This window comes from Coptis chinensis, chromosome 3 (genome assembly GCF_015680905.1).
Source record: "Coptis chinensis isolate HL-2020 chromosome 3, ASM1568090v1, whole genome shotgun sequence".
NCBI lineage: Eukaryota > Viridiplantae > Streptophyta > Magnoliopsida > Ranunculales > Ranunculaceae > Coptis > Coptis chinensis.
The window spans coordinates 2876865-3016651 of NC_141458.1; the positions used below are offsets into that span (position 1 = coordinate 2876865).

Below are 139787 nucleotides of genomic sequence, written 5' to 3' on the forward strand. Positions count from 1 at the left end.
ATCAGAAAATTTAAGAAGTCATTACAATACAAAAATAACTCTGCAGGTCAGCAGGTCCCCTCTTGGCTGCCAAAGCAACAAGTTTTTGAGCAAGTATGTTACATGCTCTAAGGATATGTCTAAAAGAAAAGGAGTTCATTAAAGAAAGATTTATAACAAAATATATTTGTAAGCACTGGTCTCCACCTTGGAGGAATTTCATGTTTCATTTGTAGAAACTCATTTTTGTAGGGACTGCACTCAAAAGACTCCGTAGCATTTTGAAAACAAGGTTGGATGTCATATGACGATTTGCATTTTTCGTTTGTATCTTTTTTTTCTCTTTGGGCAGCCTTGCGTTCTTTTGAACATTTTCAATGCACCCATTAGAAACTAGGTATAGGTTGTGCTTACAACGGAATGACAAAAAAATGATATGCTTCAGTGCCTCACTGGTTGGCTGATTTTTCTGTTGTGAATTTTGGTGCTTATTGCTTCAGGATTCAAATATGCAATTACTGTATTGGTGAACTTGAACTAATATCTTCCGCTTGTTAGCTGCATTGGTTGTTTTGTATTTTGTATGGCTCTGCATTCTTTTCCTGTGACTTTCGAGATCAGTTTTCCGAATTAGATTTTTTATTTCCTTTGGAGTGTAATATCTTTGTTGGGTAGCAGGGAACTGGTGCACATTTTTTGTTTAGACATCAGGGACAAAGTTCGAAGACATCGATTTGTCTGGAGGGGAGTATGCAGATTATTGTGAGAAGGGACAGATTCCAGTTATGATATCCAACCTGCAAGCCAAGTTTGACGTCGTGAAGTAAAATGCACTTTTATGTAGCGCTTTGGATACAAATACCTTTTAGCTTCATGTACCCTCACTGTAATTATTTTCTCTATTGAAATGTTTTTAACCCTTTATAGTCTGTTATTGTCTAAATACTACTTGTATGGTGCATTGAACTGAGCAGAGAACATCCTCCAGGTTTATTGCACCCTAGACTACATCAGCTTCATTACACGAAATAAACATCTTTAGCAGCAGCCCTTGTAGCTTATAACTTTATAAGGAATGTATTTTCTAAAATACTGCACAATGACACAGGGACGGGATGGTTTTTTTGTGTGAGAATTTGGGATTTAAGGGTGGGCTTTTGTGTCAATGGCCTTTAACAGAAACGACTAGTAATGCGCTGCGCAGTCTAATACGGAGAGTGTGGGCTGTGTGGCTTACTTAGATACTGTTAAAATCATTTTTATTTTGGACACTATCGGGATGATCTTGGCAAGGTATATCAGAACATTCCAAATTTCAGAAAGGTATATACAATGCTGGGAAGAAAACAATTTCACAAATGTGTTTGTGAAAGGACTTCCTTCTCGACGGATATGAATGGAGTATGGAATATCGACGACAGGATGTCATTACTAATTAAGGTTACTTCAGAGCAGCGCAGCGGTAATAAGACAACAACTACAACAAAGAAGGGTCCAAAATGAATGTAATATGACTGGGATAACCACAAGTCCACAACCATTCCCTCTCTATTGATCATTGACGCCGTTCAACTCCTCACTTACTTGATTGTGAGGACTTGTCCCCAGATATTCTCAAATTTTACACCCACAAATATAAATCTGTGCGCGGTCAGAAAAGTTTGAGGAATAACTTTGTTACTGGAATGGTTTTGGGGGATCAAATATCAACAGAGTGAGGAGAAAAGAAACAGTATCTACGATTAGATTGGATTCACATCACGATGCTCGCCCTTGTCATCTTGGCCCTTGCTATGCTACAATATCATTTATGTGGAGAGACTTAATAAAAAAATAAAGGCTTGATCTCAATTCTCAAGTCAGGTGGCCGACATTGAGTTCTGTCTAACAGATAAATGCATGAAAATAAAATTAAAAAATCATTTGTTTTACAATAAGAATCAACGATAATAATCCATTCAGTAGACAAGAAAACTTGATATTGCAGAAGAAAATCAAAACGATTTCACTTCTTTCACAAATGTTACGAAGCTATACAAATGAAAGATACACCAGCTTCCCACCTATATGGCTCGCAGGCAGAATATGGTCAGAGCTCCCAAGCATTTGCTTTTCCTCGGCAAAAATTGCTGTGAATAGGAAATGGCCGTAACATGCAACGCATGCTAAATTAGCACCAAAATTGAAGAGTAAGTAAGTGAGGCCAGAGAACGGGATTAGTCAAGCTCCAATAAGGCAACACACTCAATATGAGGCGTGTGGGGGAACATGTCAACGGGTTGCAGACTTCTCAGCTTGTAACATCCTTTTATATCTTTCTCTGCCTGCATATTTTTCTGTAGGGTCAATGACTACAAGTAACAAATACATACTAAGGGGGAATGCCACGACTTCTAGTGAAGTTAAAGTGATACATACCACCCCATGACACAGGTAATCGAGGTCACGCGCACATGTAGCAGGATTACAAGATACATAAACAATGCGTTTGGCCCGCAATTTCAGTAAATACTGGATCAACTTCATATGCATGCCAGGACGATTAGGATCTGCAGGAGTTGTACTGTGATATTAGAATGTGTCTAAAACTTCTGTGGTGTGATTTGATCACTATATATAGGACCTCATTTATGACCTGATTGCAATTGCATCAATTCAAATCTAACAAGACAGGAAGTATTTAAGTAAATAGCCAAAGTAACAAGCAATCGAGATTCCAAACTCCTCCATACTTTCAAAAATTGACATACACACTCTCTTTTCTCTGGTGACAGTAGATATACAATTCTCAACATTACCAATCAATTTTATTTTCCCTAAATTTTGGAATGTTTCACTTGTAGTAAACCCACCATTTCTTATCAACGGTGATGATTAATTTGGTGAAATTGAACATAAACAGCGATGCATCAAAACAAGGTGACCAGGATCAAAATACCTGAAATGACAATATCAGGCTTAGGAAATTCAGTACCGAAACTGTCACTAATTTTATTCAGATCTCCTATGACAAATGTGGCATTGTGAATGCCATTTTGCTCAGCATTCCTACAAGCATCGGAGATGGCTTGGGGGACGACTTCATAACCATAAACATGTTTTACCCTGAAAAGATAAACCAATAAACAGAGATTATAGCACTAGGTGGTAAACTTGTGTAACTAAGGGCATGTTTGCTTGATTTCTGAAGAACTGATTTGTGGTCAGGTGAAGTAGTTTTTTTTCAGCATGAACATCCTTTGACCAAAAACATTATCGGGAACAAGACATAAACAATAAACTATGGTATACTGATCCTCCTCCATATATTTATATTATTATATAAGAGGAGTGTATGGATTTGAAGGGAAAATATGACTTGGTAGTCTATTTTCTTGAAAAGTACACAAGTAAATGCCCACAAAATAATTTTTCCAGATCAATCAAACACACCTTGAAAAAGTAGAAAATGGTAAAGGGATTTACTTTCTCGCCAGCGTTAGACCAATGGTACCAGTTCCACAGAATAAGTCAAGAACAATTTCTGAACCATCTCCTCTAAGACCAGCATTCTCTTCAACAATTTATACAGAACCTCCGCCTGGACAAATATACAGTTAATGCTCACTTTTACGGTAGGGAATATTACAGGAAGTCTATAGAAGAGTTTACCTGGTGGGTGTTTGTTTGGAAAAAAGAGTTGGCTGAAATCTGGAAAGTTATTCCTCTTAAAGTCTCTGTGATGGTTCGTTTTCCATACAAAATGTATTCCTCCTCCCCAAGAGATGTGTTTCCAACAGAAGTATTCACATTGTTCACGATGCTTACCTAATATTTTTAACAAAAGTAACATGATCAACTTAATATATCATTCTGAGACCTGACAAGCAAAAGAAAGACCCATTAACATTGAACATATCTCAACATAAAGTGTTAAAGAACACCGTAAACATATTCATAGCATTTCAGTTGAATTTAATAACAATTTTTTTCATAGCTACATAAATTGTTAAAAAAGTATATTGTGTGTCTTGATCTTTTCAATGCTTCACGTGTGTCATATATCTTGAAAATTTGGTACATTTTTTTTTTTTTTTTTGCTCATTAAAGTTGAAATCTCATTAAAAGTGAAAAGAAAGTAAGCTGAGAAAACCTACTATTACAAAGAAATAAAATAAAACTAAAAACATAGCCACAAGAGACTAACCCGAAAACTACAAATTATTCTACTACTAAATACAAAAGTCTATCCCATCTCACCACAAAATACTCAAAAGGGATACTCCTAAACTCTTTAAAAATCTTAGGCCACTGAAATAATAAAGCCTTAATAGATATGATAAGCTCCTACTTAGATGTGGAAACGCCTTCAAAGTGTTGACGATTTCGCTCAATCCAAATATTTCACAAAATAGAAAATGGTAACAAGCTCCAAAGACGATTGCCTTATGAGGTAAAAGGACCATGACCCCCAACCCTTTAACAAATCCACCACTCGCCCAGGACTCGCCCAATAAAAATAAGACTCTAAATGGAAAGAAAACCAAATGTTCCAAGAAAAAAGACGTCTCAACATAACATGATTTACAGATTCACCATCTTTCCTACACAACTGACAATAGTTAACAATAATTTTTTTACGCTTCCGAAGATTATCTATGATAAGAATACGCTCTAAGGAGACTGTCCAAACAAAGAAAGAAATCTTTGTGGGGAATTTAATTCCCCATTTGACTAGACTAGGAAAAGAGGGAATAGGAGCACAACGATTATGAGAATTTGACCAAGTAGGAATGCTGAAATAAAAAGACTTAACAGAGAATATATTTTTCTTGCTCGGGTACCACTCTCTTATCACAGTTTTGCGTCACAGAAAGTAGTGCATCAAGCCTAGCCATAAGGGAAGCTAACACATCGATCTCCCAGTCATTCTGAGCTCTGCGAATACCTAGATTCCATGATATACCAACCTCAGTTCTAACCATGCAATCTGTAACTGGTTTACCTTTGAAGCTAGACAAGCCAAACAACAATGGATAACCGTTGGCAAGTGAACCTCCCTCTAACCAACTATCCTCCCAAAAAAGAATTTTGTCACCAAACCCTAGCTTATACTGGACACCTTTCAGAAACATAGGAAAAACACTAAGGATCCCTCTCCAAACCCCACAACCATAAGAGATACGAACCGAACCACTATCCTGTCCAAAATGAGCTTCCCCGAAACGAGACACAATCACTCTTCTCCACAAACTCTGACGTTCCTCTCCAAATCCCCAAAACCACTTACCCAACAAAGCTTGATTAAAATACTCATGTCTCAAAGACCTAAACCCCTGTCCTTTTTAGCCAAACAACACAACTCCCACCTAACCAAGTGATAGTGACGTTGCTCGTCCAAATCATCCCAAAGAAAGTTCCTTATAATGTTTTCAATCCTGCTCGCAACACTTTTGGGAATGACGAAAAGAGACATAAAATAGACAGGGAGACTAGCCAAGGTGCTTTTAATGAGAATTAACCGCTCCCCTTTTGATAAATATCTACACTTCCAACTTGCCAACCCTCATCATAGGCCACAAATTTCCCGTTCTTCCTAAAGAACACAGCAAGATAGAGCCTACTAACTTATTTAGACATGACCATTTTGAGTAGTTTATTAGTTTTGCCAAACAGGCCCCACTATAACCTTCATGGAATGTTAGATTTGAACTAAAAAAACTAAATTGCGAATTTTAACAATGTTTCCTACGTTTATTACAGTTTTACAATAATTAAAGAAAAGACATCACTTGAGGCATATGCCTAGAGGCCCTAGATTGTTGTAAGCCTTTGGTCATGCTGTTTCTATGAAAGAGTTTATAACTGCTTAACATAACCAAATTGCATACCTTAAAAGAATGACCCACAATTAATGAGATTAGTTAGCTTCTTTAATGGACAATGACGGCCAATTCTACCAATTAGTGAAATAAATAAAAGAAACCCAAGTTCAAACTAAAACGCAACAGTATAGCTATATTAAGTAAGAATACCAATACCTAAACTAAGAACGTTATTACCAGCTTAGAACTATTGTTGCTTGGAGAGAGGAAAAATGTTATTTGACAAATAACTAGGCTGAAGTTAAAATATTTATCAAACGCTAGGGTATTCAACTCAAAACTGATTGGTGGTGAGTGGAGAGGCAGGCCCAAGAACTTCTACTGTAATGCAAGGCTTTCAATGTCCATGTGGATTTAACATCTCAACAATATTAAAAGACTCTAAGGACATACCACTTCTGTAATAGCTGAAATCTTCTCAACAAGAGGCTCTAGTAACTCTGGCTTATAAGCAGAAGCCACAAAATTTACCATAAGCTCAGTCAGACCAGTCTTCACATCACTGAAACAGACAAAGGCAATTATAGAAGCAACTACATTGTAATAGGTCAATTAACAATTCATACACAATACTACTTCTAAGAGAAACACCTGCCACTTCTTAGCATTAGATGCTTAAGGAAACCAGCATGAGTGTGGACATCATATGGTGAAAGGCCCAACTCTGAATCTCTCCAACCGTCTTGAATGACCACGAGAACCTGTATTTAAAATTCAAAGTCACCATGCAAAGCTTTACAGATGAAAGGAACAAACACAGACTAGAAAGAAATTCCTTACATGTATTACAGACGTTAACACACGGCCAACTGACAGGAGTTGTACTAAAGCCTAATTAATTTGAAAAGTCGTGCTAAAGCCTAGTATCGCTATTAATAGTTGTACTAAGACCTAAATAACCCAATAATTTACTGTAGCCAGTATGTAATTCATGCATTTGAAACAATGAGACAGCATACCTTATTCGTAGCCTCACTTTGTAGTAAGCACTTGTCAATAGTGAGGACCTTGCCGACATGTGTTATCAACTCACTGACTTGCTGTTCCTTTGCTCGAACCTGAGCTTCATATAGTAAGTTTTGCGTTTTACAACCTCCACAATACGAGGCATATTCACATGGGGCATTCACAAAGTCCCAGTGAGGAGTAATTGTCTTCATCTTCTGCACCTGCATAATGAACGCAAACACCAATGTCACAACCAAACTTACAATCACTATGTTTGTGTGAGCTTTGAAGCCCAATATTTTATTTCATTTTACCACTGCCGGAATTTCAGTCCTTGCTTTAACTTTGCTTATTGTGCATTCTCAACATGATCATATACAAGAATTTAAGCTCCACACATGATTTTCAGCTCAAATATTGGCAGCGATTAGCCTTGCATGTTATAAGGTGTGTATCAATGAAATTTCACAAAAACAAACAAAGAAAGAGGTGATCTTCTTCATGGCTCCTATACCAACAAAGATAGCTGTTTGGAGATATGCCCCATTTGGTATACTGGTGTTTTGGCTTCTTTTTTTATTATTATTCACAAAAAATTTGGGGTAGTAAAAAGGTACTCACTACTGTATATGTTAACTTTAACCCCTTTTTTGTCGAGGCAAAAAAATAAAAAATCCGAGGCTGCAATGGGCAATGCTTAAACTGACAAGCAGTCTTTTAACATGCTTCTACCGAATGCTTGAATCTTAATTGCTTTCTATGTTGCAGATTTATACAATAGTCTACAATGCCCAAACTAGTTATATTCAATACTGTAGTACATGCTATAAACTACCAATGAAAACTACTTAAAACTTTAGCTAAAATGGGGCTTATATAAAAAGAATTTACACATCCCCAAGTTGTTAATTGGCCTAAAGTTTTCATTCTTCAAGTAAACAAAAAATTCAAACTTTATAACAAGGCAACAAAAATTCACCAAAAAACAACAGCCCCAAGTCATAAAGTGTAAAAAGTAAAGTAAGAAAACAAATCACCTCGGCATAGTTTCCCTTCTTTCTAGTAACCCGACCAATGAACCGTTCACCAGGTAGTGCACGATCACACATGAGAACAAACCCAGTATCAGCAACTTTACAAACACCCTTTCCTTTAAATGCTAAACTTTCACACACAAGTTCCAACGTTTGGTTCTTCTTTGGATAGAAAGATGGAGATTGTGTAGTGGACGGTTGAGATTCTTCTTCTGGAGTTACTTGTAGTGATGCGGAGAGTGAAGAGAATGAAGGTTTGGGCAGTTTTTAAGAAATGGACGCGTGTTAATGCGGCGAAAGGTGTGGGTGTGTATGGTTGTTGCCATTGTTGTTGTAAGGTTCATGAGATTAAATGGCGGTAAAGCCCGGCTAAATGGGAGTTGAGTGAGTGTGTGATGAAGATTTCAGATTTTGAGGAATGAGTGAATGACCAACTGGTGCGCCATGGGGAGGCCCAATTTGTAGCCCAATGGGCTCTTAAACAATGTAACTATTTGCCCCCTCTTGCAAATCACAAATTTAGGCCCAATCACTCAAATTAGAAATTATTTATGGCTCCAGGACCGGATAATTTACGGTTTTAGGATAAATCAACTAATTCGGTGTAAGCAATTACGGTTCCAGGACAAATTTTTCTATTTTTGTTATATTTAATTTCAATAATAACCTTCTCCTCTTATATATAATAGAATTAGAAAATTTCCAGAATAAACCCAACTTTCATACACAATTTTTGTCATTCCACTTATCTCGATCTATTCCACTTCTCTCCATCAATCGTTGCTCATCTAGGTTCCTTTTTGTTTTCCTCATTTTTCTATTTCATCTCATTTTCTTTTTCTTTTTCTCTTATTGTTTTGAATTGTGTATTTTCCATATGTAGGTATTTATATATTCTTCAATTTGAGACAATGTGATACAGATTGTGTTCTTCAATTTGTAATACATTTTTATTTAGGTTTAGTGTTATTCATAGTTAATTCATTGTTTGTTTTGATTTTTTATGGTGTTGTGCCATTTGTTTTTTATTACTTATGGCATGCAAAACATGTCTTTGTATGAAAATCTAATGAGTTTATTTTTAATGAATATAAGTTTATTTTTTCTTGCAATGATATGGATTTTTTAGTACTAGCAGTGTTTTGCTATGACCGTAATAGTTTCACTTTTCGTATCGGAATAGATTCAACAGTTTCTAAAATTAAGGAAGAGATCCGAAATAAGTGGAATGAATTATGTACAAAAAATTTTGATGTATGGATTTCTCGTGATGGTAAGCGATCTATTATTGAAACTGATGCCGAGCTCCAAGCCACTGCTTGTTATAGTTATGCGAAGCATATAAGCATGATTGATTTCAATGTAATGTTGGGTTTGTATTCTTCAATTATTGTTGGGAATTGTGAGAGTGAAGGGAGTACTAACTCAAGTAGTTCTATTTTTCTTGATCATGATATTGAGTTTACTCGTGAAAACAAAACGAAAACATGGGCTAAGGTGTTTACGCATGTTGGACAGAGATTTAAATGACCATGTGATTTCCGTGTGAAGCCCTCTCTGTTCACTACGTTTTTTAACGCTGCAGAATTGCTTTAAACTTCCCTATATTGTTGGACAGATTGCTGGAGTGCACCACTAGAAACATGGAAGGAAAGGGTCCGCAATTTTCGGCTTCAAAGACAAGCTCAAGACTAAATTCGCCTCAATAAAATCGCTCAACAGCTGTTTGATTTTGTTGGCAAGCGAATCTCGGATAATAGTTTCAAGGTAATTTAGAACATGACCGTGTTTTTATCGGTTTTTGTTGACCTGGTGCTAAATTGTTAGGTTTTTTTTTTACCCGCACCCCATTTGAAAAAAGAATTAGACCCCCAAATTAAGAGAAATTAGATTTGCCCCCCTAGACTAACTAGCCATGTCAGTCAACGCATCTTGACTGTTATCTTTGTGGTCAAGGCAGTGAAATGTTTTGAATACCCTTGTCGTTGTAAACTACCAAAATAACCCTAGACTTCCCAATTCAAGACCTATTTTCATATTTGAGAAAGAAAGAGACACGTGTCGACATCTCGTCCTATCTAATCTAACGGTCACAAACACTTAATACATTGGACATTTGTCGACAAGAGGGGTATTGGTAGCAAGAAAAAACAATTAAAAAATAAATCTTAAATTATAAATTAGACATGCCCCTAGTTTCATGTGTTATTAGACATACCCCCCAAATCACCATTACAATTGAATAATCTTCATTAATGTATCCCAAGCTTAAGAAACACTAATTCACATTCTTAGTAGTCATTATGCATGTTTATTACTTATAACTTTTCAAATTCTTGAACACCCACCATCATTTTACCCATATTAAAGTGTTACTTTTAATGATTTCAAATAAAATTGGTGCTTAATTAGTTGGGGAGGATGAACTTAAGGTTTAGGGTTTAATTATCAATGAGCTAGAGTGATGTGGGCCGTTGGATGTGAGTAATTAGATATTGACACATGTCATGTATATTCTCTAGTTTAAATTGGGCATTGCAAAACCAATATGTCATTTTGGTCATTTTTCAACAAAAAAGGTATTCAAGATATTTCAACTGCCCTGACCACGAGATAATGGTCAAAATGTGTTGACTAAGACGGCGAGTGAGTCCGGAGGGGCAAGTCTAAATTGTTTCCTAAGACTAACTGTGACATTTAGGTATTAATTTACATTTTTCTTGTATGAGCAGCAATGGGAAGGCTTGATTGAATTGCTTGGTTCTGAAGGCAGGACCGTAGGTGGCCTTGAGTTTCTTCACAAGTAAATACTTAGCTATGTTACTTTACCTTCATGTTTAATGGTACAGTATTACTAAAACATGAAGTCCATACTATCAACAACTAATGTTTTGCTAGAAATTGTAAGTTGGCTATTAGGAAAAACAAGAGCAAAACATTTGAAAGGCATTTGAGGTTCTAAACATTATTCTTAGTATTATTTTTACACTTAAATTTGGTAATAGTCGTAATACTGGATTGGTACATACATTGGATTGTTAATGATAGGTTTTATATTGTAAAGAGACCATTCAATAGTATTTATATGAAACTTAAATTTGACTATGCTATTTGTGGTGTGTAGCCAGATCGTCTATAGCAATAATGATGATGTAATATGTGAAATGAGTAGGTATGATATAATTTCTTCATATTAAATACTAAAAGTAGGAGATAGTATAGGTGGGGAGTTTTTCTTAATAATTTAGTTCATTGTAGGCACTACGCACACTGTTGAAATAGAATGATAGCATACAAAATAGCCACTAATTTCATGGGTAGATTATTCCTGATTCGGCCATGGTAATGTCATGGTGTTTCCAATTCGGCCACAAATTGCAACTCAGCGCATTTTGTCAGTAACTAGTGGGATAATATCATCAACTTTTTACACTGAGTTGCTGACAATAGTCGGATTAGGAGCAAAATGACATTATCATGACCGAATCAGAAATTTACCCTAATTTCATTTCAAGGACTGCAATGGAATGGTCTTAAGAATCTCTGTGTATGTTCGTCAAACTCCTAAACAAAAAAATAGCCAATATACTTTGGGCTTTTAAATCACTATCTATCAATGTAGCAAGCACGGCCATAGCCCGGGCCTAAAAGCTAGTGTTTTGTGGAAATGCGGCTGAACTGTACAAATAAATGTCTTTGGGCTCAGATTTCAGGTCTGCCATCGAGATCTATTTTACTGTTAAATTGTTCTGATAAAAGTACACACAATGGCACACACAAAATCTGCAAACACACACTGAACCTGTAACTATGTAAGCACACACATATCAACGGATCAAAAGGGTGAAAAGGGTGAAAAGGAATCACAGAACATGAACACTAGCTTTGAAGTTTCGGCTTCATAAATCTGAAACGAAAGATCAGCTGTGCCTTTTCAGTCAAGTTGCAGCTAATGATCATGTTTACCAAGAAAACATAAAAACGGCGCTACTGCATTCTTGATCAAAAAGTTTACTGATACAGTAAATTTGTTATCTCCACATCTTTGACATGAGTTTAGGACTTTGTAGACCAATATGTGCCAAAGGTCATGTATACTCTAGATCACTGTTCTAAAAATCGGTCTAGGTGGCCGCCTAGGCGGTCTCTATGCGCTGGTGCCCAACCGACTCGTCTAGGCCCAAGTCATTTAAAAAATTGGTGTACCGATTAGGCGGGCTAGGCAGTCCAATTTTTTTTTTTTTTTTTTTTTCTGAATAATTAAATATTGAAAATTAAAGACCCGTGTAGACTTAAGATTTGAATGAGTTTAAAAGACCAAAGTCTAATGTAAATTATATGCCACTATATATAAAAAAGGATATGTTTTTATATGAAGTCAATATTCTTCAACTATTAAGTATTTTTGTAATAAGTATCTTTATTTGTGTTTATTTTTTGAGTTATGGTAAATGATTTTTTTCATTTCTTGTAGTATAGGTGTGTATTAATATATATATTATAAAATATATTAGGAAAAACACTACCTAAAAAGCCTAGGCGCTAGGCACTCTCCCACCGCCCAACTACCGCCTAGCGTTTCATATAACACTGCTCTAGATTATAATTTTTTTTTTTATCAGCAAGCGGGGTTGTTAACGGGGTCCCCTACCCCTTAGATTATAATTCATTTTGTACAAAAATATACTGGAAGGATTCTAGCCAAACCTCATAATATTACACTCTTAAAAGGGAGAATAATAATCTAGACACACGTTAATGTACAGAGTCGATATTTGTGCCACCTGCTACTCGATCATATCAAGTTGAAGAATCCCCACTTCCTGGATATTTAAAGAAACTTAGAGTATTAATTTCTGATGCGATTTTGATCTCATCTCTATATCCATACGTTGACATGTTGGCATCAAATGGGACGGGAGGAATCTCAATGGCCACATTCCCTTCTAGCATATCTACCACTTTCCTCATGGAAGGTCGCTTCGAAGGTTCAAACTGAATGCACCATAGTCCAACCAATTCCATCCTCATTGCCATCTCTTCCTCTTCTGTACCATTGCATTCATGCCATTTCGAACCTCCTCCATCACCATATGCATTATGTAGATGATGGGAGAAAACCCACTCTGGGAAGTACATCTCACTTGTCTTGCTAACATCAACCTCAAAATTCCTCCTCTTCCCTGCCATCTCTAACACAACCATTCCAAAGCTATAGACATCGGACTTATCTGTCACTGGACCAAGCTTCACATACCACATCTCTGGTGGAGCGTAGCCAGGAGTACCCGTTCCGTGTGTCACTGAGATGTGACTATTCTCCTTGTTCAATGCCATTGCCAACCCAAAATCTGACACCTTTGGCTGAAATTTGTCATCTAAAAGGATATTATGAGGCTTAATATCACAATGTAATATTCTATTTCGACATTCCTCGTGAAGATAAGAGAGTCCTTTCGCTGTTCCAATGGCAATGTCGAGTAGTTGAGTCCACGTCAAAGTCATCATTTCTGTTACATCTTGGGGTGATGATATGTTTTTGGACTGACCTTTTTTCATATGTTTCTTTTGGAAAATGTATTTGTCAAGAGAACCATTCACTAGGTACTCGTAAATAAGAGCTATTCTAGAATGGTCAAAGCAATACCCCATAAGCCGGACTAAGTGATTGTGCTTGATGCAACCGATCGTTAAGACCTCATTGAGGAACTGAGTTTCGATCTGATTAGTAGTCTCATTGAGGATTTTCACTGCAATGGTGAAGCCATTGGGAAGTTGGCCTTTGAAAACTGAACCGAAGCCTCCTTGGCCTATCTTGTGAGTGAAATTATTCGTGTACTTCTTGAGCTGCTTGTAGGAAAATCTAGTTGGCCTTCCTAAAGTGTAGTTGTGCAAGAAAGTCTCTATTGAAGCTGGAGTTGTGCCGCTGACTCCCTCAAGATAGCGCTTCAACACTTGATCATTTGTGCTTCTAAAACGGTTCGGTTTCTTATGCATTCGTTTGTAGGAAATGTAAGAAGTACATAGAAATATGAATGCTGCTCCCGCCATCCCAATACCTTTTCTCCACACAAAGAAGTTCAATAGTTAAACGTCTAAAGATCATCATATTAAACAATATCTCAGACATACTAGCTAGTCAAACATGTCATACTGTATTTATTAATCTATGGCGTGCACCTAGACGGCTAGTACGTTTATTTAGAGTTTATTTCAGATATAGTAATAATGCCTATTATATCTGACATTTTATAAGGAAAGACCAAATGGATTGATATAAAATAAGTTACGGTTGATTTGTGGACATTCAACTTAAAAGTTTGTCTTACCTACAATCAGCCCAATTTTGATTTTGCGAGGTTTGATTATGACATCCTTTCCGGCAATAGCATCAAGGTCAATAACCTCCCCTTCAAAATACCCAATCAGTATAATCAGCTTAATTAGATCTGAAAGCTAGGAACTATATAGTTGATCACTTTTTATTAACTTACCATCACAAGTGTCTTTGTGAATCCCATCCCTGCAAAAGCAATACTCCTCACTACTAGTTTTCTTTTCTGGACTCACATACCCACATCTTCCAACATAATTTTCCATACATGAATCACAATTTCCATCCCACTGAACTTCAAATCCTTCTTGAAGGACTCTTCTCAAATTCCTGACCTCACTAAGATTAGCAGCAATATTAGCAGGAATAGCAACTCTAAATGTTATACAACCATCAACCAGACCAACAAAACCAGCATATGATTGACCATCATAATAATCACGAAAATAACACAAGTTACTAGTCTCACCACACTCCAAACAAGGAGACCTGGTCATCCTTGACAAAGTATCCGTATCTGGTTCTCTTGTACAATTAAAAAAAGTGCCTATTCTGTAAGCAGAATTGTATTGAAAGGCATTACCTAACAAGCTCCGCGTTTCTGCATCATAACCTGCATTTTGTGCTAATGAACCAATAAAAGGAGGAAGAGTACGACAACCAAAGAGAGAGTTGTCAACAAGCCTTATTGATCTGTTGGTGTAGACTTCATTTGTGAGGTTTTGAAGAAGTTTGTATTTGATGTATGTGTTCACTTCATCTATGAGATAAACTGAGTTGTTTTCACATGTTGTTCTCATGTAGCCACTACTACAAAGTCGGTTTTTGCCAAAAGGAAACTTCATAGTAGAACCTCCACATATTGATGGAGCACACTGGTTGTAGTAGTAGGTTGAGTTGGTGGTGTTGGCTGAGTGAATGGTTTGGAAGATACTTGAGAAGCAGAAGAGCATCAATATGTACTGTAATGCAATCTTCATGCTTCAAAGCTTTCTTGTTTTTTTGTTCTCCTTTGGAGGAGGGCTTCTTGCAGGGGAGAGGCTGACAATTAATGTTGACTATTGAATATTAAAAAGAAATGGATGTAAAGTCATACGATTGATTGAGTGGTTTGTGAATTTTTATCACTTACGTACTGCTGAAAACATACGGTGTAATCGTGTTTATCACTATCAAAGAGAATTACACCGATAGTAGTAGATCAAGGGGTGATTCCATCCCTGAGACTTGGTCTAATTGAGACTTGTTCCGTGCTCTCCAAGTTATCTTCAGTGTAGTCTATTATTATAATACCCTGGTCGCAGGTATGACGACATTCACAGCGACTTCAACATGGTTATACTGTTTAGCGCGAATAGTATATGTTTCTCTTTACAAATGTGTGGTGACAAAATAGTTATCTGATGACTATCATCTCCATGGCTTTCTAGCTGACTGGCTGTGGCGTCACATGCATCTTTGTCTAATATGAGTAATAATGAGTTGGTGTCACCTTCTATAATCATCGACATTACGCAAGACTAGTCGCGCGAATTGCTTCTTAACATTTGGCGCCAGCGTAATATATTATATATATATAGAGAGACTGCAGGTTAATGAAGTCGAAGCCTTTTCAGTAAGAAAACTGTGAATTTTTTATATGCCGTAGAAGACCAGCAATTCCAACTACTAACCACGGATATGTGAGTCCAGCTCCTCTAAAACCGGGTACAGAGGGTATGATCTCTGCAACTGTTGTAAAGAAAGAGCCACCTGTCCACTCTTAATAACGAGTTAACATCTTTCTTCTTTGTGTTTTTTAATCTTTTTTATACTTGCCGAAAGACTCGGGATTCTTCTTCTTCCTTTCTTATGTCATTGAATCCTTATTCTTCATTTTGTGTGCCAACTTATAAAATTTTTTAGGGAGAAATTTTAAATCAAGGAGCTCAATCGTAAAATATGAAATCGAAAATTAGAACTGGGGTTGGGTTCTTAAAGAGGATCTGGTTAAGGAGAATCTCTTTTACATTTTTGCTTTGAGCTTCCAACACCACTCTTTGCTCACATGGGGAGAATGATCATCTCATCCCATATATCATCCGGAAAATCTAAAACCACTCCAACAAAATCGACACCGTGTCCCGTCCTATTTGATAGAACTCTCCATGTTTGATATTGTTTTCGAATGTCAATAAGTAATTTGTCTCCCAAATTACCCCACTTGAAAGAGTGATTTTTTGCTCCCCGGGATTTGCTCCAAGAGCTCCAAGCGAAACAGGAACCAGCCACGTGTCTACTAAAAAGAGATGGACAGTTATCAATTCAAATTCCTTCCTTAAAACAAATTTCCTAATTTGCCCCCACTAAAAATAGAAATAAATAAAAAGAAAAGAAATTAAAAAAATCTCATTGTAAAATATATAGGAGTTCTTCCCATCATTAGCTAAAGATTTTTTTTATCTTTTTTAGTTTGAAAGAAGTGTCACTAGTTCAGCACTTCAAGTTTTTTATTCTTTTTTTTTTCCCAACAATTAAGACCAAAAACTAGATTTTGTAACTCGTTAAGTTTTTTTCTTTTATTTTTTTAAGGTTGGGGGTAAATCAGGAAGCATATATTAAGGTGGAAATTTGATAACCGTTAACCCCTTTTCAGTGGACACTTGGTTGGTTCCTGTTTCCCTTGGAGCTTTTGGAGCAAATCCCGCTCGGAGCAAAAAATCACTCCACTTGAAATGAAATGGGTTTCTCTTGAAACAAGAGTACGTAAAGTGAGAAAAATATTTTTCGAAAAGCCAAGATTTGGTTCAAAAGCGATTGCATTATGCGAAAATGTCGCGATCTTTTGAAATGTGCTTATTTGGTTGAATAGTGCATCATGCCGAAAAAGTGTGACATTTCGAAATAGACACTGGTTCGAAATAGTGTTTTATGCCGAAATAGTGTGTCCTTTTGAAACATATGATTTTTCAAAGAGTTGCTTACTTTTTCTCAATAGTCACTGTGTTGTTTCGAAATGACATCACTCACCTATAAATAGTGGATGAATTTGGAGAGAAAGACACACCAGCACACAGAGTTCTAATCTATCTCTTCTCTCCATTCTTTCTCAAATAAGTATGTTGTGTTTTTGATTCGTAGAATTGAAGTCTTGGCTTTCTATAAAAGAAAATCCATTCTATCTTGGGAGGCAGTTTCCCATCAACATTCAAGCACCGTGAGGGGGAAAATATGTCTTAAGGACATAGTGTCTCTATATTAGGCTAGGATTTAACTAAGAAGTACAAGACACTTACAAGACAAAATATTTGTATAGTTTGGTAATTGGTAAAGAGTAAGTACAATTAAGTTGTATATTCCTAACACATAGTAGAACCTCCACATGGTGATAGAGCACACTGGTTGTAGTAGTAGGTTAAGTTGGTGGTGTTGGCTGAGTGAATGATTTGGAAGATACTTGAGAAACAGAAAAATATCAATATGTAGTGTAACGCAATCTTCATGCTTCAATGCTTTCTTGTGTTTTTTTTTGGGTGATCTTGGACACACTCATAAAAACACTCCCGTACCCCATAACTAACCCCGATAACCGTCTCAATCCAATAATATAATATCTTCCAAATTAATTTAGGGTATTTCCAATAGGGGCAAAAAGATTAAAAAAATAAAAAATAAAAATAACAACACGTCTTTTGGGTACCCGCTCTTTTGGAAGAAGAAATCAATATCACTTTTTTCTTTTGAAAAAAAGAGAAGAAGAACACGTTCTTTTTTAGTTACAAGTGAAGAACGTAGAATATCTACGGTTTAGTACGAAGTCCCACGATGGATGTATATTAAATAAATGATTTGTTTTGTTTTGGTTACACCTAATAAAAAAAAAAAATTAGGAACGTAAATGTGTCTAAAATAATTTTATTTATTTATTTTAAAATTAAGATACAAGATTGTTTTTATGGGTGTGTCTAAGATCACTTTTTTTTTTCCTCTTTTCTTTACTATATATTTTTTTCCCCTCCTTTAGAGGATGGCTTCTTGCAGGGGTGAGGCTGACAATTAATGTTGACTATTTAATATTAAAAAAAAAATGGATGTAAGGTCATACGATTGATTGAGTGGTTTCTGAATTTTGATCACTTACTGCTGATCGTTTTTATCACTATCAAAGAGAATTACACCGATAGTAGTAGATCAAGGGGTGGTTCCAGCCCTGAGACTTGGTCTAATTGAGACTTGGTCCGTGTCTGGTCTCGCAGGTATGGCGACATTCACAGCGACTTCAACATGGTTATATTGTTTAGCGCGAATAGTTCGTATATGTTTCTCTTTACAAATGTGTGGTGACAAAATAGTTATCTAATGTCTATCATCTCCGTGACTTTCTAGCTGGCTGGTTGTGGCGTCACATTTGTCTAATCTGAGTAATAATTATCGAGTTGGTGTCACCTTCTATAATAATCGACATTACGCAACACTAGTCGCGCGAATTGCATTTTAACATTTGGCGCCAGCATAATATATTATATATATATATATATATATAGAGACAGGTTCATGAAGACTATGAAAACTGTGAATTTTTTATATGCAGTAGAAGACCAGTAATTCCAACTATTAAGAGCAATCCCAATGCAAGTTATCTTATGTCTATCATCTCCATGATTTTCTAGCTGGCTAGTTGTGGCGTCACATTTGTCTAATCTGAGTAATAATGATCGAGTTGGTGTTACCTTCTATAATAATTGACACAAGACTAGTCGTGCGAATTGCATCTTAACATTTGGCGCCAACATAATATATTACATACATAGAGAGAGACAGGCTTATGAAGACGAAGCCTTCATGAAAACTGTGAATGTTTTATATGTTATAGAAGACCAGCAATTCCAACTATTAATAGCATTTTCAATGCAAGTCACTATGAGAGAAAATTGAGAGTTTTCAACTTTGTGGACCAGAAAACACTTGCCAAATACAAGAGTGACAATGATGGTGACTTGTAACTAAGTCACAACTAGAATAGTAGTTACTACCGAGAGGGTATGATCTCTGCGACTGTTGTAAAGAAAGAACCACCCTGTCCACTCTTAATAACTAGTTAACATCTTTATTTTTTGTGTTTTTTAATCTTTTTTATACTTGCCGAAAGACTCGGGCTTCTTCTTCTTCCTCTATTATATCATGGAATCCTTATTCTTCGTTTTGTGTGCCAACTTATAAATTTTTGTAGCGAGAAATTTTAAATCAAGGAGCTAAATCGTAAAATATGAAATCGAAAATTAGAACTGGGGTTGGGTTCTTAAAGAGTGGGACTAAAACTTTTGAAGGTAACAGAGGAAACCTAAAAACTATAGACTGAAAATAACACAAACTAACGGAGGTTATCTCGTTGTTAAGTGGCTCTTTATTTGCAAACGCCAACCGACATACAGAAATCTTCCAGAACCATGCATATAAAATAGCGACTGTTCTCTCATTCTGTACTTCAAAAATTGAAAACCATCACCACAAATTTCTCTCCATGGCTCAGCTTGAAAATTTTACGAAACCATTACTCAGTCTTCTCTTCTTTCTCTCATTCACTCTATTAATCTCCTCAATAAACTCTCAACAAGCACCCCCATCACCACTTACACCAACAAGCACAGATCCTTCATATTATTACAACTTGTGTGCACCTTCAACATGTAACAACATTTCATTCCCATATCCATTTGGTCTACCAACTCCATGCCATGCTCCATCTATCCAACCCTCTTGTCCTTCTAATGAATCCCTCCTCCTAAGTAGTCCACGTGACACTGATACCTACCGAGTTCTCTCCATTAATTTCACTGATCCCACTACCACCACTTTAGTAATTGCACAAACTTCTCTTTTCACTTGTGGTGTGCCAGTATCTAGCCCAAATTATACATCAGATACTCATAGCGTTTTTTCACTCGGTTCGAACTATAACCCTGGCACCCACCTCAATTGTACTAGACCAATTCCTTTTAATGCAACCCAAGGGCTCCAAAATGCGTCTTGTCTTGGATGCAACACTACGTCCAACTTTTGCTATTATGCTCCATTTTACAATGTTAAATATGCTAACTGTGAGACATTTTTTGTATATACCCTTAGCAACTCTTTTAATGCAAGTAATGAAAGAGATTTGAGAGCATATCTACGGTCAGGATATGAGATCAGATTTACAAAGCCTTTGGAGTGTCGTGGATGTGAGGATTCTGGTGGTAGATGTGGGAACAAACCTTCAACGGGCTCGTTTGTTTGCTTCTGTCCAACTAGTGTGCATAGCTTCAATTGCTCTGATGGTATGTACTTATTTATTTGGGTAAATAAATTCGGTTCACATAAATTGGTACTTAAATTATCAAGTCATAATCCGCCCTTCCATCCTCTGGATGAGCTTACACTATAGGAAAATTTAAATTCTATATCGCAAAGACAATTTCATCCTAGTGTGCGTGTGTGTAACTGAAAAGAAAAATGTGCTGTAGTACAGTGGAGTCTACTTGTTCATTTTGGTTGAAATTTTTTGGTAGATTAATTGGGCACTCATCAAATTGGATTGGGCAACCCCCAAAAACAAAGAAATATTACAAGTTTGCCATCAAAGCCCAGGCCCAACAACCAATCTAACCGATCTTGCCATAATGAAACCCTTGTCGTTTGAGTGTACACTCAAACGGTCTTGCCATGTTGTTTGAGTTTATACTCAAATGGTTTCTCCATATTGTTTTAATTAGACAATATAGTGGGGTCGTTTGGGCAATCTCCATGACGACATGGCTGGGTCATTTGGGGACTCTCTTGGGCGACATGGTTAGGTCGTTTGGACTAAAAACGATCAATTCCAAACATAATCTCAAACAAATCTGTGGAGAGAACAATTCAACATCCTAAATAGATTTTAAAAAGGATGCTAGACGATAAACTAGCCCAACCAAGGTTCTTGTTCTTATAACAACAAAACATCGATCAACTTAAAATTTGGAGTAAACAATTAAAGAATCAACAACCCATTTTTGTTGTTTATTACTCAAATTGGATGAAGTCGCCAACTTCAATTCCCATTGTTGATTCATAACTCAACACTCGAAGTTGGTAGCCGGTATGCGTTGAGGGGGGGAGGGTGTATTAGGTTATTGCTGTTGGGCTTCGTTGTTGGGCTTGGGCTGGAGGCTGCCCAATCGAATTTGGTGGTTGCCCAATACAAGACCCAAAATTTTATATACATTTTCACAGAACAATGCTTGGTTGAAATTTTTTTATATACATTTGTAACGCCCCGAAACCGATCTCTTACCCTTGATCGGTATTTCACACATAAACGCTAATCAACGTCATAATTTCTGAGTAATGATGCATTCTAATATGGTTTCATAGCTAAAATTAATTAAAATTAATTTAAGAAATAATTAAATTATTACAAAACAATTTAAAAAGAATCGAAAACGAGAATAACAAGATTTAATTCTATGTAAGCTAAGCTTTTTGGATCACTGCCATAGCAATCAGAATGCACATTAAATTTTCTTAACGAGCTCGCGTACATCTTTTCCTATCTTATGGGACACCGGTTCGTCCCTGTCATTTATTCTTCGACGCTCAACATTAGATACATAGTCAATATATAATAATCAACTTGGAATAAAATTGAATACAAAAGACAAGGTTTATTTACCGTTTAGTTGCACCGCGAATCTTACATTTTCTTGTTAAATACTTGTGATTGTATCAATCACCGGACTTTCATGAAACTCGTTAGCATGCAATATTAATCAATATTATCAAAATATTTAGATCATGTTTAACACGTACGCAAATATATTTAACCAAAATTAAACAGCAACAAAAACCAATCCCCTTGTTACAAGGGATAGGGGTTTTCCCATAGAAGTGGTTGAGCCAAGTGGCTACCTACGTACCTTTTTTAAGGGATCAAGCCAATCGTAGTTCTCCTATTCCTATTGATAAGGTGTTTCTATAGGAATGTATTAAGCCATTTCCGATGGGGAAGGCGGCATGGATTCCTCACTCATGTTCTAATTATGTAACGTTCACTAATTAAGCAATTCTCAACCTTGAATCGGTATTGTATGTCTCTTCACTTCTACTTATTCGAAGTTTTTCCCCGAATTCCCAAACAAACGAACAAAACTCTCAATACCAATAAAAGGGATATTAGTTCATTGTAATTCTAATTAAAATATAGCTACAAGAGAAATCCAACAATAAAATACGTTGTTGCCTAGCCGGTAGCAACTTCGTGGTATGGCCTATAAAGCTATAACAACTTAACAGTATGACCTATAGCGGTCTGGCCAGTGGCCTGTAACGGCCTGGCAGACTTGGTTATCCCATAATTAACTAGCAGATAATGAAAATTCAAGTAGCTAGTTTTAGTATATGAAGTGTTAACTGTGATGGCTTAAATCAATCAAATTAAAATGCTTGAATCAAAACAGACCGATTCCTTAGATTATCAAATGACTTTGACTTTACAACTTACCTTCTTGTTGTACGGAAAAGAGAGAATCCTTCGAGAATGAATTGAATCTCCACTTTTTGCCAATTTCAGTATTGCCAATGAAATCAAATTTAATGCAACTTTTTTTTTTTTTTTTTTTTTTTTGATAATACCATATATATTACTACCATCAAACCAGAACAGGGATTAACTTGTCTTGCAGGATACAAAGAGGAAGCTGGTCCATTTGCTGCTTATGGAAAGCCCATTGTGCAAGCAAATGTGCCTCTCCATTAGACCTCCTAGTGATCCACTTAAACTTACAGAAGGCAAAATTAGAGCTTAACTTTACTACATAGTCTCGCAAGCTCTCAGACTTCCAAGAACATGTCTGGCCATTAAGAGCCTTAGTGACCTCTAAGCAGTCCCCTTCTATGTACACAGCAGTCCACCCATGAAGCAACGCAAGTCCTAGTGCCACCTCAGCAGCCACCATCTCTGCTTCCTCTGCAGACTTAGCTTGGAATCTTCTAGTACCTGCCCCTCTACTTTGCCTTCTGAATCCCAGGCTATAGTACCAGCAGCTGCTTCCCCTGACATAACCTGAAAGGCAGCATCATATCTAATATTAATACACTCATTTGGAATAACAGGGAACAAAGAATCTAACTCAAAATTGTTTTGATTAAAGTAATTTTCAGAGGGGATAGAGTTCTCATTCTGCATTCTGGTAGTGGCAAAACCCTTGTAGCAGTTGCATGCCTCCATCTCACTCCTTCTGAGAATTCTTTCCCTATTAGGGAGCTTCTGTTCAAACTTGGCTTCATTCCTAGTTTTCCAGATGTTGTATAGGAGATAACAAGCCTGAACTCCTGCCTGAGCTATATGTTGGCTCTTATTATTGCTCCAACTTATGAATTTGGAGATCCAAACCTTAGTGTTGTTCCTACCCTGAATCTCCATTCTTAACCCCCAAGCTTGAAGTGAACCATAATTTTCTGGTCCAATCACATTTAAAAAGCAGATGGTTTTCTGTTTCCAAACTGGTGTTACATAGGGGGCAAGAAAAGCCCCCCTCCATCTTCCAAGAAGCCAACCTATCTCCCATAGGTAAGGCATTCATATAGGCTTTCCATATGAACATTTGAATGTTGGCTGGTATTTTGGCTTTCCAGAGGAGTTTTACTGTTTTAGTATTGAAACTAGAGCTCTGTCCTTCACCACTATCTTTGGCTAGGTACTTGTGGACAGATTTCACAGTCAATCTCCCAGACTTCTCTCCACTCCATATCAGCCTATCCTTGCCAAGACCCAGAGGTCTGATCATAATATCTTTGATTCTTGCCACAAGGAAAGGATGAAAGAAGCCTTGTAGCTTGGCCTCATCCCATCCAGTTCTATCCTCCAGAAAAAGGTTAGCCACATGAAGGCCTTCTAGTCTGGGATCCTCCACCCCTAACTCTCTCAGAGTCTGAGGTTTTCCATTGCAGATCACCCAAGGGTCATCTAAAACTGAGGTGGAGTTATCACTGTGGATGCCCCAGACTATCCCTCCACTTATGAGATTGAAAGTGTTATGGATACCTTTCCAAAAGTAAGAGGCATGCCCAGGAGGTTTTCAGACATCCCCTATCCAGTTTTTACTATATATACTAGCAAGAGTTTTTGTCCAAACAGATTCAGTATCTGTAGCAGCTTTCCAAGGGAGCTTGGCTAGTATTGCTACATTTATATCCCTCATCTTTCTAAACCCCAACCCTCCTTCAGGTTTGGTTTTACATAACTTGTCCCACCCAATGGTATGGACACTGTTAGAATTTTCAACACCATGCCAAAAAAAATCTCTGCATGCTTTGTCTATCTTGTTGCAAGTAGACATGGGGAGCATATAAGTAGACATAGCATAGAGAGGAGTAGCTTGTACCACAGATTGGATCAGGGTAGCCCTTCCAGCCTGTGAAAGGACTTTAGCCTTCCAACCTTTTATTTTCTTATGGATCTTATCAACTAAAAAGTCAAAATCCTCAGCCTTTTTTTTTGGATAGCATGATAGGTATACCCAAGTATTTGTCTTTTGAATCAAAAAGCCTCATTTTCCAAAACTTCTTTAGCTTTATTTTATTGCGAAACTTGATGTTTCTGCTGAAAAACATGCTAGATTTATCAAAATTTATCAGCTGACTAGAAGCAGCACAATAGTCTTGGAGGATATCTTTAAGATGACCCCCATCCTCAAGATTTCCTCTGGTGAACAGGATCAGGTCATCTGCATACAGAAGATGGGAGATGGGAGGAGAAGCCCTCCGGATCTTCATCCCATGGACTTTCTCCTCAGCCTCAGCTTTTGCAATCATCCTAGAAAGGGCCTCAGACATGATGATAAAGAGATATGGTGATAAGGGATCACCCTGTCTGAGGCCTCTTTCAGGGATTATCTTATTTAGAGGACTCCCATTAAGAAGCACTTGAAAGGAGACAGTGGATATACACTGCTTTATCAGATTCCTCCACTTCTGGCTAAAACCCAGTCTATCAAAGATGTTGTCCACCGGGGACCACTCAACTCTATCATAGGCTTTTTCCATATCCATCTTCAAAGCTACCCAGCCATGGTTCTTATCTTTCATATTTTTCATGTGATGAAAGAGCTCACAAGCTAACCCAGTGTTATCTCCTATGTTTCTACCTTTGATGAAAGCCCCTTGGAAGGGAGAAATGATTTTATTCAGATGCTGCTTGAGCCTATTGGCAAGGATTTTAGAGATGACTTTATAACAAAAATTGCAGAGACTAATAGGCCTAAATTGTGCCACAGTCTCCGGATTATTTACCTTAGGAATGAGAGCAATATAAGTTTCATTAAAAACAGGGTTTAGCTCCCCCTTATGGAAAAAATCCTTCACAAAAGCCACAATACTGCTCCCCACAATCTCCCAAGTGTTTTGATAGAAACACCCTTGGAACCCATCAGGCCCAAGAGCTTTCAGGCTTCCCATCTTATTAACAACTCTCCAAATATCCTCAGAAGATGGGATGGCAGTAAGCATCTCATTTTCCTTATCCGTGATACAAGGAGTGAACAGATTGAGAATGCTGTCATTTTGATGGGGTTGATCAGACTTGAAAAGAGCTTGGAAATAGGAGTTAATGTTATCTCCTAATTCAGCTCTTCTCTTACTCCATCTCCCCCCCCCCCCCACCCTCTGCAGCCTCTCAATGCTGTTTTTTCTTCTTCTAAATATGGTGGAGAGATGGAAAAACCTAGTGTTTTTTCCCCCATCCTTGAACCAGTGAATAGTGGATTTCTGTTTCCAGAAACTTTCCTCCTTAACCAACCATTCAAGCAACTCAGATTTTAGTCCTTTTGCTCTCTCATAGTTGGCTAGGGAGAAAGGTTTAGTCAGGACAGCTTCCAGCTCTTTGTTAACTTTTTTCAGATTTGTAAAAATGTTACCAAACACCTTCCTATTCCATATAGTAAGATGTTGTTGAGTCAACTTGTGTTTTAGGATCACATTAAGGTCAGGCAAATCATGAAAAATAGAGTTCCAGGCAGTTTCAATAACAGGCATGCATGCATTATCAGAGAGCCACATATTGTAAAACCGAAAGGGTTTTTCATGCGTGGTTCTATTCTCCTCCTTATCTTTGAGATTTATCATAATAGACAGATGATCAGAACTAGCATTAACAACATTATACACATGCATGTTAGGAAAAAGGACAACCTGTGCATCGAGCCGTGAGCTCTATCAAGTCTCTAGGATATATGGGGGTTGGGGGTTATTACTCCAAGTATACATAGGTCCTTTAAATCCTAGGTCAATCAACCCAAGGTCATTTATCAACCCATTGAACTCAACCATACTGTTATCAAACATATTTCTTCCCCCTATTTTTTCATTTAGCGAGGTAATGGCATTGAAATCCCCAAACGGACACCAAGGTCCGGGATCGGGGTAGCCATCCATCCACGAAGCTCGGCCTGGATGATGTCTATTACAAGCAAATGGGTTCACCATACACAAAAAAGAAAACCAGGGTTTGATTGCAAAAATAATTATTTAGTTTACCTGTTACTTGATTCCTAGTAGCTCCTAAGATTTCGTGTCCACCCCTTCTTTCCAAAGAACGCTAACCCCCACTCCACCATTTCTTTGGAACACAAAACAACCCCTATACTTGACCATTTCTCGATACCTTTCATCCTATCTACACCAACCTTTATTTCGCATGGACATATAATGTCGGGGATCGAATTTCCCTATTAAGTCCTTTAGATTTTGAAATGCCGCGGAGGAACCGATTCCTCGGCAATTCGTGTTTGTATCATGGTGGCGAGGTTTTGTTGTGGGAAAGAGACCCTTGAACCTCGGAGGAGAGGACCCAATTTGTTTCCGGACTTCGGACTCCACTACTATATCCACCACGTGCTACAACCCCCTCCTTACCATTTGGTGCCTTTGAACTTTCCCCTTTATCTTTGTTGTTTTAATTTTAACGGATCTCTTGTGCACCACCGAGGAGTCATCAACCGCTATAGGCTTTGGTTGTGGAATCATCGCCTTCGAGATGCTCTCCTCTGATACATACCCATCTCCTTCCAAACTGCCTTGAGCAAGATCCCCAGGCACATTTCCAATAGACATTTCCTCTGGCCTCTCCTCATGCTGAAAACCCATCTCATTTCCAACCTCTATATCTTGATAGTCTTCCCCCCATTCTGTAAACGCGTCTGAAGGAATCTGATCTTCTGGAAATGAGTGTCCTGAGAAATCAGATGGGTTGGTAGAATCCAGAGATCTACCCGAGTTAGATGGCTCAGTTGAGACCATAGAATCACTTGAGATGTTAATCACTGGAGCTTCTTCTGGGATGAGCAAGTGTCCTAGACCTCTGGCCCTTAGAGCATCTGCCTCTCTTTTGGCTCGTTTTGATTCTCTTGCTACCTTCCTCAGACAATACGTTGTCCATTCTTCATCATCCATGGTTTCTCCCTTACTTCCAGATCTTGAGACACTCTTCCTTTTTTTACCCACTTCAGCCCCTCTTACTAACCCTACTCTTTGTTTGACTGACCCTTGACGCCTTCCTCGAGACACCACCGTCTTAAAACCCCTTCCACGTGTAGGTAAACCAGAGAATCTGAAAAAAAAAGTGGAGCTTTTCCAGCTGTTGGAGTGGATTGATAGAACTCATCTCTGTTGGTCTTCTCAATATATGGTATGATTGTGTTGGAGACCGGTAAGAGAGATAGCGGCAAAGTCTGCTCATCTCCAGCTCTATTCCCTGTTTCCAAGGAGTCCTCTCTCAGAGCTAGAGGATCTAGGTCTCTCGTAGAAGCTTCCCACGTGTCCCATTTCCCCTGGTCCCTCTCTTTGCAATTACACTTTTGCCCCCTGTCTTTTCAAATCCCGCCCAAACCCTTCATTTTCCTCAACACCCATAAACCCCCAATTCCCCTTTTCATTTTTCATTCTTCCTCTTCCCCACCTCTTCAACTTCTACCCGCTGTTCCTCTTTCTCAAGGCTCCCTCCTGCTCCGTTTACGTCAGTTTTGGTCTTTCCACCACCTTGGCTGTTGTTGCATCTCAGGTTTGTCTTCCACCTTCTCACTCCCTTTCGTTTATTGCTATACTCCAATTTCAATACTGTTTCCGCATTCTTTTCTCTCTCATAACTTGTGTTCTTCCCCCATTCTTCACCTGTCCCTTCTTAGTGTCCATTGCGACATGTCGGGATCTGATTCGGCGGATTCCTCCGCCACCAGATCCGATGGATCCAATGCTTCTCCATCTAGATCTAGCCACTCTACTGCGGACAGGTCGGACTCTCCGACGTCTCACTCTTCCAGCCCAGCCGCTATACCATCTACCTCTGGGAGGAAGGCTTCTCTTCCTCCCCCTCCATCATACTATCGCCGCCTTAATCTAGAAGCAGTTAAAACTGCCTATGGCATCCCAGATGACGTGTTACTAGAGCACGTGACTGGCGTTACCCATTTTCCCCACTTGGTAGCACCGCGGCCAGGATGTCTTGTCACGACTGTTGACCAGATTGCGGCTGGCTTGCGCTTCCCCTTAACTCTTCTCGATATCGAGGTATGCAACCATTTTAATATTCCGCCTTGTCAAGGCATAGGCAACTTTTGGTGAGTGATGTACGCCGCTAACCATTACAACGAAACCCACACCCCTAAAATCCAACTCTGCGACATAATCGCTCATTTTTATCTGAAAAAGAGCACTAAATTCGGAAGCATAGGGTACCACTCCTTTTGTACACGTCCGCGGAAGAAGTCTTTTGTTCTCCGCCTTACAACTTCAGACAAGGTGTAGTACCATTATCCCTTGTATGTGTCTGGAAGTTTTATTTCCGCGGACCTCCCTTTAGAAGTTTCTCTAAGGCATCTCAATTTCCTTACAAGTGGTAAGTAAAACACTTTGGTCCCCTGATCTCTTGCATATCCTTCTTTCTAATGTGTCTTCTTTCTGTGGCCCAGGTTGGAAATCAGATTCTCGTTCTCAATTCTACGCCGGCATCTCCTCTGCAATTTTTCAAGAACTCAGGAACCTAGGGAGTAACTAGTGCGAGGTTCTCGGCATAGACCCCGACAAAGGCAACCCTCTTTTGCTTGACCCATCTCTTAAAGATATAGGGAAATACCAAGGTCCCCTCTACCGCTTGCCGCCACCCAAAGAGCGCAAACCCAAATCCTCTCCTTCTGCCAAAAGAAGACGCCCAACTCACCGATCATTTTGCTATACAACCAAGATCTCCCACTCCAAGGCCGCCGCTCAATCCCGCCCTCCCCCTACAGATACCGCCCCCTCTTCCTACTCTGCGTTAGCGGATTGGGAAGACAATTTTACCCATCCCTCTTCATCTACTCCTGCCGCGGACATGGCCTCTAGCAAACTCAAACTCTAGGACAGCGACTCCGAAGGTGATGAGCCTACTGAAGCTGCGGCCAAGAGCCCCCTAGCCAAAAAAGCCCGGACTACTCCTCCGCCTCCATAAGAGCCACCAACCCAAATACCGTGGCCCACAGTTACATCCCGCCGCCCTGGAAAAGAACAGTCTTCGGCAGTCCCTCCCTTATCCGGCGCTGTGGAGATACGGCACCCGCGATTTAAGGCTCAATACCGCCATGTAAATATACGCGACTCCGCCCTTAACAATCCTACGGTTGCTGCTTCTTTATTTTTCATCTCTCATCTCCCCCGAGACCAAGTATACGGCGACTCAGGCTCCTTCTCCTCTCACCGAACATCCATTTATACTGGCTGGGAAAAGGTATTCAATTTTTTTTTTCCTAACTAATACCTTCTCAGCTGAGTCTGGACATCGGCTATGTGGTGCGCGGGCTGACCAACACTTTGGACTCTCTGGAAGTCGCAAAACAAGAGATCAATGGCCCCAACGGGTGGAAAGCCAAGCATGCCCAGTTGGAGAAGGACCGCGATGATCTTCAGATCGTTGCCATGAAGGCCCAAAGAGCTCTCCAACAAGCAGAGGACAAGCACCGTGACTACGTCGTTAGGATCACCTCCAAAATGGAGAGCTAAAGGGAGGCGGAGAAGCTTGCTACTCAGGCCGCGGTGGACAAAGCTGTTAAGGATGCGGCTGATCGATTCTGAGTCCTAGCTGAGAAGAAAATTGCTCGTGAATTGAATAGCCAACTTGAAGAGTTTGCTGCGGTGGTCGTCTCACGCCTGCGTTCATATCGGCCCGGATCGATGCTCAAAATGCCTCACCCTCTATTGCTGACCCTGATGTTGCTAACGTTGTGCTTCCTGCTGGTACTTCCAGCGCGGTCACCTCCCCCATTGATGTGGATGTTGATTCGAACACCGCGGTGGAAGGGGCCGAGGTTTCTTCCCCGCAGGGGGGTGGGTTGAAGGGCCGCAGTAGCTTGTTTGAAATAAATTTTTGTACCTTTGTGATTCTGATGTTCACTCTCTAACAGTATATTTTGCAATATGTAACTTGCATGTTTTTCTGGGTATGCCCAGCAGGTATTCAATCAAATGTAGTGTGTCTTTTGTTATCACCTCCACTCATTTTGTGAAATCATTTTCCTTGATTCATATGCACCCATCTGACTTTGTTTTACTCTCTTTACAAAAGTGGGATCTCTTCATTGGTGCTTATATTATCTCTTTGCAAATAATTTTTAGTTGGCTGTGAAGCCTATGGGGCAAATTTCAATTTGACCCTATGTTGATTCGGACATATAGTTCAAGCGAAGGGCTCGTCCCATTTGTCTTTGATCGGCTATGAAGCCTTTTGGGGGCAGCTCAATTTGCCCCCATGTTGATTTGGACTTAAAGTCCGCGAAGGGATCTTCCCGTGTCTTTGGTGGGTGTGAAGCCTGTTAGGGGCTGACTCAATTTGCCCTAAGTTGATTTGGACTTAAAGTCCATGAAGGGATCTTTGTCTTTGGTCGGTCATGAAGCTGTTAGAGGCGACTCAATTTGCCCCAAGTTGATTTGGACTTAAAGTCAGCGGGGGCTCTTCCCCCCTTGTCTTTGATTGATTGGTGTGAAGCCTTTTAGGGCAGCTCAACTTGCCCCCATGTTGATTTGGACTTAAAGTCCGCGAAGGGCTCTTCCCCCTTTGTCTTTGGTCGGTCATTGAAGCTGTTGGGGCAACTAACTTTGCCCCAAAGGTTGATTTGGACTTGTTTATGCGAAGGGCTCTTCCCCCCTGTCTTTGATCTTTGATCGGCTGTGAAGCTTGTTGGGGCAGCTCAATTTGCCCCCAAGTTGATTTGGACTTAAAGTCCGCGAATGGCTCTTCCCCCCCCCCCCCCCCTGAGTCCTAGCTGAGAAGAAAATTGCTCGTGAATTGAATAGCCAACTTGAAGAGCTGCTTTTGCAATTTACCGGTCGTCACGCCTGCCGTTCGCCTCGGCCCGATCCGATGCTCAAAATGCCTCACCCTCTATTGCTGACCCTGATGTTGCTAACGTTGTGCTTCCTGCTGGTACTTCCAGCGCGGTCACCTCCCCCATTGATGTGGATGTTGATTCGAACACCGCGGTGGAAGGGGCCGAGGTTTCTTCTTCCCAGGGGTGGGTTGAAGGCGCAGCAGCTTGTGTTTGAAATAAATTTTTGTACCTTTGTGATTCTGATGTTCACTCTCTAACAGTATATTTTGCAATATGTAACTTGCATGTTTTTCTGGGTATGCCCAGCAGGTATTCAATCAAATGTAGTGTGTCTTTTGTTATCACCTCCACTCATTTTGTGAAATCATTTTCCTTGATTCATATGCACCCATCTGACTTTGTTTTACTCTCTTTACAAAAGTGGGATCTCTTCATTGGTGCTTATATTATCTCTTTGCAAATAATTTTTAGTTGGCTGTGAAGCCTATGGGGCCAGCTCAATTTGACCCTATGTTGATTCAGACATATAGTTCGCGAAGGGCTCGTCCCCCCCGCTGTCTTTGATCGGCTGTGAAGCCTTTTGGGGCAGCTCAATTTGCCCCCATGTTGATTTGGACTTAAAGTCCGCGAAGGGCTCTTCCCCGCTGTCTTTGGTCGGTACCGGAAGAAGCTGTTGGGCAAAACTCAATTTGCCCCAAGTTGATTTGGACTTAAAGTCCTTGAAGGGATCTTCCCCGGCTGTCTTTGGTCGGTTGTGAAGCCCGCCGGGGCAGACTCAATTTGCCCCCAAGTTGATTTGGACTTAAAGTCCCTGGGCGGCTCTTCCCCATTTGTCTTTGATTGGGGTGAAGCCTTTTAGGCAGCTCAACTTGCCCCCATGTTAATTTGGACTTAAAGTCCCGAAGCGGCTCTTCCCCCGCTGTCCTTCGGTGTTGTGAAGCCTGTTGGGGCAACTAACTTTGCCCTGTGTTGATTTGGACTTGTTGTGCGAAGGGCTCTTCCCCGCTGTCTTTGATCGGTTTGTGAAGCTTGTGGGGCAGCTCAATTTGCCCCAAGTTGATTTGGACTTAAAGTCCGCTTAAAGTCCGCGAATGGCTCTTCCCCGCTGTCTTTGATCGGGGTTGAAGCCTGTTGGGGCAACTCAATTTGCCCCCAAGTTGATTTAGACTTATAGTCCGCGAAGGGCTCTTCCCCCCCCTGTCTTTGATCGGCTGTGAAACCTGTTGGGGCAGCTCAATTTGCCCCCAGGTTGTTCTTCATGCAATATCTTATTTGTTTGAGGAATCAACATACTCCTTTTATTCAAGGAACTAAAATAACCAAAAGACAATATTTCTATTTTTACTCCGCTACAAATAGAAATAAAACTAACTAGCGACTGCCTCCGCTATGGAATTTTTTCAACATTCTGATATTCCATGGTTTCTCAATCATTTCTCCTGCTGAAGTCTTTAACCTGTAAATTCCCGAAGTACCCTTCTCTGTCACGACATAAGGTCCCTCCCAGTTGGGACCCAATTTACCATCATTCTCTTTCTTAGTGGCCAGTGTAACCCGCCGCAGTACCAAATCCCCCACCCGGAAAGTCCGCGGCTTCACTCGCTTATCATACTATCTCTGCAACTTTCGGTGATATTCCTCCAGTCGTATGCGCACTATTTCTCTTTTTTCGTCTATGAGATTCAATTCCATGGCCAAGATCCTCTCATTTATTCCCAATTCCACGGCTTTGGTTCTTGTCGTTTTCTCTATCATCTCCACCAGGATGAGTGCTTCCACTCCATATGCCATTGCGAATGGTGATTCCTTAGTAGACGTCCGCGGTGTGGTGTGATAAGCCCATAACACGTGATTCAACTCATCTGCCCATGCACCTTTACGATCCTCCAATTTTCTCTTTAAGTTATCCATTATGATTTTGTTCGACGCCTCGGCTGGACCATTTCCCTCAGGATTATAGGGGGCCGAGAACCCCTGCTTCACCCTAAATGCCTGAAGAAACTCTCATACTTTTCCTCCAGTAAAGTGAGTTCCATTATCTGCGATGACTGTATGGGGCAGCCCGAACCTGCAGATGATATTCTCCCATAAGAATTTCTTCACATTCTCTTCCTTAACCTGTTGCAGAGCCACACCCTCCACCCATTTGGTAAAATAATCCGTAGCAGCCAACATAAACCTCCTTTTTCCGCTTGCCATTGGCAGAGGCCCAACAATATCCAGCCCCCACATGGAGAATGGCCAAGGGCTGAACACATTGTGCAAGGGCTCAGCTGGAGAATGTATGAACGGTGTAAACCTTTGGCATTTCTCATATTTCTTGGCGTACTCTATGGCGTCTCTCTTCATATGAGGCCAAAAATACCCCTGTGATATCAACCTGTGGGTAGTTGTTCGTCCTGCGGAATGACTCCCGCAATCGCCTTCATGAACCTCTGCCAAAAACTCCTGCGCCTGCTGCGGCCCTATACATCTTAGTAATGGGCCGCTGAAATTTCTCATGTATAGGTCACCCTCCAGCAATGTATACCTCTGACTCCGTTGTTCCATTCTTTGCCTCTCCTGTTTATTCTCTATCTCTACTCCCCTCAAGAAAGCCTTTATCGGTTCCATCCAACCTTGATCCCACTCGATGGTGAGCCAAACTCCAGCCTCATCTGATGTACTGGGTTTGCTCAACACTCTAACTTCAATAGACCGACCCTCTGATCCAGGAAGAACCGCCGCTACATAAGCCAAAGCATCGGCATATCTATTCTCTCCGCGGCCTAGGTGGGTAAACTTTATTTTGTCGAACTTGCTTGCCCTTCGCTGTAGGACTTCCAGGTATCTCGCCATCCGGGGGCAGCGAGCTGCAAACCCTCCATTCACCTGACAAACTACCAAATTGGAATCTGAGAACACAGATAACTCACTCACCCCCAGATCTTTGGCCAGGTCTAATCCAGCTATCACAGCTTCATATTCAGATTCATTATTTGAAGTCGCAAACCTCAGTTTCATTGATAGCTCAAGGCGATTGTTCTCAGGAGTTACTAACACGACCCCAATTCCATTCCCGGTATCCGTAGCATAACCATTCGTGAAAACTCTCCACCCATTGCACATATCCCAAGGATCCAAAGGATCGCGACTGACCTCCCCCTCAGATTCCATTACCATTTCCTCTCCCCAAGTGGGATCCTCTGCTGGGAATTCGGCCAGAAACTCCGCCATGGCTTGCGCCTTTTCAGCCTTCCTGACCTGGTATGTAATCTCATAAGAACTTAGTAATACTGCTCACTTTAGCATCCTACCTAACTTCTCGGCCCTCAACGCCTGTTTGAGAGGCAAATTCGTCACTACCACCACAGAATGAGCTTCGAGTAAAGGGCGACTTAAGGGTTGAAAATATCAAAGCCAAAGCATACTTCTCAATCCCATCAGTCTCTGCGTGATCAAGGGTTTTACTTTGAAAGTAAATTGGCTTTTCTATCTTGTCGATTACTCTCACCAGAACTGAACTTATTGCGTACTCACTAACTCCCAGATATAAATGCAACTTCTCACTCTGTTCCGGTCATGATAACAATGGTGCCTTCCCTAAGTAATCTTTCAACTCCTGGAAGGCTCCTTCACACTCTGCGGTCCAATGGAAGTCAGGAGTTTTCCTCAACAAACGATATAGAGGGCGGCATTTATCCGAAGACTTGGAAATGAATCTGTTAAGTGTCGCGACCCTACCAACCAATCTTTGTACTTCCTTCACATTATGCGGAGATGGCATCTCAATCAATGACCGAATCTGCTCTGGATTCGCCTCTATTCCGTGGTGGGTGACTATGTAGCCTTTAAACTTTCCCCGGTTACCCCAAATGTGCATTTCTCGGGATTGAGTTTCAGCTTATGCTTGCACATTATGCCAAAAGTCTCATGGAGACCTTCTAAGTGTTCCTTTTCCGACATACTTTTTTCCACCATGTCGTCAATGTATATTTCGATCCCCCTTCGAATCTTGCCTTCGAACATCTTTTCTCCTAACCGCTGAAAAGTAGCACCCGCATTTTTCAGGCCGAAGGGCATCCTGGTGTAACAGTAGGTACCACCTTCTACCACGAAGGTGGTTTTTTCTTGGTATGGCCCATACATCGCGACCTGATTGTACCCCATTGATGCATCCATGAAGGAAAATACCTTATATCCTGTCGTTCTATCCACTAACTCATCCACCCGGGGCATAGGGTAACAATCTTTTGGGCATTCCTTGTTTACATCTGTGAAGTCCACACACATTCTAACATTGCCGTTTTTTTTGGTACCGCGACCACATTCGACAACCACTCCGTAAACTCTGCCTCCCTTATTATCCCCGCCCCCTTCAGCCGTACCACCTCTTCGCGAATACCTTCTGCATATTTGGCTCTTATGCTCCTCATCCTTTGTCTTACTGGCTTAGCATCTTCATTCATATGCAAATGATGACAGGCGTATTCTGGATCTAAACTAATGATATCCTCGATTACCCATGCAAATACATCAGTATTGTCCATCAAAAACTGCACCAGCTTGCATTTCCATTCTTCCGGCAAGTCAGCTCCAACCGATGTAAACTTTTCTTCATCTCCCACCCCAAGGTTCACCACTTCCAACTCATCCAAAGTTTTTGGTCCCAGCGGAGGCTCGTACACTTCTATTTCCGCTGCCTCCTGTAATTGCTATGTTGATCCTGGTTCGTGTGACGGCCCCTCCCCTTTGGTACCGCGGACCATATTTTTTACTGTAACTTGATGGATGTTCTCAGGCCGCCACTTGATCCCCCTTATTTTCGTGACGTTCCCCATTAGCGTGAAGCCGGACCACCCGTAAAATGTCGATGGGATGGCCTTCATTTCGTGGATCCATTTTCTCCCTAAGATGGCATTATACTGGGAGCTAGAATCCACCACCATAAATCTGGTGAATACCGTTGTCGGGCCGGCCAGAATCGGTAACATCAATTCCCCATGGGCTCTGTCATGCTGCCATTGAACCCATACAGATTGGTTTGAGGAGCTTTCAACTGATTTCTACCTATATTCATCTCCTCCATGGCCCCCTTAAACAACAGATCTACTAAACTTCCGCAGTCTATCAATACTCTCTTTACCAGATAATTACCCATCGCTATAGTAATCACCAATGCATCCTCATGCGGGGAAATTACTGACTCCAAGTCTTTTAGGGTGAACATTATGCCTTCCTCACCCCCCGGCGGTTCCCTTTAACTAATCTGCGGTATCTTTGGACGACCTCGTTCTTTGTTGTAAACTTGCTGTCTTTCTCACCTTTTCTCTGTGTGCATTTCTTCCTAGGGTTTCTCCACTAAAGATGACATTGATGGTACCTAGAATTCTAGCCGGAGCAGGCACTCTCTCGGCTTGGCGAACCTCTGTGACAAACTCCCTGAGCATCCCCTTTTCAATCATTCTCTCCACTAACCACTTCAAAGCATAACATTCATTCGTGGCATGATTCGATTTGATGATAGGCCTGAGAATGGCTTCCCTTCTATTGCCACCGGTGTGCTCACGGACCTCAAAGTTGCCCTTTAATTAGAGGCAAGATTTCCTCTAAGGGTCTGTTAAGAGGTGCGATTCGATTTCTCGGTATGGCTTCCTCTCTCGGATATCCTTCGCCGCCGGTCTCCCGTTCTATCCGGACCTCGGCTCTCCCCTCTGTACGCTCCTTTCTCTCTTTCTTCCATTCTGCTTTTTCCCTTCCGATCATCTCGGTCGACAGCCTGCACTGCCTTTCCCGCTCTCTTTTGTTCCTTCGCGTTCCTCTATATTATATCCTCGTAGCGTATGTATTTTTCTACCTTGGGATACAAAGCATGCAGCGAAATGATTTCAATTTTGGAAACTGACTCATGAACCCTGGTTCCCGCCCTCAAGCCATGCTGGAAGGCTATTACCGCGGTATGCTCATCAAAAATTTCCACTCTCAATGTATCCTCCTTGAACCTGCACAGAAACTCTCTCAATGATTCAGCGGACCTTTGTTTTATGTTGAACAGATCTGCGATATCAACCACCCTTCTTTTCTGGTGTATGAAGTGGTCAACAAACGCGCGTTTTAGTTCTTCGAACCTTTTGATGCTCCGCGAAGCCAACCGATAATACCAATCCGAGGCTCCCCCCTTTAAACTTGCGGGAAACATCTTGCAGCGAAGCCCATCATACTTACTCTCTCGCCGCTGGCGGGATCCGCTGCGGAAATGGTGCAAATGATCTGTCGGGTCTCCCTTCCCATCATACCTCTCAAACCTGGGTTGGGAGAACCTCTTGGGCACTTCCGAATTCCATATATATCGAATCTGCCAGTGGGTTTTTGTTGAGGCTTGCAACCTCCTTCTGCGTAGCACTCTGGTTTGCTTTTTCTGTTGCGCGGGTTATCTCCCTGTCCTTCTCAATCATAGCATGTACTACCTCCAATGTGATACCCACCGTTTGTTTTACGTCCAGTGGTGGGTACTCCTCATTTTCCCCCTCCACTTCGCTGCTCCGATGATCATTCCGCTCCGTCTCACCATGTGTAATCTCTCTCTCCTTTCTCAACTCGTCATTCTCATTTCGTAGCCTGACTATCTCCTCTTTGAGAAGTTTGGTAGCGTCCGCCGCCACGTCAGATACTTCTTCCTCTCATACTCTTTCTTCCTCTCCTACCCTTTCCACCTCGGTGCTCTCTGTTTCCTCCACCACTTCTCTAACCGTTGCTTTCTTAGGTCTCCCTACTCCTCTTTTCACTACAGTAGCCATTTTTTTTTCGGTCTCCATAGACGGCGCCAAATGTAACTACAAGAATTACATCCTATGAAATTACTAGTCTCTTTTCTCTTACTCCTCTCTCGTTTCTTTCTCTTTCTCCCTTTTTTTCTCTCTCCTCTTTGCCCTTATACTTTTCTTCTTTCTAACCGCTCTCTCTCGTTCGTCCATCCACCCTGATCCTACGTGCATCAGCTTGCCACCTGCCCACAACATACACCGCAGTTCTCGGCAGTTAGGGCTCCGCGGCTCCTATCCGATGCACCATGTAGTATCTTCATTACTCTGACTACTGCCCACTCACCACCCCTGCCATTCCCCGCAGTTCTCTGCGGATATGGTGCCGCGGCTCAGATCCACTACACCCGGTCTTTTCTTCACTATTCTGTGTACGGACCCTTCACCACCATCGATGTTACATGTCACGAATTTGACCCCTACAGTAAGCTTAAAGTATGAATTAATAATCTTTAATCGTAGGTGACACTGATGGTAAATATATATTTTCTTTTTCTTTTTATTTTTCTTTTTTACAACTAGATTTTTGAGAGAAGGTTTCTTTGTTTCCTTCTTTCATATCCATCCAATATTCGAGGGCCAACTCATAGTATTCCTGATCATAGGTAACGAGGAGTAGCATATCAAGATCCTTACGTTTGGGTATGCCAGCAAGGTGCACAGGGATTATAGTACGCCATGATGTGCATACACATTTGCATTGAATCAGACACCTGATGTGTAGCCTAGAGAATATGTTCGTTTTACCAAAAAAAAAAAAAAAAAAAATGTTCGTGAATAGTATAGTTCAAAACTTCAAATGGCATGACTTTTGCAATAATGCACAATAGAAATCGAAATGTCGCCGGACTATGTTTTTGGCTTTTTGCTACTTCGGTGTTTACATATCGTCGTATCTGAAAGTCAAAATCGGGTATACATACATTTTTTTTTTACTTTTTAAGCAACAATCAACTCTTTTTTCCTTTCGTTTAACTAGGTATCCTGGAGGACCTTTCAACGTGGGTGAATTCACCAGGAGGCGGGGCATCCGGACCATCTAGAGCAGTTATTGCAGGTTAATTATTTTGCACAATTTTTTGGCTGCATCGTATTTACTTTAAAGTTCATACGTACACTAGCTATGAGGCTATGAGCAACCTTTCGTCTAACGAGCATCTCTTCGTTCAATGCAGTGATTTCTGCTTCTGCATCATTTTTGTGTTTGGTAGTCCTTGTTGCATTAGTGGTGATCCTTGCTCGTCGAAAGAAGTTGAACTTCCACTTTGACAAGAGGACCATGTCAAGCATATATCAAAAAAGGTACTCGTATTCTCAGCTAAAGAAGTTAACTAACAACTTCTCATCAAAACTCGGTGAAGGGGGATTTGGTATTGTGTACAAAGGGACCATTAAGAGAAACCGGGTCGAGGTTCCAGTAGCTGTAAAGATCTTGAAGAGATCTACGCAAACTCAAAAACAATTTATAAATGAAGTAGCAACTATAGGGAGTGTACATCATCATAACTTAGTGGGTATGTTTGGATATTGTGTTGATAGGGACACTCATGCAATTGTTTATGAGTTCATGGAAAATGGATCCTTAGATAAGTATATCTACAATGTCAAGAAAAATAGTGTTGGACCTGAAGTTAACAACAAAACTGAAGACAAGTGGCTAAGTCCAAAACAAGTGTGTAGCATTGCCTTAGAAACAGCCAGGGGAATACTCTACCTACACCAAGGTTGCGGGGATAGGATCTTGCACCTTGACATTAAACCTGCAAATGTATTGCTTGACTGTAATTTCTCAGCGAAAGTTGCTGATTTCGGGCTAGCAAAGATGATTGATAAGGACCGTAGTCATGTGTCTCTAACCACAGCTCAAGGAACTCCAGGGTATGCAGCGCCAGAGATGTGGTTGAAGACTTTTGGTCCAGTGACAGAGAAATCTGATGTTTATAGCTATGGGATGCTTCTTCTAGAGATGGTTGGCAGGAGGAAGAACTACGAATCTGAAGCGTCTGAACCTAGTCAAGTGTATTTCCCTGAATGGCTGTATAACAAATTTGAGAATGATGAATTTCCTTTTGTAACGAGAAAAGGGGACAACGATGCTTCTTTTGAGATTGATGAGGATGATGAAGAAAAGAGAACAGGGGAAAATGAAAATATTGTGAAGAGGATGTGTTTAGTTGGTCTTTGGTGTGTTCAACATATCCCTCCAAATAGGCCGTCTATGGACAAGGTAGTACAAATGTTGGAAGGACATGTTGAAATTGGAATACCTCCACATCCACGCACTTCGACAAAAGACAGCCTAAAGTCATGAAAGCATAATTCCGGATGCTCTTGTTCAAGTCGGTTAGGGTGTATGTTAACATTCATATATGCGTGTTTCTGCTTAATACACGTCTGATGTTTGTGAGAATATCATTAATGATGCCTATGTCTATTGGACATTTATGGTGGTGTTTATATCTTGAGGGAGTCAAGGAGCTTTAGTTATTGAAATCAAAATAATAATCTTTTAAGTAGTTTTTAATATTTAGTTATATCTTGAGGGTTTTTGTTCTAACCCCCCCATTGTATGAGAGTGTTTATGAAAAACCCCCCAAAGTTGCAATCCTCATAAAAGACCCCCCATTATGTCATGATTATGTTACACCAATGTTTGTTTTTTTTATAACACCAATTATACCCTTTGTTCAACAAAAAACTCATCCAACTTAAGTGTGATTGACACGTGTCAGAATCTAGGCTGCCTATCTATCAATGATCCCCCAGCCACTAGCTATTTAAAACACACTTAAAAAATTCCCACAACTTTTCTTCTTCTTCAATCTTCATCAATGAAATTATATGTGGATTATATGGTTGGAAAGAAATAAGTATAGGTTTCAGATCACTTATGTGCCCCCAAATCCAATTAATTTGATTCGGCAAATTCATTTAGACACAAGTGTTGGGATATTTGGCATTTACAAAGTCAATGAACATTTATGGGTGAATTAGAGATATCCCCCTATTTGATAAGTTTTTTTTTTGAGATACCCCCTTGTTTTGAAAACCATTTGAGATACCCCCCTAACTAACGTTTTCCATCAATAAAGTATTTTACATTGACCAAAACACCCTTCTAAAAACTATTTGAGATACCCCCTGCCCTATAAAATTATTTGAGATACCCCCCCCCCCCCAGTAATTGAAAAAAGTGAATTTTCATATGCAAATGTACATCTGCAAATATAAACTACTTATTAAATACATATTTTCATGTGAATATAAATTGTCATAATTAAACTAGTATGTAAAGGGGCATGATCAATATACAATATTTTTTATACAATAATTCATACAATACCCTTCATCACTCTATAAGTTTATTTATGACTTTATTTTTTTGTAGATGTCATCTTTCTACTGTGGATAATATTCCTACAAAAAATGAGCTCATTTAAATTTCTAAATATGTCAAAAGAGGGTTGCAAAATTTTAAATATTGACCGTTAAAATAAACTCATGCTTTTAAATCAGTTTTTGTAAGAGCTAGAGACATTGAAATGATTTCAAATTTTGGTGATTTTTTTGACATATTTAGAAATTTAAATGAGCTCATTTTTTGTAGGAATATTATCTACAGTAGAAATGACATCTACAAAAAAATAAAATCATAAATAAACTTGTAGCTATAGAGAGATGAAGGGCATTGTGTGAATTGTTGTATAAAAAATGTTGTATATTGATCATGTCCCTTTACATAGTAGTTTAACTATGACAAATTATATTCACATGAAAATATGTATTTACAAAGTAATTTATATTTGCAGATGTATATTTGCATATGAAAATTCACTTTTTTCAATTACTGGGAGGGTATCTCAAATAATTTTATAGGGCAAGGGGGTATCTCAAATAGTTTTTAGACGGGTGTTTTGGTAAGTGTAAAATACTTCATTGACGGAAAACGTTAGTTAGGGGGGGTATCTCAAATGGTTTTCAAAACAGGGGGGTATCTAAAAAAACAACTTATCAAACAGGGGGTATCTCTAATTCACCCAACATTTATTGTTTATACATAATGATGTTTAATTAAATACACAAATTTAATTATTATGCATGTGGGTGAACTAATATCATGTGATGAAACCAAAAGTTCCATAGGTAATAGAATTAGAACAATTAAGCATACAAAGAGTCATGTGCGGGAGATTTGATTGTATCTATTTACATTGAATGCTCACAGTTAGGGGCGAAGTCAGACGCTTCACTTATAAGACTAAAATATATATACATAACTGCTATATGATAGGATGATAAATATCTCAATCATTTGGTGTAGTCACATGACTGACACTGAGGGGATCAAAGTGAGAATACACTATAAATTCGCTGTTAAGGATAGTGTGCAAATCTCACTCTACCAATTAATCCCTAGACTTGAGGAATTATGAAAATTCATTGTGTCTCAAATTTATTACTTTGAGACGTTAAAAAGTAATGTCTATTCATAGACTAGACTTGACGTTTTGGGTAATAAATATAAAATGTCTTGAATCACGAATTCTAATAAAGGATCCACCACTCTACGGAGTTATGTATAGGAAATTGTGACATAACTAATTGAGCTCAAACCCGGCCGGTATAAGAAATAGTTTCTTAATACTCAATTAATGTTGAATGTCATATTGGGTCAATTAGACATAGGTAAGTGCCTTCTAGCTTAGTTGGTAAAACCTTTGGGTGATGATATCAGAGGTCTGGGGTTCGAACCCCCGCTACACACAATTGAGTTACTGATCTCTTTAAATACAGGCTTGCCCATACATTTAGTAAGTGCCTTCTAGCTTAGTTAGTAAAACCTTTGGGTGATGATACCAGAGGTCTGGGGTTCGAACCCCCTACACACAATTGAGTTACTGATCTCTTTAAAAACATGCTTGCCCACACATAGCTGATTGTTAATGGTGGCTTTTAGTGGGAGATTTTAAACACTAAGGGCATTTTTGTCTTTTGTCAAAAAAAGACATGGAAAAAGAAAAACCTAGAGAGAATGAGAGTGGGACTCCTAAACATTCAAACAGGATCCCAAATAACTATGATGATGAGGAATATGAGAAACATGGGACTGAGTTCGAAAGACTCTATGGGAAAGGGTTGCTCGAAAGATTGTTGCAACTAAGAATTATAAAGATACATGATGAGCTGCTAGTGCAGCAGGAGGCAGAAGATGAAACAACCAGTAATGAGGACATCGTACATGTGGGTAAGAGTACTTAACCACAAGTTAACACTCAGGGAGGAATAACACGGACTTCACGCGAAGGAAACATGGAGGCGCAAACCCTAAAAAATAGATCCGGAATTTTAGGATCTGGAAAAGAGAATACAAATCAGAGTGATATTGCAAATAGAGGAGGAATGGAACAACCTACAGGAGATTCACAACAGAGTGACACAGTTATAGCAGAAGCACGAAAGAGCCAAGAAGAAGGAAAGGAACAGCAGAGCAAGAAAAGCTCATGGGCTGACATCTTGGGAAGGAAGTCAGTTGGGAAGCAGAGTCTTGAGTACTACCAACCAGATATGGTGGAAGGGAAGGCTGTAATACATTTTGATTCAAAGGAATATGGAGATGTACACAAGAAGTTTGAGCATTTGCTTGTGGGAACTTTTGTTGGGCGAAAACTGGGTTTTTCCTTTGTGAAGGATATAGTGACAAGAACTTGGAATGTGAAGAATGGATTTGAAATGAGAACATATGGAGAGAACATGTACTCATTTGAATTCAGAAGTGATGAAGACAGAAACACAATGCTGGATATTGGATCGTTTCATATAACGAGTCAGCTATTTGTGGTTAGGCCATGGAAGTTATTTGTGGAAGCAGATGAGATCAGAATTATTCCTATATGTGTAATATTCAAGAAGTTCCCGATTGAACTATGGAATACGAAGGGGTTTAGTAAGATATCAAGTGCTATTGGAAGGCCATTATTCGCTGATAAACCGACAGAGGACATGACTAGAACGAGTTATGCAATTGCGTGGAAGTGGATACATAGTGTGAATACCCGAGAGATATAACATGTGTACTGGATCAGAAAAAAGCTTACAAGGTGAAGGTGGAATATAATTGGAAGCCACCAAAATGTAAGGTATGTGAGGTGTTTGGGCACAGTGATAATTTATGCCCAAGGAAACCACAGAAGAGTGAGGCTCAAACAAGTGTATGGATAAAAAAGGGAGTACAGAAACAGAATGAAATATCTGAAGAGAAGGAACAAGAGAAACAAGTCAGTAAGGAAGGAGAATTAAAACTGAAAGACGCCACACGAGAACAAGGAGAGGGGAATGACACCAACAAAGAGGATGAATGGCAGACACCGAAAAAGAAACATACTTGCAGAATGAGGGCAATAGAAGAAGGGCAGACAAGCCTTGTTGTAGTGGAGCAAGTTAGAGATGATGAAGGAGAGGGACAGGAGGAAGAAAATAGACAAGAGAAGGACAGAACGTACTGAGACAAGCAACACTGGTCAGAGAAATGAAATAGGTGGAACAAGCACACAGGGAAAAGAGAAGCACAGTACAGAGGTGATAGCGAAGGGTACTAAGATTCCAAATTATGGGAAAACAAACACAGTGGTTACCAAGTATGACCACTCTAATCCTAAACGACGATTCAAATGATGATAAACCTAGGATGCTGGAATATTAGAGGGATGAATAAGAAATACAAGCAGGCTGAGGTAAAGGAGTTAATCAGGAAGAACAACTTAAGTCTTATAGGGATAGTAGAAACAAAAGTGAAGAAGAAGAATGTGCCTTATGTGATAAATAGAATGTGTGAAGGATGGGAAGTAGTGCATAACTATGATCATAGTGATCTAGGAAGGATATGGGTATGTTGGAACAACAGAGAATGTGTAGTGACTAATATAAAGATTGAAATGCAATGTATAACGATGAAGGTAACTCTGCCAAATGGGGATTCATTTGTAGTAACTATGGTGTATGGCAGCACAGAGGGATGGATTAGAAGGGAATTGTGGAATCAAATCATGGACTTATCATGTACTATACAAATATCTTAGATAGTACTCGGAGACTATAACTCGATACTGAATTCACAGGAGAGAGTAGGAGGAAAACCTACAAGACCACATCATTTTCAAGAGCTGCTCATGTGTACTCATACAGCTGGATTAGTAGATCTAAAGTTTAAAGGAGATATGCTGACTTAGAGTAATAAACAAGAGAATAGGAAGTGGAGGAAACTTGATAGAGTTATGGTGAATGTAGAGTGGCTGAACAAATATTCAGATTCTAAAGCTGAGTTTATAAGCCCAGGGGCAATATCCGACCACACATCTATGGTGGTACGCTCATGTCACCAAAAAGGACAAGGTAAAAGATCATTTCTATTCTTTAACTTCTGGATATATGAAGAAGGGTTCATAGAAGTGGTGAGTAATGCGTGGCACACACCTTTAGTTGGGAACCCTATGTACACACTCATGAAAAAGCTGAAGCATGTCAAGGCAGATCTCATGAAGTGGAACAGAGAAAAGGTTGGCGATGTCAATGAAAGAGTAATAGAAACAAGGAAGGAATTAGAAGACATACAACAAAGACTCCAAACAGATCCCATGAATCGAGAACTTATACATAAGGAGAGAAGAACTATCAGAGTCTATGTCAAAGAAGCAGCTACAGAGGAATCATTATACAAACAGAAATCGAGAGACAATGAGATTGTGTTAGGGGACAATAATACAACATACTTTTTTAACTCAGTGAAGGCAAGAAGAGGAGTGAATAAAATCAGATGTGCTAAGGATGATATGGGAAGATACTAGATGATGTGAATGAGATTGGGGAAGAGTGTGAAAAATTCTATAAGAACATGTACTGCCCGGATCAACTAGAGGAGCTGGATTTTTCGATATACATGAATGTGCAAATGCCTCAGATAGGGATAGAACAAGGGAAGGAGTTAATCAAGGACATCACAAGGGATGAAATCACAGAGTGCTTATCAACCATTGATAGTGAGAAAGCGCCCGAGAGTGATGGGTTTACATCCATGTTCTTTAAGGCCACATGGAGAATAGTAGGGGATGATTTTGTAAGGGCTATAAGGAACTTCTTCAGATCTGGCATGATGCTTCAGGAAGTGAATGCTACATGCATTACACTAGTGCCAAAGGTGAAGGTACCAGTGTCTTTGAGTGATTATAGACCCATTCCATGCTGCAGTGTGGTCTATAAGTGCATTACGAAGATACTTACAGGCATAATGAAATCGTTCATACCACAGGTGGTTTCTTTGAACCAATCAGCTTTTATATCTGGTAGAAGCATTCAGGATAACATACTACTGTCACATGAGCTCATTCATAACTATCATAGAGACACTGGCCCTCCTAGATGTGCAGTTAAGATTGATCTAAGGAAAGCTTATGACACCATCAGATGGGAGGCAGTGGAGTTTGCTCTAACAAATATTGGCGTACCTATACATCAGACACCAAGGTACTCCATCATGCTAAATGGAGCTCCATATGGGTATTTCAAAAACAATAGAGGGATTAGACAAGGAGATCCCATGTCCCCGTATTTGTTTGTGTTGGTAATGGAGTTATTCTCAAAAATGATAATGAAAAAGGTACAGGAAGGAGAATACAAATTACATTACAAATGCTCTAATCCTATTATCACTCATCTTTCATTTGCAGACGATATTATAGTATTTATGCATGGAGATGTCGAAACAGTGAAGAGCTTAAGGGATGTGTTGGAAAGATTTAAGGAGAGCACTGGGCTACAGGTTAACACAGAGAAGAGCAATATATTCTTTGCAGGGATGTATAGAGACACATGTGATCAAGTACAAGGAATCATACAGTATGTTAAAGGAACACTACCTGTCAAGTATTTAGGGCTGCCATTGATCACCATAAGGCTTACTCACAAGGACTGCGGCCCTTTGTTGGAAAAGGTAAGCAAAAGAATACAGAGTTGGAAGGGGAAAGCACTATCTTATGCAGGAAGGTTGCAACTTATAAAGTCAGTGCTCAACAATCTCAGTATCTATTGGTTTTCATCCTTTATGCTACCTCAGAAGACAATTGATGACATCAATAGCCTGTTAAGAAATTTCTTATGGAATGGGCCTGATGGAAACACCTCACATGCATTGCTTGGATGGGAAGATATTTGTCATCCATATGAAGAAGGAGAACTGGGAATTAGAAATATCATTACAATGAATCAAGCAGCGAACCTCAAGCACATATGGCACATTCTGAGTAACAAAGACATACTATGGGTAGATTGGGTGAAGAAGAACATGATTAAGGGTAGGAATTTTTGGCATTTGAATATCCCGAGTGATTGCTCGTGGGTGTGGAGAAATCTGATGAAGGATCGAGTTCAAGCTGCGGCAATTGCACTTCATCAGATTGGGAATGGGAATGGAACCAAGTTTTGGTTAGATCCTTGGCATCCGACAGGTATACTCAAGAAATACTTCCCACAATCTTTATTATATAATTCCACTGGCAATGAGAATGCCACAGTTGTGAACATGATCGAGAATGAACAGTGGAATATACCGCATCATATATGAGTGCATTTACCTGACATTATACTGCAAATGGATGAACTGGTTAACTTGGGGAGAAAGGAAGACAGAGTAATATGGTCAGACTCAATACATGGAGATTTCCAGCTGAAAGAAACATATAACAGCCTAAGGAGTTCGAGATAGAGTGTATAGTGGCATGGAATTGTATGGTACTCAAACCGAATACCAAGACAATCCTTTATCTCTTGGTTAGCACTTCGGGGAGGTCTGAAAACTATGAATGTGCTTATGGAGAGGAAGGTGGTGAGAACAGACATCTGTGTTTTGTGTTGGAGAGAGAGAGAAATTATAGAACACTTATTCTTTCATTGTAATTATTCTATATATATATATGGCAGAATTTACTCACAAGTGCAGGATATATCACACAGAGAAAACAAACATGGCAAGAAGAAATAGAGTGGGTGATAGAGAAAGCGATAGGAAAGGGATGTGATGACAAGGACGCACTGAAGCTGATCTTCAATGGCTTCATCTATACAGTATGGCAGGAGAGAAACAAAATGATCTTCAATAACAAGCAGACACAAGCAGCTCAACTCATTCGTACAATCTTAAATGATATGAAGACCAAACTCAGAGCATGCAAGTTCAAGATGAAGGAAGGACCGAATAGGAGCAGGCTAGAGGAGTTATGGAATGTAGACATTGAAATTGAAAGAGATCAGATCAGATGGTGCAAATGGGCAAAAGCAAAGAAAATGAATGGATATTGAACACTGATGGAACTCTACAAGGTACACAAGGAGGGTGGGCAGCGACAATAAGAGAGCACAGTGGGCATGTTGTAGCAGTAGCTCACGGAAAGGCAAAGCACAGAGACATTGTGCTCATAGAATTAGAAGGACTGATGCATGGACTGAAGCTGGCAACAAGACACAATATAAACCGAGTCCAAGCCCAAACAGATTCAAGCAATGTGGTGTCATTTATGAAGGCTCAATCACGATATCCATGGCAAGCTAAGAAGATAATGGAAGATATACAACAATATGTTAAACAGCTAGATGGGTTTAATATAGTACATGCATATAGAGAGACCAATAGGTTGGCAGATGCTTTGGCTACTAACATCCCTACTATTTGTTTCATTGAGATTGTACCTAGTTCATTTTTTGAAGATATCAAGAAAATTGTGTATGAGGATGCAATAGGCAAAGAATATGCAATAATGTAATCAGCTTATTTTATTTATGAAAAGGGGTAAGGGACCTCTCTAAAAACCCTGCTTGTCTACCAAAAAAAAAATAGACATGGCTGTGACAGTGAAGAACATATTCCCAATGGTCTAATTGTGAATACAAGTGAGGTGGAGGGACTTAGATTTAAATAATGGTAGGAAAGGACTTTCTTGATAGTTCCATGGGCCTTATTGTAAATATGGATTTGTTAATGGTCACTTTCCATATTAAAGAAATATATATTAAAAGTGTTTCTTGATAGTTCCATGGGCCTTATTGTATGACAAGGACTTGTCCTCTTTGAGATAAGACTTGGAATCCTAAGTGGATCCCACTACACACACACTTACATATTCTTAAAGTTTATCTATATAAGAGAATGACTTTTTGGTGAAAGAGACCATTAGTCTTTCCAAAAAAAGTACTACTAAAAATAGGAGAAAATCAAAAGTGTTTTGTGGTGTGTTGTGTGGTGAATACTACTAGAAGGCTGAAGACTAACCTTTTGGATTCAACTTTGGAAAGCTTTTCTTTACTGTCTATCTCCAATTACGGTTAATAAGATATTTATCTTTTAATTCCTTTTTTATCAATAATAGATTAGCATGTTAAAGATATAGGATCAAAGTAATCCCAACATATGGTATCAAAGTGGGTCATGCTATAATCTATTTTTGATTTATTAGAATAATGAGATCTGAAAATTTTTGTTTGTACAAATATATAAGATATATGCTAATTTCATATCTGCATGTTCTAAGAAATAAAGGTTTATTTTTTTTTTAAGTATTGGTACATACCATTTAAAATTGAAAAAAGGAAAAAGATATATTAACGTTGTTAATATGAGATGTTAGTTTTATTAATATGATCTTTTTATGATACGTGTTAAAAAGAAAATAGAAAGTATACATGTTAAATTTGTATGGTACATAATTTTTTTTATAAAGCATAAGCGTTGGACTATACGTGTTGTTGGTTGTTGCTGACACTCTAAAGAGACTTGTTAATCTCGTACGTCAGCATAGTAGAGACGACTGGGCTTTAGGGCAGGGAATGGGTCGGGTTCGAGTCGGATATGGCTATATCTGAATCCGAACCCGAATAGTTTGACAATATCCGAGCCCGAACCTAAATCTGAATTAAACCGAAATCTTCAACCCGAATTCGACTCGAACCCGATCAACCTGATCGGATAACACTAAAAAAAATTTAAAAAAAAAAACCCAAAAATTATATCTGAAACCGAACCCGACCCGAATATATCTGAAGCCGAACATGAATACATGCATAGAGCAATAATAGCCATCAATGCAATATTAAATATCATCAATGAATAGAGCACCAAAAGTGGATTTCATTCAATTCATAGAGCACCAAAGGGGGAGGGAATTCTATATATTTCCTTTACACTCTCTAAACAAATGGAGAGGATCGGATGCATCTTCTCCACTCTCCATCTTCTCAGTTCGCCATCGATCATTCGATCATAGAATCCAAACAATGAACTACGTTCGACTTGATTCCAGGTCGTTAGCAAACTGGATACATAGGCAGTTTGATCCTTCAAACTCAGTCACAATATCATTCTCCCCAAAATTCCTACACACGTAAGGTTTGCCCAAAAAGAACATTTACATTGGCACCGTCTGTGGATTGAATAACTTAAAAATTCATCTACTCAAATTAAAGTTCTATTGCTACTTTCGATTTTCAAGCCCGCGAAGCATGGTGATGGTTGTCCGAAGAGAATAATCAAAAAGCTCACTCACCTATGGAGTCAATTAATGCATGCATAAAAGATAAGTTTTCATTACATGAACAAATAAAGCTTCAGTTCATTTGGCTATGTTAGCTTATCATAGGGACCCTATATATTAACCTGTAGAGTCCATTGGCTATGTTGGATTCACTTGGGCAGACTAATATCATGCGGTGACCAAGCCACTTATCTCTTTTCCAAGTGAATACAATTTTTGTCTCAAATTTCTAGATTAATATTCCTACTAATGTTTTTCTTTTATATATGCATTGGTATTTCAAGGTTGTGTATTCTAAAAGGTGGAGGAAGGACAGGAGAAAAGGATAATTCACATCTGAACTCGAGCTTGAATCCTATGACTCCCAGTCGCTAATGAGAATATCGCAAGCGATTACTTGCATCATTTTCAAGTCTTAAAAGGTGCACTTAGCAACCAAAATAATTTGCTATTCCTTGGTCCGACTTTCAAAATTTTCAAGTTACAATAGGAGGAATCACCGCCAGACCATGGATACAAGAGAAACTCACAAACTTAAATGCTTCGAGACGGTGGGGCTAGCTACCCATATATTGCAGGTCGTGCACATGTCGGACCCCGACCCAGCAACGTGCAAATGTTTAAGGATAGAACTAACCCACATGGCCCAGCACAGAAAAAACCTCCGAAGTCAATTTCGATTGGTGTATTGTATTAAAATAATGAGTTAAATTCTCTCTTCTCTCTCTCCTCTCTCCTCACCAACTAATCACAGCTGACTTCTGAAGTCTTTTTCTGTGTTGGACCATGTGTGACAGTCGCGCCCAATGTTTAACTAAGCTATCGACTATGGTAAGACATTGACCTCGCCAGTTTTGATCAGACGGGGCTACTTTGTATATATTAGCCTTTACCGACCTGCGACATATCATCTTGTTTTATCTACTTGATATCAGGCGACCTAATGATCTATTGCAAGGGCTAACAAATGTCGCATAGTTCGATTCAACTGTGCTGGTCAAATACCAAACTGGGGCTAACTACAACTAGCTTCAACGCCCACTTCTACACATAGTCCAATTCATTTGTGATTTAAGCTCGATTGCTCCATACAAATTGATACTACTGATTTCTTTTCATAAGTACAACTCCCTCCTTAGCAGGTCGCCTGTACTACGAACTGGCGATAGCATAAAACAGATGAGTCGCTCGAATTGTGAAGTGGAGGCTCACTCCCTTGCAGTTTATTAAATGCAACCAACCAAACTGGGGGCTATCCAAAACCATCTATGAGCTGGGGCTAGTTATTGTCATCTAATCATGTTCAATTCAGTTATTATTTGAGCTCAATGCTCTATGCATCTTCAGAATTACTATCGTTAGTTTGTAATAACTCTTTCGTGCCAGCTCGCATTTTTACAGGTAAATTAAACTTCAAAAATAAATTGGGGCTAGCTATAGTCACGTCAATTCAAGGCTAGCTATCAACTACGATCTCTAAATCAGGATGCTCACTAGAGCCACCCGCTCATTAGAGTAGGCAGACTCACTCAGGTCACAACGCCCACCTGGGTATAACGCTCACTCATGCTTAAATGCTACATAGCGTCACCACTTCACACTAGTTGGGGACCTATACTTCTAGGACCGACTCAGTGTAGAACGCTCCCTGGTCCCTTGACCTACGCTCACTCAAGCAGAATGCTTACATAAGCGCTAAAAGGGCCCTTGACCTACGCTCACTAGAGCAAAACGCTTCCATAAGCACTAAAAGGTTCCTTGACCTACGCTCACTCGAGCAGAACACTTCCGTAAGTGCTAAAAGGCCCTTTGACCTATTGGAGTAGAACGCTTACATAAGCGCTAAAAGGTCCCTTGACTTACTGGAGCAGAATGCTTACACAAGCGCTAACAGGTCCCTTGACCTACGCTTACTCGAGCAGAACGCTTCCATAAGCGCTAAAAGGTCCATTGACCTACGCTCACTGGAGCAGAACACTTACATAAGCGCTAAAGAGTCCTAGACCTACACTCACATGAGCTCCAACATGCTCACTATTCCACTTAGACATGTGTCAAATTATTTCTCTCGACAGATCGTTCTTAAGAAAGCACGACCTAATGAGAGGGGGTTGTGTGGGGGACATATATTGTCATCAATATATTCACGACATGTGTCATTGCTATCAATCATATCTTGATACTAACTTATTGGATTATTACAATTGGTCATCTCAAGAGTCATGAGTTACGAAATGGTTACAAAATGAACATGAATACATGCATAGAGCAATAATAGCTATCAATATAATATTAAATATCATCAATGAATAAAACACCAAAAGTGGATCTCATTCAATTCATGTAGCACCAAAGGGGGGAGGGAATTCTATATATTTCATCTCCACTCTCTAAACAAAGGGAGAGGATCGGATGCATCTTCTCTACTCTCCATCTTCTCCGTTCGTCATCGATCATTCGATCATAGAATCCAAATAATGAACTACGTTTGACTTGATTCTAGGTCATCAGTGAACTGGATACATAGGCAGTTTGATCATTTGAACTCAATCGCAACATTATTCTCCCCAAAATTCCTACACGCGTAAGGTTCGTCCAAAAAGAAACTTTGCACAGGACAATATATGACTAGTGACAACTGTGCATCGAAATGGGTATGCTATTTTATAGTTTTCTTGTGAGAATGAGCTTGTGACAATAGGGGAGATTAATATTTAAGTTTGGGTATTTGGCTTATAGATGATAAAAGTACTCAAGACAGTGGTGGGAAGAATAATGAAAAGATAAGAGACTCGGGGTCCATAGATGGATATAGGGGGGTGCGTGTGGGGGCAGTCGCACCCCCTGAGATTAGAAAAGCTCTACTACCACATAACTAATTGTCTAGAAAAATCTTCAAACTATAAGGACTCGCACCCCCCAATTTTTTTTTAACAAACTTCCACTACTGTACCCCCAAAATTTTCACAATTATAGTGAAAATATAATCAATAGAAAAAAAATAGTATGAAAAATAAAACTAATAAAAAATATTCCAATAAACCAGCGTTTTTTTTTACCTCTCTTTTTGCCCTTACAAAATTATCATTTATAATTTATTTTGAGTCCAAAACCATTAAAGGGAGACAAATGTGTCTCTGAAGGTTTGATAGGTTAATGAGACTAAAACAAATAGCTAAAGGCCCAAAGCCCAACTGGTTAGTTTGTATAATTCTAATCACCCATAACAAATCCGTAAGCTCTTCCTCATTTCTTTCACTCTCAATTCTTAAACAAGCGTTAGACCTCAACCTAAACAAAAAACAAAAAACAAATTCATAAAGGACTTGCGACGCAGCTTGTTGCACGATTGTCCTAATTATTTGTAAAACTCGTTATCATTATCAATAAAATCTCCACTTAAAAAAAACAAAAAACAAAAATATAACAAAACAAAACAAGATAATTTTTTACTTTCAATGTTAATCTTTTATAATTTTCTCCGCATGATAGTAAGGTTATATAGACTTATAGTATTATAGGAAGTTAACAATTTGTTGAATTGTTGTAAACTTGTTGACTAAATTATGTAGATATATATAGACATAGTAGTATCAATTAATGGTTTAAGTGCTTAAGTAGTTAACTTTGTCAATCAATATTAAATTCTTAGTAGTCAACGCACTCTAGTTTTGTGAATTGAAATAAATACATAATTTTGTTAATATTTATTGTTTAGACCTTCTTGCAAAAATAAATGAATAACTGCATACTTTTATTTTATTTTATTTTTGGGTAGGGTGGAGTGGGGTGTGCATGATCTCACACCCCTTGGTTTAGAATTCTGGCTCTGCTAACACGAGAATGTTATTTAGCATCTTGAAGATTTAATGATTTAAGAATCTCAGGGTACATGAAAAATGTAGAAAATGGATCATTAAGTGGTTGTTTGTTTTTTGGGTTTTCAGCATTAAGAGGCGCTGAAACATAAGTTTTCAGCGTTCAATAAGTTTGTGTTAAAAATTGATAACACAGGTAAAATTGTCCAAATGATTTATATTCAGCATTCAGAGCCAGGTCATTCTGACATAAAACAAACATGTTTTTCAGAATTCAGCAATCAACATTCAGCATTCAAATAGTGGTCCATTTAGCATTCAGCATTCAGAGGCTCAAAAAAACAAACGACTCCTAAGTCATAATATTGCTTAGGTAAAAAACAAGATCTGAATGCACATGCGAAACTTTATTGCACCCACTACATCAGCTTCATTACACGAAATAAACATCTTTAGCAGCAGCCCTCGTAGCTTATAAGGAATGCATTTTCTAAACTACTGCACAATGACAGAGACGGGGAAGCTGTTTGCTAGTTGATGTCTAGACAGTCAAATTATATTATTGCTAGTGGAGTACTATTTGGCGATTGTTTGGCGTTGTAATTTCTTTTTTCTGATTGAGAAAGAAACTTAATTTGTTTTTGTTTCTTTGCTTAATGCTAAGTTATGTTTTTGATCTTGTAAAAGTTTGTTATATATGTTTCATCTTTTCAATATTTTAATTAAATTGATGACCGAAATCAATCAATCGCAAATAATATAGCTTTATTGGATTTGTTACAACAAATATCTTTGTAAGTGTTTCACCGTTGTATTTCAAACAATGGTGCACGCCAACCCTTCGTTTTTGCTTTTGTTTTCTATCCAAACACACCATCCACCATTGCAGATGTGGTCGATGTTGCTTAGAAGAAGACCTTAAATCTTAAAACCCTTAAAAATAGAACGGTGTTTGATATTCCAATCACACTTGATGCTAATCTTATGGTAGCCATTTCTTCAATTGCAAGTTAAACTCTGTTTGAAGCAAGTACAATGCAAATTCCTCCACTTCCACGCAGCAAATTCGATGCCTATTTCTCCTCTCACAAGTCTAAAAGACTATTAGAGACGCCTATGATAGAGTAGGCAAATGATAAGGAGAGATCATTCTTATAACACCCCGGCTTTTTCTTTTGTTTTCCTAGTATAAATAATAATAATAATAATAAATAATAATAATAATGAAAATAGATAATGGATAAATGATAACTATCAGTTAAGGATAAAAGTCCCGTAAGTAATAGATAAGGGTTGTCCTTGTTTTTCGGGAAGTTTTCAACGTAGAGTTTTGGGGAAAAACACAAATGAGTTTTAGGAGAGAAAAATGGGATTTTTCCGAAAGAAGAAAAAGGAAGTTTTTCTTGTAGTCGGGCCGATAATGTGAGAGCTACCAGGTGAGTAGATATTTTATGGATTTATTTTATTAAATCCTCGATTATTGTCGATTTCTTTCGGGTTGAAATATGTAGTGTTGTTAAAACTTAAAACTATAAAATTTGATATAGAACTGTAGAATGAAATATTGCGGATATCTTGTCGTTAAACCGTCGAAGCTTGAAACAAGCCGTTTGTTAATAAGCCCCATAAGCCCCAAAAGATTTCGGCTTGTGTTTCGTTGAGACTCTTTTTGTTGTGGTTTTGAACTCGAACTTAAACCGTCGAAGACTTGACGCTGGTTGTTAATGGCGCCACCGCCATAACCAAATTGTCCCCAGTTTTGTTGCGGTCGAATGGTTTGTTTTGTTTTTTTTTTTATGAATGTTAGACCGTTGGGTTGGATGGATGAACTGTGGAGTTGTGGACCGGGCGTGGTGAAGTAGATGTGGTTGTTTAAGATGAGGGAAGTCGTGAAGCTTGAAGCGATGTAATTAATGGCGTTCAAGCAAGAACCGAACCGTTTTCGTTTTTGTTGTTGTTTAACTTTGTTTTGTTTTGGTTTTGTTGTGAGGTTTTGTTGTTTGGTTATGGGGTTGTTGATGGTTGTTTCAAGTACCGCTAAAGCTTGAAGCTTTGAACAAGCTTTTAATGGAGGCGAATCCGGATCTAGTTTGGATGAGGATAGTTGATCTAATGATTTGAAGATTTTGCTTTCATTAAAGTTGTTTGGTTTTTCATGGGGTCAAAACCGATAGGATGATGGAGGTGGTCGAAAGTGGTGGATTAGTAGTGGTGGTGATTGGAGAGGAGTCTGCTGGAGAAGATGAACGATGAATTTCAGTTGGGCCTTGGGCGAAATCTGTTTGGTTTGGGCTGGTTTCAGTTTTGGGCTTTAGGCCAAGTTTTAGTTTTGAGTTGGGCCGGTTTTAAGTTATTTTGTGGGCTGGTTTTATAAATCCAAGTGAGTCAGGTTATAATTTATGAACAGTAAGTTTAGATTGGGCTGGGGCCGAATCAGGCAAGTGGGCTTGAGTGTTTTTGGATATTTTCATTTTGGCCTTAAGTTTAAACTTTGGACCTTAAGCTTTGGGCTTTTGGGTTAGAGGAGTTTGGGGTTGGTTGACTGCTGTTAACCCTTGGCAGGTCGACTTTGACTTTGACCAGAGTTGACTTTTGACTAGGGTCGACTTTGACCAGTTAACCCAATTTGACCTTTTAACTCGGATTATTATTTGGGTTATTAAGATAGGTCTAGGGCTATTAGCATGTTTGGCTTTAGGCTAAGACCTTTATATATACGTGTGTATGTGTATTACCTACTATGTGATGTTTCAGTTTTTATGATATGCAACGTTATGACCCTTAGACATTAATCTAATTAATAACGCGTAAACCAAAAATACATGAAACAAGATACTCCTTCGTTCTCTAAAATAATATATGCAATAAGGTTCAATCATGCGTAAACCAATTTACCACTTTTTTTAGAACTCTCCACGCCTCAAGTTTTGGAATTTAGTACGTTTTATGACTGTTGATGTCATATATTAGATGGGCATTTATTGAATGTGCCATAAATGGCCCGTTAGCGTTATATAGGGGTATTCAGTGAATGTGCCATGAATGACCCGGGTATTCATTGAATGTGCCATGAATGACCAGATTCTTTGGACTGCCCTAGAGAGGAACTAAGGTATTCGCCTTGCGGGTTAGTTGTATTCTTTGATTATGGGAGTGTTTGGGTTTACTTTTGAATACCTAATATAATATCTACATATGTTATATAGAAGTTATAACTTTCTTTTGCAAGAGGGTAGGACTTAATAACATTTTGTGCAGGGATGCGGTCCTACCCTTATACAGCAGTGGATATCGGTAAGTTTTAATTCAATGGTTTAGATATTAAAACGAGTTATTATAATGAGTTATATAATGGAAGTCTTGCTTGGGAAGAAATTATGCCGGTTAAAATGACGGAACTAATTGCCTTCCAAGCCGTGAATGATTAAGTTATGGGATAATATAAAGTGATTGTTTGAATAATTAAAGTATGATAATGGTTTTATGTGGTTAGTCTACTCATACCAGCAAATTCCATTTTGCTGACCCATGTTTGCTTTGTTTTGGCAATGTGGGTATGTTCTTGGGAACATAGGTGGAAGACAGTGGAACCGCGGCGTTTGATTTGGAGCAGTCTGGGAGTTTATTTTTATTAGGTCTGATCTTTTGGAAGTATGTAATAACGTAGTTTTCTTTTCATATGACATGAAAATACAATGTTTAAGACCTGTTATTCTTAGAGTGGTTTGATGTTTTATTGGGACGGAAGATAGATTTTTTTATAAAGTAATAAAGAGAATTTTGGAGATTGAATTTGTGGTTAAGATTGTTTATGATGTGGGTTTTAGGTTTTGACATGTGTTGTATCCACCCCGTCATAGCCTGGGTTTTTAGACAATTGAACCAAGTGATGTTTGAGATATTTATATTTTAAATATTCATTTTTTTTTAATTGTTTAGAAATTCGGGCTGTGACAATTCTCTCTAAATTTTGGAGAGATCAAGGCAAATAGCCATTGGATGGAGAAATTTCTTCTCAAGATCGAGGTTGTTGCATGGCCCACAACTGACAAACCATACCAAACCGTATGATCATATCATCCAACGGCCGATATGAAGTGCACACTAAATTTAGAGAGAATGATCTCTCCTTACTTGATAGAGTATGTCTCTAGTAGGGGAGTCGTGACACTAATTATATCGTTCTGGGCCGAGGGGGGTATGTGGACAAAAGGTGATTTGGTTGGTTTCTGTCTGTCTGTTTGTCCTCATTCCTCATCTCTTCTGTTCTCTTCATCTCTCTCCCTCTCAATCTCAATCTCTCCATCTCGCCTCTCCCTCTCCCTCTCCCTCTCTGCTCATGCCCTTCAGTATACTAGTATTAAGACGACCCATCTGTTAGCCCAATGGGCTCTCAAACAATATGAATTGGGCCGGGTACCAAGACTTTGAGACTTGTACACCGACCCTGGGAAGTGAGCACTATTGATTTGGCTAAATGCAACCCGAACTAAAAAGAGTTGCACCCAAAAGTAATATAATCTGTGTCGCACGATTGATAAGATCCGACGGCTACGTGTCTATTTAGTCCAAAACCCTAACCCTAATTATATCTATCTAACTCTAGTCATTCTCAACACTCTCAAATCTCACAACCTTAGCAGCAGCAAGAGAAGCAAGAGAAATATTCCTAGTCATGGGTAAGCAAAGCCTCACTTTTTCTCCTCTCTTTCAATGAATAGTTTACTGTTTGTTGATTGCATATTGTTGTTGTTGTATAGGTAAGGTTCACGGATCGTTGGCACGAGCAGGGAAGGTGAGAGGACAAACACCAAAGGTAGCTAAGCAAGACAAGAAGAAGAAACCCAGAGGCCGTGCTCACAAACGCATGCAGTACAACCGTCGTTTCGTCACTGCTGGTAACTTTTTCTTTTTTTACTATTCAGATTTATTCACCCCTTATTTATATGTTGTATTGTGATATGATCCATATGTTTGATTAAATGATATTGAACTGTTAGTTTTAGAAAGGAAAATTGGGGTGTTGGGTAATGCCTTGATGATGTCAATATTGATGACGAGTCTGAGAAATTCCATTCATTAAATCGTGATGTGAATTGAGGCATTTGTCTGAGAGGTGTCCTTCATCCCAAGTCCATTCATCCTTTGTGTTTCTTTTAATCTTGTTAAAAAATTGATTGGCAATTTTTTTTTTTTTTTTTACTGAGCCATATTGTTTTGCTTAGTTGTTGTGTAAGCACAAAGTGGGGAAGGCATGCTGGTTGTTTGATGTACTTAAAGAAACTAGGAATCTTTAACAAACAATATAATGTGTCAATAACTCATTAGTGTTGCCATTTCAATGTTTTATATGTTTTTCATCCTTGATCCAAATCACTGCTCTTCGAGTAATTCTTTGGTTTTTTCTTATTTTGACTCGCATGAAAACATTTTTTCTTCTTTCTAACTCGTAATGTAGGCCTTCTCAGCATACTTATACCTTGTTATTGAAATTTCACTTAAACCAAAGCAAAAAATGCAACTCTTAGTGCATATAACTTGTCCTTGTTTTCATCACTTGCTATATTTCTCTATGAAGGTTGATTAATTTTTCAAAATCGACTTGTTTGTCTGGATAAACGGGTGCTTTTAGCATCATTAATGACTCTGGGTGTGTTATTTTAGCAAGTTTCAACTATCTGGTGCCTTCATCATAATTTTAATGCTCGCATTCACGTGATAAATGTCATGGACCTATCTAATTGAAGTGCGGCCCACTGTAAATACAAGAGTACTCCGAAGTCCTAAAAGATAATTTCCAAGCATTTGGCTTCATTACTATCGTTAGTTTTATATGTGGTCATTAATTTTTTGTCTACTGGTTGTTAAACCTTTCTCGAGGCTGGTGTTACATCCTCATGTGGATAATTTGTACTAATTGGAGATAATATTTTCCAGTATCTAAAAAGAAGTTGTGGTTTTGTTTGTATCCATTTTTTGAGCATACTAGTTTGGTGACTGCAACAGTGTTCTCTCAATAATCATCTACCATGTGCTTTATTGTACATAGTATAGATGAATGGTTTATGAGAATTTGAGAATGGTATGTAGGTTCGTAATACCATTAAGCTGGGTTGCATAGCATGGATTATTGCATTTATCTGTAATTATGTGGAATTCGTGATCAAGTTTTCACGGTTTTAACTCACTTCTTTGTTCTTGCTTTTCAGTTGTTGGCTTTGGGAAGAAGAGAGGACCAAACTCTTCAGAGAAATGAGCATAAGTGAAGGGGAAGATAATGGTGGTCACATCGACAGTTAGGCGTTTTGCAGCCGTAGAGTAGAATGCCATCAAATTTTATTTTTAGGAACCAGTTGTATTGTTAAATGATAGTAGTCCTTGATGTTTTGACTGTTCACCTGGCAATTAATTGTTTCCTGGCCAGCAAATACTGTTTTGTTATGAATTAAGTGATGTTTGAATCATTATATTTATCTTTTTCGTGAACCTAGATATAGGTTTGCAGTACATGTTTTTCACTAGTTTTCTGTTGAATTCTCTATCAGGCATTCTCACAGGGAAATTCCTGGAGCAGGATTTGGCTTAACATAGTTTATTTCGTATCGACAATGTTGAGTTGCTTGTTTCTTAAAGGAACTAGTCAGAACCAAGAGGAAGCCTTGAATTTGTCAATAGTTCTGCAGGTCTAGGTGTGTATATAGGTCCCGAGTACGGTTTGTTGCATCGGAAGAGAAACATTGTTAGCCGAACGGCAAAGGTCTTAGTCCCTTGGCCAAAACATTGGTAGTCAGTTCCCTGACGAATATGCATATCAAATATTAAAAAAACATCCCCCTGATTATTGAGATTTGATGTATATTTCGGCTTTAATATGCGCTGGAGGCGGACCATCAGGATGTAATGGCTAATACAAATGAAGTATTAATGATTACGTAAAAAAATACTTGTTTCAATCAATCTACTTGATTCAGTCGGTATTCCTTTGCTGTAGCAAATTTTCCGTCAGTTTGTTCCGTGATGGATACATGTGAAGGGTCAAGGATACATTAACCAGGTCTTATTCATTTGCTCCTTCTGCAGTTCTGCCACGCCAACTTCTCATGCTGATATTGGCATTCGGCAACAGGTGCCTTATTTTGACACTGGCTTTTCCAACTAAACTCCTGACACCAAATCATTGTCTAGGCTCCTAACACCAAGAAATCCTGAAACTGTATTTTGTAAATCTTATTTTGAGGGTCAAAATAATGTACAAATCAAAGGAGTCTGCTGCAACTCAAATTTTCTTCTAGTTGAAATTTTACAGTCAATAAATTTGTGCTGCCATCTCTCTCTTATGCAGATGAGTTATCTGTACAAGAGAGAGACACAAAAGGACCCTATAGCTTCCCTCGGTTCTGATGTCTGATGGCTTTCATCCAAGTATCTGTTAACTGAAGGAAGTGCCCCTTATCGACTATAGTTCATGGCCCACCACAAATCCATGAAGTCCCTCATTAGTTTCTAACCAACTAAAACCTTGCCTTTTATTGACATTAGTTTCTCTCATTGCGCTCCTCACCTCTGCCACACGGTCTAAGCTCCCAATATCCGAATATACACTTGACAACAACTTGCGGAAACCACCTTCCTTGGGCTCAAGACCTAGTAGCTTTTCCGCTGCATGCTCGGCGTCTGTGACGTTCCCATGTATCTTGCAAGCACCCAGGAATGCTCCCCAAACATTTGCACCTGGCTCTATGGGCATATTTGCTATGAAACTTTTAGCTTCATTAAGGCGCCCAGCTCGAGCAAGCAAATCAACCACAGACCCGTAAATTTCTTCTGTAGGAACAATTCCATAATCTTCACTCATGGTTTGAAAATATTTGAGGCCCTCTTCTACTCGACCAGCATGGCTACATGATGAAATTAAAGCTACAAACGTCACATGATCTGGCTTCACATCATTGTCTCTAACCAAGCATTCAAAGATCTTAATTGCGCCTTCACCATCTCCATGCATACCATAACCATCTATCATTGCCGTCCAGGAAACCGTGTTTCTTTTTATCATCTTTTTGAAGTGATTCTCTGCCAAATGGAGCTTTCCACACTTGGTATACATATCCAAGAGGCTATTTCCTACTAAGAGTTCATCATCCAAACCACTCTTAAGAGCATAGCAGTGAACTTCCTTTCCATGAAGGAGCATAGACAATCTAGTGCACAAGGGCAGAGCAATGGCCATTGTGACAGAATTAGGGCTACTGCCACCAGCTTGATTCATTGAGCGGAACACCTCCCAGGCCTCCTTGTAACAATTGTTCTCCACGTAGCCAGATATTGTAGCATTCCACATAGGTGTTGGGCTACATTCCAGAGTTGACTTCTCCAATATCCGTTGAGCATATATCATGTAATGGCACTTACCATACATATCTATTAATGACGTTGATACGATAACATCTTGCTTCATATCTCCTTTCCTCATAATAAAACCATGAAGTTCCTTTCCAAGTACCAAGTTAGACAACTCGCCGCAAGCTGTGATTAATGTGCTGAGAGTAACATAATTCGGTTCTTCACCTTTAGAAACCATGTCTCTAAAAGCTTCAATTGCATAGGAAGGACAGCTGTTACGCACATAAGTCGCAATCAGAGTCGACCAAGCTACCACACATTTCTCCACCATGGAATCAAACACAAGCTTAGCAAGTTCTTGACGATAACACCTACCATAGACATCAAGAAGAGCACATCCAACAAAGACATCATTCTCAATATACGCACTAATCTTTACAGTGTACCCATGCACTTGCTCTCCAATAACAAGATCTCTCAATTGCCCACAAGCAGAAAATACACTAGCAATAGTGTAACCATTCGGCGAAAGACCAATTCCCAATTCATTACACTCACCTCTCATTTGCTTAAAAGCACATAAAGCCTCCTTCGCTTGATAGTTTTGAGTGTACCCCGAAATCATAGCAGACCAAGTAATGTCATTGGGATATTGAATACCCTTCATCCGATCAAAAATCTCTCGAGCCCCATCACATTCACCAGCACGAAAGAAGCTAGAAATGATCGTATTCCAATTAACAAGATTTGGAACAGAAATTCCATCAAACACTCTACGAGCATTAAAAAGCAAATCACATTGAGCATACATTGTAATGAGAGAATTGAGTACATAGCCATCAGACTCGACGAAACCACTCTTTATGGTTTGGGCGTGAAGGGATTTTCCTTGATGAAGGGGAAATGGAAGAGAAATGCAGAATTTGAGGAGAGATGTGAAGGTAAAGGAGTTTGGTTGAAAGCCTTGGGTTCGAGTTTGTTTGTAGAGGTTTATTAGTTCCCGCCATTTACCTTGCTCCAAGTATTGGCTCAAAACGGTAGTCAACGAACCCATTCAAAAATTTTACTCCACGAAAGACTATAAGGGTAAATTTGGATTGTGGAAACTAGAAAGGTTAAATGTCATGGTTTGTTAATTGCTATTATGTTGTTGTTAATTGTTTTATGGCAAAATCTAGAGTACCCGCAGATAATAGGTACGCAATCATCTGGGTCCTCCACCAGCAAAAGATGAGGGTGCATTGCATGGCAACATACTGGATCTAGGTTCTCTTAGTCCAGCCCCTCTTAGTCCGGCGTACCCGTACTAGAATCCTTCTTGTTTTATAATATTGGGTGAGGACAAAAGAGCTACCTGATTTTGGATAATAATATTATGTCACATTGAAAGGTGCTAATCAATAGCTGCCAGTGTGATGTGTGGGCTGGGACTTCCATTATGACAAAACAAAAAGATTTGTAGTTGTTAAACCATTGGAGCTCCATGTGATTTGTTAGCCAAATTGTGTTTTTAAAAGAGAAAAAAGGTTAATTATTAGGCTATGAATTATTAGGATTCTTAACTTTTATGTCTCTTGATAATCTAGTTCCATCCAACTAAGGATTGAATCTTTTTTTGTGACTTAATTTCTAATGCCAACAAAACACATAAGTGCAAAGTCTCAAACTTCGAAATTTTGGATGTATTAATTTGTTTGGAGGAAATTTTAGATTCTGAAATGAGGAACAAACGCGCAACAAAGTCACATAAAATTTGCTGTTATTTGCTATCAAGAACAAATGCCAAATATCTGTTTTATCTTTTTCGTCCATTGTATTTTTTTAAACTGAATTCTTACTAATTAAAGTAATCAAAATGCAGCCAAATAAAGAAAGCAAATTAACACAACAGAATTATTTAACAACTCTCTCAATCATTCAACCAGCCTGTTAATCCGGGCACTTGCCACCCTGCCCAAAATTTTCTCTCTATAAATTTCCCTCTATTCTTCACTACTATTCACCATTTCATCCATCTCTACTTGATCATATTCGTAATTCATTCCCATTTCTCAAAACCATAAAGAAAATGGCCAAAGCTTCCACAATCGCCTTGATGGTGATAGTTTTTGCCGTGTTTTCTCTAATAGGAGAAACTTATGCTGCTGATGAGCCAGCAACTGCCCCAAGTCCTAAATCAGGTTCTGGCATTATCTCTCCGTCCATGTCTGCAGCTTTTTTCGTGTCCTTTGTTGCGTTCTTGTTCGGTTCTCTCTTCCGTTGAAAAGCAATGCTGGCTATGGATTTTCAAATGATTTTGCTGTTCATCTAGTTTCTTGTTAACTACATTGTTCTGATGCATCACGAATGAATTCTCAGTTTGGTTGAAGAGAGATCGATTTGAGGAATGTGGTGTGGTTTCTATTCAAAATAATATGTTTACATGCATGGATACAAGTCCATGCAAGAATTTGTTCAATAGTAGTGTGCTTACATAGATATTTTCGTTGCAATATTCGAGTTTAATGATGTTTAAAGGATTTTTCACTATTTGAGTTATGAATTTATGATGATCTTTGTTCTTTTTATATACTAGAAATTACCCATGACTTTGTCACTATTCTTTTGAGGCATTAGTTTCATTCAATTACTAAAGTAAAAGCAATATATGCATTTCAGATTAAATCTTGTGGTCCTTTCAAGTAAGGTATGTGACATGAAATTATAAATTCCTAATAATTTGGTTATTTGTTGCACTATTTCCTAATAATTTGGTTATTTGGATCATAAGTAGGATTTGTTTTCTAGGGGTTGTTTGTTTTTTTAAGCTTCTCAATGCTAAATGCTAAATGGCCTACTCTTTGAATGCTGGATGCTGATTACTGAACTCTGGAAAACATGTTTGTTTTCTGTCAGAATGATCGGGCTCTGAATGCTGGATATAAATCATTTTGACAATTTTACCTATGTTATCAATTTTGAACACAAACTTACTGCTTATAAAAACAAAATATCTGATTTTTTTTTTTTGACAAAGTTTCCTTTGCATATTCAACATTTTGAATACCGGTATGATATCTAAAATATTGCATATAATAATATATGATAAAAAGAATACTAAAATTGTTTTGACTATTTTACCCTTGGTATTCAGTTTTTAAACAATAATTTAATTACTTATAAAATAAAACATTTGAAAAAAAAAAATAAACAACATCTTACTTATTTAAAAATTTAATATATAAATTTTTACTTTACAACGTAACTTTCGATTTTTAACAATCATTTTTTTTTTTTGGGTAATAAAAGGCCATGACCAAAGAGAATTAATGGGGTCTTGTTGTATTGTGAAACAAATGGGCCTTGGCAGTAAGAAAAAATACCCAACCCATTGAAGTTTTGTGTAAGTCATTGGTACCACTAGATCACCCATTATGATATCGTATTCAACTTTAGCAAATCAGTTTCGTCTTTCTGTTTTTTTTATCGGTTTTGACTTTCGACGACAACTCTTTCTTGATTCCCCTCTATAATTTCTCTCAATTGATTTGAAAAACTATAAATTGAGTTTGGGCAGATGAAGGGTATTGTTGGTCATACGTTTCAATAAAAAAACAAATTCAACATTCAGGAGGTGTTTTATCACGAAACGCTGAAGACAAGTTTTTCTGCAGAACGCAGAAGATTCTTGGAAAAACATGCAAACAACTCTCGACATCACTGAACGTTGAAACTTCAGCGCCTCTGAATGCTGAAAAACCAAAAAACAAACAACCCCTTACTTAAACTCCAAAGACTTTGTTAGAATACATATCTCGATACAATATATTTGATCTCAGTCACAAATTAACTTCTCTCATATTAAATCTGAACCACCACTTAATAATAGAATACCTCAAGATCAGTCTCTTTTATTATGTTAGATAATTCGGTTATTTGTTGCATTTTTTCCTAATAATTCGGTTATTTTGATCATAAGTAGAATTTGTTTCCTACTTAAACTCTAAAGACTTTGTTATAACACATATCATGACGCAATATGTTTGATCTCAATCACAAATTACCTTATCTCATATTAAATATGAACAACCACTTAACAATAGAATATCTCGGGATCAGTCTCTTCTATTATGTTAGATTGATATAAATTAATAATAAGCAAAAGATCGATCGAGTTGCACCACTAAACCCACGCAAGTGTAATGTTGCAATGTCATATCGAGTTGAACCATTAACGTGAAAATTCCAACAAAATTGATGGCCCAAATTGCTCGAAAAAACACTTCATGGCCCAAAGTGATAAAACAACCACGTTCATTGTCATGGTACAAAACACCAATTTTTTCAATAGGTTATTGATAGGTACAAAAAATTGGTCCCAAGGCTCATTTTTGGGTGAAAATCACTCTTAGAACCAGCGTTGTTTTTTTAATCACTCTCAAGGACAATTTTTGGGTGAAAATAATCCGAAAAACCAATTTTTGAGTGAAAATAACTTGTAAGGACAAATAGTAGTTCTACTCAGACTCCCTCAATAACTCCATTGGGACTCCATTTCCTATGTGACATCAAATTATTTTCCTTCTTTTCAAAATTCAAAAAACAAACATAGAAACAAATTAATAACAAATAACTTACCTAATTAATAACTAAAACAAAAAATAGTAAAAATACAAATTACCTATATTTCGACAAACAAATCAGACAGATAAAGAAATAATAAGCCTTCACACACAAAAAATAAATAAATAAATAAATCATCATATTTTTTTGACATTTATATACACCATATATATGAACCATTTGTTCAAGTTAATTAATAGATAGAGAACCATATGATTTTTTTTTCTCTATTCAAAATTAATATAAACTAAAATGATAAAAAGTGGGATGTGACAAAAAAAAAGATTGAGAGAGGAAATTGAGAATGAGGAAGGTGAAGTTTTCCCAATTTTTTATTTGTTTTTTTCTTTTTTTATTAGTGGAAATATAGGTAAGTTTATTTGTTATTTATTTATTACTATTTTGGGTTTTAGTTATTTAATTGGGTAGGTTAGTAGTTGTTTATTTGTTTATATTTTTGTCTTTTAATTTTTGGAAAGAGAAATATTATTTGCATGTATGCCACGTAAGATATGGAGTCTCTAAGGAGTTATTAAAGGAGTCTAAATAGATTCTTTGAAAAACAAATAGTTTATATTTGAAATAAATATTTTTCGATTCTACCTTTTTGTCGTTTTTGGTATGAACAACTTTATGTTGTTGTATAAACAATAATTATGCATACCCAAATAGGTTAACATACTTCATATACTATGTTGATGTATAAATAATGATTGTTCATACTCTAATATGTGTTTTTACGGACCATACATTATGTTGAGGTATGAACAGTGATTGTTCATACTCATGTTGAGGTATGAACCCCAAATAAATATGAACAATGATTGTTTATACCTCAGATTGAGGTATTACCCTCGGTTGAGCTGGGTCGTTTATTATTTCGCATGAGTATATTTGTCCTTTCATTTACCATAACCGTTTTTAATTTCGCGTCAAAGGTATATTTGACTTTTTATTTACCCCGTCTTTGTGAGTGATTAAAAAAAATTAGCATTCAGGAGGTGTTTTATCACGGAACGCTGAAGACAAGTTTTTCCGCAGAATGCTGAAGATTCTTGGAAAAACAAACAACTCTCGACATCACTGAACGCTGAAACTTAAGTTTCAGCGCCTCTGAATGCTAAAAAACCAAAAAACAAACAACTCCTTACTTAAACTCCAAAGACTTTATTAGAATATATATCTCGACGCAATATATTTGATCTCAGTCACAATTAACTTCTCTCATATTAAATCTGAACCACCACTTAACAATAGAATACCTCAAGATCAGTCTCTTCTATTATGTTAGATAATTCGATTATTTGTTGCATTGTTTCCTAATAATTTGGTTATTTTGATCATAAGTAGAATTTGTTTCCTACTTAAACTCTAAAGACTTTGTTAGAACACATATCTCGACGCAATATATTTGATCTCAATCACAAATTACTTTCTCTCATATTAAATCTGAACCACCGCTTAACAATAGAATACCTCGAGATCATTCTCTTCTATTATGTTAGATAATTCAGTTATTTGTTGCATTGTTTCCTAATAATTCGGTTATTTGGATCATAAGTAGAATTTGTTTCCTACTTAAACTCTAAAGACTTTGTTAGAACACATATCATGACGCAATATATTTGATCTCAGTCACAAATTACCTTATCTCATATTAAATCTGAACCACCACTTAACAATAGAATATCTCGAGATCAATCTCTTCTCTTATGTTAGATTGATACAAATTAATAATAAGCAAAAGATCGATCGAGTTGCACCACTAAACCCACGCAAGTGTAATAATGCAATGTCATATCGAGTTGATTGAACCATTAACGTGAAAATTCCAACAAAATTGATGGCCCAAATTGCTCGAAAAGACACTTCATGGCCAAAAGTGATAAAACGACCAAGTTCATTGTCATTGTACAAAACGCCAATTTTTTCAATAGGTTATTGATAGGTACAAGAAATTGGCATGGTCCCAAAGCACATTTTCGAGTGGAAATCACTTTTAGAACCAGCGTTGTTTTTTTAATCACTCTTAAGGACAATTTTTGGGTGAAAATAATCTGAGAAACCAATTTTCAAATGAAAATAACTTGTAAGGACAAAGAGTAGTTATACTCAGACTCCCTCAATAACTCCATTGGGACTCTATTTCCTATGTGACATCAAATTATTTTCCTTCTTTTTAAAATTCAAAAAACAAACATAGAAACAAATTAATAACAAATAACTTACCTAATTAATAACTAAAACAAAAAATAGTAAAAAAAAACAAATTACCTACATTTCAACAAACAAATCAGACAAATAAAGAAATAATAAGCCTTAACACACAAAAAAAAACTAAATTAAATCATCATATTTTTTTTGACATTTATATACACTATATATATGAACCATTTGTTCAAGTTAATTAATAGATAGAGAACCATATGATTTTTTGTTCTCTATTCAAAATAAAATGATAAAAGGTGGGATGTGACAAAAAAAAAAGATATCGAGAGAGGAAATTGAGAATGAGGAAGGTGAAGTTTTCCCAATTTTTTATTTGTTTTTTTTCTTTTTTTATTAGTGGAAATATAGGTAAGTTTATTTGTTATTTATTTATTACTATTTTGGGTTTTAGTTATTTAATTGGGTAGGTTAGTAGTTGTTTATTTGTTTCTACTTTTGTTTTTTAATTTTTGGAAAGACAAATATTATTTGCATGTATGCCACATAAGATATGGAGTCCCTAAGGAGTTATTAAAGGAGTCTAAATAAATTTTTTGAAAGACAAATAGTTTGGATTTGAAATAAATATTTTTTGATTTTATCTTTTTTGTCGTTTTTGGTATGAACAGCCTTATGTTGTTATATGAACAATAATTGTTTATACCCAAATAGGTTAACATACTTCATATACTATGTTGATGTATAAACAATGATTGTCCATACTCTAATAGGTGTTCCTACCGATCATACGCATTATGTTGAAATATGAACAGTGATTGTTTATACTCATGTTGAGGTATGAACCCCAAATAGATATGAACAATGATTGTTTATAGCTCAGATTTGAGGTATTACCCTCAGTTGGGTTGTGCCGTTTATTATTTCGCAGAAAGAGTATACTTGTCCTTTCATCTATCAGAACCGTTTTTAATTTCGCGTCAAGAATATACTTGACTTTTCATTTACCCTATCTTTGTGAGTGATAAAAAAAATATAGTTTTGAGAGTTATTTTTTCTCCCGATGTGTCCCAGAGAGTCACTCCCTATTGATAGGTAATCTATATAAAGAATTACCAAATAAAAATTATTGTTCACATTAAACTTATTATTGTACGCAATAGAAAGTAACAATTGGATCAGGCTAAAGTACCAAACTCAGCAAATGTAGTACAAAAACTTCCTTGGCCCTCCAAATTTATTTTAGCTGTAAGAATGCATGCTAAACTCAGCTAATGTAGTACATTGGATCAGGCAGTTTGAAGGTCCGGTTGCCAATGCTGGTCCCCAAAATGTCACTCCACTGGTCACCCATGTTCCCAACTATTCTATACCCTTCATCTTCAAGCTCCTTCCTCCTTCCTGATTTGTATAGAGTTGCCGCTTTTCCTATATCAGATGATCCCCTGAAACCAATAAAACGAACATAATTTGGACATCACATCAGTTGGATCCAACATTAAAATGTTTTTGCATCATCAAAAAAAAAACATTAAAATGTCTTATATTGGTTATATGCAAACTTGGCAAATCGTCCACGCCTTTTGATTATTCCTGGAGTACTATACCGAGTATTGGCTTACAGACAAGTACGTGGTGAGGTCCACTGGACAATGGATAGGATTTTTTCTGCCATGCCCATAATTTGTAGGACAGTGGATAGTATTTTCTGCCATTCCCATAATTTGAATTTTACTGCGTTAGACTAAATTTTTTACGAAAATTTTGGTTTATGGCAAACATTATGACATTATCTTGTACGAAAAATGAAAATTTTGACGTTTAGGGTGTGTTCGGCAACCAGGATTTTAAAGTAAAATTCAGAATATATTTTCAAAAAGTAAAGATCACTCTGTTTGATAATTTTTTCTGCACTGGAATGGAAATCTCAAATCTCCATAATCAAGGGTTGTAATTTTCTATAAAGAGCAAAAACTTGAGATTTACATATATTCCGAAATTTTAACTCATTGAAATTGTAAATTTTGGAATTATATATTCAATTCCAATTCTATAAGAGAATTTCCAAACAGACTCTTACTAGAAATCTATTTTGCTTCATGGTATTTAGGCCCGTGATACGCTCAGCTTAAAGCTCACATACTCATGTTCAATGTCAGCAAACATTATATAGATCAATAAAAGTATGAAATTAATGTTAGAATAGTTGTATGTAAACAACAACTAGAGTAGAACAGAATGAACAGTAAACAATGACAGCAATAACATGGAACAACCAAGGCGCATATTAGACTGTCTTTAAGGAAATATTTTGCCCCTTCCAGTGGTGCAGAAAGACAGTAGTGACATCTTTCTCACAGGATTTAATAGTTTACAGTAGCTTGCTTTGCACTATAACAAACTACTATCTATAACAGCAATATAACTCTCTCTGACGGCTACAGGAAGAGGCAGCTACAGGAAAAAGAGAAGAAGAATAGGATAGGTCCAAATTTTTGTTTCTCTGAGATTGGTTTCTGTTGAAGTTCATTCCCTCTATGGACTCACAGTCCTATTTATAGAGATTAGGTCGGTCTCCTAAACGGATAAGGAAGAAAGATCAACTCCTAATAGAATACCCAAACTTGCTACTCAAGAAAAAAACAAAATAAATTTAGGCAATTGGTCAAACCACTACCCACAACAATAAGCCCAAACCCAAGTCCGAACTCTACCCGATGTGGTGGATAACCAATGTGAGACTATCTATTATGCACTAAAGTGGAGAAAACACCTTTTGTTCATCTTCTCCATTTTGCACACACAATAGTATTTAGAAATACACAAGAGATTCCAACAATTAACTGTTTATTCGACTTTAAAACATTGGACATGTTTACCTCAATAGCAGCTTCTCCCAAGTCTTATAACCAGCTGCCTGAAGGTTTAACACAGTAATTTTTCTTTGAGCTTCGGGCCTCCCCGTTAGGAATGCAATCTTGATACCAAATGACACTAATTTGTTGTAGAGTTTAAGACTTTCTGACAATGCAGGTGCTTCGCCAGTTCCGACCCATATATTGAACGCTGTCGAATTATATAGCTCAGCCCTGTAAATTTAAAAATACGTTGTTCGATTATTTTATGTACCCATAAAAAGATTAAAAAAAAAAACACATGCTGCATGAGCTAAGCAAATTTCGATCTAATAATAATTGGACGACGGTTTATCATTTGATGCATGCGTTTGATTATTCAAACCAGTTGAGAAAATTACTGCAAAAACAAAAAGACAAAACAAAAAAGAATAGCTACATATATTCCTAGCTGGAAGTAAGGGGGTGCATTTGGATGTGACCACACCCCCAAAGATTTCCTTGAAAAATGGTCAGAATATAAAGATTCGCACCACCCATGATTTGCATATACCTTTTGACGTTGAATCTGAACACAATATATGATTTATTTATTTTTTATGCTATAGTATGTACCATCGTCAGCTAGCGAATTTCATCCACCCTAACGTTCCAAATACATTAGCAATTATGCACCCGAAAAAGAAAATCAAAACTATATTTCCAAATAAAAGATTATCATACCCAAATCCATGTTGAGCATAATAAGGCAAGTTAGACAGGGTAGTCTCATCAACATCAAAAACCCATATGTCCTTGCCATCTCCATTTAGTTTTATGTTTTGAGCAAAACGAACAGCTTCATCAGCAACGAATTTGGAATCCTTGACGTATAAATCGCCAAGCATGTAATGACCAACATAGTCTTTACACTCAGCTGGAACTCTTTTCCAATCATGAATGTTGTTAGTCTCTACAGCTAAACGCCAACTTATGCATGAAACACCATTTATCCCACTACCACCCGAACCAGATTTTGGCCTAAGGAGATGAATTAAAGGTGGAGTTTCTTCTATAGAAGAAGAAGCATGGGAACTAGTCAAAATAGTGCACAAGCAAAGAAGTATTAGCAGCCCCATTGAAGATAGATTATGATCGAGAATATGCATGATTGCGGGCTTACGGCAATATGAGCCCTTTAATAAGATTTGAATTGTTAAAATGACCATGGTTTTGTAGATAATCACCATAATACCACGCCTTTGTTACTCTTGGGATAAGATTCCCTTTTGATTACAAAAAGACGGAAAATTGTTCTCGTGGGTCTATATATATTGTTTTTTCTGTAATAATCTCCTACATAAAAACTAGCGGGCCACGTTTTTTAACTGTGACCTATTGAGCTAGAGCACGTTTTTCATGCCAATTTGAGAGCGTGTTCCAGATATCCATAAATCGATTATTACAATTTACATTACATTAGAGCATCTCTAGGTGGTTTTATATTTGGTCGCATCCTTCAAATTTGAAGGAATACGTCGGGATTTGCTGAAATTTCATCTCTAGGTGGTAGCAAATCCAGGTCGAGATCACCGCTTTTTAACGATTCTTTGTTCGCAAATTTGGCAATTTGGATCGCGGATCTTGGCGACATTAATCAGAATGTCGCGCCATTGCAAATGTCGCCTAATTTTTTTTTTTGACTTTGACCAAAGACCTCGCGCCCAAGAGATCGCTTGTCGCCACTACTAATGTCGCGCGAGTTTTTTTTTTTACCTTTTTAATTTGGTGCGACAGTGGGAATGTCGCGTGAGTTTTTTTTCCAACTTGGAGGCGACATTGGTAATGTCGTGCGACAGTATCAATGTCGCGCAAGGTAGCCCTATTCCAAATTTGCGAATGAAATTTGTGACCACCTAAAGTTGATCGAAATTTGCTACCAGTTTCTTCACACTTTTTCTTCAAATATGAAGAGTATGCTACCACTACCTAGAAATGCTCTTAATTAATGTTACAGTGTGTGATTTTTCTTTTAGTAAAGATTGTAAGAGCATCATCAACGTATTTTTAAATTTGATTTCTAATGTGACAGTTGACAATTTATTTAACAATTTTCGTCCCCAACACGCTGTTATAACAACGTTTTCATAACAACAATTGTCAAATTCGGAACCAAATTACCCAGAAATATAGAAATGACTCGCACGGGACAACTTGTTCTGTCCAAAAGTGAGACGGGACTACTTTTGTCGTCCATAATTTTTTTTTCGTTTTTTTAAATAAAAAATTCCAAATGGCTCGATTTTGTACCGTTGGGCTTTTAGACTGTTAGGTTTTTGTAATTTGGCACAGTACAACTATTCCCGTCCAAAATTAAAAAACAAATTTTACCCAAAATGAGTTGGTTCTTCCTTTCGTTTTAGAAATTTTAAAGTACCAAAACTGCTGAGGTGTCACAACGAAAAATGGAAATGCGTTGATGATGCTCTAATATTCTTTAGTTTCCAGACTCTCTATTTTGGGTAGTCAGAGCCATCAGACTGTCATTCAGAAAATAGTATCTTTTTTTAACATTCAATTATTATTACTCATAAAAATACAATTACTCTTATTGATTGAGTTTTTCTACGTGAACAAACAATTTTGAACAAACTCTATAGAACAAACTGACCGTGTCAAGCATCACGTGCCCCTTACTTTTCAAACCAACACTCCTCGTATTCCAAAACAACCCAAAAAAAAAAAAAACTACTCATCCTCTTTGAACAATGTTTTGAACTTCAATCAATTCCTCTGTCTATTGAACTTGTACTCAATTATTGTTAAAGAAGCATTCAATTTTTTAGATGTTGAGTATACTTATATGTTTTGCAATAGTAGTGTTATGTTCTTTAATAGTTGATACAAAATTTGAATTTTTAAGCTTTGGAGATGCACATGGACGGATGAAGATAGAGGGTTGAAGGTAGAGAAAGAGAGATATAATGGGGGTTACGCGCCACAAAGAATGGATCGATTTTTTTTTTTTTTTTTTTTTTTTTTTTTGAACTGTTTTGCAACTTGAGGAGTGTTGTAGCTAAGTAAGGTACGTGATACTTGCCACATCAGTTTGTTTAAGGGGGTTTGTTCAAAAGAGCTTGTTCATATATAATTTTTGTTATTGATATGTTCATCGTGAATCTTGATGTTAGAGGCTAAATCCCCATGTTGGTAATTAATGTTTCCTCTTTCACTCTGTTTTTTCCGCTTGTGATAAACATGTAAATGTTAGATTGAGTTACCACTGGATTTTGTGAAAATTCACGAATCCTCCCTCACATTCAGGGGTGGACCTAGGAGAGGGCTGCACCAAGCTTCAGCCTGGGGTCCGTTTCATTAAAAAAAAAATTAGTATGCATTGTTGATCGCCTCTAAACTTAAAAGCCCATTAGCCCAAAAAAAAAAAAAAACTGAATGTAATTTTTTCTCTCTACCGAGTACCGACTCTACGACTATGAAGTACGAACCCCCGCTCTCTCTCTTTCTTCAGTCTCTTGAATCTTGATTCTTCTATTATGTTATTCATATCTATGATTCACAAATATTTATTATAAGGCTCAAGCTTTTACACATTGACTTGTTTGAACTTCGAAGGTATGTTCCGCTTATTATTATTATTATTATTACAATATATATCATTAGAATTTTGAATGTTGTTGTTACTCTTACAGTTATCTTACTGGTTGAAATATTATTAGAGCAACGAACAGCTAACCTTTCTAAGTCTGCTCCTGGAACTATTCGTAGTGATTTTGCTGTCGATATTGGCTCATTGGTAGGTAATTAGATTTATTGTTCATTTGTTACATTGGTTTAATTGTTGTTTTTGATAGATTTCAGTTGCATGAGTTGGTCTGATTATAGTATAATCTTGTTATGGTTGTTTGAATTAAAATTGGGTGAATAAGATATTTCATGAATTGCAAAACCATTTCTGCCTCTCCCATGGGTACTAGGTAGGATCTTTTTGTGCAAGTGTATTGAAACTTCTCATTTAGGCTTCTCATCACACAGTTATAGATAAATGTGTGATTTTTATTTATTTTTAGACGTTTAATGTCGAAGGGAGTGTGAAAGATAGATTCTTTTTTTAAACCAAAAAAAACGCCAAACACATCCAATGTTGCTAGTACTATTGAAAAGGATGATCAAGGTCGTTCAAAGTTCCAAAGAGTTGAACCCATTAAACAAGTTCGTCTCAACTCTCAAGGGATTGAACATATTGAACAAGTTTGTCCCAACTTTCAAGGGATTGAATCTAGTCAAACCAGTGTTACTAGTTCTTTGGTACGTGACCCGGGGTTACACCGTCAAATAAGTGAATATCTTATTAATCAACGTGACGAGATCCGTCGAGCTTATGTCACATTGATATGCCTGATATGGATGCACGTTATACGATGGGCATGGGTCGTTCTTGTCAACAATATGATTGCATAACGTTTGAGCATCGATATCGCGTTGATATATATAACAATGTCATATATTTTTAGTTAATGGAGTTGAAAAGTAGATTCATTGAGGAAACAATAAAGCTTTTTACTCTTAGCTTTGTTTTGACTCCTAAAGATGCTTTTCAGATCATTTAGGATTGATGATATTTGCAGTTTTGCTGAGAGATTTTACTTTCGAGATTTCAGTGATCAAGAGTTACTTATATTGATAACTCAGTTGCAGCACTATGAGATTGATGTTTGTCGTAATTCGGTTTTCCATAATATGTCCACGACGTCTGAGTTGTGTAGAAGATTAGTTGAAAATGGAAAGTCGAAGTCCTACCACTTGATTGATAGATTGGTTCGTCTTGTACTTACTCTTTCCATATCTACAGCAACTACAAAAAATGCATTCTCAGCCATGAAACTTATCAAAACACAGTTTCGAAATAAGATGTAGGATGAGTTTCTTGCAGATTCAATGGTCATCTACATTGAAAGAGATTTTGCTAATGATATTAATCTGGATTTAGTAATAGATGATTTTGACTCTCGCAAGACACGCAAAATACCATTTAAGTAGTTTTCTTTTTGTTTTTGATTTTCGGACCGTTGGAACTGTTCAACGGTCTCAAAACCCTCATCTCTATGAGGATATTATCGTGGTAGCCTAGGCTTCTTTGTTGTGACTGTGAATACGGATCACACTATGAAAAATTAAGATCAGGTATGAATGGTGAAGGTTAGTCCTGCATATATGGCTCTCATATCAGTGGTGCAAAATAACTATCAAAAAAAAAAAAAAAAAAAAATCGGTGGTGCAAAATGTGCCTCAAGTTTGGTCACTAAAAGACCCCTGTGGCGGAGCTATGTGAGGGCAATGTCAACATGTGATCAAGCCTCAGGGATTCAGACAGAGCTACACTTGAGAACACCGAAGTCCAAATAGATTGTAGTAATTGTACATATCTGTACCAAATGATGCGGCACCTGTTCGGAAAAGACTACAACCTGTCTAGTGTTTCTCCTTTCTAAAAGCAAGTATTCCCGTCATTTGGTACAATCGATCTAATAAAAAAAATGACGGTGTGGGCTCCAAAAGCTATCTCTAACTTTTGAACACGGCGGATCTAAAAGATAGAGTGTGGGCCCAGAATAATAAGAGATACCAAGAGCAGTAGATAATTATTGAAGTCAACTAATGCTACCGATGTCCATCTTGACTGAAACTCGAAACCACCCAAAACCAGAACAAAATACCCGTACTGAAATATGTCTGAATTCGGCAAAATCCGAACCCAAACCGAAATATATAGGGTAGGATTTGGTCACACTCTCTAAATCCGGACCGACTCGAGTCCGACCTGATAATTTAGCTCTAATCCCATTAAAAAGGCTAAAAAACCCGAAACCGAACCCCAAATCCGATTTCAATTGCATACTACTAATCTCATATAAAAGAATGAGTTAGATAAATATTTGGATTATAATCTCATTCATATTTACAATGATGAGTTATTTAATATATTGGATTATGAAAAAATTTATGTCGGGATTTCTAATTTTTTCAGTAATTGCATGTGATCATGTGTCTATAGTTCATTCCGAGTCCATCTATTTCTAAATCATATCAAATAATTATGTCCGAGTGTAGGTGATAATTATTTCCAAATTCATTAGAAGTTTTATTTTGTTTGAAGAATTGGTAGATAGCCAAAAAAAGAATAAAATGTAGATATATATTTCAAATAAAATTTCTTATTGTTTTATTTCTTCATTTATATCGGATTTTATCCTACCCGAAATCCGAGCCCAATGGGTACCCGAAATATAGGATTAGAGTAGAATTTAGTCACACTTCTCAACAAAATATCCGACTCCGAACCCAACCCATTGAAAACTGGTCCGGATTCGGATAACCCAATACCCATTCAAAACCCGAAAAATCAGATTCGGGCCGGGTTGGGTACCCATTTGGACATCCCTAACTAAGGCTACCAGACTTTTGGTGGGCGATTGGACCTTTTTAGTCAGGCTTCTGCTGGGCGGGTTTCGGTTGGGCTTTTCAGTGCAACTTGTGGTGCACTTGTCCTCCACTTTTAGTATAGCTCATATGCTTTCGTTAGCTAGGGAATAAGTCTTTATACTGGTTTTATCGGTAAAGAAATAACTCAATCGATTACGTTGGCGTAAACAATTATCTGATTCGAGACAAATTTACAACAGTACCAGAGTCGCTGTGTCTGGATACTGGAATAAAACAGCAGTCTTGTACAATGTAAACTCCATGATACTCAGAAATTCAAAGTCCTCAGATGATATAAAGGAACTTCCAAAAAACACTTTTTTACAGTTCATCATGCAACTTTCCCTGTCCCTGTGAGAGCTGGACTTGGGGTTGGTGCTCGAGAAGGTACCTTGCAGCCAACGATGCATGCATTGCTGCGCCATAAGGAAGTGCATTTTCATTCAGAGTGAAGTAAGGAGAATGCACAGATTCAACCTTCCCATCAGATTCTACTTGTGTTCCAAGGAAGAAAAAATAACCAGGTATAACTTCTGAGTAAAAGGAAAAGTCTTCCGATCCCATAAGTGGTTGCATGTCTTTGACGTTTGAGACACCTAGATTGTCACCTGCAACATTGCGGAAGTGTTCATGCAAATCTTTGCTGTTCACTGTTACAGGGAAAAAGGGCTTTGTGTCGGCAAAGAAGTGAACAGTTGCATTGCACCTCTGTACAGCAGCCTGTCCTATGATGACCTGCACTTGAAATTGCAGTTAATAATTATCAAAATGGGTTAATTCATTGGCTTGGCCTCTAGTACAGCAAAATATTACCTAATATACCTCTTCAATACGCTGCTTGAGCTGCATGAAGCTATCTTTGGAAAATGCTCGGAAGGTGCCTGCTATTGTGACAGAATCTGGAATAACATTGAACGCGCCACCTCCTTGGAATTTTGCAACTGTTACTACCTACAAATGAATGTCTTTATCTTACCAAAGATCATGTATTCATATAACAGTAGAAACAATGGTGATATCTTAAGTTTGAATACTATAGGTTTTCCGATGATCGAAATGTAGCAGAGATCAACTCAAGCACACGGAAGATCTTGGATTGTCTTTGAGGTCATGTTTTCCGTTTATAAACTACTACTACGATACTCACATACAAATACGAACACAATGACCGGAGATACCCTTATACAAATACCAACACAGACAAAATTTGGGAAAGCAGATAGAACTCTTTATTTACTACAAGTCAGGACATGAGCAAAGAGACAATCATCTTATTTATTGTGACTATAATATATTAGTTAAGTGTTTCTATAAGACCATAAGTGTTATTTATATGTGATTATGTCATGTGAATTGTAATGTAATTTCATAATATACATGTTGAAAACACGTAGCATCTCATATGTGTATCAGTGTATGTAATGAAAAGGAAAATAAGTAAGGTGTTAGAAGAGTTAAATGAGACATAAAATCTAGTTGTAATATAGCAGGGATTGGGAGTGAGAGGTAGGCATATGCACCACAGTTTAGTACCACTGTTGGCAAAGTGTCACTTAAATACAGAGACCGTAATCACATTAATTATTGAATTATATGGATCTCTTACAGATTGATATGACTGGTTTACTTTGGGGATAAAGAAAGCAAAAACCTGAAAGAGTTATAAAGATAAACGGAGTCCGCTAATGCAAATTATGATAAAGCTACCTGTGAATCCAGAGGATCAGCTTCACGTGAAACAAGGTGTTGTAAGCTAACAATCACATTAGATGCTGCTAGTATTGGGTCAATTGAATGCTGAGGAATTGCTGCATGGCCACCTTTTCCACTAATAACTGCCTCAAAAAAGCCACTAGCAGCAAGTAAAGGACCAGGTCTACTGGCTACTGTACCAACGGGCATGCTAGGAGAAACATGCAGTCCAAATATAGCATCAACACTTTCCAAAGCTCCGGCGTCAATCATTTTCTTTGCACCCCCGCCTCCTTCCTCAGCTGGTTGGAAGACAAGGACAACAGTTCCCTGTCATAAGCAAAAACAAGTATAGTATTTCCTAGTAAGGGCAAAAGGTGCAAGTCTTCTCTGAATTAGTGAATTAGATAATGTTTCAATACCGTAAACCTGATTAAAATTCAATTTAGTTTCAAGGCATTTCAAGCTGCAAAGAGGTGTACTTCCCAGAGATAGTCTATTTAGATTTGAATTAGGGACACAGATAAAAAAGATCTCATATATAGTTATACGTAGTAGAATAATAAGTGGTACACTCTCACCAACGAATTTGCACTCGTGAATATTCCATGACATAGCTGCTGACACACTTGAGTAATTCTTGACACAATCAGTGGTTAAGAACTTCTGATTGCTTTCTAAGTAATCAATCGATTTAACCCAGATTATTATCACTTTTAGGTAAGCAGACAATCATTTTTCTCGTATATTTGTGGCAAAAGCTGTCCTTCATCTGTTTCTGTCAAAAATTTTATTTAAGATTTCTCTTATCATAGCAATGAGAGTGTACCACATCAAAGCTGTTGAAGAAGAAGAAAACAACTGCTTAGAGGAGGAAGTATGGGTCAGAGAGCATTCTTCTCATAAGCTATATGCTCACAACTTTGTCTTCTCTTGAACAGAAGGAGAGATTGGCTCGATGCTCAACATATATATGATACCTTAATCATTACGAACATTATGTACCTGTGAAAATACCTAATTTTTAGATCCTCATGGAATTCAAAATGTTGAATGCGACATCTAGCTTAAGTGGTAAATTATGAGTTAATATCACGAACCGGGGTTCCCACTGACCAAACACCTACGATAAAAAGCTAATGTTGGGAAGCCTTACCTATTCTATCACTAGCGCATCTGGACGTATAAACTCACCGCTAGTACCCATTTTGAGAGTACTAGTACATACAAACAGACGCTACCCCTAGAAGGGGTAGAGAGAGCAGAAAGGGTTTGCCATGTGATCAGCAAAAAAAAAACACAGGTCCTAACAAAGTCCAAGAGTAAGTGGCTTACAATGAGGAAGGAAATATCCAACCTTCAGCTACATTAGATCAACTGAACTCATCAATTAAGCGATTTTTCGCATGAATATGATAATAAATGTAAGTAACTTGTTTCCGATTGTTATATCATCCAAAGCCATGATTGTCATTGATGAAATTGGTCACTATGAACCAGAATTAATTTAATTTCGATCAATCCTTTTTCTTTTTCTTTTCTGTTGTTAAGAAAAATAGCTAATAGTGGTGAAGAACAATACTTGTATGAGTCATGAATCAACACCAAAAATCCATTCAATACAATTGATGAGAGCAGAAAATTGTAGTTTAAAATAAAGCTGATAGTAAAACAAACCTGCAAACCATCGCGATGATCTTGAAGTATCTTTGCAGCTCCAAGAAGCATCGCAACATGGGCATCATGCCCACAAGCATGCATCTTCCCAGGGTTCTTACTCTTATGCTCCCATTCCACACTCTCCTATAGAACAACAACAACAACAACAATCATGTACTCATTTTAAACCAAACTTAAACAACATAAATAAAAAAAAATTGAAATAATAGTATAAAATCTAACCTGCATGGGAAGAGCATCCATGTCAGCTCTAATAGCAACAAAAGGAGGATTACCAGAACCAATATAACCAACAACACCTGTAATGGCAATAGGATGTTTATATGATATACCCATCTTATCCAATTCAGTTCTAATAAGTTTACTTGTCTCAAATTCTTCATACCCAAGCTCTGGATTCTCATGTATTTTTCTCCTTACACCTACCATCCACTCTACTAGTTCTTCTTTTTTAGCATAGCTCAGAAAATTTTCATCTTTTCTTTCTAACGAATTTGACAAATGGGGTATTTGAAAAAACAAGTTTAGAATGAAAATTAAGTAAACCCATGCCATGTTTGGTTTCACCAATTTTTCAGCTTGGGACTCAATTTTAAACAACAACAACAGGAAGAATCAATTTGGTTATTATTATATATATATATACTCTTCCAATGAGAGAAGAGAGTGTGACGTGTGTTTGGTCGACTACAGATGAACGAACGTGGTGCATGAACGCCACATTTCTCACATGGCTTAAAAAGACGTGTAACTTACAATGCAGATGGTGCATGTCGATCACATCATTCAAACAAGGCCCAAGTCCAGAAGGCAAGTTATTTATAGGGGTGAAACTGGGTAGGGTTAGTCCAAGTCCAATGGAATAAAACTCGATTTTTATTGGTCCTAGGCGTTGTTATATCCGTAGTCTGGGATTGGTTTTATAAAATCAAAATCCGACTTGGTTTTAGGTTTTAGGTTAGATTTGGATTAGAATATCAAAAAACTGAAAAACTCGAACCTGTGTGTATATATATACATATATTTTTCAATCATTTTATTATTGTAAAAAAATAAGGTTTATAATCAATCAACAAGTTTATTTTTCCTTTCAAACAATCAAATATCTTTGATTTTATTAGAAATTTTTAATTTTTGTGTTTTTTATCTCCTAATTCTAAAAAAAAATCTGAGAAGTTTGACCAACCCGATATAATCCGACCCAATCCAAATTGGTTAGGGTAGGACTTGGACTGAAAATTTAAGGACTGATTAGGGCTTGGTCCTGGACTCGAGTTAAACGTTGAAGCATTTGAAACTCGGGTTATACCTCAACCCGACCCAACCCGCCCGAGTTATTTATGCCCGGCAAATATTCCAACTTTTTATTTTAGTTTTTGTTTTTTGATGAAGCGAAAGAATGAAAATCCAGAGGGGAGAATTAAATCATTTCTTGTTCATCTCGAATCTGAGGCAGCTATTCTTGATAGAATTGCATACAAGGGAAAGAATCAGCATCGAAGAGCTTTCTATTTCCAATATCTTTTAAAGGTTTTTTTTTTTTTATCATTACTAAATATTATTACTGTTTTTTTGTTTAGTTAAATGAAAAGAAATATTTTCATGTTGTTAGGTGAGAAGGGATGTGAAACTTTTAAAGTTAGCCGGGTTGGAGGAGATTTTGAATTACTTTCAGGCTATTATTAGGTACTAATATAATTTTTTTTTTTCTTTTTTCATTTGTGGAATTATATGATAACAAGTTGTGTTTTAATGTTGTATGTTTCAGTTCAAAGAAAAGAAAGGTCGATATTGATAAGCATTACCTTCTGAGCCGACTTTTAGGGGTTGCGCGTTTACTATCACAGGTGCTGTTCTGATTTCATTTTGTTTTTTTGTCCTACAATTTTTGGTCTATTTGTTCTACTTGTGTCTATTTACAGGACCAATGCATGATGGACTTTTGATATTTGATATTGGTTCTTGTGTGTTCTTGTGATATACGCCTATACTGTGAACAATGATTGTGAAGTACTATTGTTATATTTGATATCATGTGAATGTACCTGACATAACGGTCCATAATAATGGTGTCTACAACTGATTGTTCTAAAAGTCAGAACACGAGAAAACGTTTCGTTACTTAAGTAATTATGAGTATGTGTCCAGTGGCTTACTAGTCAAGACTTGGGAGGTTGCCAGGTGGTCTACATTACCACTTTGACTGGGGGAAAGGGGGTTTCATAGTTCTAAAATACCTGTGTTTCATTAGTTATATATGTGTTTCATAGAGTATTGTTGTACCTGGTATGGTCTAATCTCATTGAGTTGCAACAGTCGTTCATTGCATCTGCGTCCATGTCGCTAAGAATATTTTTTCCATAAATAGATGAGCCATGCAAAATTTTCCTAGGATTAATGCGTGGAATTAGACCATCTTAACAGTAGACAATGACCTAAACGTGCATAGGAGATGTTTGGGCAGTAAACATGCATCAGTGAATCAATATTATAAAGGACATTCTGAGATGGAGAACCACTTTTCTCTTGATTAAGTGGGTAAACTGGTGTATTGACACAAGATGTAGGATACTTTTTTTGTTAATTCTTTGCATTTATTCATAATGGTGTGATTTCCTGTATCCTAACATCGCCTGTAACTTTTGCAGATGGTTGAGCCCATGATTAAGGCTGCTATGTATCCTTTTTTGCTTAGTTTAATTTAAGCTTATTGGAAAATTTTCAATACTTCTTGTTGGTGTCTGAAAATTTAAGATTTGTGCCGAAGGTTGGAATTGGTAAACATGAGTTTCTCTTGAAGTGGTTTGGTCTTCAGACATTACCTGTAAGTCATGATGATTCTGATTTCTAATGCCAATATCTGAAACCTTATCCGGTACTTTTTCTTTCCTGGTTTTAACATATTATAGGTTGTTCCACAGCACTGGCGTTATATATTGTTTAATGAGATATTACCCATCTTCCATAATTCCTTGAGACAAACAATTTTGTGTAGAATATAGCTAATTTTCATCTGCAATATATTGTACACATGAAATTTCAATCATATTGTACTTGAGATCGGGTTCTTCTACTCAGAACATATACCACTATTGACATTATTGTATATAATCAAGTCATTGAATCCTTTTGATATTTCATTTGAATTTAAAGCAGATATCATTTGCTAGTTTTCTTCTGAAAATAAGTCAGAAATGTGCATCACAGTCATTCTTAACTGTTCTATAGCGTGTTAGCCTCCTTGCTTGCTCGAGCATTCTTTACGGGATTTTCTCTATCAATTTTATCTCTGCTTGCACGGCTACGAGTTTTGGTACAACAGGTAAGTGTGAAAATAGCCCCCCCTTTTGTTTAACTTGATCAGAGCTTCTTTATAATGTATTCTCTTGTACTTTTTAATAAATAGAAGATAGCCTTTCTGAAAAAACTCTGTGACATTTGAATCGGTTTTGTAAGTTGACAAATGTAGGATGCAGACGTTTACCATTGCTTAGTTTAGACATTTAGGCAACAACTATTGCAGCTCACTGCTCACACAGTTTAAATATAGAAAGATATAGAAAGGTTTCCTTCTTTTCTCCTTTTTAAGCTAAACAGAAAGATTTCATTCTTGGTGTCGCATGTGAGCTGTAATCATCTTATAGGATAAGACATACCATCTTTGTACAGCTGAGGTTTTGACATATGGTTTAGACTGATGACATTGTGTCATGATTTGTTATGTTCGGATATTTTATCTTTTTTATATTTATAATTATGGTTGACTTGCTCATACTATATTTTGTTAATTGGTCCGCAGATGTTACTTGATGTTGTTTCAGTATTCAACATGGTCTCATCTAACTCGCAAACTGCTCAATCCACCGTACTCAATCTTAAAGGAGTTGAGGTCTGCCCCTTGTATATTACATTCTTCATGGTCTTAATTCTCAACAAATCTCTTTATTCCCTTTGGATTTTTTTAATAATTTATCGTGTTCAACTTTTATCACAGGTTATTCGGGAACATCATCCCTCTGACAATAACAGCATAGCATTGGAGTGTGTGTGGGAGACGGATAAATTTGTTTTACTTGAGAAAACCAGTAATAGTGAGACCAAGAATCAAGTGAAGCATGTGGAAGATGGAACAGACCCCCTCCTGAAATCATCAAATATACAGTACCAAACTATTGAAGCTTTTTTTGGAGGTGAGGAGTTCCATCAGCTTTGATAACACCTATTCCTATAAAAGAACTCAAGCTTTGCATTTTCAATCTTTTTCCAATTATAGTTCACAGAAGGCATGTTTACATGTAGATATTTCTACCGTGCCTCAACTATGTAACATCAAGAGGTTAGAAATCACCTTTAGAGCTCTTACAAAGATATGGGTCCTTAAATCGAACTGATTAGGAACTATTAACCATCCAATTCATAAAAAGAGTCGAGATCTTTTTATCAGGGGAAAAAAGAAGAAAAAAAATACTCCTGCCTTGTCACTTAATTTTCCTATATATTATTTAGACTTTGGCATCCTCCTGTAGAGTTAACTTGGAAAAGAATTCTTCCATGAAAATTATCCAGTTGCTGAAAAATCACGTGTCAATTTATTACTAAATGGTGTGTATTTTGAAAGATATAGAATTGGTTCATTTGTATCTATTAAAATTAAGTATGTACCAAGTTTTGATTTGGTTTGTACAGGTGATGAACTTGACTGCCCAAATATGGATACAGACTCCTCCTCGGAAGATCTATCAGGTCCTACTAACGACAGGATTCATGCAACTGATGCATCCACAAATCAGTTAGTCGAAGTAAACAATGAGATGGAAGTTGTAGACAGTGATGTTGAGAATCGAAAAGGATCGCCTGACAGGAATTTTATTGAATTGGGACAAATTGCAAGTACAAGTTCATTTCTAAGTCCTGAACTGCAAACAAAATCAAGGGACACAGTGGCATTTGTTCCAGTTGGTCAATCAACATCACATGTGGAGAGTGGGTTTCTTGAGAAAGAGAGTTGTTAATGAGAAAGAGAACTCATGTTTCTCTCTATTTACTGGTCGAAACGATAATACTGGTCTTTTAATTGGACTAGTTGCCTTTACCAACCTGGTGTTTTCCCTGAGGAGATAAAAGATCAGATTAATCCAATAAATGATTTGGTTGATCAAGATGACTGCCAGGGGTTGAAGTATATTCCGTGAATTTGATGAATCTTGCAACTAATCTGGTGCTCACCATGTAATCTCCATCGTCAGTGCTATTGCAATAGCGTTAGTTCGTGGATTACTTGCATGTGTAACAGAAAAAGGTCTGCAGTTGAAAGTTTAATTAAAAATGTGAAGAAAAGCTCGTTATTGTTGTTGTAAATTTAATATTATTAAGTGTAATTTTGAAGGTTTGTTGAGTGACTGAAAAAATTACTGAATTTGGTTATAAAATTTCTCAATCTGTTTACATACTTGCTGGCGTTGTTGTGATTCTCGCAATAAAGAAAAATAATTGTTGTGGTTTCTACTTTCTAGTGCGTTTGAAATCACCAAAGAAAGAGCAGAAAAACCTGAACTATTAATTTGCCACCACGGTAGGCACGACGGATTGTAAGTGTAAGTGCTGAAAATTTGTTATCCCAAACTCTATCACATGCACCTACATGGTCTGGTCTGTGAAGGAAATTAACCAATATAATTTTTGTTGATGAAAAGCGGGATACATTTAGAAGATAACCTGACTACTATTATCGTGAGAAACATGCTTCTCAAGTCTGAAGCTGTACTTTCTAAAATTAGATGCACAAGATGATCACAATTGGTTGGCATACACTTAGAGGTGCCTAATACAAATACTTGAAACAAATAGCTTATCATCCACAATAGCTTGCATGTGTTCCGAGCCGTATATACAATAGAGCATCTGTAAGCCCACACGGACACACAACAGGATGAAGTAACATATTTACATTAACAGCAATAACATGCAGCTTAAGTACTTCAATTTATCCTTGGATAGGCACCTTGTGCGCAATTATTTACGCGCTGAATCCCTTGCGGACAGAGCTCCATGAGCTGTGAGGAACACTGGTACAAGCTTGCGCTGAGGCCTCTGCCATCTGCTCCTTCTGAACCCCGGCATTGCAGATGTTAGCAATGGAGCGCATGTGTTTCATTCCATACTGGGATAGAGATCCACAGTGCGTCTCAAATGTCCTCACCTGCACAGAAAAATAGAATGAGAAGAATATTTAACATCACAAGGAATTAGGAATCAAATAATCTTAGTATCTTACTAAATTAAGTAAGAAGTTCTTAAAGAAGAACTGCACATATAATCACAAAATGTCTAGACGTCAAACCAAACTAAAACAAATATATTGGAAAGCAACTCCATTTTACCATTGTCTTGAGACAGTTCCAATCGTCCACAAGAGGCTGCCCAGCCGGTCGCACAACCTCCAACACCGCTGGAGCTTTTGCAAATCCAAACAAAAGCTTTCCTACCAGTTTGATACTCTGGTCTATATGAAGCCTATGCGTCATGACATCAACAAATTGCTTTTGAGCATCGACTTTTCTAGGCGAGCCTTCTGGGGATTTTTTAAACTGAAAAACAATATTTTGGGTTAAAACCATGTCATGCAAAGAACTATTTAAGCAATTTTGAACTTGCACCGAAAACGGGTTATTAGCAAGTGCATAATCTACAGAAATATCATATCAGTCAAGAGTCAAGACCTTGTGCCAGAAATGAAGGAGATCTGCATCTCGCTGGTTAACAGTTCTTGAAGACAATGGCAACGAGTTTTCATCAATGGAAGTTAAGTTATCGTTAGCTGGATTTGATCCCATGTAGAGGAAGAGATGTTCTGCGCTAAGATCTATATCTCCATATTGCATGACATGGGATCCCATATCTGAATTTTGGTTTATTGTCCTGTCTTTCACCTGTAAAAACCAGAATACATAAAGACACAAGCACTAAGTTGAACAAAGAATTAATGTGATGTGTATCAGATAATGGTGGTCCTGCTTCCACCCTAGTCTCTATATTATTGTTTATTTAAGTCTCCTATTTGGAAGAGACTTAGGGTTTAGGGGAACTATTTAGTAGTTGCCCAAATAAGGTTTTGAGAGTTATGAATTTAAGCACCTGTATGTCAAAACTAAAATATAAATATTAAGCATCTGAAAATTACTGGCCGTATAACCTGAATACGCTATCATACTATCTCCAATGAACACAGGTCGAGATTGGAGACCAAATCCAGAGGATGGAGTTGTATGGTAGTAATTAAACATCCTTTTTCTTTCTTGGCCAGATGGTAACATGATTAACATCCATTTATTGATCTCTTCTATGGATCACTTATCGTATTGAATGATATGCATTATACAGTCGAGTTTAATACACAAAAAGCAGAGTCTAGTAATATGTTACAAATGTTTGCCACACACAAAAATATGTGAAGTCTGAGAATTACCAGATGATACTGTTGTTTCAAAGTTTCAGTCCGCAAATTGTGGATGTCACTGTTGGAACCAAAACAAAATGAGTCAATGGAAGTAGGAAGTATTGACAATAAACTGGTATAGCATTAAGCAATCTAATGTTTCTCCCGTTTAGAATCTAGAAATAAAGGTATGCTAGCAGGCATACATACTCTACACTAGAAGACACACTTCCTCTTGGGATTCTGAAAAATGTTCTTTGGATTCCAAAGAAATTAGAGTCCTAAGAAAAAAATGTATCTTTTACCCAGAGCAAGTATGCCACTCACTAGGTGCTTATTGCCCGGCAGCAATCCTAATCAAAATAACAATACGAAAAGGGTGTAGGGGATGGGAGTGGATTTCCAATAACATCCCCAGGAAAAATTAATATGCAGCATCGGTTCCTAGGGAAAAAAAAAACTCAGAGAAACTTGTTACCTGTCTTCCATCCAAGCAATACTATATAAATCCCCCAAACAAGTGTCATATTCTGGAGGAGGACTAGGATACTCTCCAGGACAATATGTTCCCCAACTGCTCTCTTCAGCATTTGAGGCTGTGGTTGCATAAATATTTAACCCTTTTGGAAGGAGACCTTCAAAAATACTCCCTGATTCACAAGCTTCAAGATAAAATACCTACAATGCAATATAAGCACACATTATGTTAAAATTCCGGAATATAGATTAAAAAGCTGCTAACAATTGTCGCAAGTTACCAAGCTTTTGTAGGTTCCTGAAGCATGTTTTTTCTTCAAAACGTCATTTAGATCATCGGCATAAAGGTAAGGATTAGTCGGCATGCCTGACAAAATATACAATGACAATGAAAATATCAGTTTAATCACTACAAAATACTTTAACGTAAGTATCTGCAACGGCATAATGCTATTGGTGACTAGACCAATATAAATAAAGGCGGGATGAACACCAAAACATTTAACTAATAATAACAGCAAACAATAGTCTCATGACGTTTTGCAAGAAAACAGAACAAAATTCTGAGACAAAGTTAAATCAAATTGAAAAAGTTTTCTCGAATCTATTAATTGGTCCAACAGGAAAATGAGCTTTTAAGCAAATCAGAAGATTTCTAATAAACAAGAGTAATTAAAGAGCTTCCTCCATATTTATCTCATAAAAGCACAGCAAGATGAACTTTAAAGTATATCGGAAGATTTTCAGTAAACAAGAACAGTTGACAAATTTTATCAGCCTGCCCGTTATATGAACTGCACTTATACAAACTCCAAAAAAACTCCACCATAAAAAACAATGAATTAGAATGTGATTTTTGGTGGAGATGTTCTTCCCATAATATAGATCATCCTTAGAAAAAATCAGCACATTTGAAGATGTCTAGACGTATCGAAATTTATTTACAATGTTATAAAATTATCTAACGGTTCAGATTTTTCAAATTTTAAAACAACTTTTGACAAGGTTAAACATTTTCGTTTGGGCTGATTTTTTATAGGAAAATTCTCCATGAGAAGAAGACTATCTTCACCAAAAATCAGCCCTCAATTCATCTTATAAATCTAATTTTGGTGGTGGAGTTCATATAACGGGCTCATTATATCAGAGAGTTTCTTTTATACTAACCAAGCACTCCAGGACCACCGTGGTCAGTATAGTAGACAAAGATATGGTCATCAGGGCCACTATCAACAACCTTTCCGCTACCCCCAGTCAGAGCAGTTTTATCTCCTAGAAGAACCGCCAAAAAGTTTCCAACAGTAATTTCTTCTCCAGTATAATCCTACAATGAGACAGCCCAACATAAGATGCTAGGATAATCTTAGTAAAAAACCTAAGGACTAAAGCTGACCAGGAGAAAACAAACCTTTGGTACTCCAGCATAAACATCCTCACCACGAGGGTTATTAATCACGACTCCAGGATGAGGGTTCTCCTCGCTGAATGCAATGTCATCGTACATGAAAACAATTATGTTTTCGTCTTTCAGTCCACCTTTTTTCATGATTTGGTATGCATGGCAAACATCAGCCTATTTTAAAACTTCAAAAGTTAGATCAACTCTGAACCAAACCAAAATCTAACAATACCCACACCCAATATATTCATTACCTGATGTCTATAATTCCAATACCCGCTTGATCCAGCAATCAAAACAGCCCATCTCGTACCAACACCATCATCACCATCACCACCACCATGGATAAAATCACTCAGTGCCTCTGAAGGTAACTTCAGCACATCGTCAGCTAAACTACGACTTTCAACGGTTAAGATTAATGTAACAATAAACAAAACTACGCCGACGGTGTACCGAATCATAATTTCTTTTGTTTTTCAGGGAAGAAGAACACAAAAAAGAATCTAAAAAAGTTTGGGTGTGAACTGTGAGCAGAGGAAGGGTCTGAATATTCCAATATTTATTCTTGTTTTAATTTTGAGTAGGTCTCGAATTTATCTGACTTTAATGTACATTGATGACGTGGGTGTTTCGCAATCGTTTAATTTTGATAATTGGGAATCAAAAGTTGTATTTATTTAAGTTGAGATGTTGATTGGGTGATTCTGAGATTCTTGTCGTATTCGGATATTTGGAGATTCTGAGATGATATCTCTCACCTTCATTGTTGGAGAATAACTGATGGTAATAATATTAGCATTTGGGATGATAACTGGATCCCTTCTCTTCATTTTAAGAAGCCTTTTGGACCTCAACCCAACCCTCTGACCTCTGTTAGATATGTTTCTGAGGTGATTGATAATGTTTCTCATTCTTGGAATACTAGTTTGTTAGATACGATTTTCACTAAAGCTATTGTGGATGAGATTTTACAAACCAAGTTATTTCCTTTGGATTTAGAACAGAAAATTTTTTGGCCGTTAGAAAAAAATGGGGTATTCACTGTCAAATCTATTTACAGTTGGTTTCTGAGTCAATCTCAGAATTGTAGCCTTACCAGGTCTATGGTATCTGTTAAAACTATGTGGAGTCATGTTTGGAACACTAAAACTCCTCATCGTATTAAGCTCTTCATGTGGAAGCTGCTTAATGGTATTTTGCCTACTAGGAAGTTGTTATTTGAAAAGCATGTATGTTCTGTTTCCATCTGCCCTCGTTGTCAGTCGGTGTGTGAGAGTTTAGAGCATGCTATTTTTAGCTGCCCTAGTCTTGATAAGATTTGGTTCGCTTCCCCCCTTGCCATGCGTTTCCAAATTTGGCCTCCCAACTTTTCTGTCTCTGATGTGGTTAGAAAAGTTATCTCCAATGGTCACTCAAAAGATAGCATTATTCATAATTTATCTATTCTAGCATCTATCGCATACATGATTTGGTTAGATAGAAATTCTATGGTTTTTGATCCTCATTATAAGGCCATTTCTCATACTCAGATGCTTAAGCAAGCACTTAGGAGTATTATTCCAAACACTCCTCCTATAGTTTTGAAGTATTTGATTCCAGAAGGGCATGTTTCGAGCTTTTATGCTTGCTTGTGATGGATGGGTTTGACCCCATCTCTTTGCAAAGCTGGTGTAGGCTATACAATGAATAGATGGAATTCTCGATATTTGCTATGCGAGGGAAGCAAGCCCGTCGCAGCAGGATCGGTAGAAGAGGCAGAGCAAAGCCGCAATAAAAATCGGATTGGAATAAGCCCGTCGACTAAGTGTTAGCAAAGTGGTCGACGATTACGATAATAAGAGCATCGCCCAAATTTGAATGGAGTATCGCCAGATGTTTCTTGGTCTTACGTTGGAATTTTTGCAAGAGATACATCATCTCAAAACTAGTTTAGGTTTACGTAAAATTGTCTTTTTGTCCTGAGAGTCGATCAAACATGCCCATCTTATGGCGACATCGGCGTCGTCTAATCTGTCGATAGTATGTAACGACCAAGTTCCTCGGCGGTGAAACTTGGGTTCTATGATGTCGATCATGTGCATGCGAACTTTTGCTCTTGGTTAATGGAAAGGAAAGTTTGTGCAAAAAAAAAAAAAGAAAAGAAAAAAGGAGTACTGTAACAAAATAACATTAACACTAGGATACTGCACAGTGGCGGCGGAGAGAGAGTGGAGAGAGAGAGATTGAGAGGGCGTGGAGAGAGAGAAGAGAGAGGCAAAGAGAAAAGAAGATATTAGAAATGAGGACAGACCGATAGGCAGAAACCAACTAATTCACAATTTGGACCACATTTCTCCTTGGGCCAGAACGTTCGTTCCGCTCACTTGATTAGATAACTGCAAACAGTAGGGGCGTAAGCGGAGGTGGAGAAGAAAAGGTGAGAGATGGGTTTGTAGTGGGGAGAGAGAGAGTTGGGTTTGGTTAAGAAGGAAAAAGGGAGAGAAAGAGAAAGAAGAGAAAGATTGAGGACAGACAAAAACCTACCAAACTACTTTTTGTCCCACGTATCCCTCTCAGCCTAGATCGTTCGCTCTGCTCACTTGATTAATGTTCAAGAAAATGTTCACAGAATTTGAATGTAAATCATATTGGAAGTATCGACCAACGGAGCTATAGATTCATGGATGAAACGAACTAGGCAATTACGTCTATGGGTGTTGCCACAAATTTCTGCTTATGTGATAAATTACAAAATGTTCTTACTATAACAGGCATATATGGGTTCAAAGATGGTAAAGAGTACAGAGATTTTTTAGCGTGAGATCCCTGGCTGTTTGCCATTCGTATTTGGTTAAATTGAGAAAACAATTTTTGATGTTCATCATAGAAGATAAGACCAATGGAAAATGCCTATTTTGCTCATTTTATGGAGAAACATAAGGTTCAGGCCGGGCTACAATTATCCCATTTGGAAGATTCAATTCTCCCATATATGGTTCGTTGATTGGTCCCAACTAGGGGGTCAGCACGACCATTTCTCTGTCTTGTTGCAGTGTACCTGGACAGGCCTGGTGACTAGATATTCAATCATTCGATCAATCTAACATGCAAGGATGAAGGATGCAACACATTAAAATCTATTTCTTGCTTGATATATCATTGGCGTTCCGAAATCCTTCCACGTACATCCAATTTAATTGAATATAATCCCTTCAATGTACTAACCCACTAGAACAAGTAACTGCTAACATCTTGACTGTACAAAATATCGACATATAATGGACGATAGCAATAGGTCAAAGTTGCTTGTGAACATGGTTAGCTAGAACAAGTAACATCATCAATTGAGTTAGTTTCGAATTATTTTGAAGGTAGCATTGCTACGAGTTTTCACTGAACGGTTAAGCCTCTACACACCATTTGAAAGGAGCAACTCAAGAACAAAGAGTGATGTCACAGAGTTTGAAATCTAAATTGGTGGATGTATTTTACATTTTTTTTACGAGTGGCAAGTCAAAAAGCGGTTATGATATGATTTGTGTGAACCAAATATTTTGTGTGGAACTGTTAACGCGTCAAGGTCCAATATATCTGGTAATATTCATAGACCTGGCTGGATAGCTGATATGTGCTAAAAAGCTAAAATTCGTAGGCGCTGTCCTAGTGTCCTGCTTGTCGACAAATTTAAAACCACAACTCTTCAAAGAGGCGTACGTGAGCTTCTATTCGACGGACTAAAACTCTTAGCGTTTCCAATATATTTGTTACTAAAGTGAATAATATATTTGAAGAAGCACTCTGCAGTACATGTATACAGTATACATTCCTACAATGCACATATAATTCGAATCTAACTATTTATTTTCACTCTGCAGTCACTGAACATATTGCCATGTGGAGATATTCTAACAGCGTGCACTATAAATTTCTTTAACAGAACGTCGATCTAATTAATCAGTGGTTTGATCATACACTAGAAAAGTAATATTCCCGTAATTCCAAAAAAAAAAAACAAGTCTTCAATTAACCTATGGTAACTGATTATATTATGTTTCTACTTTCAACATGCATTCAGGATGCAAAGGCGAAAAGTCAGAAAAGATTGAAGCATATTATCATTAGACAAAGAACAGGATGAAGCATATCTTTTAGTTAGTGCTACAAACATCAGATGCTCGCACTTCCTCAATCTCTTAAATATGGATGACATTCCCTCCATACAAACACGGGTAATAGTAGTACTATCACCTAATTTGCCTTGTCTTTCTCCTTTGGAAGAGGTAGTACCATATATAAATTGACCTTGTTAGTCGCGTCAATATGGTATGTGACTACGCTAATCTTTCAGATATTTTCGTTTTATGATTATGTAGTCATGATTTATATGTAAAATGTAGTGTTTCTTGCTACCACAGGAAGGTGAGAAGAAGGTTGGAGTATTGGCAAGGAAAACTATTACTGTAGGCCCATGGGGAGGTAATGGAGGAACTACTTGGGATGACGGAAGTTACAATGGAGTCAGATCAATTACTATTGTCTATGATCGTTGCATTGATTCCGTTAGAGTTGAATACGATAAGAATGGGAAATCAGTTTTAGCTGAAAAACATGGAGGCAGTGGTGGTAGTCAAACAGCTAATGTTAGCTCCTTTCCACACTTGCATTGCTTCATCAACTTAGTTCTTTCTCAAATATTTGAATTGAATTCAAATTCTTAAGATATATACTTGTCCTCATTTCATTTACATATTTTTTCTCTCTATATGATCATTTTTCGTATGTATGTTTCAATAACATCGTGTCATAGCTCACAAGCTTGATGCTTATCATGTCTCGGCAACTTTGGCAAGAAAGTTTGTATTTCTTCATCCTATAGCCTAGCTAGTTTGTTCTTTGGAGTAATATTCGGGATTTGATTCATTAATAATTGAGCTTGAGCATGACAACTTAATTAGAATGTCCAAGTTATCATACATATGCAATTTGCTTCCACTTCTTCGGGTTTTAACTCTGTTTTCTTATAAAAGTTTACCTATAGCATATATAGGCTCACACAGAGTTATACTGTTCTTGGCAGATTCGACTACAGTATCCAGAGGAGTTTATAACAAGTATAAGCGGCCACTATTGTCCAGTAGTCCATGGCGGTTCTGCTGTGATTCGGTCCCTCACGATCAAGAGCAATAGAAGAACTTTTGGACCTTTTGGAGTTGAAGAAGGAACTCCATTCTCATTTCCCATGGAAGGAGGATTGATTGTTGGCTTCAAAGGCAGAAGTGGTTGGTATCTGGATGCTCTTAGCTTTCGTGTGTCTCGTGTCCAGACATCAACTCTGCTCGAGCGAATGCAACTGAAGCTCCAAAAACTCACCCAGAAATATACTCAACAGCCTCCTCATGCCATGACCAACAACAACAGGGCTCATGCCTAGAGTGACGGACATCCTCAAGATTTGATGGAATTTCAGTTTCATACGGCTGTTTACATGTGTTTATATAAGTTACGATAAAACTTTGATCTGTTGGCTTTGTTTTTTTCTTCAATCCTATATAGAGGCTTTTGTATTTGTACTAGTATTGTTGAAATAATTATATATTTATATATGTAGTAAATTTTGTTACAAATTTGACAGTCCTTTTTTTTCTTCTGTTCTTCATTTCTTTCCTTTTGCTCAGGTGTAAATTTGTGGCACAGTCTGTACTAGAACTACTTGATGATTTTTACCCAATTATGCCATGACCTAAATATATTGGCCTCATCTCTACACTATATGATAGCCGGGTCTTTAGGAGCCACACTTCTCAACCAACAGTGTATTTATAATCTTTCTATTTTAAAATTTTAGAACCAACTCTCTTAATTATTCTAATCAGCTCCTTTCTTTTTAAACAATTTGCAAAAAACTCTCTCACTTTATTGAAATTAGAATTAGTTTCATATTATTTAAAATAATACTCTCACTTTATTGAAATTAGAATTAGCTTCATATTATTTAAAATAATTTAGTAAACCTCATTCACGTCTATATTCAACCCCTCCTAATATATTTATATTATTTTTAGATTAGAACTATAATTCAAAAAATCATACTATGGGAGAGATGTTAGAGCTACAGGTTTAAAGACTTGAAAAAACACCAATACGTAGTACGGTTCGCATACTTGTAATTTCATATATCACGATATAAATCAGAAAATTAGGGATTCGAAATCGATATTTTGGCACCTATATCCATAGTACAAAATATCAGGATATAGATATTTATCGATATTCAATTTATGGATATGTATCGTGGATATATCCCTTTCTTTAGGAATATTTGACATTGTTTCACATGCAAATATCATGGATATATCCAAAATATCGACAAATATCGTGGATATTGTAGATATTTCTTTATATATCATGATACATTATTTATATTTATTTGAAATATAATGGTAAATATTAAATAAAATTGTTATATACACAAAATATCGTCAAATATCGCAAAATATCCCCAAACATCACAAATATCACAAATATTTTTGATATTTACAGTAGTATATATCTCTAAACATATCGTGATATTTATATATCTTTCTCTGAAATCTGGATAGATATCCCCAAATATCGCGATATATCGGGATATTTTGTACTATGCCTATATCACACCTTCACTGAATCATTTCACGCTTGAAACCAAATAGAGAAAAAGAAAATGTCAGTTGAAAATCTAGGCTTCACTGAATTGATTAAACTAACTTACCAGAAAAACTACAACGGTAATAACTTCCCATCGATCATAACACCCAAAACTTCTAACCGCTTCAATCTCTCAACCTTCTGTGAAACCATAACAAACCAAAAACAATGGCTTGAATCACTACTTCATTCAAGTGGAGCACTTCTTCTAAGAGGGTTTCCTGTAAAAACAGCTTCAGACTTCAATCAAGTTGTTGAAGCTTTTGGGTATGAAGAGTTACCTTATGTGGGTGGTGCTGCTCCTAGAACTAATGTTATTGGTCGAGTTTTCACAGCTAATGAATCTCCACCTGATCAGATCATCCCTTTTCATCATGAAATGGCTCAGGTCTGACTTGTTTTTCAATTAGTCAAGTTGAATTTTGCTTAGAATTCATATTAATAATTGTTTAATTAAAAAAAAATGAACTTGAATTGCAACTCAAGTTTCGACCATGTAGAGTTTTAAGTGGAATCCGAATACAAGGAGAAGTGCAAGCCTTTGATGAATATTTTGTTGAATGACTCATGTTTTGGTTTATAGTTGTAGAAATTAATGGTCTGTGTACATGTCAATTTTGAAAAGTAATTCTTGAATGGTACAGTTTTTTTTGCTCCTCTTCTAAGGTTTAGAAACCGCGGTTATTGTGAATGAAATAACTTGAGTAATATATAACATGGATCAAATTTAACAGGTTCCCGAGTTTCCATCCAAACTGTTTTTCTTCTGCGAGGAAGAACCAAGAACTGGGGGAGAAACTCCAATAGTTCTTAGCCATGTCATCTACGAGAGGATGAAAGAAAGATATCCAGACTTCGTAGAGAAGTTAGAGGCACATGGCTTAATTTACACAAGGGTTCTGGGAGCTGGTGATGATCTTTCATCTCCCATTGGTCGCGGATGGCAGTCAACATTCTTAACAAAAGAAAAAAACATTGCCGAAGAGAGGTTTGGCCACTACTCCTTGATAGTTAATATGAACTTGCCTTTCTGATTCTTGATGGTGTAATCATGGAATGATGTATAAGGTGCTATAGAAAATGGTGGCCTACAAGTTGAACATCTGAACTGATATGTTCCCTTGTTTTATTTCTAGGAACTAGGCCAAAATGTTTAAACTCAAGTCAAAATAACTGTGGATCTTTGTACCACACATCATTAATAGGTTATATATGCATAATGAGATATGAGGTTCTTTGCTATGTTAACTTATCAATTGCTTGATAAATTTGATAGGGCTGCTCGGCTGGGTATGAAGTTAGAGTGGACGAAGGATGGAGTGAAAACAATAATGGGTCCAATCCCAGCCGTTAAGTATGACAAGAAAAGGGGTCGCAAGGTTTGGTTTAATAGCATGGTGGCTGCTTACACAGGTTGGAAGGATGACCGGAATGATCCAGTGAAGGCAGTCACCTTTGGTGATGGTACACCATTGCCAGCAGATATCATCTACAAGTGCTTGGAACTCCTCGAAGAGGAATGTGTAGCCATCCCTTGGCAAAAGGGTGACATACTACTGATTGACAATTGGGCTGCTCTGCATTCCCGACGACCATTTGAGCCCCCTCGTCGCATATTGGCCTCACTTTGCAAGTGAGAGTGGTGCCCTTTTAATTCTTATTCTCATGTATTAATACTAGACATTTGTATAGAAGAATATAAAATATGTTAATGGCAATAACACCAGTTGGAGATTATCAGTCCCATAGTATTTCCAAGTATTATGCCATTATTATTTCACCCTGGCTACATGCTTGAAGTTACGGAAGCATGTACTGTGTACTTCTTCTTCTTATGACCGACAAATATATGTTGTTTATATTGGCTGTGCTTGTTTGTCGGTAAACTTTCCCATGTAAACTTTGATGATGACCAACTAATCACATGGACCAGGGGATAGCCCCATAGGAAAAAGCCCAACAAATTTGACCCCGCTGCCAGATCCGGCCCGGCCCATAGAAAGTGAAAACCCTAGAGTAAGTTGTGGTCTTCTTATTTAGTCTTTCGAGGCTAGGTCTCTTTTCTGCCGCTATTGCGTATCATTTTGAGCTCCCATCTCTTTTCTCTCTCTCTCAGGTACTTTCCTCTTCTTAGTCTTAGCCTCATAACTGAATCTTAAAGGTTTTCTAACATCTATCTAATATATACCATGTTACATTGTGTCATTTTTGTTCCCTTTTTTTGATTTGAAGGTAAGAAGAAGTTAAGGGAGTTTTGTGAAAATGGTGGAAAAAGTTAAGGGAAGAAAGGAGGAAGTGGTTACTAGAGAGTATACCATCAATCTTCACAAACGCCTTCATGGCTGGTATGCATTACTTTAACTTCTTCTTTGTTCTTGAATATGGGTTTATATGCTTTTGCTTTTAGGTTATCAGGATATATATATATGTTTTATGCTTGGTTTTTTAGATATATGATTTGTGCTTTGCAGTTGATTGACCACACTTGAGCTGCAAGTGGTTCTAGTTATGCTTATATGGGCTCATGTACATACTAAATAATCAATGTTGCGCGAGCCAATATAATAACTGATGAATGTAATTGTATAAATATGATTACTGATAATATAGAAATTATGATATTAGACAAGTCTTGGGATATGGTTCAAGTTTTTAGTAGACATGGTAGTTATTATGGTTCCGAAATACTCTCAAGTCTCAATTACAATCTATGTCGGTGACAATCAAGCTCTGTCATTAAGAGTGTGTTTGAAAATGCTGATTGTAAATATGTTGCATGTTAAATGAATTCTAACTATGATATGAATCTGTTTGTTTAAAATATTTATAAGATAATTGGTCTAAAACAGTCTGTAATCTTTTAAATCATTTCACTGGGATTGAAGTTATTGGATTAATTGCAACTCCAATCTAATCCATAACTGACCTATGTACCTACATCTTACTTTGTTCTTGTCTTGATATTGATATGAATCTTCCTCTTGAAAAAGAAACTTATGGAGAAAATTAATCAGGGTCCAATTTATCAGTGTTAAGTGTTTAGTTGTCAAATCTTTATCTAGTTGACTGGGTTCTATTGAGCAACAAATGAATTGTGTAAGTTCTGGTACGATGTGCATTGATAGATAATATGCTTCTACTTGGTCTATAAGTAGCTTTCGTCATCTTAATTTCATGTCTCGTATCTATTTCGTGCTACATGTACCAAGAAGTGGGTGTGGCAAAAACCGCAAATACCTATAATCTTGATTTGCCAAAGTGGCTGTAGCTAAACCAACAAGGAGTTTACTGGCCGATTGTTGTGAGATTCAATCTCTGTTGACAAATCTGCTTACCGAATTTCTTACATTTTTTTTTTACTAAAATTGGTTATAAAAGAAAAATTCTTGTGAATAAAAGTTGTATGTCATCCTTCAGATATCTCCTTGTTTGTCTTTTATATTATATATTAGGTTTTAGGTAGAAAGGGTAAAATACAGCTTAAAAAACATCAGGGAGTTGTCTGTTAGTGTTTAATACATATGACTTGGTACTTCATATTTTTAATCTTGTATTGTATTGATTTGTGAAATACTGAAATGTAGCTTCTAGCAATTCGTTGTTACCTTTTAAGCTTAGTCTCTCTGACTGCTCTCAATTTGCAGCACCTTTAAGAAGAAGGCTCCCAAGGCCATAAAAGAAATCCGTAAGTTTGCCCAGAAGGCCATGGGAACAAAGGATGTGAGAGTAGACGTTAAACTGAACAAACACATCTGGAGCAGTGGGATTCGTAGTGTCCCAAGGAGGGTTAGAGTTCGCATTGCACGAAAGAGGAATGATGATGAAGATGCCAAGGAAGAGCTCTACTCGCTTGTCACAGTTGCAGAAATTCCTTCCGAAGGTCTTAGGGGTTTGGGCACAAAGGTCATTGAAGAAGGTGATGATTGATCTGTTATCATTTGAAGTACTTTGTTTGGCGATTTAGAAGACTGGAATGAGATTTTATATGAAAATTTTGAGAAAGATGCTTGTGACGAGATCTTTCAGACTTGATATTTGTTTTTCATTTGAGACATGCAAGTGTAATGCTTATCTTAGTTTTGTGCTTTTTAATGTTAATGTGTTGCTTATCTTGTTGATTAAGGGATTCAGAACCTATGTTTAGCTGGTTTACGTTAACGAATCCTTTCTTCACAGTTTAGATCAATAGGATTTCAAGTTTTTCAAAAGTTTTTGTAGGGTTAACTAGTATTACCCCCCTACTAGATGAGCCAATTAGGATTTCCCCCAACTAGATGGGAGGAGACCCTAATTTCCCCATTTAGTTGGGTTAAATCCTAATTGGCTCATCTAGTAGGGGGTAATACTAAAAGATCCCTTTTTTGTATAACATCAACCTTCAGCTTTCACTATAGGATTTTGTAGCAATAAGAACCCCCGTCTATAAATTATTAGGATTTTGTCGAGGCAAGTATATAACTTCGGCATTTAGTAATGTCAATGTTGGTGATTTATTATGTCATCTGCATGTCAGTGAAGGGGGGGGGGGAATTGATGATCATATTTCTTGCTCCATAGCCTCCAATATTGCAATTTTTCTCATCTTGTTGCACACAGTTCAAACCAAAACTCGGCTTAACTGAGCCTTGTAGTACTTTCTGTTTTGATTTTAGGTGCGTAACAGAGCTTTCTGAGCCCAAAGTATAAAATAGTATTGAGCAACGTGTTACAGGAACACTTTCGATTTATACACGGGGCAAATCCTATTGATCTTCAACAGTTTCATTTAGTTCCAAATGCACCACATTGAGCGTCTCTATAAATTTACATTTGGGTATTTAACTGGTATTTTACAGCAGGGATAATAATACAAGAGGAGCAAAACACAATCTGTATCGTAAAGAAGACCCAAATATTGCTTAATTCACAGAGTTATAACAAAAGGGATTATTTCTAGTACATAACTAAAAGGTTAAACACAAGTAACTTAACGATAGGTTTCTTTGCCGGACTATGATAAAATAAAGTCGAATCACAACTTTACTAATATCTACTGAAAATTAGAGCACTGTTATGGATGTCTAAATGCACTCAAATGTTAATTTGAAAAGAAGCCGTCCCACAAAAGAAGGAAAAAGAACAAAAGAACACACTCAAAGACCCTTCTCTAGCATCGCCCTAACCCTCATAGGGAGGCCATACAGCCGAATGAACCCTGCAGCATCGGCCTGGTCATAAATCTGTCCGCTCTCAAAAGAAGAGATGTCTTGCCTATACAAGCTAAATGGGCTAGTCCTGCCGGTTACGCTGACCGAACCCTTATACAACTTCAGTTTGACTGACCCCGTAGTGTCCTTAGTGATTTTTTCCATGAATGCATCCATTGACTCGCGGAGTGGGTCAAACCACCTGCCTGCATACACCAGTTCAGCATACTTTAGAGCAAGTGTGTCCTTCACCTGCATGGTCTCTCGGTCAAGAGTCAGTGACTCTAGCTCCTGTACTGCAGCAAAGAGGATAGTACCACCTGGGGTCTCGTAGACTCCACGGCTCTTCATCCCTACAAGCCTGTTTTCAACCATGTCAATACGGCCTATACCATGTCTGCCACCAATCTCATTGAGTTGTGAAAGGAGCGTTGCTGGAGATAGTTCAATACCATTCAGTGAGACGGGAATTCCAGATTGAATTCCTATTTCCAAGTATCTGCAGTAATTAAATTCATAGGAAGACATACTGAGCGCTTGCAGAGAGCCAAAAAGAATGTTCAATGACTTCCTGAATAAACTCAAACACAAGGATATAGAGAGCTTACTCAGGCTGATCAGGTGCATCTTCAGGATCAACTGTCATAACGTACATGTCCTTTCTCGGTTCATTTGCAGGGTCTTCCAAAATGTCTCCCTTCACGACGGGTGAAATAAAGGAAAGCATATTAGGGGTGTGATATGGATGACAACATTGAGAGTAAAGAATACAGGTTGATCAAGTGCCATATGGAAGATAGTGAAGAGTAGGATGATTCACCTCGTGGCTAAGGTGCCATAAATTTCTGTCTCTGCTGTATATAGACTTTTTTGTCACTGGAACAGGCACATTGTGCTTTTTGGCGTACTCTATTGCATCTTCTCGGCCTGTAATATCCCATTCCCTCCATGGAGCCACGACATTTAGTTCGGGATTCAGTGCAAAGAACGTCAGCTCAAACCGGACCTGCAGGTAGATATTGTGAAAAACAATGTGTTACTGAAAAAGGAGATGGCGGACAAATTCCTTAGCAGCAAAAGGTCACACATACTTGATCATTCCCCTTTCCTGTGCAGCCATGTGCGACAGCGTCAGCTCCAACTTCTTTCGCCACATCAACCATGGCCTGATTTCCAGAAGAAATAGTGATTGGAAAATTAGATTTGTAGGTACTATTTTATAAAAAAAAAACAATCATACAAAAGAAATACACTTGCCATTATTTAGTATTTGTCATTATTACAGAGAACAAGAATTTCCAAGGAAAAACAACCAAAACTTAGAACATGGCTTGGAAGTTAAATTCATAGATCAGATAGCTGGCATGTCAAATTCAAAGCAAGAAGTCCAGTACTGCTTAGGAGTATACATTAAAGTTGAATTCATGCTAACCCACAAAGGAGTGTAGACAGACTGTACCCGTTATGAGTCAAGTTTCGAAGTTCCATACTATGTTGAGTATCTCTATTAAAAGGATGGGTTTGCTGTGTTTAAAAGGGTAAGGATGTATGGTTTTACTTAGACACGTCCAGGGCATCCTGACTGAGACTTACCTATTGTCAATTTTTCACCCAGCCTTGGTAAACAAAAATAAGAATATTTAAAGGGCACAGTGGATGCACATATAGTGCCAAAAACCTTGAAGGCTTTAACTTATACACACCAACTTAGATGTATTAAAATACATAACATCAAGTAACAAATTACCTTAGCTATGACAGGCCTTGCCATGGAAGTCCCCAACAGATACTTCCTTTCATACACGGCGCCAGCTCTCAAACAAGGATATATGTATTCACTAACAAATTCCTCCTTCAGATCCTTTACAACTAATTGACTAGCTCCACTAGCCTTGGCCTTTGCTTCCAAGCCATCCAACTCCGTGATGCCCTACAAAAGTTAGGATTTAGTAAATTGCTATCCAATAGTGAGTAGTCCAGTACAAAGTGAAAAGCATGCAAACTCCACTAACCCAAATAAAACTCAGTCATCTTAAAGAGTAATTTTGACATAACTTAACACGATATGACTTCAAAGATATAAATCAAGTTTGAGAAGCTAAACGCAGTATATACCTGGCCAACATCAGCCGTGAAGCAAACAACATCGCAACCGTAATTTTCCCTACATATATATAATATTGAAAAAAAAAATGAGAATGGAAGTAGATTTTATTTTTTCATTGAATAGGCATTAAGGTGATTCAAAATTCAAAACATTAAGATGATAAAAAGAGAGGTGTGTGAAGGGCCCATCTAACGAACAAACAAAGAAATAGACTGAAAAAGTGGAAGACAACAAATATACCTTAGCCATGGCACAATTACTGAGGTATCTAAGCCTCCACTATAGGCTAAGACCACTTTATTTAGTTTCCCACGTAATCCTCCAGTCTTCGTTGACCCAGAAGTATCAGCTTTACTGTCACTTGCCAACACTGCTCGGACAACTGCATTTACATTTAGTGCATCTAAATAACAAACTTCACAAGGTACAAGTCAATGATGTATATAAAAAAAATATATATATATATACTCTTGTACATATATCTCCTAACAATTTCTAATTTGTTTTACTAAGATATGCAATTGACTTGAGTTTCTTTCTTTCTTTCCGTGGGAGCCGTGAATAAACGCATTCAATAACAAACAAATATGTCATTGCGTAGATATGTAGGATGTATATTTCATTCACTTGCAATACCAGGTAAATAACTACTAGTGAAAAACTAACAAACTTGAACTAGTAACTAACAAAAATGACAAAACAAACTCGGACACAAGCTCTTTTAGCTAAATACCTCGGTCATTAGAAGAAGTTTGGGCAGCAAGATTAGCATTACGACGAACGAGTGCATTCCCATTAAGCCCATTCGACCTTGCCCCTAACTGAAAATAACAACAAAATGTTAAAATCTATAAATCATAGCTTCAAAATTGATGTTTCCAATAAAGCAATGCAGTTTAGTTAAACTACCTCTGGGTACAAAGCTGTATTCTTTAAGCAACAAAATCTATTCCCGTTCAATGAAAACTCTGCAACCAAATACACACATTCAAAAGAGATCAATTTTTGTTTTTTTAAATATATATATATGAATTAGAAGTGATTGGGAGACTTACTGGTTGCATTGAAGATGGGATTAATGGAAGAAGAAAGGACGTGAAATTGAGTAGCCATTTTTCTGGTGTGTTAAAAAGATTTAATTAGGGTTTTAGAGAGTGATAAAAAGAGTGGCGAGCTGAGACTTTAGGACCAGTTAGGCAAGAATCTTTTTCACACGTGCAACTAAACTTTTCGAATCTTTACTATTCTTTTTTTTGAAAAAACTACACACCGAACACGGATTTAAATATAATAGCATTTCTATGTGGTGGTAGTATATTCTTTAAATTTGAAGAAAATTTTTGGAGAACCTGGTCGCAAATTTCGACCAACTCTAGATGGTCGCAAATTCCATTAACAAAAAACAACCCACGCGACATTACTACTGTTGCGCGACAGTTGGAGTGTTGCATGTACAATTTCAAAACAATCCACGCGACATTAGGAGTGGCGTGCAACCATTCCTTAAAAAAAACCAACGCGACAGTACCACTGGCGCGTGGTGCTGATCAAAATCAAAAAAAAATTAGGGCGACATTACCAATGTCGCTCCACATCCGTATCCACATCCAAATTGCCAAATTTACGAACAAGAATGCGAACAAACAGGTGATGCGACCGAATTTGAGGCCACCTAAAGATGCTATAAAGACCTCGAAATATAGTGAAATATTCTGATATTGGCAGAATATTTTTAAGTATCGCCAGCAAGGCCAAATGAATCCAGATTACCAGCAGAAAATATGGGGAGAATCAATGGGTGCTAAAATCTCCCCTCCTCTCATATGTCGTATACAAGTGTTTCATAAGGCCAGATACGCCAGTATGTTCAAATTTTGAAACGCGTATACAATTAGAGATCATAAAATGATGTGACTGCTGCAACATTAGAGGCATTGTTTGAAGAAAATTTGAATAACCACAGATTCATAGGACATAGGCACTTTAAAACTCCTTTATAAATAAGTTTTCACAATTTATACAAAACAACATGAGCAGGATTATGAGTGGAGCTCTAAAATGTTTCATTGATTGATGAGACACAAGAAGGCTGTATTTGAAACCAAACACTTCAAGTACACCATGCATCAGTAAGCACTGATTTGAAGTTGGCAGTCCCCAGCCCCCTATAACCGCAAGACAGAAAGTGTCTTTTTCCAAGTGTCAATCTGGAACTATGATGTCTTCCTTCAGTTTTTCAACTACGATGTCTTCATTCAAAGTATTTTCTTGTTCTATACCCTGATGCTCAATGTTCTCATTGGCTGGGTGTAGAAAAGTTCTCTTCAATAGGTGTGGGGTCGGCTGGTGGTGGCTTCCTTGCTAGCGACTTCGGGAAGTCAATTTCATCTTGTAGACACCGTTGCTGTGGGTGCGACAGCAGCAAACACATGTCGCGGAAGAGCAGACGTGTGAGCCCCTGCCCACTTTCTAAAATGTATCCCTCATACTCACTGACATTCTCTAGAGCATCAACAAGTGCATCATATACTTTTTGAGGGCAGTTCCCTGGGCTTGGCTTGCTATGGAGATACATGACATCCAGGGTAAATAATTTCTGATTTCCAGACCAGTGATAACTTGGTGGTACAGATGATCTGCAGTACATGAGGATCTGAAAGAAAAGTCATTATATTTTTATCAGATTTACTGGACAATAACAAATATATACATTACTCGAGTCTTTACACCAAGTAGGAGAATATTCAAAGTAAAACGATAGAAGAAAAAGAACCAAACCTAGGTCAGATAAAACAAACTATTTTCAAGCAAAATCACTAATGAACAAGATAATACTTGAAAATAGAAGTACAACTAAACTTTTCATCCATTTAAGAGTTCTTGTTGTCAATATCATGGTTTTCTCTTTTACACCATGAAAACATCATCCACGGAAGTTCATAATAAGCACCGCTGTTGACTGAATGGACATAAAAATAAGATTGCACAGACTAACACATGTATATCATCCCAACTAGTGATTTAAAATTTTGTCTAGAGAGACCTTAACGCGTTATAAGAAGTATAATTCTTGCACACAATCCAGTTTTGCACCTGACATGCAGGAAAATAGTTGGATTTAAACCAGAATCGAACAGGCAACAACCAGCTAAATGTAAAGAGTTATCGTTGGTAATCTTATCATTAACTTTTATAATGTGGGAACTTACCATGTAGAAAGTACACCAATGACACATTAAAAGAATATACATTCAGAAGACGCGTGCTGTCCCAAACAGAGTAGTAAACTCGGTGATATGAATCCCATGCCATTATAAAATATGCGAGCTATGTGCACAAGCAAATTCATTTCCTCCAAAAAATCAACTCAACTTAAAGCGCAAATGAAAATATTCATGGTGTAAATAGCTTAAAGCTCGATGCTAACACGTTCTACAATCAAGTAAAGGAATAATAATGGGAAAATCAAGGGAATGAATCATTGTATTCATTAAGGTGAAAAGTATCGAAGCACAAAATTTTAACTTACCACTCTGAGAATACGACTCTGTCCACGTGATTTCTTTGCTTCATGGGCTGCTAGTCGAAAGAGTTGAGTGAGATCTGCTTGACCATATGATGATGAACTAGCTGTGATTGCCCGAAGCACAGGGATTGCAGATTCAACCTTGTTACTGAACTCCTTCCGATGCTTCAGAAGAAAAACATAATATATTGGTTTTCATTGATTAACTAGAAAATACTTACTAGAAGATCACAGATGGAAACCACTAAATTCCATATCAACACTCATTGTCAAACATGAGAGATACATATCAACAATGACTTAGTTTTTCTGACATTAATAGCTGGTAATAAGAGAAATATTGTCAAAAGGATGCCGACTTACATTCTACACAAAGTAATAATGTCAAGAACTGGCAATCAGGAGCATGGCCCAAAATATCGCCGAGATATCCGATATCTCGCCGATATATCTCGGTAAATTGGTACACCGAGATCGATATTTCCGAGATATATCTATCGAATATTAAACCCCTTTTTTTCCGAGATATATCGGAATTTCCGATATGAAAGTTTATATCGCCGATATAATCGCTATTTCCGATATAATCGATATATATCGGTTGACTTTTTGACCAATTTTTAATAATTTAATATTGAAATTTCCGAAATATCCGATATATCCGAGTTATATCGGCGAGATATCCGAGATATATCGGTGAGATATCCGATATTTTAGAAACTTTGGACTGGTCACCAAAAAAACCGAGATATCCGATATATCCGATATATCCGATATATCTCAGTTTTTGGGTACACCGATATATTAAACGATATCGAAATTTTGGGCCTTGATCAGGAGAAGGAAGAGAATCTGACTTAGTTATATTTCATACAAAGTGATAAGATGCCGGTTTATATTTTATACCTACCCCCTTCCCCCAACCCAACAAAAATAGTAATAATAAGTTCCCTACAGTCAATTGGGTTAAAAAATGTTTCTCAGAGCTCCATGCACACGAGGTTCAGATAGAACAGTTGAAATGTTTCAGTTAAATGAAGCAGAACTTAACCAAACTGACTTCCAATGTGATTTTCAGTTCCGTTCTAGAAATCAGTCAGGAAATTATGTACCCTTAACAAGGAGGATAAAGGAGCTTATGACCTTCATTCTATGTAGGGTCCTAAAATGAAGATACTACTTTTGACTATGCAATTTTATAAAAGAATTTACACTAGATTTACCTACCATTATTACTTCATATCATTTGAAATTGACAAGGAAAGTAGGTATAAAACCAATTGGAGAAAACAAATCTTGTGAATCATTGATCTGATTTATTGAGGAAGGCAATAAAAACTTGCCAGTAGGTAAGCAGTTCGTCTAGCTTTCTGTAAAATACTTACATATTCATTGCCTACACTCTCACCAAATGACAACCTTTAAAAATGGGGAAGTCAGCTGTCACCAACCATATGGAAACTACCCAATCCAGTTACCCCTCCACCTAGTCGAACGCATGTCCCGAACATAAACATCCATTTCTTGGATAACAACTTTCCAGGCACTACATCTCCAACGGACGACCAACTTCCAAACGTACAGACACCACAACACTACTCTACAGACTACAAGCTGCCCCTCTCTTCTCAAATTGTCGAGATCCATATTCCTAGAAGGCCGTCATTGAGAGTATGGACATTTTAAGAACCTATCACCTCCCATGGTAGCTCCTAGAACATGGTTTAAATGTATACAACAAAAAAACCCAAACCCACAACAGTTCACACTCCCGGAACTCTACAGTCTAGCCTAGCTTTCTCAGTGTCGGTCTTCTAGTTAGTCTTGTCTCTATGGTGGACGATATCTATAGTTAGCCTTTTCGCCTTTCTAAAGGCCACCCATTTCCCTAAACCAAATAGCAGATATTACTTTTCAAGACCCATCCACAGCAGCAAAATCAACAGTAATTAAAAAATCATGAAAATATTTCCAATACAGCAATTAAAAAAGGAAATGGTAAGTGTAATGTTGGTACCAAAGAAGCGGATTGGCCGAGACACGCAAAGGCGAAGCGATGATCGGGGTTGATAGCAAGCTTAGCATTGATAAAAAGAAGGATAGCTTGCTTGATAGATTCCAATCTAGTAAAGGGTCGACCATTGGGTCCTGAAACTTTCATTTCAGTTTGAGACTCGAAATCGACATCGATGCAAAAGAGAATGTCTTCGTTGAAGAATCGAATTGGTTGAAGTGTGTATGATGATGATGTTGTTGAATTGGGACTCTCACCTTCTTTTCCTTCTCTCATCATCTTCTCTATCTCTCTGTCTCTCCTCTGCCTGCGTTCTTATTTTAAGCACGATATCCTTTGAAATTTGGACTTAAGTGTCGGCATAAAGTCGGTTTTTTTTTTATTAATTAGAGAATTAGACTAGTGTACAAAGTGTTGCCTCTTTATAATTTTCATTTTTTATCCTTTCTTCATAGGAAATGAGGGTACCAATATCTTTCCATCCATGATAATAGATAGACTCAGGTAGTATAGGATATGTATAAATTGATTCTTAGAACTTTTGTGAATTTATTATCAAAATATTGCTCAAACTACTTTTTATTGCTTTATTTGGGGTTGTGGAAATAAAACAATTCACTACTTAACTTACTAGTATACTGCAAAGAAGTGGGAGTGAGCGGAGAATTTGGGTGGGTGTAGAAGAAGGAGAAGGAGTGTTTGGTGAAAAAGAAGAGAAGAGAGATTGAGGACAGAAAGAAACCTACCAAACAACGTTTTGGGCCACGTACCCCATTCGGCCCAAAAAAATTAGCTCCGCTCACTTGATTACCTAGCAAATACAAAAACTTATTACCTAGTTTGAAATCTGATAATGAAATTTCAAAGATAACTATTCTTTATAACTACTGGCATTACATAGTTAATAAGTCCGGCACCGACGAGTTAAGCATTCTTTCTAAGACATCCAACCATATACAAACATCTCTAGAGGATAAATCATTATAACTCTATATTCCTTCAGATTGAGAAATTTTTTTCATACACCAAGTTTTGGTCAAAGTTGTTCTACCTAAAGTCTCATGTATTTATAGCTTATTAGATTGAGGGTTTTGCAATAGATGAAAATTAGGTGGAATGATCTAAATACAGAAATAAGCATAATTCTAGCTGCCTAAAGTATAAAGTTATGAAAGTTAAGTGCCATTTATATTTTAGGCTGACACGCCATCCAACGAACTTTCAACTCAAGTGCCATTAGTTACATACAAAAAGAACAAAAAAGAGAAAACATCTACAGACTACAGCACATATTCTTTGTAGCTCAGCAGTTCCACATAAAACATTTCCTTCATGATTGAAAGCTATGGCAGTCACAGCACCAGTCTTTATCTCCTTCTAATACGTGGCATCAGACCTTTTTAGGTCCAGCCAGGTAGGGGAGCAACTCTAATTCTGTTAGAACGATGAGAGACAAGTTTTTTTAATCAACTGTTGTACAGGGATGTGTAGGAGCCGATTTAACCACTAATGCTTCTCTTTATGCAGTCCATTGCATAGTAGAATCTGAGAATGTGGTTTGGTGACATGGAGTTAGGTTTTGAAATCTCACTCAATTCCTGGTTAGCTATATTTGGTAGAAGCAAACAGCTGAAAGTTGAACTATTGTTGGTAAAGGGTTGTTATTCCTGCCCCCAATACTAGTAATTTGCTAACGTAGTAATGTGGCAAGGTGACATAGAGTGAGGTTGTTATTACTGCCCCCAATATACAGTAGTATCTTTCAGCATATAACTTGTGAGACTGAAACTAGATTTGAAGCAAACCAAAGACCTTTAGTCTTAGGGCAGGATCGAGAAGAACAGAGGATGTCAGGATGGAAAGATTCAGATTCTAGGTTACAAAGCAGACATAAATCATCCATTGGGACTCCCCTATGTTTTAGTGATGTAGCTGTGGGAAGTAAAGAATTTAGTTGGATGCATGGTGATAGTTGTTATTTTCACAGAGATTTAAGCAATGCATTAGGTTCTTGTAGAATGTTTGTGGTTCTAAAATGTAAATACTAATCTTCCTTTGCCAACCAATAAGCACTTTTGACCGTTAACGTATCATTTCAGTGTGAAGGCAAACAATATTTTCTTTCACTCCTCTTCAGGGTTTGGTTTTTTACTCTCATTTACATCAACTGAAACAGTTCAAAATTAGTTTGATAAATAATTGTAACAGGTTTCACATCCAAAAATTAACTCATAACTAATGAAAAAGACAAATCTTATTAACAGAAGCAACTTCAACATAAAAAGAAATGAAAATGCAAATTCCCCAAACCTCAATTTCTCCAATAAATAATCATCAACCAGGAGGCCATTTCAATTGCCTACCACCAAGAACATGTAAATGAAGATGATAAACAGATTGACAAGCACTAACTCCATTATTAATAACGACACGAAAACCATCTAAAACCCCTTCTTTCTCGGCTACAATTCTAGCAACATAAAGAAGTTGTCCCAATATTTCACCATGTCTCATTTCTGCCTTACCCAATTCCGTTAGCCCGTCACGAAACTTTGGTATTACTAATACATGAACTGGAGCTTGAGGATTAATGTCGCGAAATGCGAGAACGTTTTCGTCTTCGTAAACTATTGATGACGGGATTTCTTTGGAGATTATCTTGTCGAATATTGTTGGGTTGTTTGTATCGGCATTGATTGCAGCGGTTTTTGCAGCGAGTTCTTCATTGTTTGTTGAATTGGTGGTGAATAGGGATTTTTGAAGGAGCTTTGGGAAGGAAAAATTGGTGGTGGGTTTTAGGGAGGTTTTAGGAATTTTGGAAGATAGGAATTTTGTAGAGTGGAGAATTTGAGAAATGGATATTTTGGCTGAAATCGCTCTTGGTGCTGAGATGGGAACTGAAATCATGGTTTTACTGTTTAATAGCTTCACAAGTTCACAGTCCCTTATATTGCATCAGGGGGTGCTTAGAAACTAACTTTCTTAAGAGGTTGCACTCTGCAACCCCAGTTGCTGACACGTGATCTTCATTTTTCCAACATATTTTTTCCGATCAACACATCACTTTCGTTTTCTATTGTATTCAAGGTTTTAAGGCTTTAAGTGGAGATGTTTGTGTACATTAATTTTTGTAGACATGATTTCTCGTAGTGTTGGAGATTATGGAAACCAATTCATTTGAAAATAAAATAAAAATAACAGCATTTTAATTAGAAATAGGAAAAAAAATGGTTTATAGAGATTTCCTATAAATAAACCAATTCAAAATCGTAATTATACATATTATAATATAATCATGAAATTAATTAATCTAATCATAAATTCATATCCTCCTTTATTTTCGAAATTAGCTGAAGGAATTCACCAAAATCCAAAAGAATTCCACCCAAATCCAGGACACGTCACTAAGTAAAGTATGCCTTACAGATCTTCATCATGGTGTAATACAACTCAAGAGAATAGATCATTATAACTTCATATTCCCTGGACAATGAAAAATATTATTTCAACCTTAAAAATGAGAACACAACACTGTTTGTGTTTAAACTTTGCACATTTTCACATTGGAGCAACAAAAGAATAATCAGATATATATATATATATATTGATTCGGAAAGATGGTTCATCCGCTTTTCACCAAGGTACCGTCCAATACACTCCACCTACCAACCATTCCACGTTCAACCACCATGATACAAAAACTGTGAAACAGTGCTATCTGTTACCATATTTACCGAAATCCAAAAATATGCGTGATACTTCATAAAATATGTACTCTTTTCCAAATTCATTCTCAACTTCAACAATAATATACATATTTATTTATTTTTTCTCCAAATTGAAAATTTTCAAATGTTTTAATTTTCCTGAATAATGGCCATGACCCACATCGTCGAAAGATCTATCTATCTGAAAAACCACCCTCTGTTAATTGTTTACATCCATCTTACAACATTTGCAGATTAAGAACAAGTCCAATGGAGCCATGGAGGACTACTAAAAGGGTGCTACATAGGATTTTTAGAGTTTTTAGCTAACCAATCAAATTTGTCATTCCAAAAACTCAAAAATTGTTCCAATGGGCACGATGAAATGTTAAAGAGATATACGGATGACACAATTTTTGCCATTCTTACATTAGTTATAAACATACAAGTTGAAATTTACCACACAATTTCTAATGTCTATCGAAGTTTAATTGAGACAGCTGAAATTTATGGGATTGATGGCACACATAGATGACAAAAATTTTGTTGTCCGTCTCCTAAAACTTAATTATACAACTATTAGAGAAAACTACAAATTTAACTAGTTTTTCACACAAGCCAAATTTAAGTAGTTTCATTGGAATTAGTGTTCTAAAAAACGTTAGGCGGTAGTTGGGCGGTAGGAGAACGCCTAGCACCTTCCACTACCTAGGCCTTCTAAACAGTGCCTAGATGGGCTAGGCACTAGACGGTTTTTTCTCTCATAATATATATAGTAATACACACATATAGTCCTATATTGCAATAAATAAAAAAATCATTTATCATAACTCAAAAAATAAACACAAAAAAAATATTTATTACAAAAATACATAATAGTTGAGATTTCATATAAAAACATACATTTTCTTATAGTGATATATAATTTACATTAGACTTTAGTTTTTTAAACTCATTCAAATCTTAAGCCTATACAAGTCTTTAATTTTTAATATTTAATTAAAAAAAAAAAAAACTTTGACTGGACCGCCTAGAGACCGCCTAATTGGTCAACCAATTTTTAAATAATTTGGATCTAGGCGAGTTGGTTGGGCACCGCCTAGCCTAGAGATCGCCTAGACCAATTTTTAAAACAGTGATTGGAATGATCATTTGGTGTTTAGGGTGCTGAGGTTATATGAACCCATATAGCACTCCCAATGGCCTTGCTCTAAACTCCTCGAGTCTTGGAGCTTATTCTAACAAAATGGGCTTTTAAATCAATCTTTCCTTGGCAAAATCCGTCTATTTATTCCTCATTTCTCTCCTGTAAAACAACCAAAAAAAAAATATCCTACTCCCAAAAGAGAAATGCTTATCCAACGCCCTCCCTATCCTCAATCACTTCAACGGCTTCTAACCAACTTTTCCCGCCAAACCAACTTCACTATATTCCCTCCAAATCTCCCATTCAACATTTCTATTCCACTTGGACCAAAAACATTTCTTTTAATCCCCAGAGCGAAAAAAAGTAAAGCCCAAAACTTGAAAAATGAGGTTGTAGATGTACAAGTAGAAGACGTAGATGATGAAGATGAAGAGTTTTCTTCTCAGAAAGGATTTAGTGGAAGAGAAGAAGAGAAAGATTATGATAAAGACCCTGAATTTGCTGAAATTTTAGGGAGTTGTTTTGATGACCCTGATAAAGCTCATGCTAGAGTGAGCCATTTTCTTTTCTCTTGATTATTTTTTTGTTGGGGTTTTAAACTTTTTGTTGAAATTTTCAGAATTTCCAATTCTCTCAGTGAATTTTATTTATTCATCTCTGGGAAGATTTTATTATACTATTTTTTTATTTTGATATGTAGGTGGAGGAAAGAATAAGGAAGAAAAGGAACAAAATATTGCAGCCTAAAACAGGCTCCGGGACACCAGTTAAAGTGACATTCAACAAGTAAGTTTGTTACAAATGCACCAAACCAATGAAACCATGCTGAGATTAACATTGTGTGAGTATATGTGGTTGCAATAATATCAATGCATTCCGTTAGATGAACTAAATGAAAAAGAGTATATCTTCAAATACACAAAAAACAAGAACTAAGTTGATAAATAATCACCATGGCTGGTTGTATGACCATACTATTAATTTCTCTTCAGTTCACCAGTGTGAGGTAGACACATGTCCCGACTCCCTAATAACAGTGCCATCTTAGAAATTGGTATCTTACACCTAATTAAAGGATTGACCTTTGTATGATACTTTTGACAGCCTCAAGGGCAATAGCCTTAAGGCGCTTCAATGCCTTTTGAGAACACTGGTTCCCATGACGGTGACAATTAAGATGCAACACTAAAGTGTCCATTGTCAACTGCTTGTTCACATCAATATATGCCAAGTGCAGTTATATTTGGCTCCTGATAGTTTACCTGATCCAGAGGGCAAGTGATTACTTAATGCAAAGTTTGATATCAATTGGTTACAACCAGGCAAAAATTACGTGAATAGATCACTCTCCCGCTACTTCTCACTGACATATTTTTTGTGTTTGAGCTTACCAGATTTGATTTCTCAAACTCCTATGTGTGGTTCGAATTCTACAACGCTCCATTGCCAAATGACATTTCCATAATTTGTGATGTAAGTGATCTTTTTCTGACATGATATTGTTCTGCACGATATGGAACTTAAGATATAGATGATTTATATGAATGCAGACAATTCGGTCATGGCACATCATTGGACGTCTTGGTGGATGCAACTCAATGAATATGCAGGTAACTTTCTGTTTTATCAACTGAGAGCATCTCCAACCCAACCAGGTATAAATAATTTTGAGTGACTATTACCTCCCCATTGCTAAAAAAAGACGCTCCAAAGCAGACATCCGAAATAAACAAGCAAAGAATTCGCTTTCAAGACCAAATAATTCAGCAGATGACCTTGCTCGGCTGTTGGTCAATGTACTAACATGCATCTTTTAGATGTTAATATTGTGGCTTGTGATAGCCACATATGTTGTGGTTCATGTGTCAATCTTTTGTATTTTAGGTCTCAAAAGTTGCATACTGCTTCAGTTTTCCTTTGTTTTGGTACATTGTTTTGATTATTGTATGTGCATAATACTATCTGTAGTAACCTAGGTTACATTGACACGGGTAGGTGTGTCCGTATCGGACATGGATACGAATTGTCGGACATAGCAAAATATCAAAATTCGAGGTAAATTATATACAATATGTGTCCTATATGTGTCCGACACGGACGTGGATACATATCCGACACAGATTTTTTTCAAAATATGGTGTGTCCAAGTATCCTAGGTAGTAACATATCTAATCATTAAGGTCTGATTCTTGCAGTTATCACAAGCTCCTTTGGATAAAAAACCAAGTTATGATCCTATTCAGGGGGCAAATGTAACACCAACCACATTTTACAACATTGGTGATTTCGAAGTTCAAGAAAATTTAGGGCGCGTATGGTATGAACCTTAGTTTGATGTGTATCTTGACTTTGATTATGTTAATCAAAATTTAGGGGGCATATTATTCAGAAATTATACGTTGTAGATTATGATAAACAAACTCATCCATACACTTGCTAAATCATGTTTCAACAGGATGGATATTGGGACAAGTGAACCACTTCTTCTGGATGTCCTAATAAATGCCTTGACACAAATAAGCTCCGAGTAAGTTTCCAATTTATGTATATTTGAGTCAGTTGAGTTTTCATACTGTGCGTGATTAAAGGTTTTATCATTGGTGAGGTTGATCATTATTAGGAGTTCACTTGGAGTAGTTCTGGTTTTAAATACTTTCTAACAAGAAAACCATGCTCTCAAAGAATACTGTGTTATCCAGTGCTGAATATGCTTATGACACATCAACAAAAAAAAAATGCTTATGACTCGTCAATAATAAAAGGCTCAAGTTTGAGCATCTATGAAGCTTGTTGACATAATTTGTCTGGTCTGCGCTCACTTGATGCTAACATAAGATTCGAAGATTACTAATCAAACACAATATCAAATAACCGTATCCGATAAAGATTACTTTTGGATTCCATTTCTATGTGAACTGAGACCCATTTGTATTTTCGTAACAGTTACGTTGGCATAAAGCAGTTGGTATTCGGTGGATCTGAGTTCGAAAGTTGGAAGGAGAATATGACATCAGAAGCTGCTGGCTACAGTGTTCACAAAATATAAACAACGATAATATGAGAGCATTGGATGGTAGAAGGCTTCATTTTGTCAGATCTCTTTTAACTAAATAGACCAATCGATGGAAATACTTAACCAATGAGTAAAGACAATTTTTTGTATTTGTCCAGTTTCTGTGAGTTTATAACTTGTCTTCCTGGATTTTGTTACCACATGACAATTGTTTATCAGTGCTATTAATCTAAATCTGTTTTCTGAATGGTATTGAAGCATCTGATCTTCAGATGGCAGCTTATTTATCAACTCACTGCGTTTAACTGGATGCGCACGCCTAGATCATTTTACTGCATGGATACAGATATATAATGACGTTGATTAGGAGTACAAGATCATTAAGGAGGAATGTTTGCTAGAAGTTAAACCAAATCGTATGAGATATAATCATCACATATTTCGGACCCGCTACAGACGTTGAGGAAGCTTTGGTCTTTCGTGTTTTTTCCAATATAAATTGGCGACATGTTCGAATTAGAAACATGAAGCATCACCAGTTCCACACTTCCACCACAACACGTTACTGAATTCCTATTTTTTGTTTAGGAGTTTAACTTGAATTGGTTTTAGAAACCAAATTGCTTCCCCAGGTCTGTGCATCTCATACGTATATAAAGTATAAACCCATTAACCGAAATAGTGGTCTATTTGCTGGAACAGAGAGAAAACGTAAGACAGCAACAAACGGTATAGGTATAGGTTTCCTGCATTGCATGTCTCTCTCTTGTGCATTCTAGTTAACTTGAATCAGATAAATAGGCTTCCTTTCAGTCAACCTGGGATCTTTTTCAAAGGAAGTAGAATACTCATCATCGTTGTCCTACTCTTGCAAAAGAAGGTAAAGATGGCTAAGAAGAAAATTGAAGCAGAAGAACTAGCCCACGTTCCATTGCAAGCCGTTCTCATTGCTGATAGTTTTGTACAAAAGTTTCAACCTATCACTCTTGAACGGTCGAAGGTACTTCTTCCACTTTTTAATACTCCCATGATTGATCACTCCTTAACGTGGTTAAAATCTCTTGGTGTAAAAGAAGTTAATGTAATCTGTTGCGCCCATTCGGAACAAGTTGTTGCTTATTTGGAGAATTCGAAGTGGTTTCACATCCCCAAGTTTGTTCGGTCCCTCACCATGTGATGTAACGACCTTATGAGATTGGGTGGAAGGAGACAATTTGGGGTTCACAAAACAGCTCTTCTAACTCGGAGATTCTTGTCACAGATAAGCGGGGAGAGATAAATAAGAGCATAAAACTATCTCATTTTAGAGGTGATGACAGAAACAAATCTAGGGGTGAAACTAGAACTCCTAAGGCAAAGAGACAATGTTACTATTGTGCCACCAAGGGTTACTTCAGGTATGAGTGTAGAACAGTTAAGAGGGATGAGAAGAATAATTATGTACATGAAGACATGGTAAAGAGGAACGAAAACACAGGCTGAGATACTACCGCACTAGTAGACGATGATCTAGTGGGAATTGTGTCAGATTGTGGTGAGTGTTGTGTTAGTACCTCATGCCAGATACAGAGTGGGTGATAGATACATGAGCATCCTATTACGTCACACCGCACATGAGATTCTTCACTACCTACAGTTGTGGTGAATTTATAAGCATTGGGGATGTTCATGTAGAAACCAATGTCGGCTACACCTTAACACTCAAGGATGTAAGACATGTCTCTGACATTCGGCTAAGCCTAATTTCCGTTGGGAAGTTAGATGATGATGGCTTTCAAAACTCGTTTGGTAACAGGGTATGAAAACTAAGCATAGGTTCCATTGTAGTAGCTTAAAGAAAAAAGAATTGCTCGCCTTACAAAACACAAGCTAGTTTGTGTAAAACAAAGTTAAATGTGGCATAAGAAGAAGCTTTCTCTAAACTATGACATAAAAGACTGTGTCATATGGGAGAAAAAATGCATGAAAGTTCTTGCCAAGAAAAAAACATTTCCAAATATTAAAGGTATGTATTTAAATAGATGTACTCACTGTTTGGTAGGAAAGCAACACATGGTGTCTTTCCAAAGATTCCCCTCTCACAGAAAGGACAATGTCCTTGAGCTTGTACACACAGATTTATGTGGTGCTATGAAAGTGAAATCCCATGGGGGAGCTTTGTACTTCTTGACTTTCATTGATGATGTGTCAAGAAAGATATGGACATATAGTCTGAAGACTAAGGATTAAGTACTTGGTGTGTTCAAGACTTCCCATAGCATGGTGGAAAGAGAGGCAGAGAAGTCTTTGAAGTGTATTCGCTCATATAATGGGGGTGAGTACATTAGGCCATTTGAAGAGTATTGCAAGAGTCATGGGATTCATCATGAGCAGATTGTTTTCAAGACTCCCCAACACAATAGTATAGCCGAGAGGATGAACCGGACCATTGTAGAGAGAATGAGATACATGTTGTCTCACTCTAAGTTACTGGGTAGAAGCAATGGGCACAGCCATACATGTGATCAACATATCGCCTTCGAAGCCTCTAAATAGTGACTATCCAGAGAGAGTATGGTCAAACAGAGATGTTGATTATGGATACTTGAGGGTATTTGGGTGCAGGGCATTTGTTCATATTCCCAAATATGAGAGACCCAAGCTTGATAACAAAGCCAAGCAGTGTATTTTTATGGGTTATGGGAATGAGAAGTTTGGCTACAAACTTTATGATCCAATTAACAAGAAGGTAATCCGAAATCGAGATATTGTGTTCTTGGAAGACCAAACCATAGCAAACTTTGAGGATGGTGAGAAGCTAGAAGCTTTCACTAATGATCTTGTTGATTCAAAACCAGAAGTTCCTATTATAAAACGTGTAGAAGGCATTGAGAATGCAGAGAACCATCGGTTTGGCATTGAGCGGTTTGGCATTGAGAATGCAGAGAACCATTGGTTTGAAGCTCATGATGATGATCTTATAGCTCATGATGGGATAGAACCTATTGATATAGAAGATGCAGATGAAGTGTATGAACCACCACATGAGCAAGCAGAAGTGCATCCTCCTTAGCCACAAGAAGATGTGGTAAGAAGGTCTGATAGAGAGAGATAAGCTTCAACCAGGTATCCACCACATACGTATATTTTACTATCTGATGGTGGAGAACCTATGTACTATCAAAAGGCTCTTGAAGGTACAGACAATGAGAAGTGGTTGAAGGCAATGCAAGATGAGATGGGTTATTTACATATAAGAATCACATTTATGATTTAGTTGAGAAACCGAAAGGAAGAAAAGTTCTCAAGAATAAGTGGATCTACAAAGTCAAGCATGACAAGAATAATCTACATCCAAGGCACAAAGCTCACCTTGTTGTGAAGGGATTCGGTCAAAAGAAAGGTATTGACTTTGATGAAATTTTTTCTCCTGTAGTTAAGATGACTTCTATCAGGGTAGTATTGGGTCTGGCCACAAGTATGAACCTAGAAGTTGAGCAATGAGATGTCAAGACAGTTTTTTTTCATGGAGCTAGACCTTGAAGAAGATGTCTACATGCACCAGCCAGAGGGGTTTGAGGTCAAAGACAATGTGCACCTAGTATGCAAGCTAATAAAGAGTTTGTATGGGTTGACGCAGGCACCGAGACAGTGGTACATAAAGTTTGATTCCTTTATGGTGAAACATGGCTACATGAAGTCCGCTTCTGATCATTGTGTGTTTGTTCAGAAATTTCCAGATGGGGATTTCATAGTGCTCTTGTTATATGTGGATGATATGTTGATAGTTGGCCAGAACATCAACAAGATATCTAAGTTGAAGAAAGACTTGAGTAAGTCCTTTGAGATGAAGGATTTGGGTTAAGCAAAGCAAATACTTAGTATGTGGATCACTCATGACAGAAAGAGTGGGAAGTTGTGGCTTTCTCAAGAAAGCTACATTGAGAAGGTGTTGAAGAGATTCAACATGGATCAAGCGAAACCAGTCAGTTGTCTGTTTGGTGGCCAGTTCCACATGACCAAAGATATGTATCCAAAGGGTAAGCATGAGCAGAGTCAAATGAAAAAAATTCCTTATGCATCCGTAGTGGGCAGCTTGATATATGCAATGGTGTGTATAAGATCGGATATTGCTTTCGCCGTTGGTGTTGTAAGCCGTTTTATGTCAAATCCGGGTAAAGAGCATTGGAAAGGTGTTAAGTGGATATTGAGATATCTCAAAGGCACTTCCAAAGTGTGTTTGTGTTTTGGTGGGAGTAAGACCTTACTTGAAGGCTACACAGATGCAGACATGGCAGATGATGTTGACTCTATGAAGTCCACCTCCGGGTTATCTGTTTACTTATGCAGGGGGAGCAATTTCTTGGTAATCTAAATTGCAAAAGTGTGTTGCCCTCTCCACTATAGAAGCTGAGTATATTGCAGCCACTGAGTATTGCAAAGAGATGCTATGGATGAAGAGGTTCTTCGATGAACTAGGGCTAAAGTAGAAACAGTTTATAGTTCTATGTGACAGTCAGAGCGCCATCCATTTGAGCAAGAATATGAGTTTTCATTCTAGATCCAAACACATACATGTGTGTTATCATTGGATTAGAGAAGTTCTCGTAGACAAGCAATTGTGTATTGAAAAGATTCATACCGACAAGAATGGGTCGGATATGATGACCAAAGTTTTACCGAAAGATAAGTTTGATGTTTGTTGTACTATCGCCAGAATGGCAACACACTCCTCTTGTTGATTTGGGAATGCATGGAGGTATCCCCCCTCATGGTTTCGGGAGGGGGAGATTGTTGGGGTCCCTCACCATGTGATGGAACGACCTCATGAGATTGGGTGGAAGGAGTGTGACTAATCTGCTCACATCGGTTGAATATTCGACTCTGGCATTCGGGGGGTTCAAACGATCTACTCACATCGGTTGAACTTTTGCTCTTGGAATTTCAGCCTTCGAACAATATGGCCACATAGAATGGCAAGGTATCAGCCTAATGCCACCGCGTAGTTTGGGAGCTGATATCTTGATGCCACCGTGTAGTTTGGAACTGAAATTTCACAGACGCGTCGAAATTTTAGAAAACTATAAAACCAAGTTAGGTTTTTGTGTGAATTAAGTCTAAGAGAGAAACCCAATTTTGAGAGCAACCAAAATGGAGAGAAAATCCTTGCAAAGAGAAAAGCTTGTAAGGAGAGAGGAGTGATCTAGTAAGTTTGGAGAGACTTGAAAGGAGTGATTGTAATCTTTCTTCTCACACTTATAAAAAGATTAACTCTTGTGGAAGTAGGCATCATTGGCCGAACCATGGTACATCTTTGTGTTGTGGTATGTTTTACTTTCTCTATATTTCTATTGCCTATTTGTGATAGTTATATCCATAGTTTAGGTTGTGGTTGTTGGTTGTAGTTAAAGTTTAGATTTTTTATTGGAGTAGTAGATTGTCCAAGTGCAAGATATCTTAGTGGGGATCGATTGGTATCGTTTTCCCCAACATTTGTTGATCTAGTCTTCGCTTCCTATGGTGTTTGAAGTTTGTTTGAAGAATGGCTAGGAGAAGAGATCCAAAGTTTCAAAGTTGCAGTTTTCGTATTTTCATAAATCAGTCTCAGTATTGGTTTCTTAGTATTGTTTCAATTCCGCAATCTCTATCTCCAAGTTTTACCTCCATGGTTTGATGTAATATAGGGGCGCCCGCCCTCTAGAGTGCCTTCGTCAAGGGCGCCTGCCCTCAAGAGTATATCGCGAAGAATTATCTTTCCTCATTCCTCTGTTTCCAATACTGTTTCAGAAGTTCTCTACCCTGGTATCTTGATTGGAGGCTTCTGTTTCATCTTGGTTTTCTCGGCAACTTGCACGCATGTTTTAGAAACTTTATTGCAATCGTTGGGTTTCTTGATTGAAAGTATTGGTTCGCAATATCGATTTCGTGCACTCGTGCTTGTAAGTTCCATATCTTTAAAGAATTTTTTAGTTGTCATTATGTGCTTGAAATCAGTAGTTGGATTGTTTAATGAGATTTCGCGTTTCAGATCTGACTTATGAGGATGGTTTGTTGAAGTTATATTTGATTTATGTTCATGTGTCGAATATGGTTTGGGTTAACACATATATTAATTGCAATTGGATATAGTTTATAGCTTTGGTGTTTGATTTGGTTCATGGTTTGTTCTGATTAGTTGAAACAATATTTGGTTCATGGTTTGTTGTGTAATGTTATGGACGAAAATGGGTGAAAGAGATGACAAAAATGGGTCACTTTCGAGTATATGTTAGTTTCAACCAGTTTCGACCAATTTTTTTTTTATTTATGTTTTCCTGTTTGCAATTTTGGTGATCTTGTTTCCATTTTGGTTCAAGTTGGGTATTGGTTGGTTGTCTAACTTTGGGGATGGTCAGTCTATTTATTAAGTTGGTATTTGGTTTCCTCTGTTACAAGTTTAAGTCGGAATAGACAAGTTTTTGTATGTTCAAACTTAGACTTGTATATTCCAACTTGAGGTGGAGATCGAATATGGAGATATGAGGACATTGAGTAGTATATGAGGCAAGGAGAATATGGAGACGTATGAGGAAGAGTACTCATGTCTTCATATTCCATCATGTCTTGGAGTACTCACTTCATGCCGTGCGCCCCTCATACAAGGCATATCTAAAGGCGTGCACCCCCTTTGCATCTCAACAGTATGAGCAATGACATCCCACTATTCAGTATTCATCTTTCAGGTAGCAGTCAAGCCTAAACTGTACTCTTTAATATTCAAGTAGCGGTCACGCCTAAACTGCATTCATTAGTATTCAGGTAGCAGTCAAGCCTAAACTGCACTCTTCAGTATTCAAGTAGCAATCATGCCTAAACTACACTCATGTTTCCAGGTAGCAGTCAAGCCTAAACTGCACTCTTTAATATTCAGGTAGCACCGTAGCAATTAAGCCTAAATTGCACTATTCAGTATTCGTGTAGCAGTCATGCTTAAACTACACTCATGTTTCAGTATTCAGGAGTACCCATAACAGTATTTTGTTGACTTCAATAGTGATATTGATAGTAGCAACTAAGAAGCGCACATCAAATCAGTGTTATTGTTTGCAAATTGTATTGTGATAGCTATAACAGCAAATAAAGTGAGTAGCAACCAAGCAATGCGCCACTAAACATGTGTTATATTTATAGTTTGTGGTTGTGGGACTACTTCAGTATTCAGGTTAAGTCATTGCCTACACCGACAGTTTCACTTTCTAGAACGTCTCAACAGTTGTTCGAGTTCTTCAACTAAAAACAGTTCTATGCGAAAGGGGGAGCAGTATTCTTATCTTTTATTTTTGCAATCTAAGTTGTAATTTGCATCTTGAGGGGCAGTGTTGAAGTATGTAAAGTATCCCACGTTTCTATAAGTGTGGATACATATTTAGTAGTTTCTGTTTTGAGTAGTTTGACACCCAAGTAAGTCAAGTATAAATATATGAAGTAAGGGGTAGAGAAAAAACTCTTTTTAACCCTATTATTCTAGCCTACCTTCACTCTTCTCCATTCTTTTTCTACTAGTTTTTCTATTACAACAATGTCATAACTCTCCTAGCATCACCATTAACACTGATAATCTAGAGGATAGAAGATACGTATAATAAAGAGTTTAAGGAGGTAGAAGAAGCTTTTCTGAGGGCTGTCCATGAGGGTGATGAACCAAATAGTGTTTTTCGTCTAGTTTATACACAAATGACTTTGTAACATAAGTAAGGCTGTCAATGGATCGGTTCGGGTCGGATTCTGGAAAATCCGAATCCGAACCAATAAGAAAATTGAGAACCCGAAATCAAACCGAACCGATAAGAAAATTGGGAATCCAAAACCGAACCGACCTGAAAACTATAAAATCCAGTATTATCAGACCTGGCCTGGCCTGGCCCAATAGGTTGACCCAGTAAACCAGTGAACCGGTCTCCTATCCGGGTTGGGTTGATTATTGATTGTTTGTGCAGTTGGCCCAGTTCAAACCCAGTTGACTTGTGCAGTTTTAATTAAATTAAACCCGGCCGATTTACCACTGAACGAGACTGAGCTGCTACACTTGGAAATCTAAAAACTTTTGGTTCAAGTCGGAGTCGAACCCATTCCCTCATATGGCGGATTGACTAACCAACCACTAATGCCAACAACTCATTATGATAGGTGTTGGGTCTTCCCACATATGGCGGATTGGCCAACAACTTGTTATGATAGGTGTTGAGTCTTAAATGTTGGTGGGTGGGATTGAACCTTGGGTTCTCGTAAAAACACCATGCACTCTATCCATCGGAGGAAATGTAATTTTAACGTACATAGAACAACCTATATAATTATATATATTTATTTGTGTGGTTCAACCCAGTAACCCAGTCTAACCCACTGGTTGAACCGCTAACCCAATAACCCAGTCTCTTTTCCGAGTTGAAGCCCGGGCTGGGTCTGATAACATTCATAAAAAATCCAAAATTAAATCGTTTAGTTTTAGCCACAAAATTGATAAACATATACAAAATTAATCATAAATATTACTAAAATACTATCTTATCGGTTCGGATTCATATCGGTCCGTTGGAGGGCAAACCCGAAACCAAACCAATATCTTATCAGTTCGGTTTGGTTTCGAGTCGGTGGAGGGCAGTCTAAATTATAAAAACCCAAACAGTTTTTTATCGATTTGGTTCGAGTCGGTTATCAAGTTATCGAGACCCATTGACAACCCTAACCATAAGGAACTGTCAGATTGCGCTGGAGAATTGTTCTACCAAGTTCTGAAATTGGCAATGGAATTCACTTACTCTACAAACACAAAACTGTACGATAATGTTGAGTCTGTAGTAACTAGGTGGGGACGTCTTGCACAACAGTACTTGAAATCAACTGATGAGTAGATCAAAGTGATAATGAAGTTTGAAGAGATGTGCATGGAGTCCAAGGACGAACTACTCGCTCCATTTTTTCAACCTATTTTGAAACTCATCCATGCTAAAGACATTTTGTCAGGAGCAGCTATTATCAAATGGGCCTCACAGAAAAACGGAGCAGATGAATCAGACAGAGTTTTTCTCAAGTATGCATCTAGTTTTATCGCTGACTTGGCTTCCAAGCCATCTAGTTCTTCTGAGGTTGGTCAAGCGGGAGTTGGCCCGCATTGGTTGCACCAGTTCCTGCTGATAAAAAAATCATCACCAATGCTGCTCAGGCAGATGTGGATTTGAAACTTTATTTGGATAATACTAATCTAGAGGATGAGGATGAGGATGAGGATGGCTTTTGGGATTGACGTAGAACAAGTATTAATGATGGCTGTCCGTGGATGCGCTAGACCAGAGTCACTAGACAATGTCATCGTTCGAGTTAATGAACTTAAGGTTTTCTACAGAACGGAGATTCGGATTGCGCTGTAATATTATTTTTCCTAGTTATGAAGTTGGCATTGGAGAAAACGTACTCTACAGACTGTACAATAATGTTGTGACTGTAATAACTATGTCGATCTTGTACCACCCTTCTAAGGTTCGATTGACGAGGAGATCAACCTGATAAGAGTGCTTGGAACTTACCATCGAGTTCGCTCCAATGTTTTCACTTATTTTGGAACTCCTCTACGATAAAGATAATTTATCTGAAAAGGGTATTATCGAGTGGGCATCACGGAATGAAGATGCTGATTAATAAGATAAGGATTTGGTTAAGCAATCAGTGGCGTTCAAACAGATATTGAGAATTCAGGGCTCCATCATGCCAACACATCGATGCATCTGGCCAATTAAAGTTACGAATCTGACGGATAGAGAAAAATTCGGATATATGCTAGAACTAGAGAAAATATCTAGCATACAACTACATAGTATACCACCAAAGCTAAGATCAATATCTACCATATAACTAATAGCGCACCAGTTTTTTTCTCTTCACAGAAGGGGACTTGTTAGAGAACAAGATGAAAATTTAATCCAGTGATAATGCTCATTGGCAATGCAATGAAACCTTCTTTGCAATCTTTATAATCTCTTCCATTCGTTCGTCAACTAGCTGCTTCAACTGCTCCTCTTGATTGTTTTGGTTTCCCTCAATTTCAACACTGACATTGTCCACTTTTACATCCCTTGGACGATACATGACAAATGTCATTTCATGGTCATAATCATTTGGGACTTCAATTATTTGCTTCCCATTGGGTCCAGTATCCTTTCCTAAGATGTCGTCCTTCATCCGGTCTGATATGAGGGTCCTGTAGTTATCCATGCTATTGGTGTCATTATGATCAAGTTCAAGATAGATGAGAATCTCCCAACACTGCAGAAACTGTTTCTTGTTGATCTTCAAATTCTTTCTGACATCCTCAACTGCAGCCGCAGGTGGGTCAGATTGAAACTTACACGTTTTCTTAGAAAAGTTCCCTTGCCTTAGATGTGAACCAACTGAACTAATAGCATGCTTGATTGGTTCAAACGCAAGTAGGCGTTTCATATCAATGCAAGTTCGAACATGTTGGAGATAGTCTGATGCCTCTTCGACTGTCACATCATAAACATCTTCAGAGAGAGCAATAGAATTAAGAACCTCCAGAAGGAGGCGGCCATGACCCTTGGCCCTGGTAGGGAGGCAATACAAGTATCTGCCATAAGATCACAGAGAGATTAAAAGATATATGCGGAATATTGCAATACCAGGAATGAGGAACCTTGTCCTCTGTAAAAGAAAGGTTATATACCTGACTTAATCGCAAGCGTGAGCTATCAGGGTACTTGTAGAACCGATAAACAGCAGCAAAGCCAAGCAACTTAACATTAACATCTCTTTGATCATCTGTTTTGCTCTCAACGACAAGATACATCTCCCACCCAGGATCAGTTACATCAATAGGGCTACTACCTGAACCAAAGATGCCACTTGTCATATCTCAGGCATCACACATACACCACAATCATAATCACAACATAATAGAATTCTCTGATAGTGCAAGAAAGTGTAAAAACTTGCCATCGACTAGAAGCAGTGCAAGAGGCACCAACCGACAGTAAAGCTCTCCAACTGGCATGCTATTTACAGCCATGCGAATAACCTGATACTGTGAATGAGGATAAAAATTGTTGAGTAAACACGTCTGCTAACAAAACCACGAAATACAAAGCAACATAATGGAGCCAGACTATTCAAAGCTTGTAATCTTCCCAGTAAATAGAAGCATTTTGCGATTGGTCCAATTAGTTGGGATCTGCTGACAAATCCTTTGGTGCTAAGTTTTAAGACAAAAGCTCGTCTTTAGCATTCTAGTTTGCCATGAATCTCAACTAGTTTTTCATGTCTATCTTAGCCCTGTTCACGTGCAACTGGGTTAAACTAAACCAAAAAACTTGGGTGCTATCTAGTTGGGTTAATACAACCCCATGCTGAGTGTTATATGCCTCAACCAAGGCTTGGTCTAAGATTAGGGATTATAAAAATAGAAGGATTGAATGATAGAATTAAGCCAGTCGAACCCTAGAGCCTTGCACCAAGTTGCTCTTGTTTTGGTGCCTTCAATGGTCTTGTTCATAGCCATTTCGCATATCTAGAACCTATCAGTGATACTCCCAAGTTTCCCTTTAATATACTGTTTCTTCCCTAGTAATTTATGCATTTTAGCATCTATAATGGTTGATTGGTTCCACCTGTTCTATGTGCATTTTCATTATTGATTGTCCAGTTTTCAGTTCCATGAGCTGTCAGTTTGCGGTTTTCCAATCTACTAGAAAAGTCCAAATGGTAAAGTTGATCCAAGTCTTGGTATCATCAAGAACACAGCTTAAAGTAGAGAAGTAATATGCTGTTGGCCTTGTATTTCAGATACAATATGAAACTATAAATTTGATGTGATGAGAGTGAGTCTACAATATATTGAAATATTAACATTTAGTAGCAGGTAATAATCAGCTTGTATGCATATCCAATTACTAGATGGTCAGACAGATAACATTCCATGCTAATTGAGCTGAGATTGCTCAAATAGATAGAGTTACACTTGTAAGAAACAAAATAAAATGATGTGGGAGATGAGAATTTAGAAGGACCTCCGCAGTGAAATCCTCAGCTTCCAACTGATTGCTAGTTGTATTATTGTCTCCCTTGGTGGCTTTACGATGCAAGACCTCTCCATTTGATATAACATTTCTGAGAGCAGGAGACATGTAATTCAGTGGTAGGAAGAAAAACCAAAAACACATGTATGACAGGATATAGGTATACAGCTACTGAAATCTGGTTTACCAGAAAATAAACTGAATCCGAAAAATGAACAAGGTAATTATGCAAGTCAAACTATACCTAATGTAATGACTGCCTGCTGAGAAAGTTTGGAGAAAATCCTCCTTCTCAACCAAAGATTCACCAAAGATTTTCTGTTGTCGCAATAGACATTCAGCATAATTTCAAATACAACAACAAAGTACAGCTACCATAGGTACTATTAATCATACCTGAAGAGCAGGTTTGAGATCTGTGATCCCCTTTCCTCCCTTATGGCAAGTGATCAAGAAAGGTTAGAGAAATGTTATTATGTTTAAAGCTAAGGAAATTGGCAAAGCATGGTATACAACTTTGAGTGCGATTAGCATATGAAAGTTTTCATTGGCAGATTGGTCTGGAAAATTTTCATCATATAGGAAGTTCCCTTTAGAATTTTCACTTGTTTCAATCACCAAGAATATATCTCCTGTGGTTTTTCATATGCTCCCTCCACCCTCAAGAAATTTCCCATATGCTTCCTCTCATGAAAATTCTCTACACCTATACATTTTCCTTAGGTAGATTTAAATTAGACAGAGGCTGTTTCAAGAAGATGCTAGGTGTTTTTACCACTAAAAGTCTACCTAAAATGATGTTCATTCAGTGTAACAATTGCTGGCACTACAAAACTGCAGAGTTTTACCTGTATTATTAGGAGTACTTACAGAAGTCCTTCTAATACCCAACCAAAACAATACATAGAAATGGTTTTGAGAGTATCTGCATCCTTTTTGGAAGATTTGGGAGGTGAAAACACCAACCAACTACTTTAGCCATTTATATTCTCGACTTCAAAGGCATCCACTGTATAACTCAAAATCTATCTGGAAATGCTTAAAGGTATAGAGAAAAATTTTCTGGTGGAAACTTTGGTGCGCTATCAGACACATATTCGCAATACTCAACTAGCACCACAGAAAGCTAATATGCTTTTTACACAATCCAAAACACATGCTGCCTAACTAAATGTATGATATCCAGAAAAATCAAAGTAGGTGAAGGAAATACTTACATCAGACGTGCTTTGAAATGTAATATCGGCATACGCATGAAACGATATGCTGCTGAGGAAAATGTTAATCTGCACCCAATGTCTAAACAGATAAGCACAATGCAAAAAGTTTATCTAGCAATAACACAGAAACACTCTCGTGTGTCATGAATGTATAGGGCACAACACTTTTACACAAATTACTAATTTAGGCAGATTAGCAATTTTACAATCATATATTTTATAGATGAAAACTCATAAATATATGTGATTCACCCATGTAGAACAGAATTCGCAAATCAGAGGGAACTGATCAAAACTAAAGACAAAGTCCCTTCAATACTGACAACTAATATGGACTAATCAGAAAACGGTTCTACTAAACTACTCCAAAACTCCAAAACCAACTCAGACTCCATCAGTTCGATGGTGTTTTGACTTTTGATGCAATACAAGTAAATGCTTCCTTTGGCGCTCCAAGATGACATGACTTACTAGCAACCTAAAAACAAAAGCTATCTAAAATCCAGTCAGGAATATAATCAAACACATTCAAGACCCAACCAGTAGCACACATGAGAAAACCAGAAACACAATATATTCTAAAAACGAGGCGCTGTTCGCACACATAGCGACTTATGCCCCACAAACTCACAACTATTCATTCACCTAAAGTTTCATATATAAACATGAAAAAGAAACAAACCTTCAAATCCTGGTACCCATATATCCTCCCATCTTTGTCGAATAAATAGTTCAAATCAACCGGTTCAATTCGAAACTTATCTTCAACAACACCTACTTCTTCTTTCTTACTAACTGTACATTCCATTCACCCAAAACAAAAAATACAAATATTCAATATTCAATTTATTTCTTTTCTCAATAAACAAAATCCAAGTTAAACATACCTAAAAATATCTTGATACAATCATTTGCTTCAACCCCAACATCTAAAAAGAAACAACCAAAAAAAAAAAAAAAATGGGTATCTGAAAAAAAAAAAAAAAAAAAAAAAGGATTAAGATAGTTAACTCACCAAATGAAGAGAACCCAACTCGTCTTTTCTTCTTCGGGTCTGAGTTAAGGTCTGTTAATGCTTGTTTGAGACCCATTTTTATTTTTTTTCTTTTAGAGCGGGAAATAATGAGAAGATGGCGGGAAAAAATGGAAGTGGGAAGAAATAAAAAAGAGTGAGGGTTTGTAAGTTTGTTGTCTATTTGATGTTGTGGTGTCTGGTGACGGTACAAAATGCCGCGAAATATCATGATATAGCAAAAAGCCCAATTTGTTTGGTATTTTGGCCCATAAGCCCTGTTTTAGCAAAAGAAACCTAATTACCATATAGCAGAGTAGGCTCCGTTTAGGGCCTTGTAGCCCAAGGCCCCCATAATATAATCCAACTATTGAAATAAAGAAAAAAAATTAAAACCAAAACCCATTATTGTTTTTCATTTATTTTTAACTGTTGGATAAACGTTTTTATATTGGCAAATTGGAAACCATAAAATCACGTTAGTGTTAAACACTTAAACTTCTTCAGTTCTCTCACATTCTCTAACAAAAAATATCACACATCCATAACTAATTAAAATTCTTCATCACCCCATGACAAATAATCAAGTATATATACGTCAACAATTCAATTTTACCTATATAATTTTTTTGCCTTCTATATGGTTTTTCTCTATAATCTCGCTCTCTCTCTCAATATTTGTTTTATTTAGTGTAGAATTATTATGCGTTCTCTCTCTTTATATTCGCAATTATTTATTAAATAAATTTATTGAAGTTTCATATTTGTGCGAAAACTATTCAAGAAATAAAAAAATATAAAGTTTGGATCATATGAAATAACGTAAACAAATCAATAACATGTTGTGAGAAAAAAAATAAAACAAATGTAACAATTTTATTTGTTAAAGTAGTGTTAAACACTTAAACTCCTTCGGTTCCTCGCCTTCTCCAACAGAAAATAGCACACCTCCATAACTAATATAATTAAAGTTTGATTATCAATAAAGGGGTAGGGGACCTCGTTAAAAACCCCGCTTGCAAACCAAAAAAATATATATAATTAAAGTTATTAATCACTCCATAACAAATAATTAAGTATAACACCAACAATTCAATTTTACCTATATCATTTTTTTGTTTTCTATGGTTTTTTCCTATAATTTATTTTTCTTTCTATATTTATTTTATTCGCTATAAAATTATTCTGCATTATCTCTTTCTATTCGCAATTCTTTCTTAAATAAATCTATTAAAATTTCAACTTTGTGCGAGAACTATTCAAGAAAGAAAAAAGAAAAAGCTGGGACCATATGAAATAATATATACAAATCAATAAGATGTTGTGAGAAAACAAATTTAAAAAGATGTACCAATTTTTATTTGTTAAAATAGTGTTAAACACTTAAACTCTTTCGGTTCCATCGCCTTCTCTCCAAAAAAATAGCACGTTTTCATAACTTAGTAAAGTTCTTCATCACTCTATAACAAATAATCAAGTATATATAACGCTAACAATTCAATCTTACCTATACCATATTTTTGCCTTTTATGGTTTTTCCCTATAATCTCTATTTATTTATATATTTGTTTTATTTGGTGTATAATTATTATACATTCTCTCTCTCTATTTGCAATTTTTTGTTAAATAAATCAATTGGAGTTTCAAGTTTGTGTGAAGACTATTCAAGAAAGAAAAAAAAAAAAAAGTTGGGATCATATGAAGTAACGTAAACAAATCAATAAAATGTTGTGAGAAAAAAAATAAAAAAAATATAACAATTTTTATTAGTATATATTAATCATAGAAGATTCTCTATTCGAATTTTGCTTAGGCCCCCCGATTATCTTGAGCCGCCTCTGAGAGGGATAGAGATAGGGTTTGGTTGAGAGGGAGAGGGAGAGAGAAAGATAGGTGAGGACAGATAGAAACCAACCAATTTTGTTTTTGTCCGCATACCCTTTTTCATTATGCCTAGATCGTTCGCTCTGCTCACTTACGTTAGGGAATTACAATAACTTAAGAAAGAAAGTGGGAATTACAATAACTTAAGTGAGCAGATCAAACGTTTTTGGGAGGAGACGGGTACGTGGTCTAAAAGGATGTCCTCAATCTTTCACCTTTCTCTTTCTCTCACTCCCTCTCCCTCCTTCACTCTCCGCCTTTTTTCTTCTTTCTGTGCACTCCCATTTTCTTTCTCTCTCCTTCAGTGAGTGGGAGCGAACTCATGATTTGGGTTTCCAACAAGCAACAACCCTCCCCCCTCTCTTATTCTTCTCCACTTGTTCAACCCTCCTTCTCAACCAAAACCCAACTCTCTTTCTCTCTCCCCACCCACAAACCCATCTCTCCCTCTCTCTCTCCGCTCATGCCCAATTTGTTCGGTATTTTGGCCCATAAGCCCATTATTGTTTTATAGCCCATGGACTATAGGAGAAGCAAAAGAAAGGATGTCCTAATTCTTATAAATACGCCCATCACTCCCTTTCTTCACACTGTTTGTCTCCCTCGCGCCTTTTTCTTAATCCATTTTCATATATCTCTATTAGAAAATAATTCCTTAATCTAAAAACTCTCTTTCTCTGCAAACATCAAATGGACGCGGAACCCTCTGCTCCAACTCGCAAGGTCTATATTTCATTATTTTTTTATAATCAATACACATTTTTTATTATGTTATTAATTATTATTATTTTACAGGTTAGATTTGCCCCCAAAGCACCAACTCGTAGACCATCGAAGCCCACCGCGCTGAAAAGGTATTTTTGTTTAATGCTCTTAATTATGTGCTTTGTTTTATTTCATTAATTCCATTTGCTAAAATTTTCGCAGTGAAGTGAAAGCTGAAGTTGATTCTGCTCAGACAATTGAATTGCTGCGGCGAATCAACGTAATTCTTTTAATTATTTTATTTTGTTTAATTTATAGAAGCACGAGTAGTAGTACATTTTGGTTCTTTTTACGCCAGAAAGAGTAATCAAGAGGTTATAATATTAATGCATCCCAGTTTACACAAGAAATCCCATCACTATTGGTTACGGTCCAGAAACAACACGTTCCCTGAACTAATCAGGCAACCAGTTTATTCCCAACGAAGGAGCTGAGTTTAGAAGTATAACCACTCTTAACATTTTTAATAAGGAGCCGAATTAGATAAAGTTAAATTTCTAACCTTAAACGAGCAATCCGCTGAAGCACCTAGAAATCTAATTATGTTAATCACTTATCCAGACTATAATTGTATGCATATTCAGAGTTATATGGAGATTATCTATGTTTCAGTGTATGCCAAATGCATCCATTATAGTCATATGTGCTACAAGACATAGTTCATTTACTAGTTTGGATACATGTTAATTTGTAGTCTTAAACAGATGCATCTAAAATCAGCTGTTATTTGAAAGGTATTTAGGCTTGAATTTGCGGATCAAAAGAAAGATGGAGACTATATTAGATGGTCTCTCATGTAAAAGCATCTTATATTTTTAGCAAATCCAATGCAGCATAACAAATAGAATTATATTTGTTTTACAAAGTAATTTGAAAGTCTAGGTGTGAAACTGGGTTTAAAATCTAATCTGACTTGCTGTTTCTGTCTTTTAGGATGGTTCTGGGCGGGGAAGGCCTAACGTTGAGAAGAAATGTACATTCTTCTAACTTTTCAAGTTACATTGCGAGGATTCTTCTTTGTGCATCCTATTTGCGACCTTCTTTTTGCCGAGTCGTTTACAAAGACATATTTATAGATGGAGTATCTTTGTTACATAGCTTTAGGAAGTCTTCAGGCTTGATAACTGTTTCCTTTTCCTGGTTATTTTCTTGATATCTTGCAGCAGCACCTGTTCAAATTGCATTTGGTCAGGGAAGTGCATCAAGTTTTATCAAGTCATATGGTCCTCCCAAGAACAGATCTCAAGGTGCTGTTTCTGAGTGTGATGCAAGTAAAGTTTTTTATACGTTAGGATTTGACTACAGCCAGATAGATATGATGTTTATTAGTCTATGGTTATGGTGTGTTTCTAGGTAGTGGACATGCCTCAGTTCAGATGGCTGAGAAAGTTTATAAAGAACCCTGGGTAAGGATCTCTCTCTCTCCTCTCTCTCTCACGTGCACTGAGTTACTTATCTCTCTACTTGTCACTTCAGGATTATTATAGTTACTATCCAGTTAGTGCGCCCATGAGGAGGCCATACTCAGGAAACCCAGGTACTTGTTAAATAGCATAAGAGAAGGAATATTTCTTTTTAGTCAACATCCAGGATGTGCAGCTTAATTGATGTCTTTGCACATCATGGGAGAAAGGGCAGGTTTTGCCCACGAACTTGTCCTGTACTTGTAATTTTTTTTTTCTTTGTTTCATTTCATGAAGTGTAAATCATCTTACTTTCCTATACTACTAAATGATGACTCGTCCATTGGGTGTTCAGTTCTTCTTGACGAGGAGGAATTTGGAGAGGCTTCAGCAACATTTGACTATGATGAGAGTTATGTGAATCCAGCTGAAGAGCTTGGTTTGATGGTAATCAGATGATTGAGAAAAATTGGAATTGTACTATTAATATTGATGCTTAAACCTCTATACTAATTTTCGGTCGGCGATTCTCAGGATGGGGGTGCAGAAGAAAGGATATTATTCCTTCAGCTCCCAGCATCTCTTCCTTTTGTAAAGCGGTCAGCTTCTGCTGAGGGTAATGAGATGGCTAACAACTCAAAGGCGTCCAAAGCTGCAGGGCGGTCAGAGAAAGGCTGCACTTTGGAAGAATTGCCACCTGGCTTAATGGGTAAACTGCTAGTTTACAAGAGCGGCGCAGTTAAACTGAAGCTCGGAGACCACCTTTACGATGTAAGTGACATCCATACCGATACTATTTAAAGTTGTTCTGTTGGCGAACTTTAACTGTTAAGAGATTTTCTTAATATTTTTTTCTTTTCTTTTGGAAATATATAAACTCAAAAATCTATTGCTAATCCATACCTTTTCCGAGAAACTCATAGTTGTCTATGAGTATACTTTCAGTGATTCATTTTTGGGCAACGTCCTTTGTTGGAACATCTTTCCCGCGTTTTTACTATTACACACAAGCTTTGGATTTTCAGAATTTTTAGTTTAAGTTCACTAAAATTTAAAATGTAACACGGCCACTAACTATTGTCATTGTCCGAATATTCGTTGGAGTGAACCTTGGTAATACGACCTAAGGCTCATGAATTTTGATCGAGTTATCATCACTTGTCCCACAACATTTCCCATCGAGTATAATGACCGGTCTTGTATAGTCTTTATACTGTGACCTTCAATGACATTTGAACATAGACTTGGTCCTGATATACAGATATGTATATAACCAGTAGTCTACCAACCAATTCTTCTTAGATACTTATTGCTATTGAAGAAAGAACCTTTGGTAGCCTTGTCGCGTGGAAGTCTTTTGTTTCACCCAAGTGCACCCTCTTAGCATCGCTTACACAAACACTTATTTTTCTCTAGTTGAACAAGTGCTTGAAAATACCGAACTTGTGAATAAAGCAATGAGAAGGAAAGGCAATTTATTTCTTACTCGTTTGTGTTACAGGTTTCCCCAGGTTCGGACTGCATTTTCTCTCAAGATGTTATAGCTGTCAATACTGAAGAAAAACATTTTTGTGTTGTTGGAGAACTAAACAAGCATGCCGTAGTGATCCCAGATCTTGACTCCTTCTTAGGTGGTGTGAGTGTGAGCTGAACTGTCAAAACAATAGACTTAGTTCATGTTGTGGTTGGGTCAATATGTTAAAAAATGAAGCAAAAGTTGATTTGATTTTATATATTCTCGTAAACAAAAAGAAAAAAAATAAAATTACAAACACCGTTATTGCTGCGGAGTTTTAATTATCATTATGCATTCTGTCTCTATTCTGAATAAAAACTTGACTTTCTGCAGCAATTTGCCTCTGTCAAAAACTAACTCGCATTCGTCTATGTTTGTATTGCTATAACACGCCTACAAGGCTACAAGCCTGCCGCATGCGCAACCACCTTACTTAAATAAACTTGTTATATTTCACTAGTATGCTTTCTGCTGATGCATCTAGTAGTGCTCCAGTCTTCAAAAACTTGTTTAGACTGTAGATTAATAAGGATGTCAACTGATTTTTCAGAGACATGGTTCCTATAAATCTCAATCATCGGACACATTTCCATTTAAGGGTCTTTTTTCTCCCAACGAGATTGATAACTAGTTGTTGTTGAAATATTATGGTAAACGTGCAGTCGAAAATGCTTCCACTGGTCTCTGTTGTTGCCCATAATTTGATTGCTAGCAGGAAACACACATAGTAAGTTTGTACAGTGGACACTCA

The 139787-nt window shown here is 37.4% G+C and overlaps 16 protein-coding genes, 1 long non-coding RNA gene, 2 other non-coding genes and 2 pseudogenes across 24 annotated transcripts; 11 read left to right on the forward strand and 10 right to left on the reverse strand.

Moving 5' to 3' along the window:
- Window positions 1-1828: 1828 nt before the first annotated feature.
- On the reverse strand, window positions 1829-8086 carry LOC147507255 (uncharacterized; annotated as a pseudogene). Its single transcript, XR_015218094.1, has 9 exons — window positions 7829-8086; window positions 6803-7012; window positions 6435-6544; window positions 6237-6345; window positions 3631-3786; window positions 3445-3559; window positions 2918-3084; window positions 2398-2528; window positions 1829-2315 (listed from the first exon to the last, which is right to left on the reverse strand). The product of XR_015218094.1 is annotated as an uncharacterized LOC147507255 (transcript).
- Window positions 8087-12494: 4408 nt separating this feature from the next.
- On the reverse strand, window positions 12495-15505 carry LOC147507256 (rust resistance kinase Lr10-like). Of its 3 annotated transcripts, none has more exons than XM_086599975.1 (4): window positions 14743-15180; window positions 14320-14498; window positions 14155-14235; window positions 12495-13884 (listed from the first exon to the last, which is right to left on the reverse strand). In XM_086599975.1, exons 2-4 carry the CDS (start codon window positions 14423-14425, stop codon window positions 12626-12628), a joined length of 1446 nt encoding a protein of 481 aa, XP_086456101.1. In that variant the 5' UTR covers window positions 14426-14498; window positions 14743-15180; the 3' UTR covers window positions 12495-12625. The 3 variants fall into 3 exon arrangements, with proteins under 3 accessions (XP_086456101.1, XP_086456102.1, XP_086456100.1); XM_086599976.1 differs by having other exon boundaries at window positions 14320-14489; window positions 14743-15155; XM_086599974.1 differs by having other exon boundaries at window positions 14320-15505.
- Window positions 15506-19347: 3842 nt separating this feature from the next.
- Window positions 19348-40833, forward strand: LOC147507257 (LEAF RUST 10 DISEASE-RESISTANCE LOCUS RECEPTOR-LIKE PROTEIN KINASE-like 2.4). The gene is made up of 3 exons (XM_086599977.1): window positions 19348-20455; window positions 39287-39364; window positions 39483-40833. Exons 1-3 carry the CDS (start codon window positions 19660-19662, stop codon window positions 40616-40618), a joined length of 2010 nt encoding a protein of 669 aa, XP_086456103.1. The 5' UTR covers window positions 19348-19659; the 3' UTR covers window positions 40619-40833.
- On the forward strand, window positions 27111-30710 carry LOC147507258 (uncharacterized). The gene is made up of 2 exons (XR_015217598.1): window positions 27111-29043; window positions 29117-30710. It is a non-coding gene; the product is annotated as an uncharacterized LOC147507258 (long non-coding RNA).
- An 18324-nt stretch (window positions 40834-59157) lies between the features above and the next one.
- Window positions 59158-61204, forward strand: LOC147507259 (small ribosomal subunit protein eS30z/eS30y/eS30x). The gene is made up of 3 exons (XM_086599978.1): window positions 59158-59376; window positions 59458-59595; window positions 60907-61204. Exons 1-3 carry the CDS (start codon window positions 59373-59375, stop codon window positions 60951-60953), a joined length of 189 nt encoding a protein of 62 aa, XP_086456104.1. The 5' UTR covers window positions 59158-59372; the 3' UTR covers window positions 60954-61204.
- LOC147507260 (small nucleolar RNA SNOR75) lies at window positions 59731-59815 on the forward strand. The gene has a single exon (XR_015219714.1). It is a non-coding gene; the product is annotated as a small nucleolar RNA SNOR75 (small nucleolar RNA).
- Window positions 61205-62153: 949 nt separating the features above from the next.
- On the reverse strand, window positions 62154-63851 carry LOC147507261 (pentatricopeptide repeat-containing protein At2g13600-like). The gene has a single exon (XM_086601150.1). It carries the CDS (start codon window positions 63849-63851, stop codon window positions 62154-62156), a length of 1698 nt encoding a protein of 565 aa, XP_086457276.1.
- A 7069-nt stretch (window positions 63852-70920) lies between these two features.
- LOC147507262 (acid phosphatase 1-like) lies at window positions 70921-73819 on the reverse strand. The gene is made up of 3 exons (XM_086599984.1): window positions 73387-73819; window positions 72688-72897; window positions 70921-71253 (listed from the first exon to the last, which is right to left on the reverse strand). Exons 1-3 carry the CDS (start codon window positions 73809-73811, stop codon window positions 71076-71078), a joined length of 813 nt encoding a protein of 270 aa, XP_086456110.1. The 5' UTR covers window positions 73812-73819; the 3' UTR covers window positions 70921-71075.
- Window positions 73820-79267: 5448 nt separating this feature from the next.
- Window positions 79268-83307, reverse strand: LOC147507263 (IAA-amino acid hydrolase ILR1-like 1). The gene is made up of 5 exons (XM_086599982.1): window positions 82738-83307; window positions 82513-82638; window positions 80851-81165; window positions 79966-80094; window positions 79268-79878 (listed from the first exon to the last, which is right to left on the reverse strand). Exons 1-5 carry the CDS (start codon window positions 83068-83070, stop codon window positions 79465-79467), a joined length of 1317 nt encoding a protein of 438 aa, XP_086456108.1. The 5' UTR covers window positions 83071-83307; the 3' UTR covers window positions 79268-79464.
- Window positions 83308-83826: 519 nt separating this feature from the next.
- On the forward strand, window positions 83827-87964 carry LOC147507264 (uncharacterized). Its single transcript, XM_086599983.1, has 8 exons — window positions 83827-84045; window positions 84128-84201; window positions 84284-84362; window positions 85164-85192; window positions 85744-85837; window positions 86315-86404; window positions 86510-86705; window positions 87202-87964. The coding sequence occupies exons 1-8, from the start codon at window positions 83902-83904 to the stop codon at window positions 87525-87527; spliced, it is 1032 nt and encodes a 343-aa protein (XP_086456109.1). The 5' UTR covers window positions 83827-83901; the 3' UTR covers window positions 87528-87964.
- Window positions 87965-88302: 338 nt separating this feature from the next.
- LOC147507265 (vacuolar-processing enzyme-like) lies at window positions 88303-94551 on the reverse strand. Its single transcript, XM_086599979.1, has 10 exons — window positions 93952-94551; window positions 92081-92568; window positions 91836-92000; window positions 91595-91751; window positions 90709-90794; window positions 90429-90628; window positions 89981-90029; window positions 89235-89444; window positions 88896-89102; window positions 88303-88714 (listed from the first exon to the last, which is right to left on the reverse strand). Exons 2-10 carry the CDS (start codon window positions 92288-92290, stop codon window positions 88532-88534), a joined length of 1467 nt encoding a protein of 488 aa, XP_086456105.1. The 5' UTR covers window positions 92291-92568; window positions 93952-94551; the 3' UTR covers window positions 88303-88531.
- A 1422-nt stretch (window positions 94552-95973) lies between these two features.
- On the forward strand, window positions 95974-97432 carry LOC147507266 (Mannose-binding lectin superfamily protein). 2 transcript variants are annotated; one of them, XM_086599986.1, is made up of 3 exons: window positions 95974-96131; window positions 96224-96448; window positions 96886-97432. In XM_086599986.1, the coding sequence occupies exons 1-3, from the start codon at window positions 96129-96131 to the stop codon at window positions 97237-97239; spliced, it is 582 nt and encodes a 193-aa protein (XP_086456112.1). In that variant the 5' UTR covers window positions 95974-96128; the 3' UTR covers window positions 97240-97432. The 2 variants fall into 2 exon arrangements, with proteins under 2 accessions (XP_086456112.1, XP_086456111.1); XM_086599985.1 differs by having other exon boundaries at window positions 95988-96131; window positions 96206-96448.
- A 1030-nt stretch (window positions 97433-98462) lies between these two features.
- On the forward strand, window positions 98463-100236 carry LOC147507267 (2-oxoglutarate (2OG) and Fe(II)-dependent oxygenase superfamily protein). Its single transcript, XM_086599988.1, has 3 exons — window positions 98463-98880; window positions 99227-99480; window positions 99769-100236. The coding sequence occupies exons 1-3, from the start codon at window positions 98509-98511 to the stop codon at window positions 100127-100129; spliced, it is 987 nt and encodes a 328-aa protein (XP_086456114.1). The 5' UTR covers window positions 98463-98508; the 3' UTR covers window positions 100130-100236.
- A 239-nt stretch (window positions 100237-100475) lies between these two features.
- On the forward strand, window positions 100476-102610 carry LOC147507268 (large ribosomal subunit protein eL31-like). Its single transcript, XM_086599990.1, has 3 exons — window positions 100476-100608; window positions 100725-100837; window positions 102137-102610. The coding sequence occupies exons 2-3, from the start codon at window positions 100755-100757 to the stop codon at window positions 102417-102419; spliced, it is 366 nt and encodes a 121-aa protein (XP_086456116.1). The 5' UTR covers window positions 100476-100608; window positions 100725-100754; the 3' UTR covers window positions 102420-102610.
- On the forward strand, window positions 101752-101843 carry LOC147507269 (small nucleolar RNA snoR109). Its single transcript, XR_015219697.1, has one exon. It is a non-coding gene; the product is annotated as a small nucleolar RNA snoR109 (small nucleolar RNA).
- A 754-nt stretch (window positions 102611-103364) lies between the features above and the next one.
- LOC147507270 (arginosuccinate synthase family) lies at window positions 103365-107036 on the reverse strand. Its single transcript, XM_086599987.1, has 10 exons — window positions 106841-107036; window positions 106695-106753; window positions 106519-106606; window positions 106026-106167; window positions 105794-105842; window positions 105426-105608; window positions 104770-104844; window positions 104499-104684; window positions 104287-104375; window positions 103365-104177 (listed from the first exon to the last, which is right to left on the reverse strand). Exons 1-10 carry the CDS (start codon window positions 106896-106898, stop codon window positions 103625-103627), a joined length of 1482 nt encoding a protein of 493 aa, XP_086456113.1. The 5' UTR covers window positions 106899-107036; the 3' UTR covers window positions 103365-103624.
- Window positions 107037-107762: 726 nt separating this feature from the next.
- On the reverse strand, window positions 107763-111683 carry LOC147507271 (uncharacterized). The gene is made up of 3 exons (XM_086599991.1): window positions 111329-111683; window positions 109315-109476; window positions 107763-108438 (listed from the first exon to the last, which is right to left on the reverse strand). Exons 1-3 carry the CDS (start codon window positions 111602-111604, stop codon window positions 108082-108084), a joined length of 795 nt encoding a protein of 264 aa, XP_086456117.1. The 5' UTR covers window positions 111605-111683; the 3' UTR covers window positions 107763-108081.
- A 1878-nt stretch (window positions 111684-113561) lies between these two features.
- LOC147507272 (14 kDa zinc-binding protein pseudogene) lies at window positions 113562-114266 on the reverse strand (annotated as a pseudogene). The gene has a single exon (XR_015217599.1). The product of XR_015217599.1 is annotated as a 14 kDa zinc-binding protein pseudogene (transcript).
- A 1927-nt stretch (window positions 114267-116193) lies between these two features.
- LOC147507273 (oxidoreductase/transition metal ion-binding protein (DUF3531)) lies at window positions 116194-119439 on the forward strand. The gene is made up of 7 exons (XM_086599992.1): window positions 116194-116730; window positions 116880-116965; window positions 117574-117652; window positions 117730-117789; window positions 118375-118496; window positions 118635-118706; window positions 119123-119439. Exons 1-7 carry the CDS (start codon window positions 116383-116385, stop codon window positions 119223-119225), a joined length of 870 nt encoding a protein of 289 aa, XP_086456118.1. The 5' UTR covers window positions 116194-116382; the 3' UTR covers window positions 119226-119439.
- A 9435-nt stretch (window positions 119440-128874) lies between these two features.
- On the reverse strand, window positions 128875-133660 carry HAG2 (histone acetyltransferase of the GNAT family 2). The gene is given in 11 exon segments (XM_086599993.1): window positions 128875-129767; window positions 129769-129792; window positions 129889-130049; window positions 130158-130245; window positions 131228-131327; window positions 131481-131554; window positions 131633-131671; window positions 132454-132522; window positions 133139-133251; window positions 133344-133385; window positions 133472-133660. Coding segments are annotated over 11 exon segments (1413 nt in total). The 5' UTR covers window positions 133548-133660; the 3' UTR covers window positions 128875-129140.
- A 2256-nt stretch (window positions 133661-135916) lies between these two features.
- LOC147507275 (uncharacterized) lies at window positions 135917-139372 on the forward strand. The gene is made up of 10 exons (XM_086599035.1): window positions 135917-136075; window positions 136148-136206; window positions 136280-136337; window positions 137051-137090; window positions 137281-137364; window positions 137471-137523; window positions 137594-137654; window positions 137876-137967; window positions 138055-138291; window positions 139022-139372. The coding sequence occupies exons 1-10, from the start codon at window positions 136043-136045 to the stop codon at window positions 139169-139171; spliced, it is 867 nt and encodes a 288-aa protein (XP_086455161.1). The 5' UTR covers window positions 135917-136042; the 3' UTR covers window positions 139172-139372.
- Window positions 139373-139787: the final 415 nt, after the last annotated feature.

Excerpts from the sequence above, each read along its gene's own strand:
- LOC147507256 (XM_086599974.1), bottom strand. The coding sequence starts at position 15,139 with ATGAAGATTGCATTACAGTACATATTGATGCTCTTCTGCTTCTCAAGT. Across the intron at positions 14,236-14,319 it reads TCACAAAGACACTTGTGATG|GGGAGGTTATTGACCTTGAT; the intron begins GTAAGTTAATAA and ends GGTATTTTGAAG. Across the intron at positions 13,885-14,154 it reads CAAAATTGGGCTGATTGTAG|GTATTGGGATGGCGGGAGCA; the intron begins GTAAGACAAACT and ends TGTGGAGAAAAG.
- LOC147507257 (XM_086599977.1), top strand. The coding sequence starts at position 19,660 with ATGGCTCAGCTTGAAAATTTTACGAAACCATTACTCAGTCTTCTCTTC. Across the intron at positions 20,456-39,286 it reads TAGCTTCAATTGCTCTGATG|GTATCCTGGAGGACCTTTCA; the intron begins GTATGTACTTAT and ends TCGTTTAACTAG. Across the intron at positions 39,365-39,482 it reads ATCTAGAGCAGTTATTGCAG|TGATTTCTGCTTCTGCATCA; the intron begins GTTAATTATTTT and ends CGTTCAATGCAG.
- LOC147507259 (XM_086599978.1), top strand. Across the intron at positions 59,596-60,906 it reads CCGTCGTTTCGTCACTGCTG|TTGTTGGCTTTGGGAAGAAG; the intron begins GTAACTTTTTCT and ends CTTGCTTTTCAG.
- LOC147507261 (XM_086601150.1), bottom strand. The coding sequence starts at position 63,851 with ATGTATGCTCAATGTGATTTGCTTTTTAATGCTCGTAGAGTGTTTGAT.
- LOC147507262 (XM_086599984.1), bottom strand. The coding sequence starts at position 73,811 with ATGCATATTCTCGATCATAATCTATCTTCAATGGGGCTGCTAATACTT. Across the intron at positions 72,898-73,386 it reads TATGCTCAACATGGATTTGG|GGCTGAGCTATATAATTCGA; the intron begins GTATGATAATCT and ends TTAAATTTACAG. Across the intron at positions 71,254-72,687 it reads TGGGAGAAGCTGCTATTGAG|GGGATCATCTGATATAGGAA; the intron begins GTAAACATGTCC and ends TATTGGTTTCAG.
- LOC147507263 (XM_086599982.1), bottom strand. The coding sequence starts at position 83,070 with ATGGCATGGGTTTACTTAATTTTCATTCTAAACTTGTTTTTTCAAATA. Across the intron at positions 81,166-82,512 it reads ATCATCGCGATGGTTTGCAG|GGAACTGTTGTCCTTGTCTT; the intron begins GTTTGTTTTACT and ends TGCTTATGACAG. Across the intron at positions 79,879-79,965 it reads TCAAGCAGCGTATTGAAGAG|GTCATCATAGGACAGGCTGC; the intron begins GTATATTAGGTA and ends TTTCAAGTGCAG.
- LOC147507264 (XM_086599983.1), top strand. The coding sequence starts at position 83,902 with ATGAAGCGAAAGAATGAAAATCCAGAGGGGAGAATTAAATCATTTCTT. Across the intron at positions 84,046-84,127 it reads ATTTCCAATATCTTTTAAAG|GTGAGAAGGGATGTGAAACT; the intron begins GTTTTTTTTTTT and ends TCATGTTGTTAG. Across the intron at positions 85,838-86,314 it reads TACGAGTTTTGGTACAACAG|ATGTTACTTGATGTTGTTTC; the intron begins GTAAGTGTGAAA and ends ATTGGTCCGCAG.
- LOC147507265 (XM_086599979.1), bottom strand. The coding sequence starts at position 92,290 with ATGATTCGGTACACCGTCGGCGTAGTTTTGTTTATTGTTACATTAATC. Across the intron at positions 92,001-92,080 it reads ATTGGAATTATAGACATCAG|GCTGATGTTTGCCATGCATA; the intron begins GTAATGAATATA and ends GTTTTAAAATAG. Across the intron at positions 90,629-90,708 it reads CAGGAACCTACAAAAGCTTG|GTATTTTATCTTGAAGCTTG; the intron begins GTAACTTGCGAC and ends ATTGCATTGTAG.
- LOC147507266 (XM_086599985.1), top strand. Across the intron at positions 96,449-96,885 it reads GTGGTAGTCAAACAGCTAAT|ATTCGACTACAGTATCCAGA; the intron begins GTTAGCTCCTTT and ends TGTTCTTGGCAG.
- LOC147507267 (XM_086599988.1), top strand. The coding sequence starts at position 98,509 with ATGTCAGTTGAAAATCTAGGCTTCACTGAATTGATTAAACTAACTTAC. Across the intron at positions 98,881-99,226 it reads TTCATCATGAAATGGCTCAG|GTTCCCGAGTTTCCATCCAA; the intron begins GTCTGACTTGTT and ends CAAATTTAACAG. Across the intron at positions 99,481-99,768 it reads AAAAACATTGCCGAAGAGAG|GGCTGCTCGGCTGGGTATGA; the intron begins GTTTGGCCACTA and ends TAAATTTGATAG.
- LOC147507268 (XM_086599990.1), top strand. The coding sequence starts at position 100,755 with ATGGTGGAAAAAGTTAAGGGAAGAAAGGAGGAAGTGGTTACTAGAGAG. Across the intron at positions 100,838-102,136 it reads CACAAACGCCTTCATGGCTG|CACCTTTAAGAAGAAGGCTC; the intron begins GTATGCATTACT and ends CTCAATTTGCAG.
- LOC147507270 (XM_086599987.1), bottom strand. The coding sequence starts at position 106,898 with ATGGCTACTCAATTTCACGTCCTTTCTTCTTCCATTAATCCCATCTTC. Across the intron at positions 105,609-105,793 it reads TCACGGCTGATGTTGGCCAG|GGCATCACGGAGTTGGATGG; the intron begins GTATATACTGCG and ends TAACTTTTGTAG. Across the intron at positions 104,685-104,769 it reads CAGGAAAGGGGAATGATCAA|GTCCGGTTTGAGCTGACGTT; the intron begins GTATGTGTGACC and ends ATCTACCTGCAG.
- LOC147507271 (XM_086599991.1), bottom strand. The coding sequence starts at position 111,604 with ATGATGAGAGAAGGAAAAGAAGGTGAGAGTCCCAATTCAACAACATCA. Across the intron at positions 109,477-111,328 it reads TCGGCCAATCCGCTTCTTTG|CATCGGAAGGAGTTCAGTAA; the intron begins GTACCAACATTA and ends TTTCTTCTGAAG. Across the intron at positions 108,439-109,314 it reads AGAGTCGTATTCTCAGAGTG|ATCCTCATGTACTGCAGATC; the intron begins GTAAGTTAAAAT and ends CTTTTCTTTCAG.
- LOC147507273 (XM_086599992.1), top strand. The coding sequence starts at position 116,383 with ATGCTTATCCAACGCCCTCCCTATCCTCAATCACTTCAACGGCTTCTA. Across the intron at positions 117,653-117,729 it reads ACATTTCCATAATTTGTGAT|ACAATTCGGTCATGGCACAT; the intron begins GTAAGTGATCTT and ends ATATGAATGCAG. Across the intron at positions 118,707-119,122 it reads TTGACACAAATAAGCTCCGA|TTACGTTGGCATAAAGCAGT; the intron begins GTAAGTTTCCAA and ends TTTTCGTAACAG.
- LOC147507275 (XM_086599035.1), top strand. The coding sequence starts at position 136,043 with ATGGACGCGGAACCCTCTGCTCCAACTCGCAAG. Across the intron at positions 137,365-137,470 it reads TCCCAAGAACAGATCTCAAG|GTAGTGGACATGCCTCAGTT; the intron begins GTGCTGTTTCTG and ends GTGTGTTTCTAG. Across the intron at positions 138,292-139,021 it reads TCGGAGACCACCTTTACGAT|GTTTCCCCAGGTTCGGACTG; the intron begins GTAAGTGACATC and ends TTTGTGTTACAG.